Genomic DNA, 121,896 nt, shown 5'->3' on the forward strand with positions numbered 1-121,896 from the left:
TTTTATAGTTTGGAAGTGATCATTGAGTTACTGGGGTGTAGCCAGTTAAGTAAAGAAAGGAGTCAAGGACGTCCTAGATGGAGGGAAAAGAACATGCATAAGCACAAAACCAGGAGAGAGCTTCGTCCATTCGTGGAACCACACACAGTCTGGTTTGTTGAAAAACAGGAACAAATGACTAGATGGTGGTCTGAGCTGACACTCTGGTAGTGATATGGCAAAGAGGCCTGAAGATGGAGAGGCCAGGTAGTAGGTGAATGCAGCCAGCAAAGAATGAGGAGAGTCTAAACTAAGGCAATAGCAGTGGGGATTCAGAGAAGTAGATGGCCATAAGAGACATGAAATAACGAAATCAGTAACTACTGGTGACCCTGGTGGACATGGGGGAAAGAGAAGTCAAGAACGGCCCTTACGTGTTTGGCTTAGACATCTAGACAGATTGTGGTGCCATTCCCTGATAGGAAACACAGGAGGAAGAACAGATTTAAGTTGTTAAATAAATCTCAGTTTTAGATGTCTTAAGTTGAATTACCTGTAAAATGTCCAAACTAGATAGAAGTGTTTGAGAGTACTGGGATATATCTAATTTAGTGGTTAGGAATCAGGTTTTGGTCAGAGATAGGTGGTAGTCAAAGCCATAAGTACGTTGAGAGAAAATATAATGAGAAGAGACTAAAAGGCCAAGGAGGGAAGGATGGGGAACATCAATGTTGAAGAGAAGTGAAGAGGAGAAGCTGAAGAGTCAAAGAAAATAAGAATCACAGAAACCCATATTAATACTCATGTTTAAGATTCAGTTCAGGGGCCACCTTCCTCAGAAAAACCTCTTGTGGTATCTCCCCACCCCATTCCCACTAACTGCTTTTATTTTTAGTCTTAAGCACAGTTATAATCCAGCATCCATGAAATTATATTGAAACACATTTACCTATCTCCTCTTCATCCCCATACTCCAGCCTATAAAATTCTCAAGGGCAAGGACCAAATCTTATTCATCTCCACATATCTAGTACCTAGGAGGATTCCTGGCACATTATATCTGGTTCATCAAAAAAAATGTTTGAGCAAAATTGAAATCATTTTGCTTTCAAAAAGGGAGGAGACATTCAAGTGAGAGGAAATGATCAGGGCCAATTGATTTTTTTTAACTTATTTATTAAATGTACCAACATACAAACAAAAACATTCTTACCATATGATCGTTCCAGTCTACATATATAATCAGTAATTCACAATATCATCACATAGTTGTATATTCATCATCATGATCACCAGTTGATTTTTGACATGGGTTTCAAGTTCACTCAATGGGGAAAGAATAAGTGCTTCAACAAATGGTGCTGGGAAAACTGAGTCTCCTTCTTACTCAAAAGAATATCTCACACCATGTACAAGAAGGAACTCAAAATGGATCAAAGAACTAAATATAACAACCAAAATTATAAAATTATAAAAATACATAGGGAAACATTTTCAGGACCTTGTGTTAGTCAACAGTTTCTTAGACTTTGCATAAATACAAGCCACAAAAGAAAAAAACAGATAAATGGGACTTAATCCAAATTAAAATTTCTTAACATCAAAGGTCTTTAGTAAGAAAGTAAAAAGACAACCTACAAAATGGAAGAAAATATTTATAAACCATATCTCCATAAAGGTTTATTATCCAAAATATATAAAGAACTCTATAACTCAACCACAAAAAGACAAATACACCAATTTAAAAATGGACAGAAAGACTCAAGCAGACATTTCTCCAACGAAGATATACAAACTGCCAATAAGCATGTGAAAAAATGCTTAACATCATTAGCCATTAGGGAAATGGAAATCAAAACCACAATAAGATACAATTTCACACTGAATAGAATAATTGATATTTTAAAAAACAGCAACAACAGAATATAAGTGCTGGACAGGACATGGAAAAATACACTCATGCATTGTTGGTGGGTACGTAAAATGGTGCAGGCACCGTGGAAAACAATTTGCTACTTCCTAAGAAAGTTAAATATAGAATTAACATATGACTCAGAAATCCTACTGTTAGGTGAGATTGAAAGAAAAATTCCAGAAGAATTTAAAGCAGGGACTTAAATAGATATTACACACCAATGTAATATCTATCAGTATTCTTCACAATTGCCAAAAGATGGAAGCAACCCAAGTGTCCATCCATAGAAAACTGGATAAGCAAAATGTGTTATATACATACATGGAATATTATCCAGCCATAAAAAAGAAATGAGTTCTGATGTATGCTACCACACGGGTGAACACTGAAGACATCACGTTGAGTGAAACAAGCCAGACACAAAAGAACAAATTGTGTGATCTCACTATATGAAATAACTAGAATATGCAAATTCATAGTGTCAGAAACTAGACAACAAGTGACCAGGGACTGAGTGGGTGTGGGGCATGGGGACTTAATGCTTAATCGTTCCAGAGTTTCTGTTTGGGAAGACGGGAAAATTTGGCCAATAGATGGTGATAATGGTGGCACGACTCTATGAATGTAATTAACACCACTGAAATTATGTATCTGAAATGGAAATTTTTAGATTAGATACATGTTACCAGAGTAAAAATTTTAAAAACCAAACAAAACATGGCACTAATACATAAAAAAGAGGAAATGTTCTTTTTCTATTGTCTTTTTCTTTTTCTGGATCGATGCAAATGCTCTAAGAAATGATGAATATGCAACTATGTGATGATATTAAGAATTACTGATTGTGTATGTAGAATGGAATGATATCTTAAGGTTTTGTTTGTTAATTTTTTTTAATTAATAAAAAAAGTTTAAAAAAAAAAGAGGAAATGTTCACTTCTATGAACTACTTCCAGGAGGTCAAGTCACAACATTGCATTTAGAAGCCAAATGGTCAATTCGCAAAGTTCTCTGCAAAAGACCTTATGAACCCAGAAGGGGAGAAACCAAACAACCATGGAAGTTAATTAAGACAGTGGAGAAACTAAAAGTAAATTTCCCTTTCAACAAGTTTGATAGTGATGAGTTATGTTCCTTATATAACAGCTGGACAGGAAAGGATTTTTTTTTTTACCATAGGGGCTCTTGAAATGTTATATTACTTTTTAGAAAATTCCTTGTTTTATTTTATCATAAGGCTTTTTCACCTAAAACACACTAAACAAAAACTGTATAAGAAGTGATATTTTGATAGTCATACTCTCTAATTTACTTAGCATAACATTTTCTATTCAAATACTATCATAGAGAACAAATTTGAATTGTACTCATGTTTATATAAATTTGACATAATTTGCTTTTATGCCAAGTTGGAGGCCAAAGAGATAGCATTTGTAGGACCCTTCGGTCTTTTTGTCATAAGCTCAATTTCCACATTTCTAAGCAATCTTATGTCTAGTCTTTATTTTGTTATAATAGTGCTTTCTGTGCTATAACTTTATTTTAAATGCACTTTGAATGAAGAAACTATGTGCCCTAAAAAGCTGGAAAACTGTTGAAGAAATTATGCAGATAGAATAAAAAGATTCAGTATAATAAACCTTCATTATATTACATTTAATGCACAAATTATTTACTTTTAAAATATTACTTATTACTTATATAAATTTGTTTTCATCATTCATTATAGTTTACCAACTGTCAAAATTGAATGTCATGAGTTTGGGTGGAATTCAACATAATGTTTCCCATTAAAATTAATGGGAAAACTTTTCTTTATTTAATGGCTTTTCACCTAGCAACAGAGTTTCAGAAATGAATTTAAATTTTTAAGGGTTCATTGTGGTGGAAAGGGAGAGTAATAAGAGCATCGAGGGATATTTTTAAAGATGGATGTTAATTAAGCATAATTATATACCAAAGGGACATAAAAACACATAGGAGAGAATGACGATGCCTATAGGAGTCAGAGGGAATCATTAGTAGTGATAGTTGTAAGGGATCAGGAGCTCGACCCCAGCCAAGTGGACATTCCCCACCCCCCCCAGGCCCATGAAGAACACCCAGTAATGGGGCCAGGATGTGGGAATCACACAAACCTGTTTTTGCAAAAGCTAATAGCACTTTTTGCTTCTGTAGATAAGCTTGCTTGCTTACAGCTGCAAAACCAGGATCTGGGTCTGTGAAACCAATGCCACTTCTCTGCTTCTGTGAATAAGCCTGCAGTGTCAGCCTTTATAAGCCCACCCTGTAAGCCCCATGGTGCTGCTCTCTGAATCCTCTTTCTTGGTATTTCTGAGGCAGTCACCCACCGGCTAATAAAGTCTCCAAATTGGCTTGCAGTTTTGGAATTTGTGGTCTTTCGGTGCGCCCCCCAACAATAGTCTCAGATAGGAAAAAGAAAGGGAATCCAGCAGACAGATGGACAGAATGAGGGACACTGTCCTTACAGAAGCTGGAGGGGAATGTACGGAATAAAAGCCGTGAATGCAGATCAGTGGGTCAGAGGGAAGAGGAAGAAAGGCGTTCCGGGAGGCACGCTGTCTTAGCTTCCGGGATGTTATCATTGCTACCACTCGATGTGTTGGCTTCAATGGGAATTTGCTGGCCCAGGGTTCTGAAACTAGAGGACTTGCTTCGTCGCGGGGCTGGCAGCCTACCAGTGCTGGCTTGCCGCAGCTGGGTTCCTTGGCTTGAATCTTGCCTCACGTAACATGGAGACGTCCTCTCCTTCCCTTCCAGACTTCCATTGACTTCCGGCACCCGGCCCCTCCCTGTGGCTTTCTCTCACTCTGGCTTCAGTTTCCTTCCCTTCGTAAGGCCTCCAGTGACCCGGATAAAGACCCAGTCTCCTGGAGTCGGGCCATACCTTAATTCAGAACAACATCTCTAAGAGACCCTATTCCCCATGTGTTCACACCCACAGGGATGCGAACCAAGTCTAAGAACACACTAAAATCGGGGTGCAGAATCCACCACGAAGGCCTACTGACTTCTGTTTCCCGGTCTGAACAGTGGATGCGAGTGTGGGGTACCGCCCAGGGAGCATCCGGAGACAGACGCATGTGCAGGTGTCCTGGACAAGCAAAAGCTTGCGAACTAGAAATGTACAAGAAACGCTACGGGAACATGCTAAAAGTACTGCTGGATGACGCCTCTAACAACAAAGGCCAGTGTTCCTGGAGTTACCTATTTCCATATGGTCTATAGGAATATACATAGACCTGATTTCTGAAGGGGGGTAGGAAGGATCTGCAGTGTGTAACTGACTCATGGGAAGTATATATGCATATGAGAAAAAAGAACACATTTCATATATTTGTTTATCTATATTCTATCATCCACATAAGAATACATGATGCCTTATTTTTTTAAAATCCAAGTATCCAAATAACCAGGCACCCATCCCATCACCTGTATGAACAAATGCCATATTTTGCTATATTTTCATCAGATCTTTTTGTTTTAGAAAGTAAGCATGAAAGGTGAAATCTCTTAGTACCACTTTCTGATACCACACCTCCTCTCTCTCACCAGAGGTCACCAGTGTCTTCAACAACTCCATGTTTTCGTACTTCAGCACCAAGGTATAGTAGCCACATGTAATATTTACATTTGTTTTAGTCTACAGTTTCTGGTTAAAGAATATTATATGGAGAATATATAATGTTGTTCTGAATGTTTTAAATAAATGGCATCTCACTTTACATATTCAACAATTTCCTTTTTTCACCCCACTTTTGTTTTTGAGATTTACTCATGTTACTATATGTAATAGGAAAACCTAGATTTAGTATTATAATTTAAGTTAATGTTAGAATCACTGATCTGTTTCACTGGAAAACAAAACTTTTACAGGAAGGAGAGCTTTCAATTACTTATTCTTAATTTAAATAAACAGTTTTATATACTGGTTGTATTAGTTAAAACAAGATCAAAATGATTAGCATAGTTTATTCCTTTAAGTAAAAAACACAATTCTTTATTACAAATATGTTAACAAATGTAGTTTCCTAAAACAAACGTACTTTGTTTCAAATATCAAGTTAACAATCTTTAGACACTAACTATTAAAACAAACTTCTGAATATTGTATCTTTGCTCTTTTAAGTAAACAGATTTCGATAAAGACAATTTTATGATAACAAAATACAAAACAGGCATATATTAACTTAAAACTTATGATAACACTAATATAACTATCCTTCAAACTTCTGAATTATCTTTCTAATATAAACAAAGAGTAATGACTAGCCCAGTGTTTTAGATTCTCAAAAGCATTTATACCAATAACTTTGTTAAAGTTTCCTAAGTATCACTGATATGTGTGGCTGATAGTTTCAACTATAATTTTAAGGGAGACTGATTCAAAGTATTTGAGGTTTTTAAAGTTGTATAATTTGTAGGCCGGAATAAAATCTACATATAGAATCTATATTCACATAGCAGTTTCTTTTTAATTCTTTGTAGCATTTCATTACACGTAGATCCTATATTTTTATGCACTCCCTAACAATGGAAGTTAGGTTGCTTCTAGTTTTTTTATTATTCAAGTAATGCTCAAGAACATCCATGAACATGCCTCTATGTATACATATGAAATTTCCTCTATGTCCTTGGTACATAGAACTGCTGTGTTAAAGGAAATGTGCCTCTTTAACTTTGCGAGTTATTATTCAGTTGTTCTCCAAGGGATTCTATCAGTGTATTGTCTCACACCAATGTGTGTTTTCTGCTTCTTACTCCACATCTCTGTTCACACTTATAATTATCAGACTTTTACTTTTTTGCCAATATATTGGGTATGAATCAAAGTCTTAATTTGTATTTCATGTTTTTTTCATAGAAGCTATTCAAATGCTTATTAGCCACAGTGTCTTTCTTTTCTGTGCATTGCCAGATCATATCCTTTGCAAATTTTCTTGGGATTTTTAACTTTTCCTTAAAGATTTATAGAAATTCTTGATGTATTCTGGATATAAATTCATTTTCAGTTTTATACAGAGCAAATATCTTCTCCTAGACTGTAGATCTAACTCTGCCATATTAATTTATATTTATCATTCATCCCTCCATCTCATTCTCTTATGTATTTTCCTTTCCTGTCTTCTTCCTCTTATAATATTTTATGTGTTCTTTTTTCTTTCCCTCCTCTAAAGTTTTAAAACAATACATAGATCTTACTCTTTTAATTCTTTAACTTAAATTTTTGATCTACATACTTAGCTACAAAATCTTGGAGCAGTGGCTCTCAAAATGTAGGCCCCAGATCGGCAGTGTCAGCATCACTGTGAGTGTGTTAGAAATGCCCATTCTCAGGCCCCACCACAGAGCCAATGAATCAGAACCTCTGGGGGTGGTTCTGAGTTTCAAGTGATTCTGATGCATGCCAAAGTTTGAGAACCACTGGTCTACCATGACTTAACATCTTTCTTTATCTCTTAAGCCAAATTGGGCCTTAGTTGCCTTTTACTACCCACTGAAAATATACCCACCCTTCTGCTTTTATCTTCTTCTAGTATTCTTACCTACAGATTTGGTTTTACACACACACACACACACTAGTCTATGGTTAATTAAATGAAACAGTATTTTAAAAATATTAGTTTCTTCTGGGTTTTTTTTTTTTTTTATCCCATTCCTTGGATTTTTGTTAATGATTCCTTCATTAAGGTTCTTAAGTGATAAGTGTTCCTAATATATGTTTGAACTTGTCTCTAGTTTATCCTTATTTTTAAATCATAACTTATTTGGATTTGGAATTCAGTGCTTGCAATTATTTTCCATCAGCATCTTGAGAATACCAACGCATTGTGATCTGGCTTCTGCTGCAGATGAGAAGTCTGCTGTTCATCTAATGGATCTTCCTTTGCAGGAATTCTGCTTTTCTCTCTTGTAGCTTTTAATGCTTCTCTCTTTATGCATGAAGTTCTACAATATTACCATCTTGTGTCACCATGTGCTCTTTTAATTGAGGATTCATGAGTTTCTTCAATTCTAAAAAGTGCTTAGCCATTCTCTCTCTAAATATTGTTTTTCACCATCATTTTTCACTTTTCTTCTGAATTTTCTGTTGGATATATTTTGGAGGGTCTCAGTCATCATCCATGTTTCTTACTTGCTTTTCCCTATTTTTCTTTTTCTCTCTATGTGTTGCATTCTTGAGGAATTTCTCAATATAATTGTTCCAAGCACTACTTTTTTTCAACTCTCTTCCTAAAGTTGATCCCATCTATTCAGTGGTTTATTTCACTGTCTATATTTTCTATATGTTCTCTAATTAGTTCTATTTCATATGTATCTGTTCTGATATCATTTCTGCCTGTTTTTTGTTTGATTCCATATTGTTCTTAAAAGTTCCTTTTTCACTCACCACTCTGAGGATTCTAAACACATATATTTAAAGTCTTTCCAAAATATATTATTTTATTTGTACCTAAAGTGAATTCATCTCCAATGATTGGCTGTCTCTCTTAGCCTAGATTTCTTCATGTGTTTTTCAATTTGCATTTGCAAGTTCATCTTACATGGAATCTCTTTTTCCCTCCCTTTCCAGCCAGTCTCCCAAGTTTGACCTCCTAGCTCCCAGGTCTGGTGTTGACTTGCAACTACCTCTCTTCTCCCCTGCACTGGAGGTATCACAGATGTTGATGATCCACCAACCTGTGGGGCTGGGCTCAGTTTCTGGTCATGAACCTGTACAGTCCCTTTCTTTCCTGAGTACAAAATTTCATAGAAGTGATATCCCTAAAAACTATCATCAACAACTTTCTCGCCTCATCTTTGAGCAGTAGAGGCTCACTCTAGCCTATGTTTCAATGTGCACCTTGGCTGCCTTCAGACCTACAGTCCAGCAGGTTCAGTACCAACCCTCAGTCATAGCCTTGTGTTTTTGTTGTGTTTTCTGTTTCATGAAGATGTTAACCTTTTTATTAATATAACTATTACTTTTACTTTCTCTTTCTATGATGTTATGTGTTTAGAGCAAAAGTAGAGCTTCAAAGAAAAAATTTTTAGTGCCCCCTTGACACCCAAGGCCTGACAAGGAATCTGCTTTCTTAGGTTTTATAGGACCTAGGAAGTTAGGCGGTATGATGTATAAAAATCGTGCTAGTTTCAACATAACCAATGAAATTTCCTCTTGTAAGTAGTTCCCTTGGAAGATAAGACAATGATTCTCACTGTAATTCTTTGTGAAATATCTTCACTACTATATTATAAGCCATAAAGAAAAGCATCCAAAAGCTTTGAAGTCACACTTCATGTGCAGCAGGGCTCCATGTGGACACTATTGTTCTGGTTTGCTAGCTGCTGGAATGCAATATACCAGAAACAGAATGGCTTTTAAAGAGGGAAATTTAATAAGTTGCTAGTTTACAGTTCTAAGGCCGAGAAAATGTCCCAGTTAAAACAAGTCTATAGAAATGTCCAATCAAACGCATCCAGGTAAAGATACCTTGGTTCAAGAAGGCCGATGAAGTTCAGAGTTTCTCTCTCAAGTGAGAAGGCACATGTCGAACAGGGTCAGAGTTTCTCTCTCATCTGGAAGGGCACATGGTGAACACTGTTAGGGCACATCGCGAACACGGCGTCATCTGCTAGCTTCTTCTGGCTTCTGGTTTCATGAAGCTCCCCAAGAGGCATTTTCCTTCTTCATCTCTAGAGGTCGCTGGCTAGTGAACTCTGCTTCTCCTGGTTATGTCATTCTGCTCTGCTCTGTCTGAATCTCCCATTCTCCAAAATGTTTCCTCTTTTATAGAACTCCAATAAACCAATCAAGACCCACCCAAATGGGTGAAAACATGCCATCACCTAATCCAGTTTAACAACCACTCTTGACTAAATCACACCATCCAGGGAGATGATCTGATTACAGTTTCAAACGTATGGTATTGAATAGGGATTATTCTACCTTTATGAAATGGGATTTTGATTAAAACATGGCTTTTATAGGGGGCATACATCCTTTCAAACCAGCACAACTATATAGACCTATCCCTGAAGTAGTTTGAGTAAGGCCTAGACTGTTGACAGTGTCAGTACACATGCCATGGTTGGCCCAGCTAATTGACTGCTGTATTCTTTCCCACTGTGCCTTGGTGATCTCTCATGACCCTTCTCAATACAATGCAGTAGACAGTCACTTCCAAATAACTGGAGGGGGCATGTAAAATTAATTCTGTTCACTAACATTACCTAAGGTGTTGCTGTGGTAACTTCCTTCTACAAAACTTTAATTGGTGATTTTAAAAAAAAGAAGAATAGGGTCAAATAAATTTGAAAATACATTAAAAAAAACATAAATAAATGTCATACAGTTTTTTGTTTTGTTTTTAGCACTCAGACTTAACAATATACGTTAAAGCCTCTATTTTCCTGAACTTTCAAAACCAGGTTAGAAGCTGTTCATAGAACAAGTACTCCCTGCAGTATACTTTGAGGAATATTGTTTTAGAAAAATTCATGGAAATATTGTTGGGAAGGTAGAGATGTTTGGAGGAGTGTATCTAATTTTTTTAGGTTAATGTTCTAGAACAGGGGTCAGCAAACTTTCCCTATAAAGGACCAGATAATTAGGCTTTGTGGGCCATATGGTCTTCTGTTGCAACTACTCAAAAGTAGCCATAATCAATATATAAATGAATGGGTATATCTATTTTCCAATAAAATTTTATTTACAAAAAGAGGCCTGTGGGATTCCTGTGAAGGATATGGAACATTCAATATGGTCTCTGTGATGCATACGGAAAGGAAAAACATTTCTTTTTGATAGGTTTAAGCTAATCTTTTGGAAACATTGATGGCATATTCCACTTCCAGAGAATCATACTGCATTTTAAGGCAACTAGCTTAAGTAGAAGGCACTGAAGAATGTATTAATTTGTAGGAAGAATTTTGACATATAAAAAGTTTCCAAATTGAAGGGATTATGCAGTAAGCAAAAGCTAAGAAATTTCATTGAAATCATAAGGCAGTTTATTTTTATCAATAAATCAATAAAAATAACTGGTCAGGCCAAGGTGGTTCAGCAGGCAGAGTTCTCGCCTGCCATGCCAGAGACCCGGGTTTGATTCCCAGTGCCTACCCATGCAAAAAAATAGAAAATAAAAAAAATAACTGTGTACTCCCTAGTAGAGATTCATTTAACCAAGAGGAAAATCAAGTGGAATAGTATTTGTTTTGTATTATTATTGGTTAGTGACAGTGTTTATTTGTAATCTTGATTATACTAAAAGACAACTTTCTGTTAATAAATTTTGAATTAATAAAAATGAACAAAATTAGAGGGAAAAAAAAAGTCCTTTGGGCTTTAGTTTGCCAGCCCCTACTATAGAAAATAACTATGGTGCTCTGCTATAAAACTGTTTTCATTTAACAGTAATTGAGTGCTTCCTGGCTATGTTTTGATTTCATAAATATTGTTGTATTAATAAATAGATAAATTCACATTTATGGAGGAGGCCTTGGTGTTTAGGGTATAGAAACTGTACAAAGTCCTGGGACTTTCACAGTTTATATTTACACATGGTTTTTCACCTGGCTTTCTGTTAAATGCGTATTTCTAGTATTACCATTACATAAAGGAGGAAATAGAGACTCGAAACTTCCTTTGGTAGTCATGTCAAAGACGGCATCTAGGAGTGGAATGTGCATGGACATACCCCCTGTATGGCATTTCTAAGTCATTTAACCTTCGTGTGTCAACTTTTCTTTGCCCCAAATTTATGGTTTGAATCCTACAAGCATTGAACCACGAGAAAAACATCGAGAAAAAAAAATAACGAATTGGGTTTTGTATTAGGCAACAGAAATAAATCCAACATTGCAGGGCTAATGTGTTCCAGAATGGGATAAAGAGACCATTTGCATCTTTTTCCACATCCAGCTCACTAGTCCTCTCACTGAAGCCAAAACCTGACCAGTAGCGAGGAAAGATAGAAGCACCCTCTGTCTTTTGCAATGTTTTGTTTTGAAACCCTGATGGAAAGGCTTTATTTTTATCTGGCTAGCCTTTATCCTGAAAAACTTTCCAAACAAAGCCTTCATGGCTTGGTTTTTTTCCAGGTTCTGTTGGTTCCTGTAAATCAAGCTAACCCTGGGCATGTTTGCTTTGTTCAAATCGCCACTCCCTTCCACTTCCGTGCCTGTCTGCCATGCCAGTTGTTTAGACTATGGCATTCAGATATCTGCTACCCATGGTTACACTATGTCCTTCCCAGGGGACAAAGAACCCCAAGGAGATGACAAGCATTTAGCATCTGACAACAACAGAAGCAGGAGAGGAAGTGATTTATAATGAAGGATGAGCTTGGTAGCCATGTTTACTTTCTCAAGCTCTGCTCCACTATCCTTTCTAATTGTAACCTTTTAAATAAGCACTAGGAGTTAGACTGCATCTGATAAAAAGCCATTGAAGTCCCCATAGCACAATATACCAAGTTGCTGATGTAAAACAATTAGCATTGTGGCCAGACAAGTTGCTGGGTTCCAATTCACAAAGGTGCTGTGTTCCTTGAAATTCCTTAAGCTTGGCTGCCTGGCTGGCCACAGACGCAGCCACTGGAATGTTTAACAGAGCAAATATTGCTCTCTGCCTAGGCCATTTGTTTCTCTTCCTGGAATTCCTATGGAAATTTTTCTATGAAACAGATCTGAGAGCCAGGAGGAACAAAGAACTTCCTTTTGAACAACTGTTTACCACTCACTCCCCTACTCCCAGCCAGATCAGATGAGAGCGGAGAATGTTCTCAGATAGCACAAGCAAAATTTGGGCCTCATAAGGGCTTATATGGACTAGAAGAAACAGGAGCCATCCTACAACTGGTTCAAATGCCTGATCTAAATAAAGTAAGATTCCTGGGATGGCCTTTCAGCTGGCATCATTTGGTACAGCCAGCTCTCAAACAAAAGTATCATTATTACGTCCACCAACAGAGATTGTCACCACTCAAGCATCTATAGATTTTCCTTATTCAAGATCTCTAAAGAGTGGGACATCTGGGCATTTGTCATTTCTACAGAACAAACCAAGCTTGACCTAACAAGGAACTAAAGCAAAGCAAAATGAAATGTCAGGAAATATGTGTGACTGATGGAAAGCAGGATACAGATACTGGGGGAGAGGGTTTGTTCTTGGGGGAAAAAAATGTGTAAAGGAATTCTAATACCTCTTTTTAGTTCTCATTCTCCTGAATCTCTCGGCAACATTGGATACAATTTGAAATTCCATCCTTCTTGAAATTCTCTCCTTCTTAACTTCTGAAATGACATTTTCTCCTGGCTTTCCTCTAATATCTCTGAAAATTTTCTCTTAGTCACCCTTTCTCAGATTTCTGCCTCCTTTCAGCCCTTATAAGTAGGTATTCCCTATATGAAATAGTTACAGTATGCAAATTCATCTAAGTCAGAAATCAGAATGCTGGTTACCAAGGGTGAGGATCAGGAATGGGGAGTTAACACATTTTCTGTTTGGAATGATGGAAAAGTTTTAGTGATAAATGGTGGGGATGTTAGCACAATATTGTGAATATAATTAACACCACTGAATTGTACATTTGAAAGTGGTTAGAATAGGAAATCTTAGGTCATATATATAGTGCCAGAATAAAAAAAGTTAAAAACTCATAGAACTATACAATACAAAGAGTGAAACCTAATGTAAACTGCAGACTATAGTTAATAATATCATTTCACCAATTGTAACAAAGGTACAAAATTTCGATAGTAAGTATGACAACTGTGGGGAAAGGGGATGGGAATGCTGTACTTTCTGCATGATTTTTCTGTAAACCTACAACTGTCTAATAACATTTTTAAGTAAGTACTCCACTCTAAATTCACTTCCGTATGGTCTTATCCCAAATCTACACCTCCATCTCCGAGCCTGAGCTCCAAACCACATTCTCAGTCATCTCTTGGAAATCTTCATCAAGGTGCCTTAAAGGACCTCGGTCTTCCATATCCCAAACTAAAATAGACTCCCCTCTGTTCTGGCAGCTCTTCCTCTACTCAGATCCTCAGTTAAGCGTGTCTTTAGCGTCTTTATCTACACAGCAATCCAAATGAGAAATCTCAGCATCATCTTCCACTTTTCACTCTTCCTTAACCCCAACAGATAAAATTACCCAGTCCTGTAACTCAGGAGTGTCTCTTGAATCAGACTTCTTTTTTTTCCTTTTTATTTTCAGTCATTTCTACAAATGTTTAATGGGCACCTTCTCCTGGGAGTGGCACTCTAAGGGGACAGTTACACCAATTCTCTTTTATGTTTGAACCTGAGAGACTCATTCTTCAAACAGAGGTAAGAAAATGTGAGTTAGGTCTGCAACCAAAATAAGGTTTCCTACCTCTATACATGTGCACACACACACAAACACACAATCTCTCTCTCTCAAAGTCCAGCCTAATGACCCATCTAAGGGGGAGAGTCTGCAAAGCACGTACGTATCCAGAGAGCTGCAGGGGAATTGTGTGCTGCTGAGAGAGTTTGTGGAAAACAGGCTCAAGGCCATCAATCAGGTTTGCTTATTTCGTGGAAAAGATAAGTAGGAACATGCCTACCTCATGGGTAGGTTCACCTAAAAAATAACCTAGAAGAGCTTAAGCTGCTGTGACTGAGTTCTCTAGTTTCACCAGTCAGACAAAATATTCCTATTCTTGTGAAGTAGGTGGAGTAAAGGATAGAGAGAGAGGATGTAATTGGAGGTGTTGCTCTAATGCTGTTTCCTCCTGAGAAGTGGTGTGAGAGTTCTCATGAAAATATAAGAGCAAGGATTCTCCCCCTACCTCTTTTTCCCAAGAACTGTGTGAGGCACCAGAACAGAGAAAGGAGAAAAGACCCTGCCATCAAGCTCATAGTTCCGTCTTCACTTTCCTTGGCAGCCTCTGTCCTATCGGAATGACCTCTTAATTTTTCTCCTTCCCTCAAGTCTGATCAGCCTCAAAGCAGATCAAAACCCCTATACTATTTAGGGCATGCAATAATATGCTGCAATAATAAAAACCCATCACATCTTAAAACAACAAGGTTTGCATCTCGTTCATGCTCGTGGCAAGAATAGCTGAGGATCTTTTCTATACCATTCTCATTCAAGGAAAAAGGTTCATGTTTGCGTGAAAGCTAAGGTGGGTAAAAGGGATCTGTGGCAAATCAGATAGTGTCTTTAAAAGTTTTTTCCCAGATGTGGCACCCGTCACTGTCACACATCAGCATTAGTGGAAGTAAGTCATATGACTGTTAGGTTTTAAATGGTAGCCGACTGAAAAATCAGAGAAACTGAGTCCGAGTTTAAAATTTTATTGTCCTGGGGCGAGGTTCCGGGGTCCGGGTGCTCAGGGTGTGGGCCGGGGAAGTCGCGCCCCCCTAGGAGCAGCAGGGTTAGATATAGGCTAGCTAGTGGGGGTGCTGACGATGCCTGTGGGGCCTCCTGTGGTAGGTTAGGAGTTTTGCCCGCTTTAGGGCCAGGGGCATAGCTTCGGGCCGTGGGCAGTGGAGGTCCTTTGTTTGTCAGGGCAGGTCCTGATTGGTTGAGTTTGAACAGCTGTATGCCCAGATGTTCACGGGTTTTAGTTCGAGTGGGGGCCTTCCAGCCAGAGGCTACCGGGTCAGGTCTTACAATGACCACCAGAGTTTCTCTAACTTCAAAAGCCAGCAGAGAAACACCATCCTAATAAGGCTTAGAAATGGGAAGAACTAGAAATATTCAGTGAATAGCTCTAATAACTACCACTATCATCCTAATGTTAAATATCTTCAATGGCTGCACCTCACCTACAGGTTAAAGTTTTCAGCCCTTCGCATGGCACACCAGGCTCTATATAGTCTGATCCCAACCTCTATTTTCAGCTCCATCTCTCACTCCTTCATTGTTGCATAGGCTCCAGCACTGACTTTGACTACTCAAATCCCCTGCATGCCATGCCCTCTTGCAGCCTGCAGGCATTCATTCACACTCTTCCCTCCAACTGGAACAACCTTTCCCCTTACTTATTTTCCAAGATTTTTTTTTTAATGTCAGTCTCTAGGTGGAATGAATCCTTTCATCTGTGATGATTACATTTCACTTTTACATAACCCATTCATTTATTTACTCAAGAAGCCAGCCAAGTGCCAGGCACTATACTGCAAGAGTGGTTACAGTCTAGTGGGGAGTTAGACAATTACAGAATTACACTTGCCACTGTGTAAGAAATATCGGGTGCCATGGGAGCCTGTGGCAGAGGGGTGGCTTCCCAGAGGAAATGACAGTTAAACCGAGAGCAGGGGGTGGGGTGGAGAGGGAGGGAGGAAAAAAACATAAAACGAGCATTAGGTAAGAAGAGTGGGAAGGAGAAAAATCTGGGTGGATAGAAAACCAGGTACAAAGGCCCATAGATGAGAAACTTGGGGTAAGTTTGGAAAACTGAAAAGTGTATGCTTAAGGGATACAGGGAAAACATGTGGCACTCAATGCAAAATAATTGGAAGAACGAACCACAGACCTCGAATTGAAGAAGCGGAGAGTGACTATTTCCTACTTTTGTGCTTCATCAGGGTAACTGGTTCCTTAATTTCACCTCCTTGATGTATCAATTTCTGAGGGGGGTGTGTGCCTCGTTATCTCTTAATGCTACCTCCTATTAATAGATGCTGCCCCTTTTCCCTATGCATTTTTAGTTTTTTTGCCTAATATTTTATTAGGTCTCAAAATGAATTTTATCTCAACTTTTTTCATTAGAATTTTCCTGATAAACCATTTTCTCTTCTTTCAATTCTAATCATTTCTTTGTCATTTTGTTTAGGAATGTCTGTTAACAGCTTACAATTAAATTTTACTTTTTAATCCAAACTGAGAGATTTTTTTATCCAATATTTAAAAAGTAAGTTTAACCTATGTCTGTTTATTGTGCTCATCGATATATTTGTTTTGATTTCTACCATCTTGCTTTATATTTTATTTTTTGCTATTTTGTTCTTAATGCTTCTTCTTCCCCCCCCCCCCCCTTTGGCTAACTTCCATTAACTTGACCAATCCCTTAACCTTCTTCCTTTTCACTTTCCTTTGGAAATTACACGCTTTGCTTTTATTTTTGGCATCCATTATTATAGTTGACATAGGTGAAGTTAATTAGTATCTCTTTCCTATACTGAGAAAGACGAGGACTTTAGCACATGGCTTCCAAGTTAGTGTGGAATATTTTATTTCAGGCTCATTGTCAAGCACAATCTCAAATATTGTTTTTGATTTTATGGAAAGCACCTATTTTAACTTTGCTCTATGTTTTACTATATCCTTTGCCCACCCATCATTGCTCCTTGTACCCCATTGCTTCACTCTGCAACCATTTTCCTTCCTCCTGGAGCATACTCCACATAGCTGTTTAGTTTTCCACCCTCAGACCTTGGCATCTGGGCCCCTGATTTGAGACTCAGGACTTTAAAGGACCCCCTTACTAGAGTGCCCACCCCCAAGAGCTAGAGAATCCAGGAGCCCAGGAAGACACACCCATATCTCTTGACCTTTCTGGACCACGTTCCAAAGATCCAGGACTCTGGAATTTCCTACCCAAAGAGCAAATGTTAGGGGCCAGCTTTCAGTATGGGTTTCTGTCCCACCATGGAACTTTAGCTCTTGCTTATTAATACTCATTCCTTCTTGATTTCCAACATGTATATATTTTCCTCTATTCATTTTGAGCCCAGTTTTGTTTATGTATCTGTGGATGTTAATATAAAAAATATTTTATCTAATAATTCTGTGTGATTTAAGTCAAGTTGTGGGGGAGAAGGAAAGGTAGATTTTCCATGTACTAAGTTCAATGCTTACCCCTAATTTTACCTCTAAACTAAATGTAAAATTAAATAAAAATTGTTGGATCAACTAGATTGATTTTAAAGTGAATTTAAATTATTTAATTATACATCAAAGAAGTTCTCTTATTGTGGCCCAAATCATATCCTGGACTAAGAGCCAGAAGACCTGGGTTCTAGTCTTGCTTCCATGATTAACTCTATATGACCTAAGGCAAATCACTTTCTTTCTGAACTATAGTTTCTCCTTTTAAAAAGGAGAAAATTAGATGAGATTATTTCAAGGTGATTTTTTAGCCCCCAAATTCTGGAATCTAAATATAAAATAACAAAACCCCAAATTTAGCAAGAGTAGGAGAAAGAAAATCTTGTGTTAGAGATAGGAAATTGGATCATGCAACCTCAACAATGTTTGTATCCATAAATACATTATTATTTCATATATACCCATTTGTACCTTGTCTAACCAAGCCTTATGTTTTCTAGATATATCCATGTTGATATATGTATTAGTTAGGGTTCTCTAGAGAAACAGAATCAACAGGGAACACTTGCAAATATAAAATTTATGAAAGTGTCTCACGTGACCGTAGGAACGGAGAGTCCAAAATCCACAGGGCAGGCTGCGAAGCCGATGACTCCAATGGATGGCCTGGATGAACTCCACAGGAGAGGCTCACCAGCCAAAGCAGGAATGGAACCTGTCTCCTCTGAGTCCTCCTTAAAAGGCTTCCCATGATTGCATTTAGCATCACTAATTGCAGAAGACACTCCCCTTTGGCTGATTACAAATGGAATCAGCTGTGGATGTAGCTGATGTGATCATGACCTAATCCTATGAAATGGCCTCATTGCAACAGACAGGCCAGCACTTGCCCAATCAGATGAACAGGTACCACAACTTGGCCAAGTTGACACCTGTCCCTAACCATGACAATACACTTAGACATATTTATTGATTTTAACTGGATATTTTCTTAAAAATTTTAAAATTCTGCTTTCCACATTTTAGTACTTAATCCACATGGAGTTTATTTTTGTTCAGGGCATGAAGTAGGGATCTAATTACATTTTTTCAATTATTCTCACATCATTTATTGAACAATTTATCCTTTACCCATGATTTGTAATGTCACCTCTGTTTTCACACTATTTCTGGGCTCTCTAATGCATCTCACCTCTAAGGTTGCTTATTTAAATGCCAATTAATTTTGGGTTTCAACCCAAAAGATTCTGATTAAATCCACCTAGAATGTCATATAAGAACTTGCAATTCTAACAATAGATCCAATGGTTCTGATGGATGTCACCCTTAAAGTACACTTCAAGAAACAAAGCTTTTCCCTTTGACAAACAAAAGAAAATGCCAGAGTGTGGAAAATAATATTTCATAATTCAGAAACCTATCATCTATTCTCTTTTCATGTAGTACCTGAAACCTTGACATTCACTATCTGACAGCCCATTTCAAGGCAATTTGACTCACAGAAGTCATACCAGAAAGAGAGGCAGAACACTCCCTGTAACCTCAGGAACTCACTCTGAGCAGAGGAGGTACATCAAAACAGCTAACTTATGCTAACTAACAATAGGCGTAACTTCACCCTTGAGGCAGGCCTCTACCAACCACAAATTCCAGTGTAACGTTATCCTTATAGTCTCTCCACAGGATAATTATATCAGTACAATGAATAAACTCTCAGACATATGAGAGAAACACACACACAAAGTCACAAGGGTAGGATTTGTTTAAAATAGTGTTCTCTCACTAAGCAAACTCAGAAATTCAATGGTCTGAAAATGTAGAGCTGTGTTCCAGTAGCCATGTTTCTTGAGGATGATTGAATAATGATATAGCTGTCACAATGTGACTGCGTGATTATAAAAACCTTGTGTCTGATGCTCCTTTTATCTACCTTGTCAACAAACGAGTAGAACATATGGAATAAAAATAAATAATGGGGGAACAAATGCTAAAATAAATTTAGTTTGAAATGCTAGTGATCAATGAAAGCAAGGGGTAAGGGGTATGGTAGGTATAATCGTTTTTTTTTCCTGTGTTTGTTTTATTTCTTTTTCTATTGTCTTTTTATTTCTTTTTCTGAATTAATGCAAATGTTCTAAGAAATAATGAATATGCAACTAAGTGATGATATTGTGAATTATTGATTATATATGTTGATGTTTTATTTGGTTTAATTTTTTTAATTAATAAATAATTTTTTTTTTAAATAAGGAAAAAAGAAATTCAGTGGTTTGGCTGAGTACTTGGGGCCCACCATGGCCTGCCCTGATTTGCCAATTTAAGTGTAGAAATTGTTGATGAGAAAAGTTCAAGAAAATCAGAGTACACCCATTCTGATAGGACCCATTTGTCCTCATCCTTTACTTCTAACTTACTAGTCGTTGGGGCTTTAATTGGTTAACTTTTTGCCTTGCATTAATCACTTGTCTTCTGTAAGTAGAAAAAATACAGTAGAAAAAATGACCAGATAAAACCCCAAGAACCTCTCATGTTATGTCAATCAAGTAGTTAGCAGCAATATAGGTTTTAAGTTGATAATTTAGGAAAAGTCACCTAGTCAAAATACCCAACAACAAATATACTTGTCATTAGATTTTGAATCCAATTATTTTAGCTAATATTACATTAAAGGTTTATAGCTGATGGTCAACAAATTAATTCATTTCAAGGAATCTAAAACAAGAGATGGAAGATAGATTATCAATATAATCAGAATTGTCTAACATACTCTCCCAAATGATTTTGTTTTTGTTATTAATCCTCTTCCTCTGGATAAGAGTTCACAGGAAGCCCCTAATCCTTGTGATTCCTCGATCTTGTTTATCTATCCTCTATCTAGTTGGAGCCTCACTTAACCTTGCCTGCATGTGTTTTCAATACAGAGCTGGAACAAAAGAAAACAAGAATTACCAAATCTCTTCCTTTCAGCTGTTGAAGTAAGAAGATTTACAGAAATGTACAACAAAGGGGATTTTCCAGTGTTCACAGGGCACAGCTTCCAGAAGGTTGCCGGGATAAAATGCTTTCTGGTGGCCAAGACCCTCAGCCTAGAACCTGCATGGATTATGTTTCAAAGCCAGGTAGAGTTCCTCATCTCATCATCCTGTTCTGGGAAAATTGCTTCAACAGGAGGTAAATCACAATGTTTTCCATCATTTCCTAAACATGATCAGAAGGGACTCCATTCAAATATACATACTCGCATTCATAGACAGTATCAACTCCATTACTTAATGACCGACAACCCAGCCTATGGATTTTTCAGATTTGTAACTTCTTCAAAGCATAAATGGCACTGTCCTCATATGTGGGTGAAGTTATGCTGGAGGGTAAAAAATTGCTTCAAACACAACCAACCAAATTATATACATAGAATTTCTAGTCACACATTATTATTAGTGCCACAGGTACTATGCACAGATATTAGAATCACATTGTTGGGTGGTGCGAAGGTGGCTCAGTGGCAGAGTTCTCACCTGCATGCAGGAGACCTGGGTTCATTTCCAGGTGCCTGCCCATGTAATAATAATAAAAAAAATCACATTGTTGCTTAGGTAAGGAATTTACTTTTCACTATTGAGGACTTGAATTTGATTTTGTTTTCTGGGGATCTTGAGATTCCCAGGAACACAGAATATGTGAACAGTGATGGCGGATGAAAGGTCCAAAAGAGGTCTAGGAGGTGGGCCCTGTGCAGTGGTGAAAAGGTGGCTGTTGTGACTAGGAAGAAATGGGACACAGAAATATGGGAAAAGTTGCTGTCAGAGGCGCTCATTTTCTGAATCATCTAACTTGGCCTTGGCTTATTGTATAAATCTTAGATTTAAACCATTTCATCGCATGTTGGCATTTTCCTACTTGATAGGAAGGAAGAGTGAAAATGGTGGTGTTAAGGAACTGAGAAATAATTAGGGATGACTTATTTTTGTTCTTTGTTAGCCTATGATAAACAGATTGGATGAGACCAATTATTTACCAATAGGAAGTTTTCTCTTACAAGAATGCTGAGCAGAAAACTACACCCACCAGCTACATGACAGGATGCAGCCACATGCTTTCATTTCACAGGTTTCTTTCTGCCTTTCATGACTTTTGTCTGCACACAGCTGGCTTGCTGAGTTATAGAGCTAGTGCAACCAAGGGCATACAGGTAGACCTCATGAGGACCTCCAGACCAATTCTCTCAAAAGGAATTGCCTGGCCTGAGATACTGTTTTCCCTAGAAATGAAGGTGTATCAAAATCAGGGAAGGGGCTATTCATAGGGAATTCTGATTTCTTAAACCTGGCATTATTTAGAAACCTTGTTTAAAAAAAATAGAGATCACCTAATCCTGAGCCTTTGAAAAATTACTGAATCCAAATTCTCAGTAACCTAGAAAATGAAATTTTTAAACAAACCATGCAGGTTTTGCCGATGGCCAGCCCATTTGAGTATCATGGCTGAGTCTCATTTAATCCCCGCTGTAATTGTACAGAAGTATTAGTAATACATTTTACAGATAAGAAAGCTGAGAGTCAAGAGTAGGAACCTGCTCAAAATAACAGGACGTGTAAAAGCCTTAGTTGGTATTAAACCTAGGTTCATCACTACACTTCCCACCATATCATCCTGACAGAGGCACAGAACCATATTCTGCACTTCACGTTGCCTCCAGTCCACCACCTGCTCACTAAGAGCCATTTCATTTGAAGTCTCATGACCTGCACATTTTTCTGGAGGAAGCAAAAGTTTTGACATGGTCTTTCTCTTCTGTCAGAACTCCCTCCCTTCTCCCACCCTATTGGGAGCTAATGGTGCTCCTTGCCACTTAGAACTTGAAAATTGTACATTCTGCTACTCCAAAAACTTAACTGGCCTGTGCCTTCTTCCCTAAGGAACTGGGTGTTGAAAGCCAATATGGGCTGGTGGGAAAAGGCCCTGAACCTATTACACCCTCCCACAGTGTCACATTCCTCTTCCACTTTCATTACCCCCTGTGATGGTTAGGTTATTATGGCAACTTGGCCAGGTGGTGGTGCCCAGCTGTCTGGTCAAACAAGCATTGGCCTATCTGTGGCTGAGAGGATATTTCATGGATTTAAATCATCAGTATGTTGATTGCAGCTATGGTTGTTTATACCTGCAGTTGGCTAAGGGGAGTGTCTTCTGCCATGAAAGACTTTTAATTTAATCAATTGAATGCTTCTAAGACGGAGGTAATAGCTACAGCAGTCAGAAGAGAGAATATTCATTTCTAATTCAGCCAGCCAGCCTCTCCTGGTGAATTCATAAAGACCTTCATCAGAGTACCAGTTTACAGCCTGACCTATAGAATTTGGACTCGTGCATCCCTACAGTTCCATGAGACACTTTTATAAAATCTCACATTTACAGATTTGTCCTATTGGTTCTGTTTCCCTAGAGAACACTGACTAATACAGCTTTGGTACCAGGCATAGTTCTTGAGAAACAGAATCTTAAAAATGGGTTTTTGCAATTGGTTTTCTACTCTGATTAGATTCAAAGGCACTAATGACACTATTTCCAATAATTAAGATGGTACTGACAGTCCATGGCATGAGTTGGCAATAGAGATAGACAAAGTATCACCATTTGATTCTGATATTCATACATTTATTCAAGGCAAGGCTCTAGGTGACAGTGTTTTTGACTCCTTAACAGAGTTTTGTGGAGTTAAAAGATACAGTGATGTTGGCTGGTTGTTCCTAGATACGCTGGCTATAGTTATAAAAGAAAAGAATGAGCTGAAGGCTTCAAAGTTGCAGCTAAGCACCATATGAACAATGTGAACGTTTCTATGTGTGCCCTAAAAGAAAATCTTACTTCCTGTGGCTACAGATCAGAGATCACAAAAACTACACCCAGAGTTTCATTGGGCAAGTAGCAGATTTACAATGTAGACTAAATTTTCAACATTTCAGGGTGTCTGCTGCTGGTGTGAGTGGATTGATTGGAAGGGAACGGGTTCCTGAAAATTGGAATGGGGACATATGGGCTAGTAATGATGGCAGGGGGGACTAGGAAACCCTAGATTCTGCTGAGTCTTTGCTAGATAAACCTCTAATAGCCTTCCCTGAAGAAACAGCCATCAAAGTTTCAAACTGCCCTGAAGGGACAGCTTCCCAAACTTCAGTCTGCCCTGAGAAGTCTGCCAACCAACCTCCACCTGAAGAGATAAACCCTCCATTACCTTTATTATGTGTAAATAACTCTCCTGGGGAAACAGCCTTCACTCCTCTGTCTGAAGAAATTAATTCTCTTTCACCAAAGGAAACTACATGGGAATGCCCTGAGGTAATTTGCTTGAAAGACACATCTGATTCTTTTCATTACCACCCCCACTACCCTTTTTTTATTCCAGGACTGTAACTAGATTAATGTCCCAACAGGCCCCAAAAGGTGAGGTGCAAAGTGTGACCCATGAGGAGTTCTGTTATTCTCCAAAAGATCTGCTTGAATTTTCCAATTTATACACACAGCAATCAGAGGAATATGTGTGGGGATGGTAGTAAGGGTGTGGGACAATGGTAGAAGGAATATAAAGCTGGATCAGGCTGAATTTATTCATATGGGCCCACAAAGCAGGGATTCTGCATTCAATGTTATAGCTCAAGGGATTAGAAAGGGTGTTAACAGTTTGTTTGGATGGTTGGCTGAAATGGATCAAAAGGTGACTGACATTACATGAGGTTTAAATGTCAGAACTGCCCTAGTATGATGTAGATGAGGAGATCCAGAGGCTTAAAGAGATGGGAATGTTAAAGTGAATTTATCATGGAAGATCTCCTCACACACCCCAGGAATGTCTACAGGACACACCTTTTACAGGGGCTGTGAGGAATAAATTTGAGAGACTAGCTCCATCATCCCTGAAGAGCTCTGTCATTGCCCTTCTCACATATTACTGTGGGAATTGCTGTCACTGAGCTGGAGTCCTTAAACACAGTGGGGATGATTGGGATCCAATTGTGGCAGCCATGTGGCAGCACTTAATCACCAAAGGCAAAGCAGGTATGGCTACCATAATGGACAGCTGACCCAAAGCAGTAGTCAAACAAATCTGAGTCACAGAGACTTATGGTGTTGGCTAGTAGATCATGGGGTACCTAAAAGTAAAATAGATGGTTAGTCTACTCAATTCTTCTTTGATCTGTATAGGCAGAAGAGTTCAAGGTCAAATGAACAAATGTCTAACTCAAATTACAAAAACAGAGTCCTGGCCCCTTGATCGGTTCCCAGACTTGAGACAGTTTACAGATTCAGAGCTCCTTGAATGAAGGGAAGGCTAGGTACCCTTGGGGAAGAACCTTGTTACACTGCCAAAAATGTACACTGTTCATCTTCCTCCCAGCCTTCCCCAAGGAGAACTATGGCCTTTTACCAGGGCAACTGTTCCTTGGGGAAAAGGAAAGGACCAGATACTTTGGGGATTATTACAAACTGGCTCAGATGTGATAATAATTCCAGGAGACCTAAAACATCACTGTGGTCCACCAGTTGGAGTGGAGGCTTATGGTAGTCAGGTGATAGATGGAATTTTAGCTCAGGTCCATCTCACAGTGGATCCAGTGGATCTCTGGACCCATTTTGTGGTTATTTCCCCAGTTCTGGAATATATAATTGGAATAGACATACTCAGCAACTAGCAGAATCCCCACACTGGTTCTCTGACTCATGGAATGAGGGCTATTATGATAGGAAAGGCCAAATGGAAGCTACTAGACCTGCCCCTACCTAGCAAAATAGTAAATCAAAGTCAATACTGGATTCCTGGAGGGATTGCAGAGATTAGTACCACTCTTAAGGACTTAAAGAAGGTAGGGATAGTGATTCCCACCACAGCCCAATTTAACTTTCCTGTTTGGCCTATGCAGAAAGCAGGTGGGTCAGAGGATGACAATGATTATCAAAAACTTAACCAGCTGGTAACTCTAATTGCAGCTGCTGTTCCAGATGTGGCATCATTGCTTGAGGAAATCAACACATCCCCTGGTAACTGCTATGCAGCTATTGAACTGGCAAATGCTATTTTCTGAATAGCTGTTAGTAAGAACCAGCAGAAACAGTTTGCTTTCAGCTGGCAAGCCAGCAGTATACCTCCACTGCCCTGCCTCAGGACTATATCAACTCTTCAGCCCTATGTCAGAATTTTGTCTACAAGTATTTTGATCATTTCTCCTTCCCGCAAGACATCACACTGATCCATTATATTGATGATATCATGTTGATTGGACTTAATAAGCAAGAAGAAGCTACTGCTCATCTTATTGGTAAAGCATTTGTATGGCAGAGGATGGGAGATAAATCCAACAAAAATACAGTTTCCACTTCAGTGAAACTTCCAGGTATCCAGTTGTAAGGGCATGTTGAGGTATCCCTTCTAAGGTGAAGGATAAGCTGTTGCATCTGTCCTCTCCTATGGCCAAAAAAGAGACACAATGCCCAGTTGGCCTCTGAAATTTGGAGGCAACATATTCCTCATTTGTGTGTGCTACTCCGGCCCATTTACAGAGTGACCAGAAAAGCTGCTAGTTTTGAGTGGGGACCAGAACACGAGGAGGCCTTGCAACAGGTCCAGGCTACTATGCAAGCTGCTCTGACACTTGGGCCGTATGATCCAGCAGATCCAGTAGTGCTGGAACTGTCAGTGGTTAATAGGGATGCTATCTGGAGCCTTTGGCAGGCCCCTATAGGAGAATCACAACACAGGCCCTTAGAATTTTGGAATAAAGCCTTGGCATCTTCTCCAGATTAACCTACTTTCCTTTTGAGGAACAGCTTTTCTCCTGCTACTGGGCCTTAGTAGAGACTGAATGCTTGACCATGGCCCACCAAGTTACCATGAGACCTGAGTTGACTATCATGAGCTGGATGTTGTCTGACCCTCCAAACCACAAAGTTGGGCACACAGAACAGCATCCAACATAAAATGGAAATGGTATATAAGAGATAGGGCTCGGGTGGGTCCCGAAGGCACAAGTAAGTTGCCTGAGGAAGTGGCCCAAATGCCCATGGTCTGCACTTCTGCCACATTACCTCCTCTTTCCCAGCCCAGAGCTAAGGCCTTTTGGGATGTTCCTTACAGTCAGTAGACTGAAGAAGAGAAAACTCTGGGCCTGGTTTACAGATGGTTCTGCACGATATGCAGGTCTCACCTGAAAGTGGACAGCTGCAGCACTGCAGCCCCTTTCTGGGATGTCCCTGAGGGGAAATCCTCCCAGTGTGCAGAACTTTGAGCAGTGCACCTGGTTGTTTATTTTGCTTGGGAAGAGAATTGGCTGGAGGTACATATACATACTGGTTCATGGGCTGATGCTAATAGTTTGGCTGATGGTGAGAGACCTGAAGGACCAGGACTGGAAAATTGGTGATAAAGAGGTCTGGGGAAGTTATGTGGATGGACCTTTGTGAGTGGGCAAAAAACATGAAGATACTTGTGTCCCATGTGAATGCTCACTAGAAGGTGACTTCAGGAGAGGAAGGTTTTAATAATCAAATGGATAAGATGACCCCTTCTATGCATACCAGTCAGCCTCTTTCCCCAGCCACTCCTGTCATTGCCCGATGGCCTCATGAACAAAATGGTCCTGGTGGTAGGGATGGAGGTTATGCATGGGCTCAGCAACATGGACTTCCACTCACCAAGGGTGACCTGGCTACACCCACTGCTGAGTGCCCAATCTGCTAGCAGCAGATACCCACTCAATCCCTGATATGGCATCATTCCCCAAGGTGATCAGCCTGCTATCTGGTGGCAGGCTGATTATTTTGGACCACTTCCATTATGGAAGGGGCAGTGATTTGTCTAACTGGAATAGACACACTCCAGATATGGGTTTGCCTTCCCTGCACACAATGCTTCCACCAAAGCTATCATCTGTGTACTTATGGAATGCCCTATCCACCATCATGGTATTCCACACAGCATTCCTTCTGATCAAGGAACCTACTTCACAGCAAACAAAGTGTGGGAATTGGCACATGCTAATGGAATTCTATGATCTTACCATGTTACCCATCATCCAGCAGCAACTGGGTTGATAAAATGGGAAAATGGCCTTTTGAAGACTAAATTATGGTTCTAATTAGGTGGCAATACCTTGCAGGGCTGAGGCAATGTTCTCCAGGAGCCTGTGTATGCTCTCAATCAGCATCCACTCTGTGGTGCTCTCTCCTATAGCCAGGGTTCACGGGTCCAGGAATCAAGGGGTGAAATGGGAGTGGTAACATTATCGCCCCTAGTGATCTACTAGAAAAATTTTTGCTTCCTGTTCCTGCAACCTTAAACTCTTCTGGTCTACAGGTATTAGTTCCATAAGGAGGAGTGCTCCCACCAAGAGACACAATGATTCCACCAAACTGGAAGTTAAGACTGCCACCTGGATATTTTGGGCTTCTCTCCCTCTGAATCAAAAGGCAAGGAAGGGGATTTCTGTTCTGGCTGGGGTGATTGATCTTGACTACCAAAGGGAAACAGGACTGCAATGACACAATGGAGTTAAAGAGTTTTTCTGGAATACAAGAGATCCCCTAGGGCATCTCTTGGTACTACCAAGCCCTGTGATTGAAATCCATGGAAAACCACAAGTTAATCCAGGCAGGACTACCAATGGCCCAGAAACTTCAGAAAAGAAGTTTTGGGTCACCCTACCTGGCAAAGAATGATGTCCAGCTAAGGTGCTTGCTGAGGGTAAAGGGAACATGGAATGGGTAGTGGAGGAAGGCAGTGATGATTATGAACTACAACCATGTGTCCAGTTACAGAAAGGACTGTAATGGTATGAATACTTCTTTATGTGTGTTTGTACACAAACATCTTTGTTTTCTTGTCTTATCCCCTTATGACATAAGTTGTATTGTTCATGTTACAGTATTTAGGTTATAGGATATCAAGTTTAAGAGTGAATATTACCTAAGGACTTGCACCCTACTCTGGAGATTTAGTGCATTTCTTATTGTAGGCAGGACAGTTGAGTATTGCTAGGTGAAAAATAAATATGTTATTGTTTTTGGCATCTGCAGTCTCCTGGAATTTATTGTTTTTATTTAGAGATTAAGCATAGTTTAAGGTGATGGGTGTAGCTGCCAAGTTGAAAAGGGGTGGACTGTGATGGTCAGTTCATGTGTTATGTTGGCCAGGTGATGATGCCCAGATGTCTGGCCAAGTAAGTACTGGCCTGTTACTACGAGGACATTTCATGGATTTAAATCAATACATTGATTGCATCTATGGTTGATTACATCTGCAGTCAGCTAAGGGGAGTGTCTCCCACCATGAAAAACTTTTAATCTAATTAATTAAAGGCTTTTAAGGGGGAGGTGATAGCTTCAGCAGTCAGAAGAGAGAACTTTCATCTCCACTTCAGTCAGCCAACCTCTCCTGTGGAATTCAGAGACCTTCATTGGAGTTGTCAGCTTGCAGCCTAGCCTGCCCTACAGAATTTTTACTTGAGCATCTCCACAGTTGCATGAGACAGTTTTATAAAATCTCATGCTACTTACAGATAACCCCTGCTGGTTCTGTTTCCCTAGAAAACCCTGACTAATACAGCCCCAACTCCACCCAACCACATCTTATACTCTCCATAAAATTCAGGTATCAAGACTTTTGCTTACAAAGCAAACTGCTTTCATGAAATTATTCATACTCTTAAAAAGAAAATACACATGTTCAAATGCCAATCAGAACATTAATAAATGTGAAATGGCTAGAGTGGATACAGTATGACCCCAAAGTAAAAAAAAAAAAAAAAATTCAAAACAAAACAAAAATTATATTGTTGTCAGTGCAGCCTCACGATGGCTAAAAGAGCATTTTCCTTTAGACTCCTTAAAATTAAACTAGCTCACAGAAAGCAAAGGATGACTGGGATGTCAAAGTAAGAATAACCGTACCTAAAGGAATCATTCTAATAGTAAATATGAGGAAAACTACCAAAACATGTCTATGAAGACATTTTCTGACACACCCTTTGTTTTATTTTCAGATATAACATTTTCAGAGCTTGCTGTGGCTGATAAATTTGGATGTCCTGTGGAACACAGTTCCTCATTTAGAAATCATCACAGTCAGTCATTCTCTAATTTTATCACATAAAAATAAAGTGTATGTGCCATTTCCCACAACACCAGGGACTAATTAAATATCCTTTTATCTGTTTCTTTCTCATTTTGAAGATAAATATGAGTACAAAGCCCTGCATTTCCTAAATGACTCAGTCCAACAAGATGTGAAGGATATTTCATCTAGGAGGAGTCTGGGGATGCCTTTTCTTCTTTTTCCTTCCTGACCTTTAGTTGAAAATTAACTCCAGCTCAAAATGTCTGCTCACATTTCTAACAGGCTGGATTATCACCAAGTAAGACTAGCTTACAGTAGTGACACAAAACCATTACCCAGCTATGCCCACTGAAGATCTTCACCTCCAGGGAATTTCTCAAGTTATTATAATAAGGTTTAATTACGTATTTGAAAGCTAGACACGAAATGTGGATGGTAAATCAGCAAACACTGTCAAAATGGAATCTAAATACTTAACTACTAGAAACAACTGGGAAAAACAAACAAACAAAAAAAACAAACTTCAAGTAACTAAGCACATTCCCTCTTACTGAACTGCTTTTCAACTGTACCCATCCCATAATGCCTCGTTGCCCCTGAAGCATTCAAGCCTGTATCCATCACCTCAAAACAAAGTCATCTACTTAATGGCATGCGGATGTATACATTTCTGATGAAGTTAGAGAACAAGCCCCCCCAACCCCCCACCCTCCCAATCCTCCCTCGAGACTAAACATCAGCTTTGCTGCTTTGGAGTCCTACTCCACAAAGCTGTGTCTCTGCCTTTCATCTCCTCTTCCAGCTTCTAAAGATATCGGTGGTCTGCTGGCTTAGGTAGAGAGGCAGAAATCTCAGAGCAAAGACTTAAGATCCACATCTGTTACAAACAAGAGCCCCCCTGCATTTCTCATCAGTAGCCTGGTGTGTGGACAGCCATATTTCTGGAACTCATCCAATTGCCTTATCTGATGGAAAATGTTTATGAACTTATAAATCACCTTTCAATGTATTTTCTCAGTAGAAATAGAGCAGACAGCTAGCTCCCAAAGGCCTGACACATAGGTACATCTGACCAGTTAGAGAGGATTAAGGGCTAAAAATGTATTAAAAATTTGTAATTAATGAGACAATAGTGCAATGTTTTAAGGCTGGGAGTTCTATAAGTTGAATATAGGACTTGAAGAAAAATCATAAATATATTTAATTTGAAATTCATCACAAAAATGAAGGACTGAAGTAAAACAGTAGGCTTATTCGGTTTGTACAGTGGTTCCTAACCCTGGCTGCATGTCAGAATCACCTAGGGAGCTTTAAAAAATTTCCAAAGCCTGGGGTGCACCCCAAATAAATTAAACCAGAATCTGGGTGAAGTGGGTAGTAGCTCCCAGGAGATTCCAATATGTGGCCAAGGTTGAGAACCACTGAATTGGAAAATATAGTCCCAGCCCTTTTGAAAGTTAATTCTATTTAGTGGACAGTTTCCCTTCCTCATTTTTGCCAATAATTTCTTTAGAGACAGAATCTGCAATTAAAAACAAAAATGTATGTACATATAGATGAAAGATCAATTCCCACACATATATAAAAATACATGCACACCTATTTTTATTTTTAACTTAGGTCCTGAGTATTAGTACATAGATCAGAAAGACCTAGTTCCTTGAAACTTACATCTCCTCTCCAAATCTTTAAAGAGCCAAACTCTAAAAAAACACACATAAAAGATATGTAAGTCATAAAAACACACACAAACTTTAATCACCTTCAGGAACCATGATCCAATAATATATTTAATACATAAGATTTCACTCATCAATATACAAAAAAAAAAAAAAGAACAAAACCAAAACTTTGATGAAGACATGTGCCCTTAGCAAGAGCACTTACAGTTAGAAAGGTTGACTGGTAGCACTTTGAGGTAGCATATTTTGTAGAGTAAAAGAAGACAAAAAGAGCTGCTCTGCAGTCTCCCAGACTCCAAGGTACAGGCCATCGGATTTTGCCATTGGTAGAGGAAAGTGAATTTGTATGTACTCACTGCCAATCTCAGCCTGAACACACTTCCCTCCACTACACCTCATGCATTGTGGATTGAGAAAATCCACGACATTTTGATGCTTCTTTCCTCTTGATTTGGTAACACCTCGGGCTGGAGGATCAATCCCCTTTTGCCATGAGCAATCTGCCCTAGCAGAGTGATATCCACAGTGAGAAAGGGAAAGATGGTATGATGGCACCTTTTAATATTGGCTCTAATAATTTAATTAATTAGGAGTGATCCATTCTGTCAAGGCTATTAGGAAGTTCATATCCTATCATTCTTTCTTAAAAGGCTCTCCTCCCCTTTTTACCCCCTGGGTACAATCATTTCGGGGTATCACTGAGCTTTCTGTCATTTTCCTGGCAGAATTGTGAGCGGAAAAGCTGAAAATAAAAATCCATACTCAAAAACAACAACGAAACCAGTGCAGGAGCACCCAAGAACAGACATCCTGTGTACAGTCTGAAAGCCACAAAAGATTACACTTCAGGAAAAGGCTCTGCTTCTTTAAATTAAGAAAAAAAAAAGTAAATATTTCATCTCAGCTCATTTCAAACACAAATATACAATCAGAACATGCTACAGATAAACGCTGCAAAAACAACCTCAAGCCTTGGTGCAGGTCAAATTTTTGCCCAATGGTCATTCATAGGTTAAAAGGATTTCTTATTGCTAAAGCCCTTTTGTCCCAATTTACTCTGCTATTTGAAAGTTGAATACTTAGAAGTATACAAATGAATAAAAATAGCACATGTCCAGGCAAAAAAGGGCATGAGCTGGGCCTGAGTTGCCATTTAAAACTGTCGTTCAATCTCATATAAAATCCTCAAAGGCTGCCCAGAAACAGGGCCCAAGGCATCATGGGACATACCAGCCAACCAGGTCACACCTGGCAGGACCTAGCAGAGACTTCAAGTATCCAAGGTGCTAGAAAAGGTCCTCAAAAGAGCTCAAGCTGACTCGAAAAAATCCCCACCCCACCAAGTTCCCATCACAGAAAAAGGACAACGCTGCTTACCATTACTACAAAACAGTGGGGCAGTAAGAGGGGATGAGAAAGCTGCTCTCTGAATACACCAGCTTTAGAAATACAAATAAATTCTTTAACATTTTGTACAACTAGAAGGTGCATGGGCTGGTATTCAAGCAATTATGTTAAACTTTTTTGTCACCCCCTCTCCCCTTTCCTTATGAAACGGGAAAATGGTTCCATTGGGTTATCAGTGTCATTTTGAAATGCCATAAATTAAATAAGTTAGTTCACATTTTTTTCTCCCAGCACTTAAAAAGTTACAGTTAGTCTCTAACGTGCTTTTGAAGCTTGCTTTAAGAATTCTAGGTCTCGTCTGCGAACGGCGTTGATGCTGCGGCAGCTGTACTCATCTAGCTGCAAAGGTATGAACTGTTCAAGCAGCCCAAGGCCCTGTCCAGCAGGACTGGTAAACAGCTTAGTCCATGACGGTTTCGAGTTTCCTCTGAATCCCAAAAATACGGTACTCCCTGGGGGGAAAAAAAAAAAGATTCAATTTGCATAACTACAGGTTCCAGGGCAACAATGCAGGGCATGAAGTTTGTGGAGAACAAAACAAAAACAGCTTTAATAAAAGAACAAATTACACTACGCTCACATCTATGGACAACTGATTTTTGACAAGTGGCCAAGTCTACTCAACAGGAACAGAACAGTCTCTTCAGCAAATGGTGCTGGGAGAATGATATCCACATGCAAAAGAATGAAGGAGGACCCCTATTGCACACTTTTTACAAAAACTAACTCAAAGTGAGCCAAAGACCTCACATTAAAGCTAGAACCATAAAATTCCTAGAAGAAAATGTAGGGATGCATCTTCAAGATCTTGTGATAGGAGGTGGTTTCTTAGACCTCATACCCAAAGCACAAGCAATGAAAGAAGAAATAGATGAATATATTTGTGTATTCAAAGGATACAAAATGAAATACGTTTGTGCTTCACAGGACTTTGTCAAGAAAATGAAAATGCAGCCTAATCAATGGGAGAAAATATTTGGAAACCATTTATCTGATAAGGGTTTGATATATAGAATACGTAAAGAAACCCTACACAGCAACAACAAAAGACAAACAACCCAATTTAAAAATGGACAAAAGACTTTAAAGACTTGAATAGAGAGAGGGTGGGCCACAGTGGTTCAGCAGGCAGAGTTCTTGTCTGCCATGCCAGAGACCCAGGTTCGATTCCTGGTGCACGCCCATGTCAAAAAAAAAAGACTTGAATAGACACTTTTCCAAAGAAGAAATACAGATGGCTAAAACCACGAGTGATCATTTCACCTCTACTAGAACGTCCATGATCAAAAAAAACCCAAAAAAACAAACAGACAAAAACCCCAGAAAACTTTAAGTATTGGAGAGGATGCAGAGAAACTGGAACACATTTATTTATTTAAATAAATTTATTATTTACATTTATTTCTGGTGAGAATGTAGAATACTGCAGTTGCTTTGGAAGGCAGTTTGGCAGTTCCTCAGGAAACTAAGAATAGTACTGCCATATGATCTGGCAATCCCATCACCAGGTACGTACTCAGAAGAACCAAGTGCAGGGACACAAACAGGTATTTGCATACTGATGTTCATACCAGCATTAATCACAATTGCCGAAAGATGGAAACAATTCAAGAGTCCATCAACAGATGAGTGGGTAAACAAAATGTGGTAAATACATAAGATGAATTATTACGCAGTTATAAGAAGGAATGAAGTTCTGATGCATGCAACAAGACGCATGAACTTTGAGGCCATTATGTTAAAATAAGCCAGAAACAAAAAGACAAATATTGTATGGTCTCACTAATATGAAGCAATTATAATGAGCAAACTCTGAGAGTTAAACTCTGGAGTATAGGTTACCAAGAGATAGAAAGATGGTAAAGAATGGGCAGATGATGCTTAAGGTGTACAGAATATTTAATAAAGTTTGGAAATGGATAGAGGTGATGTTAGCACAATATTGTAAATGCAATTATTAGTGCTAAATGTGAGTGTGGTTGAAAGAGGAAGTCTGTGGTCATGTGTGTCACTAGAAGGAAAGCTGGAGAAGAAAACATGAGACGGTATAACACAGCAAAGCCTGTAGTTGGATGAGGACTGTGGTTAATTGGGCAAATATGAGGAATTCTTACATGACCTAGAACAAAAGTATGCACTATTACAAGGTGTTAACAGGGTTACCCCTTTCTGGTTTATGGTGCATTGGAGTGGCTAGAGGAAGTCCCTAAAACTGTTGATCTGTGTTCCAGCAGCCTTGATCCTTGAAGACAACTGTATACCTATACAGCTTTTACAATGTGACTGTGTGATTGTGAAAACTTTGTGTCTGATGCTCCTTTTATCCAGTGTATGAACAGATGAGTAAAAAAAGATATGGATAAAAAATAAATAAATAATTAGGGGATAAGGGGGTAAAAAAAATTGGGCAGATGGAAATACTAGTGGTCAATAAGGGGAGGGGTAAGGTGTATGGAATGTATGAATTTTTTCTTTTGTCTCGTTATTTCTTTTTCTGGAGTGATGCAAATGTTCTAAAAATGATCGTGGTGATGAACACACAAGTATGTGATGCTACTGCGAGTCACTGACTGTACATCATGCATAGACTGTATGTGTGAGAAGATTTGTCATTAAAAACATAAAAAGGGTAGGGGAGAGAGGGTGGAGGGAACTGCCTGAAAATGTGGAGCTGTGCTCCAGTGCCCATGTTTCTTGAAGATAATTGTATGATGATATGGCTGTCGCAGTGTGACTGTGTGGTTGTGAGAGCCTTGTGTCTGATGCTCCTTTTGTCTACCTTATCAATGGACAAGTAAAACATGTGGATTAAAAATAAATAAAAGAGGGAACAAATGTTGAAATAAATTTAGTAGACTGAAATGCTGGTGATTGGCAAAAGGGAGGGGTAAGGGGTATGGCATGTATGAATTTTTTTCTGTTTTCTTTTTATTGCTTTTTCTGAATTGATGCAGATGTTCTAAGAAATGATCATGATGATGAATATGCAACTATGTGATGATAGTGTGAGTTATTGTTATATAACAAGAACAGACTATCATATAAGAATGTTTGTGTTTGTATGTGGTTATGTATCAAAAATAAAAAATAAATAAATTTTAAAAAAAAGAAAGGCTGGGGTAAGGGGTATGGTATGTATGGATTTTTTCTGTAGTCTTTCTTTTTCTGAATTGATGCAAATGTTCTAAGAAATGATCACAATGAATATGCAACTATGTGATGATACTGTGAATTACTGATTATGTTTGTAGAAAGGAATGATCATACGTTAAGAATGCTTGTTTGTCATTTTTTTTAATTTAAAAATTAATTTAAAAATTTGAAAAAAAAGGGGGGTAGAGGGGATAATAACTACACTTCCTTATGTCAGCAAATGAACTCTTGCCATCCACCTCTTGCCTCATATAACAAATCACATCCCAACACGCTTCCTCTAACAGTGTCCCCTTATATTTAGCAATTATCCTGATACCCACGCCAGCAAAACAAGCTCGTGAAAATGGTGGCGCATTAAATTCAAACATAAAAATCCATATATTGCTAGCCTTGTGAGCATCTCATAGAATAATACAAATACAAACCTTTATTATAAAGATGAGCTGGTTTGGCTAATCCCAGAGGTACTAATGAATCTGAAATATTCAGCTGCTTTATTTCTCCTCTTGTGCTCAACAGAACAATTGACCTGTGTTTAAAAGTTAGAAAATTGAGCAAACGTTAATAATTCAGCATATATTTATTAAGTAACTTTCTGTACTAGATAAAGGTACAACTCAAAAATGAAGTAAGACCAGATGCTTTCTCATCCTCGCTGATACAAACTCCACTCCTATGCTTTACCTGGAACTTCTCACGTTGCTATCATAAAGGGGTCTGTAGACACAGGCCCCACAGGTCACGTAAGTAAAAACTTGGGACCCAAAAGTTTATTCCTTACAAGAACTGTAACATGGGAGGTTTGTTTTGTTTCAGATGTTCTTTGTATCACTTCTGTTCTATTATCTATTTATTAAGTAAGTGGATTAACACCAATTCTATAAAAAGTAAAATCGGTTCCCCATTGTTTGGTTTAAGCTGCCATCTTCATCCTACAGCAAATCAACATACATAGTCTGTTTGTGGACTCTTTAGTCTCTTCCTCTGATATAGCTTCATGGCTTATTTTAGTGTCTGTTAACACAACCCCTTTTATTGTTGTACTTTGTTCAAAAATGTTTGAATACGCTCACATTTACTCTCTCAGATGAGCCTCGACATCAACTATTAAGTACAATGGAAAAGTAATCTATTGAGACGCTAATGGGAATGTGCTTGATTTATATTTTAATCTACACAGAACAACATCTTTACAATATTAAGTTTTCCATCCAGAAACAGGGAGGGTCCCTCCTATTCAGCTCTTGTTTTATATCCTTTTGTAAAGTGTCTATTTCCCTAACACAGGTCTTGATCTTTTCTTATGAACTTGGATTCTGAAGTCCCCTGATGGTGTGGGTTCTGTGTTGGAGTGTTTCTTTCTAAAGCACTGTGACTCAGGCTGGAGTCACAGCAGCAGCCTGACCCTGGCACACCCGCCTCACTCAGGCCAGCCCCCGAGGCGCTCCCAGCCCCACCGCATGTGCTCCCTACAAGTCACTGCCAGTTGCCCTGAACTTCTTGAAACTTTGTCAAACACGACACAGATACAAAAAGTATTCCTAAGCGCTCAACACAATGAATTTCTGCAAAATAGACATACTTGTGTAAGCAGCACCTGGAGCAAAAATGGAAGATTACTAGTATCTCAAAAGTCTAGAGACCATCTAGTTACTTTTTAACTAGTTGTTGCTAACTCTTAAAGCTAGAAGGTAGCTGGCAAGACTCTTGTGTTGTCCTAACGATTTGTGGTGATATCTATGTCCTGGACTGTTTTAGGGAACATGAGTATGTGTACTTTCGGTATTGGGAAAAGTCTTTAAATCCTTAAAGGAAATTAAGGTCTCAAAGGAATTCACTACAAGTGTCTTAAACCAGAAGATGGTGTTAAACATACACGTTGAATATTACACCCACATTATCTAAAGACTTCATGGAGTCTGTTTCTGTAATCTGTAAAAAAAGAAGAATGCTTAGATCAACTGGAGATGATTCAAAAGCTTTTGCTCCCTGGGAGGCTGATAGTCTTCCCTTAAGTGGCTTCATAAAGGAAAGCCAGGAGGCAGAAAGGAGGTGGAATTTATACCCTTGCCTCCCAGTGAGTCTGACTAACCCAGAAAAAGGAAACGTTTCTCCCACGTGCCTCCTTCATAAGAGACCAATGAAGAAAAACCCATCTGACCAGTACTCTTAGAAGAAAACCCAGGGTGGGCCACAGTAGCTTAGCAGGCAGAGTTCTCGCCTTCCGTGCTAGAGACCCGGGTTCATTTCCAGGTGCCTGCCCATGCCAAAAAAATAAAGAAAGAAAGAAAAGAAAATCCAGACAGTCATCCCACTCAATCTATTTATTCTTTTCCAGCCACTTCCAGGTGATGACTTTGCACACCAGAGCCCAGGGCTGGCTGAGAGCCCATCGGTGGAGTAGGTGGCCACAAAGGCAAAACTGCCTAAATTATTTCAGAATGGTGATGAGCTTTCTCAGTAAGCTGGGTCAAAGGTAGATCAACTAAATACTAAAAAGTGGAATAGTGAAGTTCTAAAAGATCATGCTTTTCTCTTAAGGGCCTTCTTGCCATTTGCTAAATCAACCACGAGCTGATCAGACCATTCCGGCATCAATCTGAAGTGCAGAAAGGAATAAATATTTCACAGAGCATTAAATGGCTTGCAGAGTGTGAAATAAAAGACTGGGGGGACAAACCAGTGCTCAGAATTAACCAAGTGTCACCTCTTTAGAGGACCCTATGCCTTTAAGGTGGCTTGTTGCTCCTGCAGAGCAGGCGTCACCTACCTTGGAGGAATCCCTGTTTTTAAATACTCTTCCACGCGACTGACATCATCAAGAGGGAAAATCTTTTTTCCTGTCAACCTGAATGGAACACTGCATGCATCCACGGTAAGGAGGAGGACACCTGGGCTTCGGAGGGTAAAGTCTGTGCCATTGACCTAAGGATACAAGAATGTCTTCTGCTGTCATCACTATTTCAGTAACATTTCCAGAATGACTCGTCTTGCCAGCCCCTTCACTCTGTTTCCTAAACCCTCTGATTCAAATTACACTCCCAGGGGTTATATATTCCATTCACTCTTTCTCCATAAACGTTTAAAAATCATGTGTGGTTCTTATAGAACCTCCTGACTGATCTTGACTGACTGGCTAAGATGCTCTGAGCAAGACCCTCAGCCAAGCCTGGTGACCCTGTGCTGTGCTCAGGGGCTTTGTCCCCCACAAACACTGTCTCTTTGGGGTCAAAACTCTAACTCAGATCAGAAGGCTGCAATGCCAAGAAAAGCAGGGGGCAGCCTCTGTTATATAGCAGCGCACAGCTCACTTACTAACACATAGGTTTAGGAAGAAAAGGTATCGTGCCCTGACCCACAAAAACCCCTGTGAGAGTTTAGGACTGAAATCTCATAGGAGCCAGATTGCCTCATCTTCTTGCCCTCCAAATATAGCTCTCCTGTGAAATCAAATGGGAAAGTAGCAATTTTACTGGAATTTAAGCCACAGGGCATTACCATATTTTGTTGCACAATTATTGTGAGCTGAAATTTCCATAGTCAACCTCTTTAAAATTAATGGTTTGGGCCTTTTCAAGAAAAGGAACTCGAGACATTTCCAAATACCATTAAGTCCTCAGGCAAAAAGATTGCTTCAACACCGAATTAAACCCGTAGGCAATGTTTCTGTATAATATGTGAAATTATAAACTATGCTAAAGGTTCAGAAAGGATAAAATGCTTTTACCACTATAATTGCCCTCACACTTGAGAAAATTATGACATTTAAGTTTTGTTTCTAATTACTATTGTTCTCAAAGGAATTCAAAGTGGCTTTTTAGCCATGTTTAAATTGCTTTAATCCAGTGAATAATTCTGGAACTACTTGGGATAAAGTGCCACTTTATATTAGGAGAAGTTGAAAGTGATTCCTTTATTTTAAAAATCCAAATACTCCAAATGGAGGTACCATGAAGGAAAATATATATAATGACCCCCAAATCACACAGAAAACACTAAGAATGTAATGACCCTCAAAAGAACTGTCAGAAATCTGTTGCTTAAAGGAAACACAACACTTTCCATAAAAACTAAAGCAATGCCATGTAATAGGAAAGATTTTTCAGATGCCATATGTTAAAAAAGTATTTGAGACATAAATGGCAAAACATGACATCCAGTGATTTCTCCAGAATCCCAGGCATCCCATGTGCAGTAACAGAGTCCATCCACGTCCTCTGGCCCGGGCACACAGCTGCCTGGGATTTTTTTTCTTTTTTGTGGGAGGGAAGGGGATTGGGGGACAGACATTATATTCTTTAATTATCTGGTGACCCTATTAGAGCAGTAGGATCTAGCAGCGCCCCCCACCCCCCCCCACACTTGCTTTATGCAACTCAGTCCCACCAGCTGCTAGCAGGCTGAGATCAGGTTCCTCGTGTGGCTGGCTGAAATAAGATGCTGAGCAAACAAATTTCATGCCACAATGATTATACCACAAGCATTATTATAAAATAAAGGATTGCTGACATGGGAAAACAGTATATATATGTCCTTGGGAAATCTTTGCGCTGCAACACAGTGGGGATATTTTAAATGCAGACTTGTTTGAAAAGTAAAATTTAATCCTGTCTACTTATATATGGATTCGTGATTATATTGCCCCCCCACTGAAGAAACTCCCTATAAGAGACTGGGTCCAGGCCCTGGCTGGGTGTCAGGCAAACAGCAGGACCTATGTTAACCAAAGAGCTCTTCATAGGCTACGCAGGTCAACACAACTTCAGTTAGCTCCTGTGCTGAGAACTGGTGAGCAGTGGCCACGTGGCCCTAAACCCAAATTCTACATTGGACATTAAAGCTCAGGTCAATTCTTCTATTAATTTGGTTAAAAAAAGACAACTAACACTTTGCAACTTCGGTTTCCTCCTCTGAAAAAATAGGGGCCAGGAAACCTTAAAATTTTTAAACGAGGCCAAAGAGATGTTAAAAACTCCATTTCTTCTCTCTTTAACAAACTACTTGGAAACCTATTTCAAGTTTTAAAAACCAGGGTTAAACACAACTTTCTACATATTGATTGCCTATGGCAATTATTTTTAACCAAAAATGGCTTTTCTCTCTCACAAATTAGTTCTAGGTCACCTGTAACACCTATGAGAGAGTAAAAAGTAACATGAACAGTTTTGGTTTCTTTAGTTAGAGAAATTGCAGATTTATAGAACAATCATGCATAAAATACAGGATTCCCACATACCCCCTATAATTAACCCCTTGCACTGAAGTGGAACATTTTTTCCAATTGATGAAAGCACATCTTTATAGTTACACTATTCACGATAGCCTGTGGTTTAACTTAGGGTTTGCTGTTTGTGTCGTGTAGTTTCATGGATTTTTAAAGAAATTTATACTAATACCATATATACAACCTAGCATCTTCCTTTTTAACCATATCCAGATATATATATTTCAGTGTTACGTTCACAATATCATGCTGCCAGTGAACAAATTTTAACACTAGCCTAAGAGTAATTGGTAAACACAACCTACTCAGGAAAAAAAAAAAAAGAATAAATAAAATATCTACTGAGGAAGCTGTATTTTGGGGAGATATAGCTCTGTTACATTGTTTGCCACCAATAATCAAAATGTGAATACAAACACGTGACTATTCCCAGAGATAATTCACGTTGCAAGTATGAAACATAAAAGTACACAAGCCAGAAAAATAAATAAATAAAATAAAAAGTACACAGGCCAGGGCGGTGCCCACGCCCGGTGGTACTTACAGAGATAACGGACGGCTCTCCACGCTGAGTGTCCGCTTTACTGGGGGACTGGATTTGCACGGGGAGGTAGCTTCTATGAGGGTCACTAGTAAACACCACCTAGACACAGAAGGAATTCCCTTTTAATGGTAACTGTGTATTTCTCCAAAAGGTCCCCTCAAAATAAAGTCAACTATGTTTTTCTTTTCTGAAGTTTGGGGGTACATTTTTTGAAAACTGTGAACATTTCTCATGACCGGGAATCCCATCTTATGATTCAGGCTTTCTATGTTAAATGTATGTTCCTGATTTTCTGAAATAGTCCCAGTTTCAAATAACTGTATTCTTCTTAGTCAAATCAATTCAATAAATGAGCAACAATGATTTATATTCGAATCCTTATAAATGTCCATGTAAAAACAGTCACAGATCTTTTCCAAAAGCCCTTTGCAGACCAACTATCCTGAACTGGGGCCCAGGGATTGAGGGGAAAAATGTAGATAACAAGCACTATCCTATTTAAAAATTGTCAGAGGCCTCTAGACCCCCCAGATCTCAACTCCTCTACCTGACCTGCAAAGCACTTCATAAACTAAGACAGGTCTTACAAGCAAGTCCCAGTTCCCACTGCTCCCTCACCTTCTTGCAAGTACTTTAACTTCTTTCCTACCACTAGCCCTTTGCTGACCCCCTCACCTACAATGCCCATAATTCCATCCTTAAAAGTATATTATCTTTGGGTTCGTTTCCTGGACCATACACCTCCCCCCCAAAAAATATATATATATTATCCTTTGGAAAATAATTTTAAAATTGGGGGAGGTACGGGCTAAAAAAGAATTGGGGGGGTAGATTGCAATACTAGTGATCAACGAGAGGGGTAAGGGGTATAAGATGTATGAGCTTTTTCTTTTTCTTTTTTTTTTTCTAGAGTGATGCAAATGTTCTAAAAATGATCATGGTGACGAATACATGACTATGCAATGATTAAAAACAAACCTGAATGTGGTGGTGACCTATGTGACGACACTGTAAGCTGTCGACTGTATACTTTGGATGGATCATATGCAGAGTGAGCATATCTCAATAAAATTGCACTTAAAAAAAAGTGCACTGTCCTTATAAATTAACATGAACAGCTTTATTGTACAAGGAAATAATAATCATGAAATTAAGCATTTGCAACCTAAAGATTCTTTGAAGTCTTAGGTTTGGTGTCAAAATCTCATCTGTCAATTTTGCTACTTAATACTAACTTATTATTAACACGCAGGTGTTTGTTTTTGATACAACAAAATTAAATACCCCCCAAATTTCCAAGTAAAAGTGATAGTCTGAGACGTTTCAAATTCTCTGCCACAGCATATCAGTAATCAATAATCTTTTTTTGTATGCTGTATGGTGGGGGTCACATTTCATTCTTTTTCCATGTGATTATCCCGTTATTACAGCACCGTTTGCTGAATTTTCTTATTAATGAATTTTCAAAAAATGAATCCTGATCAACGTTTCAATCACAAAGGATAGAGGGCTAAATATCATGCATGGGGGCAGGCTCTGCTGCACAATGTGACACACTGGATCTGTAGCCTACATCTAAAGAGATTCCAACACCATGCATGGAACCACTGACAGAAGAAACCTAGAATATATCCAGTGGTGATTAAATCAATTTTAATAAATTAAAATATTTATTATAAACCTAATGTTATTATAAATTTAATATAAAGGCTCTTCAGTAATAAAGGACTTTCTTGACAAAGAAAACTTGAAAATGAGGCTGGAGAAGTTACTTTCCCAAAGAGATGATCTCAAACCATCACTTTAACAGTGAAAAACATTATATGAAATAGGCAAGGGCCCAAAAACTTTCACGTCCACTTTTTTTTTTGTTCAGGGATATGAAAGATCGAGATAGTGAATTGCCAATTTAATAACATTCACTATATATAATTGGAAACACAAACCCCTTTTTCCCTACTTTTATTGCCACGGGTAGTCAGAAGCCCATGAGAAAAAAGAGAAAATAAAAAACTTATGCAGTAGAAGAGTTTCAGTTTTATCAAATCACTTAGAATAAGAAATGAAAAGATGTAGAGCTTTTTGTTTGTTTGTTTGTTTTTCAAATTAGCAGGTAATACGCATTTTGTGGCAATTCTTGCTTTTAAAAATATCCACCAGGGCGGCCACGGTGGCTCAGTGGCAGAGCTCTTGCCTGCCATGCCGGAGACCCGGGTTCGATTCCCAGTGCCTGCCCATGTTAAAAATATAAGAATAAAAATATCCACCAGTCCAGTGTAACTCAAATGTAAGTCCTGAATGGCTCCTTAAAACACAGATTGCTGGGCCCACCCTCTTAGGGTCTGACTGAGTGGGCCTGGGGTGGGGCCTGGGAACTTGTAGCTCGTATCCCAGGTGACACAGGTGCAGCTGCTCAGGGACCACACTTTGAGACTCATTTTCCTCAGCCCCTAAGAATTATTTAGGACAATATGAGCACTACATTTCTTTTTCAGGTGAAACTGATGTGACTTCGTTTGGAACCCCTTTGGTATGCCTCATAATTGGATTTCTTTCATTGGCATGTTTCCTCAAGTTCCAAAAAGAGACCGTCTAATTAAGAATACTAAATGGAGAGAAGTACTTTTACTTCTAGCCACAGAGTCTGTACTGTGAAAGGAGGTAAATACAATAGCACTTGCTTCAAAATTAAGAGTGGCTTTCCACTCTTAAGCAAAGAAAATGATTTCCATATTCATTAATTTTACCTGTCAACCTGACTAGTCACGGTGCCTAGCTGTTTGGTTAAATGCTAGCCTAGTCCTCGTTGTGATATTACATACATGGGATTAGCATCTATAATCAATTAACCTTAACTAAAGGATATTACCCTCAGCAATGTGGGCGGGCCTCGTCTAATCTGTGGGAGGTCTTAACCTTAAGAACTGAGGGTTCCAGAGATAAGAAGGAATTCTTCCTCAAGACCATACCCTCCAGTCACTTGAGTTTCCAGACTAAGGAATTTGGACTCAAAATTCAACAACACACTCCATCAGAACTTCTGGTTTCCAGCCTGCCCTACAAATTCAGACTTGTCATCATCCACAACTGTAAGAGCCAATTCCTTATAATAAACTTCTTAAAAAAAAAATATATATATATATATACACACACACACACACATCCTGTTAGTTATATTTCTCTGGAGAACCCTGACTGATGCAAACTGCACTTTCTGCAGAGAAATTTCACACCACCAATAACACAGAGAAAGTATTTTCTGCATCACTGACATGTAAACCAAACAGAGATCTTGTAACAGAATCACACATCTGAGAAAGAAAACATGCCCATCGACATACCCACTTCTAATTTCAAATTGTGTAAAATCCACATTCATCTAAAGTCAATCAGTACATCACGGTGGCGATGGGGGCAGGGCGGCAATGATATTTTCTTATAAACCTGGACTAGTTTGCTTCTGCTGAGTGTCACATTCTAGAAGGGGCCACAATTCAGGAGAAACGCACCCAACATTTATTAACTGGCAACACAGATGTTTCAAAGAAAATCCTTCCTTCTTATAAAGAGATGTTTTGCCTTTTTTCTCCCAGACCACATCCCACTTTCCCTCCTGGTTTACCTGACTGGTGCCACAGCCCCGACAGGGGCCAGTGAGCATGGCAGGCATTCGCCTGACGGTCGACGGCTTCCTGTAATACTGGGGGTACGCCTTGGCCATGCAGTTACTGATGTCTTTTGAGTCTGACGTTGCCTGGATCCTGATCCTTTCGCACCCCTCAGATGAACAGTAACTGTGGCCATCCCTGTTACTTGTAGCTCTGAGGTACAAAAACAGCAATCTGTGCAAGACAGAACACAAGCCAGGCGGCGTTAGACTTATCCTCAAAAACCTCAACAAAATTCCTCACATCGAATCACTGCCTCCAATAAAGTATCTTTCCTTTCAAAGAAAAATAACTACAGGTGAAATATGAAATCTGCTTATCTTTTCTCTCTTCACTACTCGGGTCCTAAGGCAAATGCAATGCCATGTTAGAAACTATTTTCACATCCTGATTCAGCCATGCTGCAAGATATCAAAGTTGATTTCTGGTTTGAATTAGTTCAATAGGTCCTTTGGAAGGATAGGAATTTGGCTTGGCTCAAAGATTCCTTGGAAAACTTCAGACTTGGGTTGAGTTTAGGATTCGGTGAATTAGAGTGGTTTATTCTACCTTTTTTGGTCCAAATATCATTTTGGTTTAAGATACAAAACTGGAATCATAAAAATAGCAACTCTGACTTAGGACTAAGGCCAAAATATGGTCTCAGATCAATTCCTGTAATGTTTAGCAAGAGCAGAAGGGCCTGGGGTCCTTCTACCTCTACTTAAACCAAAATGAACAGTAATAATCCCACCCATTCTGTCTTACCCTCTCACTGCCAAGATAAGTGGAAAAGTCTCACTTTCAGGCAGCAGTTCAAGATCTGCGAGTGAGCCCAGGCCTTCTAAACCAAAAGGAAGAGTCTAAAGGATAAGATCAGATGCAACTGATTACCAGAGATGAAGAATTCACATTTTCATTAATGAGCAACACAAAGTTGCACATATGAGGGAAAAACCTGCCACTTTCCCAACATCCAGTAGTTCTAACATATATATTTAAAGAATTGCAGGGACCTGGTTAGGTGCAGGCATTTTGTTATGTAATTACAATAGTAAAAATTCTTAGAATAAGAAAGAATTAGAACCTCAGAGGATGAGGGAGTCCTGAAGTATCCCAGACTGGGAAATATTTTCCATCTTTTCATACAGGTGATCATTCATTCAAGGTCCCCTGACTGTCCTTAAATTGGGGTGTTCCATTTATTTCTGTGGAAAATCATTAGGAATGTGGAAGTTCTGCAATCTTAAAGAACATGAGTCTAGGTAGGTTATCGGTTTAAATCTAATTAGAAATCAAATGTCAGGGGAAGTTATGAGAAGAAAAGATTTAAGCTGATCACACGTTGCTGAAAGGGGCACTAGTGGGCAAATGAATTGTAGGTTAACAAGGCACTTAACAACTGAACCCCAACTCATTTCCCCAGTTAATCCTGCCACTTTTCTCCCCATTCTGAACTTTCTGTCTGCCCCAAACATGCCATGCCACATTCTTCCATGCCTCCATGCATTTGTACACATGGTCCCCTCTGCCAGGTACACCACTCCCATCCCTTTTTCCATCTCCTCTAACTTGTTCCTTACAATTTGGCTGCACTGTCATCCTTCTGGGCTGACACACCGGTTACCCCATAAAGCACACTGAGTTACATCCCACCATGAGACTTACATTTAAACCTTTGATCTCTAATTACTTTGATTTACAGACCCGCATCCCTCAGATGTCTGTGAATTCACAGGTGTTAAGAAATGCATCTTGCTCACATTATTATACTGATAGTATCTAGACAATGGCATACAGTAGGAACGTCAGCTACAGGGATGGATATTGAAGGAGCATGCGAGTGGCTGGAGGAGTACAGGAGACAGGGCCTACCATTATCAAAGGCTGAGACACTGTAACTGGAAAAAAGTAGACAGAGCCAACAGGACCCCAGGAGGTCAGGATTAGAATAAAAAAGTGGAAAGATGCAGCCTAGAGAAAGTTGAAAGCAAATATGCCATGGTTATACAGTGATTCTTAAAAACTCCAGGTCGACTTGGGGGATAGCCTTAAAGTCAGTAGGAAAAGGAAAATGAGCTTTCATTGAAATAGGAACTGTAACATCAGTAAATAATCATTTTAAGAGCTGTTATGGGAAAAACTTATTTTAATTTTCACGTTGGCCTACTGGTTCCTTATTGACAAGAATAATTTCTCTCCCTAAATTGCCTTAATAGGTATATGGCAAACATTTTTTGCTCGATTTCAACTGCCAAGTATAATTATGAGTCATTTTAGTTCTCCTTCGAAACCCCTAATAGTGATGTACACGGCATTAACCCACAGCAGCTGCTTTTCTAAACAGCTATTACATCACAGCCTCTTCTGAACTACTCAGAAGAACTAGTAATTTCACCATTAAAGAAAAATAGCACTAATTCTCATTCCCTAATTCCACTGAATTACCCTGTGTTGGAGTCAAAATAGAATCTCCTCTCGGACTGCTTTCTCTGCAGTTCTTCCATTGACTGTACTGGCTCGTAGTCTTCCTTTTGGATTAATGAGCTATTTTGTCGCAGAAAGAAGCCAGAGATAATCTGAAAACTTGCATCTGATGGGTAGCAGAGGCCAACTCGAATCCAGTCATTCCTATAAAGGACAGACAATAAAAAAATTAATTCATATTAGATCCTGTCTCTTTTGCGTATTACAGCACATGCAAATTTTAGCATTTCCTCCTCCTTAACTTTCTGTTAGCTGTGTAGCCATTAACAATGGAAGTCCTGAACCGTGACACACTAAAGAAGCATTCAACTTTATCTGTTATCCAAATTTCTCTTATCAACATTTTTACATTAATATCCTACAAAAAAATTCTTGGTTTCAACAGGTTTCAAGGGAATATGAGAGTAATTGGATAAAATGTATTTAAGCCATTGCAAATGGATGATAAAAATTAGTGAGCTCCTGGGTATAGCTGTACTAAGGCAAAAGCACTTCCAGCCTGATTATGGATGTGCACACTGGTAGAATTCTTTCTATGGAATTTTAAAAAATATGCAACAGAAAAAAAAATACATAACAGGATATAGGAAGGCCTTAAAGTTGTTCACACAGGTTTTACCCACTAATCCCACTAAAGTATAACTGGAAAGGAAGACAAAAGATATATAAGAAAAGATGTTTGGTGTAGGATCATCTCTAATAGCAAAGAAAAAAAAAATGCAGGGGGAAAACGCTCTATAAATGGCCATGAGGAAAAGGTGTAGTTAGATAAATTATGATCCATTCATATGTTTAGTGAAGGTGGACAGAGAGGGGAACACTCCAAACTGTTCATAATACCTAACTTTGATTAGTAGGATTATAGATCATTTCAATTTTCTTTCTTGATGTTTTTCTGTATATCCTTATTTTGTATAATGATAAAGTGCTGTTTTTATGTTTTTATAATTTATTTATTTTGCATGGGCAAGTTCTGGGAATTGAACTTAGGTCTCCAGCTCGGCAGGCAAAGATTCTTGCCACTGAGCCACCGCTACACCACGCACTGTTTTTATAACTTTCAAAGGGTTATTTTCAGAAGTGGCCCTATGACAAAATCTATGACCTCTCTATAATTATATTAAATGCAGAAAAAAAATATCACCCATCTCCTCCTCTTCTTGCCTTTGTTCTTTGTGTAACTTTTAGAAATTTTGACCTGATTAACTAAATAAAGAAAGCACAATTGAATTTCAAGCCATGTGGATTTTTGAAACTTTTCATTTTGGACTCCAGTCTTGCCCAGTATTTGTTCAGAAGTAATGCATGATATTTAAAGAAACCCATATACCATTTGATTATAATATTTCAAATTCATAACCTCAGTTCTTCAAATTCAAAACCCTGCCAGAGGTAACTTTTTGGGCTGCTGATGACTTTTTTTCACATTTCTCCTCCTTCTCTCTGACAATCATGGGCTTCTTTAATTGACTTCTCCGCAGCTCACATGTGGGAGTGATATTGTCAGACTGTGCTCTTAGAAAACAATCCCTGGACATAAAGCAGACTAAACATTAGAGGTGGGGAGACGAAGGAGGCGGCTAGGGCAGAAATCCAGGCAAGGATGATAGTGGCCTGAACTCCGTCACCGGCAGTGGGGGAAGAAAGAAGTGGAAGAAAGAAAGGAGACTGAACCAACAGGGCTTGGTAACCGATGAGAATAAGAGACGAGGCAAAAAGAAGAATCAAGGACGAATCCCAGGATTTTTGGCCTAGATAGGTGGGGTTGCTATTCTCCCTTTCCTCCAGAAAGGGCTTAGACATGCAGCGGCAAGTGTTATTGGAAAATTATAATGGTTTGGTTAGAGCTTGTGCCAAAGGCCTAACCTAAATATCTCAGAACAAGAGCTTCTACAACACAATGTTCACCCATCCTTAGAAGTGACCTACTTAGGGCTGAATCCCTGTATGTTCAATGTTCACCTTTGTTCCTTTGAATTGGGTGTCTTAAGACAAGTCAGAGGTTTATGATCAGTCAGGAGGAAAAGCCATTTCCATTTTTATGTACAATAGAACAAGTAATTTCCATTTTCAAGTACATATCTGAGCATAGAATCCAATGGGTTAGCAGTCGCACATTTATTCTGCCTTTCAAAACAAATTCCATCCCTTCTTTCTAGTTTCACCTTCAGTCACTTCCCCGATGCACACTCTGCTCCCATCACATTGAATCCATCACTCCCTGAGTAGAGCTGGTCCTTTCCCAACACTGTGCTGTTGTAATAAGACAGATCACTCAGTCAGTGTTTCCTCAATGTAGCCTGGCTCAACTCCCTGAGGCAGGATAAGCTGCTCTTTTTTTTTTTTCTGCATGGGCAGGAGCCAGGAATCGAACCCAGGTCTCCAGCATGGCAGGCGAGAACTCTGCCACTGAGCCACTAGCTGCTCAATCTTTTTCCCCTGAAAAAAAGTCGTATGTTTATTTACTTGAGCTCTTTTCCCTACCTTAAAACTGTGACCTCCTAGAAGGCGAGTACTTTTCTCACTCATCTTTACATACCAGCAACAGGCACAGAGTAGACATTGGAATAAATTAATATAAACCCAGAGACTGTTTGTTATGGAGTCTAGCCAGATGGACAATTGAGAGATCACAAAGGGAGAGAATGGTGCTCTAAGGCAGGGGTGGAAAAAACCTGACATTCATGCCACAACTCACCTACCTCGTCACCTTAGCAAACATCACCAGTCAACCACACCCCTCTCTTCCGTCAAGTCTGAACTCGGCCTCAAAAATCTTTCCATTTTCCAGGCAATCAAGTGATCAGTCACAACACTTTACAGAACAAAACCTCCTTCCCATTCCATCTACAGAGGATTGCAGTATTCTATAGACTGTATTAAATGGATTTCTGCACATAACACTCACGGCCACAGAACCTTTCCCTTAGAGGAAAGTAAGTGTTGTTAAGATGACAGGCTTCTGCTAGCACAATTTCTTAATCCCATCAATATAAAATATGCAAACACTTTACTTTCTGCTAGGTTGGTAGAAGTTGGTTTTCTCCACTAAATTACTACATTCTCATCTGTCTGAAATAAGAGTAATAGAAACGGGGGTGCAAGGGTAGTTCAGTGGTAAAATTCTCACCTGCCACAGATGAATAAAACATATGGATTAAAAATAAATAAATAATAGGGGAAACAAAATTTTAAAAATATATATTGGGTAGATGGACATACTAGTGGTCAGTGAGAGGGAGCGGTGAGGGGTATAGGATGTATGAGTTTTTCCATTTTTTTTAAAATTTCTTTTTCTGGAGTGATGCAAATGTTCTAAAAAATGATCACAGTGGTGAATATATAACTATGTGATGACATTGTGAGCCACTGATTGTACACCATGTACGGAATGTTTGTATGTTAAGAATGTACGTGCATTATTAATAAAAATTCTCGCCTGCCATGTGGGAGACCCGGGTTCGATTCCTGGTCCATGCACGTCCCAAAAAACAAACAAACAAGCAAAACAAACCCACAAAAATTCAACAAACAGGCGCTGCAATAACAGGATTCTCACATGGAAAAATAATGAAATGTGACCCTGCCATAAAGCATACCAAAAAAAAAAAAAGAGTAATGGAAACATACTTGTTGAAGTTTATGAGGTATAGAAAAGTGGTCCGAGGTGCCGGTCCGCTCCAGTGGATGGTGTACCCCTTCTCCAGCATGATAACTGGCTGGTACTTGGGAAACGCAGCCTTCTGGTTAATGCCCCGGAGAACCATGGGGTGGGACGGGTACTCGTCTCGTGTGATGGTCATGGTCAGGTTTTGCGCTCTCTGGGTTTGCACGTAGACCTTCAGAAAATCATCAAGAATTAAAGGAGGGGAAGGAAAATTTAAATCGCCAAGCAGTCACAGGTCCCTACTTTGAAAAGAGATTCTGTGGGTTGTGAGATCTGTGCCAGGCCAAACAGACAGCAGCGAACTACAGATGAAGCCATGCTTAGGATGCAGCCTGCTTAAAACCGAAATGGTGAAAACAGACCATGGGTTCCGCTGGCCAAGATCATCACCTCTTCTACCACGACGGGCCAGCTTATTCATCAGAATATAAAACTTCTGTGGTTTAGAGAGTTTGTCCAAGAAATCCCTCAATCTGAAGAGCGCACATACAAAAAAAATCAGCTAACAAAAGTGAAAACTGATACCCTCTGGCCAAATGAGACTTTCCCCTGAACTAAGAGATGGAAATTTAATTATCACAGAGCCCTGACTTCCAATTTTCCATGAACTGCATTAGCCCAAAAAGTCATCTTTCACTCATTCCCCCCAAAAAGGAAGGAGGCAGTATAAAAAGCTCTGCAAAAACTGGAAAAACATATAAAATTGAGACAGATTTGTAAATCCTGCATTTATTCCAGTGGCATTTAAACCACTTGCCATGCCAGAGCAAAACCTTCTCCAAAAGCATCCTCCAAAGAAAACCTCAGATTTTTTAAAACATATCCTAAACTAAATCAGTATCCACTAACCAAATTTTCCAGAAATATTAAAATGCTTGCAGAATACTGACATTTAAATCCACAATACTTCTAAGCCTCCATAATCTACTCACAAGATATTTTTCCAGATGCTTCTACTTTTCCTCTTCTTCATTACTACCATCTTATCAAGACTGAATTATCAATCTTATGCCCTTTGGGCCTGCAAAGTCTTCTTAGCCCTCATTCATGCTTGACTAGTAAAATACATTATTATTATCCTTCAGCATCATATGAACAACTTAAAATAAAAAAGCAGGACATATTTTTGAGTTTACTGACTATCTCTAAACATGCATGTATTTTATTTTGCCTTCTTCCAGATCCAAAGATGACTGGCAGTGGCAAATGTAACCTTAATTTGCTCTTCATTCCTAAACATCTTTATCCCTGAGATCAGCAAAAAGCAAGCATTGCATTAAAAAGTATTAGCAAATAGCCAGATTGATTCTTTTATCTTGAGCTCCAGTTGTTTCCATCTTTCACCTACAAACATATACATTATTTCTAAGTAATAACAAATGGCTGTATATCTGGGCTTCCAGCCCAAATACCAAATTCTCAGGAGAAAATTTCTGATCAGTGATTAAGTCTAATCTCTGATACTCATACCATTTCCAGAGCCTAAGCATTAAATGACTTATGATATTCTTTCTTCATTTACAAGTAAAAATAAAGTTATTCCTTTGCCCTCTAAGATAAAAGAATCAGGTTCATATTTTCAAATACATCAGAAATCCAAAGGATTTAGTAATTTATTGCATAAATGTTGAATGAATGAATGAAAGGGAAAAAATATGCACACATTTTTAATAACTGTTATTAAAAATTAAATTATGATAACCATATAATTTATTGACACATTTATAACAATTTAAAAATATACATCTTTTCATTAAGGAGCACCTACCACTTTAAGATACACACATGCATAAAAACATGTGACTGGCAAGAAATTTAAGTGAAATTGTAGCTACAGGGCAACAAGAAGCTTTGTGTGATTTTGTTTGTTTTAATTCTAGAACTCTTTCAGATTCCCCAATATTGACGGGTCAACTCAATTTGGGGAGACAATTCTGATTTAAAATAAAATGAATGGAAAAAAGAAATCACATTTAAAATCATATTCTTTTCATTATTGTACTGTAGCTAATTCTCCACCCTTCCCTTACCCACCAAGGAATTAGGCAAGCATTACATTTTTTTTTGCTTATAAGAATGACAAAGCTCACAAGAAAAGAGCTAACACCCCATATAAACGCAAACCAGAAACTCTCTCCAGTCTTTATCCCACTTAAGCCCTTTGTTTTGTCTAAAGATAAGAACCTAAACTTTTTGTTCTTTTTGTTTTGTTTTAATTTAAGAGTCACAACTTTCTTTAACAGTCATGATTCAGAGTCAGAAGAATAATGAAGAATTCAGAAGCTCCAACTGAAGAAAGCTAAGGTGGTGGAAAACACAAGAGCCTCAAGGGGCTCAAAGAAAGGGAAAAACAGAAGCCAATGAACACAGTTGAGAGGCAAAGTAACCAGAGTTCAGCAGAGTAGCTGGTCACAGAACTGGTCTTTCTCCAGGAAGAATGCACCCTACAAATAAGAGCATTTGGCACCAATTCAACAAGGGAGACGTCCTTCTCTTTCTGCCTTTGAGGTTATCAGAGTCCAATTCCCCTGAAGACAATCCCTTGCCATTCCCCTCATTCTCCTCTCCCAGCCGTATCATGTAAATGATGATAAAACGATTCACTCATCATTTTATCTCCCCTGACAGTATATTATTAAATCCTACCTTTTAATTCTAGGATTAAAAATATCTAAAAGATGGAAATAATATTCGGCTCCCTTCAAAATTATGGGCAACTGACACCTCCATTCTGCCATCTCTTCATTGTATCCAAACATCACTAATAAAATATTCTTTGTAACTTACAGAGTTTTGCTCTTCAAATAGTATTAATATCACCAAGCCCTTAAGTACGTGCCAGGCCATATGCAAAATTTTTTATGTGTATTCATTCAATTTTCACAACAGCCTCATTAGAGAGGAACTATTATTATGCTCACCATACACAGGAATAGAGTAGTTAATTCATGCAGTTCGTATTTTTGGAAATAGCAAAGCCAGGAGTTAAACCCAGGCAGTGAGAGCCAAAGCCTACAAACGTAAACATACATTCTACCTCCCAAACTAGTCCATCCTCTTCTATTAGGCATCAAGTTAAAAAATACACATCCATCTCAATGTTTTCAAAAAAGGGTTTCCCAAACCAGATGATCTCCTTCTTATTTTCATAGACATTATATCTTAATAACATCAGAAGTTTTGATTCTCTCCTTGCCCTTTCTCCAATTCCCAGCTCTGTCCCTGCTCCCTGGTCACCTCTCATAACTAGAAAAGAGCTCATCTCACTTTCTAAGTGATTTATTGATATTCTGCTCCAAAAGCCAGGCTCCCTAATTTGGTAGATCTTGACCCTGAAAGCAAAGAATGAAACTTCCTCTCAGGGGGGCAGAGCTACAGTGCGGAAAGAAGACCCTGATTGGGAAATATGAGATCTCACCCCAGAGTTAAATATCCCAGCCATATTTAACCAAGTGCAAACCATCTCACCTCTTTGGGACTCACTTTTCCACTTAAGTTTGGTTTGGGGTGGGGACTAGGATGAAACTGAACTTTAAATAAGACTCTACGGGTCTATGATTCTGGTGTATTTTCCTTTGTTCGTTTACATTATTCATCTGTTCATTCCTTTCCTCCCTATCCCTACCCCCTTCACTCACACTGCCCTTCGCTGTCCCCCCATTCTCTTCCCTCCCTCCCATCCCCTTCACTCATATTGCCCTTCCCCGGTCTCTTTTCCTTCCCCCTCCTCCCTCCCTCTTTTCTTCATTCCATCCTTCCTTCCTTTCAAGAAAATCATGCTTTGGAAATCATGAATCACAGGGAGAAGCTGCAAAGCACGCAACACAGAGCCATGCTATCAGGAGCTGGTAAGAAATCCGACATCATGACACATTCAGAGCCCACCTGGGCGTAGGCCCCGCTGCAGACCACTGCATTCCATTTGGTTACGTTCACACAGCTTGGGTGGCGGATCAGGTAGTTATCAAGTCTTCCCACATAGGCGTCCTTGTATCCTGTCACAGAGCCATCAATGTCATGGAATATGGAGTTCTTATCACCATCCAGCTCACAATCTTCAAACCACGGGCCAGGCTTTCCAAAGAAGACATTCAGAGAGACCTGACGGCAATAAAGAAAAAGAAAAAGGGCATCACAAAATGAGAGGTCCTGTCATCTTAGCCAACATTCTCTGTGGGGATCCAACTACCATGTCTATTACAATTGTCTGGAAGTTAACACAGTTCTGAATTACAGTAGACAGTTTGTCAACTACGGCATCCAGTCAATCTGAATTTGTACTCAATGAATATGCTAAGGAAGCAGTGAGCCAGATGATCTGGGATGCAATCTCTCTTCTACCTGTCATCATGGAACTGGCATGATGGGGGAAAGAGTAGGGTAGGTAACCAGATTGTCCTGTGTATTAAGGGTAAAGGTGAATCTGCTAAGAAAACTACTTCTGGGGACTACTGAATTGTGAACAATTATTTCCAAATCCTCTTTGCAAATCTTCATAACAGCCTTTTACGAGTTTAGATCAGAAATAATGCAAATCGTAAACTGAACATACTTACATGTGGACCAAACTTCACACGGGAGATGTTATTCCTGGGGGTTATCTGCCAGGAATTCTTCATGAGGAAGCCAATGGCACTGGTGTACCTATCTGGGGTTGGCACATATTTCTTGAAAGTGCTCCTTGTGAGATGAATGGGTCCATCATAAATCTGAAAGCCTCTAATTGGGAATGTCCTGTTAAAATGTAAGATTTTGTTGAATGAACATATGCTTGTTCCCTTTACAGCACGTCATTTACTTATTTGTTTTGTAAATAATGTTGAATATCCCCAATGCACAAGCACAAATCTAGGCTCTATAGATACAGCGGTAACCAAGTCAGGATCCCCAATCTAACGAAACGCACACTGTAGTGGGAAAGATGGACAAAAACCCCACAAAGGTCTATTTCCAATAAGTGCCTTAAGGACAGTAAGACACAGTAATAAAAGTCATGTGCAGAGAGAGATGTTATTTTGGAAGGAATGGAAGCCTCTCTGAAGAGGTGACTTCTGTGCTGAGAGGTGACTTCTGTGCTGAGATCTGAAGGGAGAAGAGGGGTTAGCAGGAAAAGTGATCAGCAGAGAGCAGTCCAGGCAAGGAGGAGCGAGTGCAAAGCAAAAGGCCTTGACTAAGTAAGAACAAGCCTGGAGTCCTGAGGGAAGCAAAGGTTAATGCAGAGCACTGGGGTGAGAAGCCAGAGGCAGTCCAGGGCCTAACGTAATTCACATAATATTCTACATGAGGTGGGAAATCACTGCAGGGTTTTGAGCAAAAGAGTGACGTGGTCCGGTACTTCAAAACGAGAAGATCTCCCTGACTCCTGCATGACAAACAATGTATCAGGACAAGGGAGTAAGACAGAAGATCTGGTAGGAGGACCGTGGTGAACGTGGTGATGGGCGACCACGGCTTGGACCAACAGGGAAGATGAGTTGATGGAGATGAGAGGCAGATCTGGGGTAGGTTTGGAGAGAAAGAAAACATTTGCTGATAGACTGCCTGACGAGATTGGGGTTGTTTCACCTGTTTGTTTTGCTTTAACCTAAACAGCTAGGTGGACTGTGGTACTAGTTGCAGAGCTGGAGAAAATGTATACTGTAGTTTCTTCAAATGCATTCAAGAAAAGAGAAAAGACCACTAGAAGACAATTCCAAGGACCCAATGAAATAATTTTCTTTCCTTGAACTAACTTGGTTAAGACCTGTTATTTGGGAACTCATATACTTTAGGTTTAGTCCCAAAACCTCTAGCCATGAGAACAAAACACAAATCTGTGTAAGCACAGAGAAATTCCTTCCATGTCACTCAAGGAGAATAAAAAGTTGAAATGACACACTTAAAAATACGCAATACAAGCATAACCTGTCATGGTTTACTATTATCAAACGGGCTGGTTAGATGGAGAAATTCATCTTATTCATTGCTTTGCTTTCTGTTCAAACACAAATTCATAAGACTAACAATCATAAATCACTAATAATTTATGAACAAAACTCATAATATTTTGTATCTTACATTTCTTTCCTATTAATTCTTTAATGGCACTGCAGAGGATTTCTACAGCAACCAGTTAGCTTACAACTAATGTTGTACAATAAAAGCATATATGCTAGAAGAAAAACAAAAAACCTAGTAAAAATTTATGCATCACGATGAATTTCCATGTATATAACCCAAAATAGTTCTCCCTCATTGAAAAGGTTCTATGTTATTAAAAACTAGATTCACTGACCAATGAGAAAGCTTTGTTTTGGAGAATTCTCATTAACAAAACAGCAATAAGTGTTCTGAAACAAAACTGGGGCCAATATGAAATGAAAAGGGTGGTACTGATTTGGCTGTCATCATACTGCAGCCCAGATGCCAGCCCAGTGTTATTTTTCTTTTAATCTACGCATTAGGAGAAGCAGCTACAGCACAAAAACAAAGAGCAGTGCACTGAAGCCAAAGTAACCAGGTTTGAATCCCAACTTGCCTACTTATGAGCTGTGTGACTAGGGCAAGTTACTCATGTGTAAAGCGATATTGATGACAGCACCAATTTATTGGGTTTTGCAAGGATTGAGTAAATTAATGTGTAAAGTATTTAGAACAAGGTCTAGTACACTGTATGCATTTAATGCCATTAAAAAACCAAAAAGTTCTATTTCCAGTGGCTTCCATGTTCTGACTAATAGGCCTTCTATACTGAGTATGATATATAAGGATGCTCAATATTTCACAATGACAAGCACAGGGGGAGAAAAGCCAAGCACAGGTAACCCCTTGCCAAAAAACAGTCAAGGGGTTCCCCCAGCTACAAAGCTAAGAGTCTGTTTCGCCATTCCCCTTACCTGATCTAGCCCAGCCTAGAGATACATTCCTTTACGAGAGCCGACATGTGACGAATTGTGTCATTGGCTCTGAGGGAAGGACCTCAGGACACTGTTAAGTTTTTCTCTACCTGGTTTTCTCACAAGTAAAATGAGGACAACTCTAAACTGCTTCTCAGAACTGAGATACGGATGAATTAGTTAACAGTTCCCTAAAAGCTCTGAAGAACCTAAGTGCTAAGAACTGTTTCAATGGCTGTGATTACGAAGGCAGAAAGCATGCCAACAGTCTCCCCCATTCCCCTTCCACATCTGAAACACAGCTAATTACACAGCAACGATTAAATTTTGAGACAGCTTTGGCATCAGTCAACTATCATTTTCTAGGACTCTTTCAGTAGGCAATTTCCTTTTCCAGTGGTTAGTTCCGAAAACCAACATCACAAGTTAGAGGGAAAACTGACCTAATGTCATAGCTACGGTTTGGCTACTTACTACGGTTTGAGAAAGAGAGGAAAAAAAGCCACCAGCTTATATAAAGCCTTATGCAAGGGATAAGGGATGGAGAAACAAGGCAGGCTCTCTGGTTATGACAGCGCAATCTATGAAGTTTTAGTAAGCAATGTCCCAGAATTATGGAAACCACTTGAAGGTTAGTTTCTTATTGTTTACATTTAATACTCGACTACTAAGCAATGCTTACCTGTTCCTAGGTAAAGTTCGCAGCCTCTGGTCTATTCCTCCAGTACCTACATACTTGTTCTGACCACCCTGAAAGCCATAATTTCTGCTCTCCCCAACAAAGAGAGATTCAGATACCTCCTGGCTGGAACCTTCATCACTTGGGAAGCTTCCATCACTGTTGAAGTGAGAACAATCATTAACCACAATTCTCCAGGATATTAAAATGTACCCCAAATGAAGGTAAGCTATACGGAGCTTAAGGTTTTCAGAGCAGCCAGTACCTTTTTCTAATATATAGTATCAAGTCATCAGAAATTGTTTCTAAACTGTGAAAATACTGTGCAAAAATTACTACTCTACAAATTATACATAATCTAGTGAAATTTAATTTAGTAGCAATAATGGAATATTCTAGTCCCAAACAACAATTTTGCAAATGGGGAGAACAGACTTGCCCAATATGAAACAAATTAAATGACAAATATGTTTAAAATGGCAAGTACAATTACTACTTAGGAAAAAACTATAACACAAAACTTTTAATTTTTAAAGACCACTGCTAAATTAGAGCAATTTCTAGGAAAGAAAATATTTAATCTTCTCCAAACTTTCACCCCCTTCTTTTTTTTGCCCTATGGTAAAGAATCTATAGATTAAACCTCAAATATTTTTTGTTTTTAAACAAAAAATATGATGGGTCTATCCTTCTGTAGAACTCCAGGTATATTAAAGCTACTATTTCGGAATGAATTCAATTAATCAATAAAAATGTTATTTTGGCCCTCTAGTGGTATCAGGAAGAGGATGCCAATATTTTTTTAAATGCGACTAAATGACAACTTCCCTGTGTATTATCCAAAAATCAAGGGTTATTTAATCTCAGCTTTAAAATGGTCAAATAAGAATTTTTTAAGCAATTACAAACCTTGCAAAGGTCAGTCCTATCCCATTATCTGCAAATCTGCAAAAGAAAAGAGAATGAGGGAACATTTTTAAATCAGGTCATATAAGAAGAGGTTACTCCCTCCATATTTAATTGACATAAAATCTAGGCAGTCCCAATAACATTTCTTCTCTTCAAGACCACAAAGACGTTTTACTTCACACTAACTAAGAATAAACGTGAGGGTGGCCGGTTCAAATCCCCTCTTTGACAATTACTAGCTGTGCAACTTTGGGCAACATAACTCAACCACTCTGCCTCACTTTCTTCACCTATAAACTGGAACAATAATATAATTTTTTTTTTTTTGCATGGGCAGGCACCGGGAATCAAACCTAGGTCTCCTGAATGGCAGCTGAGAACTCTGCCTGCTGAGCCACTGTGGCCCACCCAAGAACATGGCCTGCCCAATAATATAATCTTGATAGTCAGAGGAATTTTGATAGCATTACACATACTAATTTATTTAAACCATTTAGAAAAGTGCCTGACACATACTGAGTGGCATAAAATGTTAGCTATAGCTGTTTTTATTTTTTTAAAACTAGATAGAAATTTTTCAACATTAGTCGTCAAACCACTTCTACAGATTTAATGTAATAGCTGTTATTTGGATCACAAAAGTCAGAGAGGATGGTGAAATACAAGGGAGCTAATGTCAGTGCCAGAAAAAAAGGAATTTTCTGGAACCTTGAACAGCAAATCTCAGACCAACATACAGCAGATCTCTCCTAAAATTACATGAACGGGAAAAAAGTGAGCTGCTGACTGCTCAAGTCACTTTAAGACATAAAGCCAACAGGCTGATTATGACAGAATTACACAACTTTTGTGTTGAATGGCAATGTGAAGACATCAGAAAAACTTCAAGGAGTATCCAAGATGAAGGGAAAAAAAAGTCAGGTACTTCCAAAATCTTTATTTAGCTCTCTGACATACACCATATTTGTAATATAAATGCCCGGTTTCTGTTCAATCTCATAAAAATACTCTCATGTCACCAGACAAGGTCAGTTCCAGTAAAAGCACCAGAATGAGACAATTTCAAACATTTGCAGTCTATTAACTCTAGTATACTTCCACCAAACTTGTCCTGCTTATTAGTTATAATATGATTCCAGGAACCACTACCGTAAGACCATTCTACCGTTGCTGGTTTTTTTAAATATCTTTAAAAATGAGTACATCGTTGTCATCAGGTAATAACTCTGCAGAAAATACCCACGCTGAATTCTGAACGATAATGTCTCCTCCGCGGACCCAAGCTCCATTATCATTATTTTTAAAAGCGATGAGCCGGTCAATTAGAGCAGCAACACGTGGCTTTTCAGGGTCTGAATCCTGATGAGGCTGAAACCTTGCGATTAAAAACAAAAGTTTTTTTAAAAAAGTAATAAAAAGGCAATGGAAATTGGCTATTCATAATTGTGAGCTTAATTACCAAGAAGCAGGGTTAGATTTTTTTTTTAAAAAACTTGAAAATTTGTATTTTAAAAATTCAAAGAAAAAAGTTATGTTTATTTAAACAAGTACCCAGAAAACTACATTTATATTTTCTTGGTTATTTTTTAAAATCCACTTTATATTCTAGAATGGATACTGCAGAATAGTCTAAGCATCAAAACCATTAAAAAAAATCCTCAGAGCAGGAGTCTCACAAATTCTTCAGTAATTTCATACTAATATAAATATGTTGAATAAGTTAATCATATATTTAATTATACAGATATGTGAACTACAGCAGTACTTTGTGTGCTGATGAAATCCTTCAACTATAAAGACAAAACTAGGGTTGGTATCTCAAAAATGCCTATATTTAAAATACACTGTATTTGACTGACTTATTCATTATAAAGATTGTGTTTTACTTTTCTTTCTTTTCCTTCTAAAACACTTACAATGGCCTTAATGAAAAGGTCAAAGAAATCAGTCCACTATCACAAATCAAATAAATATTTCCATATGGCTACTGTTTTAAAAAAAGGAAGATTATTTCTAGTCTTAATTTTACAGAGTAAAGGGATATAAAAACTAGACAGCTTTTCAAAAACCAGTTTACCCTGGTGAGATTTTCAGTCATACAATCAAGACACATTATTTGCAAAAATGCTACTCCACAGTTGCTGACATACAGTGGAAGCTATTAAATGTGTATGATGGGAGATGGAGAAAGGCAAAAGACCTAACACAGAGAAGAGAAAGTGCAAAGGTCTTTAGGCATGATAGTGAAATCTATGTGACTCCATTTATACAAAGTTCTAAAATAGACAAAATTGATTTACGGTGTCAGAAATTAGAACAGTGGTTGCCTCAGTGGGTGGCATTCACTAAAAAGGAATGTTAAGGAAATTTCTCACGTAATGAAAATGTTCTTCATTTTGACAGGGGTGTATGCATTTCTTAACTCGTTGAAGAATATACTTTTTTGCACTTCTCTGTGTGTTACTCTTACCTCAATGAAAAAAATAAAAGAACAAAAAATATCACATTGCAAATAAAGGCAAAAAAAAGAGGCCTTAGGCACAAGTGAGCTTTGGCATGCTCAAGGAACAACAAAAGAGCCAGCCAGGGAATAAGAAGCAATGGGGAAGGGATAGACAGTTGGATAAGGAGGTGGTTCTTTCTTCTAAATACAATGGGGAGCCACTGGAAGCATAGAATCTAGGAAGTGATATGAGTAGATTCACTTCTTTTTTTTAATAGGTCATTGGCTACTACTTGGAGAATGGACTGAAGAAAACCAGTCTGAAAGCTCTTGAAGTGTTTCAGACAAGTGATGGTGGTGGCATGAAGTGGGACAGTGGCAGTGGAGATAGAGCGTTATATTTATCCTTAGATTATGTATATGACTCAGATCTCCTTACCCTAACTAGCTTTGACCCAAAGGGGTAAAAAATCTGACTCTAAGCCATCATCTACTCTTTCGTTGTTGTAGTTACTGACAAACAGTTTTGTAGTCATTACATAACATCTAGCAAGTGGAAGAGGTTCTGGAAAGGAAGCTATACAATGTCCTAAAAGATAAGCAAGGATGAGGCAGAGGGCACTAAAGCAACACCTGATTTTTTGCTTTAACCATCTCATCTTTTCTAAATCACCTATTCATATAAGCCAATTATTGACCACTTATTTGGATATGCTTTGTTTTCATTCTCTTGGTGGGCAAAAACAGTTTTCTCAATTTTTCATCATCTATGGGCTTTCAACATACCTTTGAACTCTCCTTTAATTCTCTTCTGCTTTAACTGTGCTAGCTGTTCTAGCTCTTTCACTCTTTTAGAAGAAATTTCCCAATCTCAAACTAAGAGTTTCTTTGTGTTAAAATTCTCCATCTTTGGTTCCCAGTCAACATGGTGGAGTGAGACCCTTTAGGGCTCTCTCCTTCACAGAAGCTTTGAACAACAAGCAACAACTGGCAGAAATATCTTTCTCAAAGCTACAGAAAACAGTTAAAGTACTGCCATAACATATCAAGCACCAAATCAAGAAGAAGGCATCTTAAAAACTATAAGATCTTGCAGCGCCTAGGCTGGCCCCTCCCCCACCCACTAGGTCTCAGCACAGGGCCAGCCTGTGTTCCAAGTGTAGACCCCTGGTCCAGGTTTCAGAGAAGGCAGAGTAACCCTCATACACAAACTGGGAGCATGTATGTCTGGCACAGTCTGTCTGGTGGTGACCTGGAGGGACTCAGGTCGTCCCAGAACTTGCCCTGCATGTAGAAGGAAGTTCTCAGAACTCTCCTGCAGTCAAGTGGCTGCCTGGGGCTCTAGACTGTTGGCCATAAGACATAAAAAGGCAGTATATACTCCATGAGGAAACTGTTTTCTATGGAAAAGGGGACACTGGGAACCACACAAATGTGGGAATTCCCAAGGCCACATGCACACACTCAAGATAAGATATGCGCACAAAAGGGATCGGGTAGGCCCCTAAGCTTTGGCCTCAAGCTATTCTCTAAACTCACTGTACGGATAAACCCTGGAGAACACTAACACATGTCAATCTGCAAAGACTGAGAAAGTGTTTTCTTTTTCTTCTTTTTTTTTTCTTGTTAGTGCCTGGCATTCAAGAAAAGCTCTCTCATAACACTAGCTGGTTAGCTGGATACAAGCTTAAGGAACAGACACCTAAGAGTCTATCCAATAATAACACATTAAAATATCAAGATGTCCAGGTTTCAACAAAAGTTTACAAAATATACAGAAAAAGAGGAAGTGATGGCCCAGGCAAAGATGAAAGCATCAGAAACCATCAATGAGGAAGACCAGACCTGAGACATACCAGAAAAACACTTTTTTAAAAAATGGCATTAAATATGTTAAAAGAGCTAAAGAAAAACATGGACAAAGAACCAAAGGAAATCAGGAAAATGAGAGATGAACAATACAAAGAGAATAACAGTAGAGAGATGGAAATTATGAAAAGGAACTGAACAGAGCTGAAGAACACAGCAACACTGAAATTTCCCTAGAGGGTTTATTAGCAGATTGGAGCTGTCAAAAGAATCAGAGAACGTGATGGTAAGACAATTGAAAACATTCAATCTGAGGAGGAGAAAGAGGAAAGAAAAGCAAACAGAGCCTGAAGAACTGTAGGATACCATCAAGTGTACCAATAAAAGCATTGTGGAAGTTCCAAAAGAAGAAAGAGAGAAAAGAAGCAGGGAGAATATTTTAAAAAAAATAATGGCTGAAAACTTAATGAAATTTAAGTTTCTAATTAATTTCTCATGAAATTTAAGACATTTAATCAAAGACAAATATACACATCCAAGATGCTCAATAAATTCTAAGCAGAATAGATCCAAAGAGACCTAGACCACGAGTATTATAATCAAGCTGTCTAATGGCGCAGATAAAGGGAGAATTCTGAAATCCACAAGAGGGAAGCAACAAAGGGACGAAGATTAAATGCCAACTTCTCATTGGAAAAAATGGAAGCACAAAGGTAGTGGTATCACATATTTAAAGCACTAGAAGCAAAAAAAAATTACTAACCAAGAGTTCTGTATCTGGAAAAACTGTCATTCAAAAATGAGGGAGAAATTAAGATGGTCCCAGAAAAACAAAAGCTGAGAGTTTGTCATCACTAGACTGGCTCTATAAGACACGCTAAAGAAAGTTCTTTATGTTGAAAAGAAAGGGCAATAGACAGCAGATCAAAGCTGCATGAAGAAACAAAGATCTCCAGTGAGGGTAATGATATAGGTAAATGTGCTGGTTTGAAAGGATGTGTTACCCTAGAAAAGCCATGTTTTAATCCTAATCCCATTTTGTAAAGGTAACCTTTTCTTCTAATCCCTATTCAGTATTGTATGTTTGAAACTGTAATTAGATCATCTCCCTAGAGATGTGATTTAATCAAGAGTGGTTGTCAAACTGGATTAGGTGGAGGTGTATCTCCACCCATTGGGTGGGTCTTGATTAGTTTACTGGAATCCTATAAAAGAGAACGATAAGAGAGAAAGCCAGGAGATTTCTGAGAGAGCAGAGAATGACACAGCCACGAGATGCAGAAGGTCTACCAGCCAGCAACATCTGGAGATGAAGAAGGAAAACACCTCCTAGGGAGCTTCATGAAACAGGAAGCCAGGAGAGAAAACTAGCAAATGACGCAATGTTCTCCACATGCCTTTCTAGATGAGCAAGAAACCCTGACCATGTTCACCATATGCCTTCTCACTTGAAAGAGAAACCCTGAGTCTCATCGATCTTCTTGGACCAAGGTATCTTTCCCTGGATGCCTTAGATTGGACATTTCGATCGACTTGTTTTAACTGCAACATTTTCTTGGCCTTAGCACTGTAAACTAGCAACTTATTAAATTCCCTTTTTTAAAAGCCATTCCATTCCTGGTATATTGCATTCCAGCAGCTAGCAAACTAGAACAGTAAATACAAATGCCTTCACTGTTGTATTTTTGGTTTGTGACTCCATGCTGTACTCTCTGTAGGATCTAAAAGGCAAATGCATAAAATGTAATGATAAATCAGTGGGTTTTGACTCATAACATAGAATACATAATTTGTGACAAGAACCACATAAAGGTGGAGGAACTGAGGGCTACAGGATCATAGCTGTGTATACTATTGAAATTAAATTGGTATCAAGGCAAATGAGGTTGTTATAGATGTAGCATGTTAAATTTATGTCCCACGGTAACTACAAAAAAAAAAATATCAGACTATATGCAAGCTCATAGAGGTAGCAATTAGCATACAGGTTGTCAGGGCGGGGGCGGGGGGCAGGGGCAGAGGGAATGGGAATAGGGTTTCTGTTTGGGGAGATGGGAAAGTCTTAGTAAAGGGGATGAGGGCACTTCAATATCGAGAACGTGATTAGTCCCACTGAAAGGTATGCTTGGGAGTGGTTTAGATGGGAAATTTTATGTTGGATATACGGTCCCACAATTAAAAAAAAAAATAAAAAGAGCAACCAAAGAAACAATGACAAATGCAATACATGATCCTGGATGGGATCTAGCAAGGGGTCATTACTGAGATATATGAAAAGAATGGGATATAAAGTCTAAGCTTTATAGCAATGTGAAATTTCCTGACCTTGATAACTGCACTTAGGGTGGCTACATAAGTGGACATCGATGTTAAGTGTCCAAGAAGTATAATGTATATAGCCTACCTACACTCAAGTATTCAGAAAATGGACTGGTAAATAGACAGACATCTAGCTAGATGGTTAGATGGACAGAATGATGTGGCAAATGTATCAAGATGTCAAATGGGTAGATCAGGATATTTGGGGGTATAGAGGTATGTTGGAGTCCTCTGTATGGGTTTGTGTCATTTTTGTAACTGTCTTGTAAGTTGGAAAGTATTTCAAAAATATAGTTTAAAAAATTCCCATCTTTGGGACGGGCCACGGTGGCTCAGCAGGTAAGAGTGCTTGCCTGCCATGCCCGAGGACCCAGGTTTGCTTCCCGGTGCCTGCCCATGTAAAAAAAAAAGATCCCATCTTTGGATTCCTCTGTAATTTTATATCTTGAAGACAAGGGAAAGCTTATCTGATTAAATCTTGAGTCAACCTCCCTTATGATGAACAGACTAAATATCTTCTGAAACCCATGAGGCTGATGTTTAATTCATAGGATGGTTTATTACTCATTTATGTTAGAGTTTTATCATTTTCACTCATATCTGAATTGTATGAATACTTGTGGGCATACTACATACTTCAGTTATATCAAGTTAAATGCAAAAACCAGCCACCCAAACACCTGTTACTCTTCTTCTAAAACCAGTCTCAAAACATCGGAATTCCTTGCCAATATATGTGCATTTACAAACTGGCTTGAGGAATAATGGAGAACAGAGAAAGATTACCATTATCCTAGTATCACATACACACACCTGCGTAAAATACTTAAGCCAGTGTGGGTAAATTGTTTTATTGTTTAATTTGTCTAATTAAAATGCCATTGGATTTTAAAATTTATTTATTCTTCCATCTATTCATTATTTAAATAATGCCCTGAGTTTCTCAACTTCTCAACTGCTATTGATCATTGCCTTAAAATATTTCAGACTCAATTTGACATAAAAAGAATCCTGATGTGTAATTTTACCCATTTTCTCTTGATCTCAGGGCTTATTATTGTATCACAAGGATCCTGCCTCATACCTACGCCAGACTCACCAAGCTACAATGTGGCTTCTACTTTATTCTCTTATGAACTATTGGGGGGTCTGTCATGTTTTCATAAATATCTATCAGCAGAGTCTTAGTTCCTTTTGAACTCCACAATTGGCCAATCAACTTGAGGTACAGAAATCTAATATGCTCACAGTTTCCAAAGAGTATAACTTAAGTTTGCCATCTTTTCCAGAAAATTGTATTTCCCCCAAGACCTTTAATATATTTTGGCTCATGTTTAGGATGTAAGAGAACTTTGCTGAAATGCCCAATCAGATTCCAACCACATTTTGTAGTTATAAAGGAAAGTAATGTCGAGCCCAGGTTTGCTGTGAACCTAAGGTTACAAATATCTGAATCAGAAGCAACTTGACTGTCAAGCTGGGGACTTGTCCCTTTCAAAGAGATTTAATGCAATCTTCCAATTGGACCACTAAGAATCAATTTGATATGCTCTGGATTTCAGGGACTATAACTAAAACATAAACATCACAGTTTAACTTGTTAATCAATTAATCATAAGCTACTATAGGCATATTTGGACATTTTCCCACAGATATCGCTCCTTTTTCTCTTTCTGCAACTCTCCCTAATACCTTTTTACAACTGTGAAAAAAGGAGAAAACCATCAACTTTCTCTTTGGCACGTCACTAAGATAAAATCCCAGCCAGAGGCCCTAGAACAGGAGAATAAATATTTTTCTAAAACTCTACTGCAAACTTTGAAAACTTTACTTCAAATGTGCTATTGGCAAAATGAGCACAGTTTTGCTTTCGTTGGATCCATATTGAGTGTGATTTAAAGGAACAAACTCTACCTTGCACTGTTATCCAAGCAGAGGTATTCTCTTGGGTCGGCAGCACTAGCATTGGTTGTTTTGACACCTTTGTCAATAAATAAGCCAGCCTGAAAAATATAATTATGGATTGAAATTAATACAAGTCCCAATTTATAGCTATATATATATAAAATGAATATACTGATTAATGAAAACATGTTTTAGCTCCTCATTTCTAACCAAGAAAATAAAGGGAGGAGGAGTAAACAACAAAGGAAAAGTACTGGGAAAATGCCTACTTTCCTGCTAATTTCATCATCTTACCCACTGAGTCATTCAACAAATATTTATTTAGTGCCTACACCAGGAGGTAGGCACCAAGCACTAAATGTTAATTTAATGTCCTTGCTCTTGACACATGAACTGGTGGGAAGAGATGCAATTAAGTAAGCAATTACAATGCGATATGATGACTATATGAGAAGGGAAGTGCATGCTACTTTGCATGCACAAATGAATGGTACCTAAGAGAGACCTTTCTTTCAGGGACAGGAGGGGGAAGTAGGCAGTTCAAGGAATGTCTCCTAAAGGAGGTGACTTCTAAGGCTGAGAACTGAAGGATGGACAGAGATTAACTATACAAAAGAAAGAGATTAGCCATACAAAAGAAGGAGTTGTGACTGTATAACTGAACCCTGTTGTGGATGATGCCTACATAAGATACAGAGCAGGTAGGACATGATGAAGAACCCAAAGAATAGTCTGTACATACATCTGGAAATGAGAAGGAGTATGACATATGTGAGAAGGAAAAAATCATTTTAAATGGACTATCAAGACTGTGTGAAAGGAATAAGGCTAAAGAGGGACAATCACCAGGCCATACAGTATTGATACACTGTAAGAAATCGGAAAAATGAGGCTTTTAATAAAGGCTGCATAATCACCTGCATTTTTAGAAAGACACCATAGTTACAAGATAATGCATTGAAAAGGGGCAAACACAGAGGCAACAGATGTGAAAGGAGACGGCTTCAGTAATCCAGAAGGAAATGAAAGATGATCTGGACTTGTGGCAGTAATAATAGAGAAAAATGAATGGAGAGAGAATTCTTTTACTAGTAGAATTAAAATCTTTAAGTAAGTAATAAAAAGGGGGTGAGAGAAGAACACAATAGAGGCTTAGGCAACTAGGTGACTAGTGGTTTCAGTCACTGAAACAGAAATACAGTAATAGAACTGGGGGTAAAAATAAGGATTTTAGTATTGAACATATTTTATTTATGAAGCACCCAAATGTCCTCAAGCGGCAGTCAGATCAATGCAGCCAATCTGGACTAGATAAGGATTTTGGAATTATCCCAACAGAAGCCATAAGGGCTAGTAGGTATGTGTGTTTATGAGCTACCTAAAGATGGCAGGTTACTTTTTCTTTTTTTTTTTTTTTTTGGCCTTCAAGAGTTTGATTTCCTTTGGCTCTAAAATATCATTCTAGACAACCATTCACAATGTTAACAAATTAAAACCTAATCATCACTCATATTATTTAGAGCCAGTATTTTTATAATTAGAATAGACGACTACATTTCATCATATGACATTAAAGACCAAGTTAATTAGAACAAGGTGGTTTTTATATCACTTGCAATTAGAAAATTGATTTCCACTTTGAAATACTGCTTTCAACAATTATCAGCCTTGATCAACTATTCAGTTCACAAAACCCACTTCAAACGTTTCTGTGTAAAGAAAACATTTTTCATCTCTAAAGTCTTCATCAAGTGATCCTAAGCTCGTCAATTCATAAGACACTTAACTTTCTGCAGGACTCTCTGAGTAGTATAAATGGAAATTATTGAACTTTGGTGTGGATCACATCCAGGCAAGGATCTGGGCATTCAGATCCCATGGCCAAAGTATTAAAATGTCTTGGGAGCAAAAAAGGAGGCAGATTTACCGTATGAGGATGGATGCCAAATACCCTGTAAATCAGAGCTCCTATATGGCCTTTAATTTATTTGATGTGTTTCCTTTTCAACTAGGCCAAATATTCTTAAGCACTATTTCATTTATTTATATAACTACTTTAAATGCCCAGCAGCACATTCTACCCGTCACTGTGACCTAACAGAGAAGAAGCAGGCTCCTTAACCTGCAGGAGCACATTATCCAATGTGTACCTCCCTAGAAAGACTCAATGATATTACAGATTTGGAAAAAGGTGAGCAGGAGGGGGAAAATGAGAACACATGGGTCAAGTCCATTATATAATCACTCAGAAAATGTGTACATGTGTATGCTAGAATATGTTTTTTTTTAATCACAAATGACTTTCTCTCATGACAAGTTCTACCCCAAACTGACATTTCTTGATTGACACTGCAATAATCCATCCTTTAACCCTGTGAGTCATAGATCCCAATTTTATTAACACTTAGGAACCTACCTTAAAACTTGAATGGACCCTGTTGTTATAAAATATACCCAGTGGGGTAAGTTCTGGTTTTGCTAAAAGTTGCAATCCACTGGATTCCCCAGTAGGCTCCTTGTGGAATAAATACCATATTCCAGCATCCTATAATTGAAAGGGCAAGATCATTAGAAGCCTTATTTCATAAAGCCACTCTATGAAACATCCTTATTAGTAAATGCTTCATAAGCAAGTTTAATCTTTTTAACATTTATTTTTCATTGTTTCAGGTCAAGAATTGTCGATAAGTTGTGCACAGAGTTGACACCTTGAAGCAGTTATATCATGTCTTTTTAATGAAAAGCAATGTAATTCTGCCTGCAGGATTGGACAAAAAATAGAAATAATTGGCTGATACCAAAATATACTTCCTAAATAACCTGCCCATCATTATCAAAAGTTATACAGAAGTTAGACACAAGCAAGCCTTCAATGTGGCCTGGACAGATAGGCTTTGAGCAATATGTTTTTTTTCTGTTTACCTCTAAACCTGATCAATAGATGAGTCATGCCTCTTAAACAACTACTCCGCTGACAAGCAGAGCTCACTGACTCCTTTCAAACAACTCCAATGCCCTTCCTGTGCAGGGGGAAATTTTTGCCAAAGGGAAAAAACCAACACATGCATGAATCAGGATGCTGTCTCACTCTGGATGCTGCCAGTTCAATGTCAGTGTTACTGACCTTAACAGGAGCAGCAGAACAGTTTAAAATATTTTTATACACTCAAAATGACAAATGAAACTGGAAATACATTTTCTGAGTTCTTGTGAGACCTTTCGTCGGCATTTAAAGTTTAATTACTAATCAGCCCAATGTGGATGACAACTTCACATTATGCAACTGATTAGCCTTAAGTTATTGTTAAATATACACTGTAACAGGACAGTAATAATTCAAATTCAGCAAACATTTCTTTAGTGCCGTGTGCCAGCTGCACAGTAAAACATTCCCAAAGATTTCACAGTCTAATTGCAAAAATGTACCGATTACTAAAATATCGCATAGGCAACAAGTACTATATTAGTTGTGGTGAATAAAAGTCTTTGGGAACAAAACAGAGAAGTGAACTGTGGAAAGCATATATGCCTGCAGATCAAAATGAATATGACATTTAACATTTTTTCCATAATGAAAGCTTACAGGTGGGCCTTACTGGCAAACAACTCTGAAAAATGTGCTTGCTGCCTCAACTGCTTTGGGCATAAAACAGACAACTCACTGGAAGAACATCACTAAAAGATGGGAGAGAAGGCACAGCACCATGGCCCAGCACGCTGAGGGCAGAGAGGTGCCTCCCAAGATGGAAGGGGTGTGGGACGGAGGAGGGTGGCTGAGAGGTGCCAGCTGTTCCTCTTAAACACACTGTGGTGTCAACACAGGTAAAGGAGCTCTCTGAAAGGCCACAGAAAGGTACAATGAAGAAAAAATTTGATTTACTTTGAGAGGGAAAAAAATCCTATCAGAATATTGACTTTACTGGAAGGGTTTTTCTAGAGAAGGATCTCACTGAATGAAAAGGGTTATGAAATGGAAATGGAAGAGACCCGGTTTCCTCTTCTTTCACTGGTAAGTCTTGAGTTCCAGTAAGAGTGCATGTGACCTCACCTCGTATTTTCATGGGCTTTCTGGAATTTGTTTGACCTTTAACCCATGACTTCTGAAAACAGCTGAAAGAAATCTCTGCTCTGGCTATTCACTTGTGAAGTAACACAGATCAGAAGAAGATACTCAATAAGACTCTCAGTTCATCTTTAGCCCAAACTTAATCTACCAGTTAGAAACTCTGAGCATGAACCTCAGATCTTGCCTGTGCTGGTTTGAAAGGATGTGTGCCCCCTAGAGAAGCCATGTTTTAATCAAAATCCCATTTCATAAAGGTAGAATAATCCCTATTCAATACTGTATGTTTGAAACTGTAATCAGGTCATCTCCCTGGATGATGTGATTTAGTCAACAGTGGTTATTAAACTGGATTAGGGGATGACATGTTTCCACCCATTTAGGTGGGTCTTGATTGGTTTATTGGAGTGCTATAAAAGAGGAAACGTTTTGGAGAATAAGAGATTTGGAGAGAGCAGAGAATGCTGCAGCACCATGAAGCAGAGAGTCCACGAGCCAGAGACTTTTGGAGATGAAGAAGGAAAACACCTCCCAGGGAGCTTCACAAAACTGGAAGCCAGGAGAGAAGAAGCTAGCATATGACGCCGTGTTCGCCATGTGTCCTTCCAGATGAGAGAGGAACCCTGACCGTGTTCACCATGTGCCTTTCCAGATAAGAGAGAAACTCTGACTGTGCTTGCCGTGTGCCCTTCCACTTAAGAGAGAAACTCTGAACTTCATCGGCCTTCTTGAACCAAGGTATCTTTCCCTGGAAGCCTTTGACTGGACATTTCTATAGACTTGTTTTAATTGGGACATTTTATCAGCCTTGGAACTGTAAACTAGCATCTTATTAAATTCCCCTTTTTAAAAGCCATTCTCTGTTTCTGGTATATTGCATTCCAGCAACTATATAAATAATATATTTATAAATAAATAAATTATAAGAAAAAAATGAATGAATGGAAATCCCAAATGATTAAAAGCCCAGGTCTCTGCCCCTCAAATAAGAATCTCTCATTGACAAGGCTATTCAGATTTTATGTTTTTTTAATGAAAATGAGACATCTGAAGTTCACTCACCTTGTTCAAACACCTTTGTATGCAGTGATGCCTGTACTCTAGTTATCTCAAACAATGCAAGGTATTTTTTTCCTTTTTAAAATTTTAATAGCTATGATGTACAAATATAAACATATATATTGCTGCAAAGTTCAGATTTCTGTACTACAGTTTTCTGCACAAGTATAATGTTAATAGCATCGTGTCTTAAATATTTACTTAGATTATAAATTAGTATTTTTTGTTGTTGTTTTTTTGTTTTTTTACATGAGCAGGTACCAGGAACTGAACCCACATCTCTGGCACAGCAAGCAAGAACTCTGCCACTGAGCCACCATTGCCTGCCCTAAATTAGCAGTTTTAAACAATTGTAACATAGATTTCTTCAAGCTTATCAGAGGGATATTTCTGCCACCCAAAAATAATTCATTTAATCCCTTAAATTATTCTCGTGTGTGTGTGTGTGTGTGTGTGTGTGTGTGTGTGTGCGTGTGTGTGTGTAATACAATTCAAAGTATGCAGTTCAGCTTAGCTGCTTTACCAAGGAGATGAAATTTCCAACTTTACATAATCCTTGCATTTAACAAGAGGACGTGCCCCTTGACCAGACGGCAATTATCACGGAATGCTACAGAAAATCCCATAAAGAAAAGCTAAGGCTTTTTAACAACAGAAACTGAAATGACCAGCGACTCAGCCTTACTTAAAGAGGAGAAGTCAGAAAGCCTGTATATAATACACTAAAAGCATGGTCTGAAGATGACATCAGCCCAGAGTTCAGCCCACCTCTTTCCCTCCACTTGGCATTTGGCTTACTGCACCCCTAGACCACCAGGATTGATTTACAAGAAAGAGAAGAACCATGTCATATATCCTGCTCTCAGATAAACAATACCAGAAATCAACGTCAACACTGTCACACACACACACACGAGTCATCATTATGCTACGTTCACGTAAACCAGAATCTTTATAAACAGGAATGATACAACAACTCTGAAAGCACTTTAATCTTGCTTACCTGAGAGCCGGCAGCAGCATTGTTAATCAAATGATTGTTGGGATGAGCAATCCAGAAAGTTGAAACAGCCCTGCAAAGTATTGCTCAAGGTGATTTAAATGTTCTTCAGGAACATTCCTGCCCACGAAACACTTCCCCCAAAGTCAAAAGCATGGCATGTATTTTTCTCTCTGCCAGGTACTCACATACAGTCGGTGGCAGGCACGGGGACATAATTTCCAAACACTTTATCTCGCATGGTGATACACATGGAGTTATTCCTGTCTGTGGGGAGGAGGGTGCCCGGCTTGGTGAGGAGTCCAAGATTGTGGAACAAAGTATTTCTCTGTTCAACACCGTCTTCCAGAAAGAAACAATGACCAAGCGCGTCATATCCAATGGTGTCTTTTATCTGCAGAAATCCAAGCATACCACACAATCGGTACCGAGATTGATTGTGATTTAAGTGGCAAGTGCTGTTCAGTGTGGCATGCTCAGTATAAATGTAAAAAAGAAGTTTTAATTTTAGCAAAAGGGGCAAAGTCAAATGTCAGGTTTTAGTCATCTCATAGAAGGATGATTTGGCGGGCTGAAAAAGGAGGCTTCATTCACAAAAGAAGACAGCAAAAAAATTCTCAGTAGAAGCAGGACAAGACAGAGGAAGTCATGGGATAAAACAGTTGACAGTGGAAAAACTGAGAAGTCATGAGAATTAAAGAGAGTTAACAATTTCGATTACGTGCGTCAATACATCGTGAGGCTACTTACCAGCAAACCGTTTGTCCCGTGCACAGTGATGCATCTTGAGAAGCTGTGATGGACAGAAAGGCCATCCACAAACGTTGGGTGTCTGTATCCTCCTTTATGATCCACATCTCCACACAGGTGGAAATGAACAGGATATCGTCCAAGCTGCTGCTGACCCATGTGTTTCAGTTCCACATAAGAAAGATGGACAGAAGTGAAATTTTTCTTTACCTACCAAGACAAGGTGACCAAAATCAAACTGTCGCTTTTCAGAATAGGAAAGTAGAAAGATACTGTTCTCATACAAAACGTCAGAGGCAGAACACATATTAAAACATTCTTTTCCATCTTATTCTCCTGGGCCCCAATTAATAAATTTTGCCAATGCTTCTTTACATAAGTGAATGCTTTAAAAAAGCCACACAAATAGTCTCTACTTAGGAATAAAAGTGAAAATAATCAGAAAAACGGCAAAAACATTTTCAGATACGTGGTTTGAGTTGTTCAGAAACTGTGGTCATTCAGTCTCATCTTGTTGTCTCATTTCTATATCATCTACAAGTTTGGTTAATAGTTATTTCAAAATTCTCCCTCAAATTTTAATTAACACATAAACTTGTTTGCTTAAGGTCTTTGTTAAAATTCCCTTGTGATCCCAAATTTGGGCACTCAATACTTTTAAACACTGGCTTTTCAATCATATTACTAAAAACAAAGGAATGGCACTGACCAACATTTAAGAAATAAGCCCAAGGAAAATGGTACTTAAATTCATAGACTGCTGCTCAGTGCCCAAAAGTGAACTTGAAAATGCACAGTCCTCATGCAGCCTAGGAGTATAATAGATTAGTATATATTGCACTGCCTACCACATAAGTAGTCAATAAGTATTTATCGAATAATACAGATACAAATATGCACACAAAAATATTTTTACAGAAACATATCGTGTATATGCATGTTATTGCTCCTCCTTTATTAAATCATATGCTTAAAAAAGATTAGATTCTTTCAGAAATTCTTTCGATTCTTTCAGAAATTGCATGCATGCCAGACTTTTTTTTTTTTTGTCTCTGTATGATTGATTCTTCACAATATATTGATTTAATTTTTACCATACAATTCTTAAATGGTTTAACTACAAGTCCAGGTCAACTAAATCAAGATGCATCTTTCTCTTTGAGTTATCTAAATTCCCCCCATTATCATTTTGCTAAAAGAAATAAAATAAGGTTTATAATGTATATCCATACACATCTCATTCCAAAACTTCAAAGTTTCTCTAAGCATGTATTTAGCAACTGGAATTTCAAAGAACTCATCAAATCCTTTTGCTTACCAAGACATGTCCCCCGAAGGTATCATAATCAAAGAACTGGCATTGGTTTTCCGCATAACACGAGTCCTCCATTTCTCCTCGGATCACAACATTCCGGGTGAGAATCCCGACCTCAGCTCTCATGTCCACACCGTCTACAATTTCACCCATGTGCAGGAACTGAGGGGTTTCTGGTGAATACGGGTAAAGGAAAAAGAATAATTGAACAAAGAAAAGATGAAACATTTCAAAAAGCCATTCCTTCTTCATTCTACAATCCCAAGGCTTTGACCACAACTTGTGTTCTCTTCCCATTCTCTAAATCCTCAGGATAACAGAATCTCAGCAGGGATTTTAAAGAACATCCAATCCAACCACCCAGCCAAGGGCTGAACCCTCGTTGCCAATTGTCCTGCCACTGCTGGACCCCCAATAATGACAGCGAACTTGCTGCTCCTAAAGTAGCTCAGTCCCATCCTTGGACAGCTCTAATACTTGGAAATCTGCCTAATATTCCCGAGTATCTCTCTCTAGGTTTCTGTCCATATACTTCTTCTTCCCTGAGGACATACAAAAAAAATAAACGCACATGAGTCCAGGAAGACAAATGGTTTTGTAGCTGTTGATGACAGGGCCTCCGGGTGTTTCTACCTCAAAGCTACAGTAATCTGCATTTGGACACTAACAGTATAGAAGCTACCTTTTTTTTTTTTCCTCCCCCACTCTGATTTTAATGTTTTATGCCTTCTTTTAATTTGCCAGCTTTTTTGTAAGTTTAAAAACATTAATGATGAACTTTTCTCTGATGCTCATGTTATAAATTTAGGAAGGAAAAATCCAAATAAATCATGCATGAGAGGTGAGATCATTGATATTCGTTAGCATGCAGACTTGTTAACAAGAGTGGGAATTTCCAAACAAACAAACAAAAAATTAATCCCAGATGACATCATATTTCCTTATGCCCTGTATTGTCAAGAACGTAAAGGACAATCCTGAATGAAGCACAGAGAAAAAAATCTCAAGCAAGTCAAGCAGCCTACTTTTTCCAAAGCAGAAATTTTCCCTTAAATTCCAAAGCTCTAAAAGTGAACACTTATTGCATAATAACTGCAGACTCTTTTGTTTTGTGCCCTAAATGTATAACATCAAGTACAAAAGCAAGGAAAGCAGTATGATGAATGAAATGCACAAGGAATCCCCATGGCTGAGGTAATATGTAGAGAAGGCCTTTGCCTGGTGCCTGGCTTTAAGTACCTGGCAAATTAACATTTCCAAGCACAACTTACAGTACAGAAGCTCATTGTATATTGCTCTCCCTCAAAAAAAAAAAAAAAAAATACAGTATTCAAGATTATGATAGGAAAGAAATGCAGTCTTTAGAAAAATACCTTTTCGGTTCCATTTAAAATATTTGTGAGATCTGCTTTTTGCCAAGCAAGCAGGCACTCAAAATCCATGGGATCTTTTTTTGTTTTTTGAAGAAAGGCTTCTATTAAAAACTGGATCTAGTCTAGAGAAAGACTAATAAGAAAGATGCTGGAAAGGACCTTGGAAAAAATCAATCCATCTAGTCTCAATCTTTTTTCCAAAGAAAGTAAGGCACAGAAATGCTGAGATGGCTGCTACATATCACTAACAGCAAAATTAATGCTCGGTAACTTTTATCTAACATCCTCTGGAATCTAGTCTTCAATGCAGCCCACTGCTGTAATCTCCAAACAAGAAGGCAATGATGACAACGACGACACTAACGACTGGAGGAAAGAAAGATTCTGGGAATCAAATCCTGAGAAAAGAGTATGTGCTCAATAAAAAGCACCCTAAGCAATCTAATACCTTTGACTTTGACCTGAAAACGGCTGCAATCGGGACAGGGAAGGAGAGTAAACTCCTCTGCTTGGTACATAGAATAGTCGGTGCTTGCGACTACAATCTGGTCTCCAGGTTTCCAGCTACTAACATCATCCAGCAGATGAAGCTTCACTCCATCCACAACCTCCACCCGGAAACCTGAAAGAGAAACACCTACACCAAAAAAAAACAAGAAAGAAAGTGATGCATTAATAGGAATTTTATTTTTCTAGAAATCACCCCCTATCCCCACCATGGATACCCAAATCGGAAGTTAAAACAAGCACAACTCAGCAAATGTTTACTAAGGCAAATTATGTGCCAGTCACTCTGCAGATACTAATGATAAAAATTAAAATGAAAGCACAGACCTTTACCCTCACAGGGAGAGAGCTCCATGCACCCCTAACCATGAAGAGCTGTCACTTGAGTAAACTACTCTTATAATTTTGAAGAGAGCTCTCAATTCCCAAATCGCTTGCTTTAATTCAACTCAATGCTAAAATTGTAATGCCACCCCCCCCAAATGATCTTAATAGGTAATAAAAACATATCATACTCAGGGAGAAGTTGTCAAGTACAGTATAGGTCTGTAATAAATACTCAAGGCTTCAATTTTACCCAAATACAGGATAAGATAGGACATTATCAGATTTTTCAGTCTCATGTACGATCTTGCTGTTAAAAATAAAAACTTGTGTTAGATGACCCCTCATTATTGTGCCTTTGCTTATACTTTACTTTTTACTGAAAATGTCCTTCCACCCTTACTTATATATCAAGAAAGATATTGTCCACTTCGTAAGATTCGTCCTTAAATGCTTCACAAACGTCCCTGCTGGAAGCAACCTCTCTCATACTATTATCTCTCCACTGTTATACAATTCCAAAGAGTAGCTAGGATAGCTCACCTCCTGGAAAGTTTATCAGGGAAGACAGCAGATTGTTTGTGTATTCACCCCAGATGTCTGACGAATGGAAGAATGCTCCCCCCATAAAGATCTGGCTTGTGATCTGAGGCAGATGTGACTGTGCTCCTCTTCAACTTAGCCACTTTCCTAGGGGAACAAACTATGCAGTCCACTGACTGCTAATTACTGACTGTTCCTAATACTTCCTTTCAAAACTCAAAGTTAGTCCCAATTAGTCAGATAAAACCTGAAAGACTGATCCAACTATTCCATAATTTACTCTTCTTTTACATGCAACCAAATGACAGAAGCAAATGTGGCATAATGTGTGATTTCATGGAAATATGTATGGATTAGATGGAAGCTGCTTCATGTCACCAGTAGAGAAGGAAAAACGCACATTTCAAAGACATCTGTTTATTAAGCATCTGTACTTCTCTATTACCCTCCTTTAACTAACTGGTATACCACCCTGGGGCTTATGATGCTGACTCTAAGGGGAAGATTAGATGAGTGAAAGATCACATTTATTCAATTACGGGGAATCAAAAGGAAAGTCAGGTCAGACACAGGTATATTATAGATAGTCGTACATCCTTGAGCCAACTATCTTGATGAAATCTAGTCTGGGCAAGTCTTGGATTCCGCTGTTTCAGACTCTGATCTATCCTGCTTTTCTGTTTCCACAAAGCACACACAAAAAGGAACCTATAATAAATATAAGGTACTTTTATGATATGTTTCTTGCATCCAGATACTAAAACCTACAATAGACTTTTGTCCAAATGATAATGTTAGTGATAAGTATAATAGTAATAAACAGTTGTATTTCACATGCATAATAACTTTTCTACCTCAAAACAACTTTGAGAAATAGGAACTATTGCATCAAATAAACATGAAGAAACAAAGGCTCAGAGAGATTATATAATGTCTAAAAAATGGCAGAACTCGGGTGGTGCAACGGTGGCTCAGTGGCAGAATTCTCACCTGCCATGCCAGAGAACTGAGTTGGATTTCCAGAGCCTGTCCATACCAAAAAATAAAATAAAAAAGGTAGAACTCATCATTGAATGCTAATCTAGTTCCAGAGCCAAGTTTCTTAATCTCTACGTTACACAGCTTTCCAAGAAACAAAACAGGTAGGTTAAGATAATCAAAACTCACGGTAGCAACAGTAAACACTACCTAAATTTCACATGTTGACAAAATACTACTACTAATAATTCCCTTTTCAAAGGGAGCGACCAACATTATTAATTTTTCCATATGAAATTTCAAGAAGGATTTAAAAAAAAAAAGATGACCACTAGGTAAATAAGCTGACTTGAAAGAGCATTAGAATTTCTTTCTTTCTCTCTTTGGGAGTTGGGGAAAGCCAGGTTAGCTGTTGGGAAGATCTGTACCATTCAATAACTCCTTACTTTTCTCTGGCTTTTGAGAAAATCTTGTCTACCGAATAGGAACTATGAAAGGAAATAAGCTCACCCTCCCTGCTTCCTGGAAATAATTTTCACCTCTTCCAGAAAATAAGGGTCATTGAGAAGATGGGCCACAAAAAATATCCTATGATAGAGCTAGCTAGAATTCACCCTCTTCCAGAAATGAGCAGCCATCAGTAATGTAGAAACAAAAAAACAGCATTTCCAACAAAGGTAATTCTTTTCTGTCTTATACCTTACTTGAGAATCTAGACAGCTAATTTTCATAGAGGACCTAACAGCTACTTGGAAATATTTCTCATCCACTTCGGCTTTTTGATTTGTCAGGAGCAGCCATGGTGTGGTAGAAAGGGCTCTAGTCGTAGAGGTAGAAAACTTAAGAAGAAGCAAATTTAGAAGTATGAAGCATAAGGGTTTAATACCCAGAATCTATAAAGAACTCCTATAACTTAACAACAAAAAGGCACTCAATTAAAAAATGGCCAAAAGACTTGAATAGACATTTTTCCAAAGAAGATAAATTGCACAAAAAGATGGTCAACATCAGTAGCCACTAAGGAAATGCAAATCAAACCTACAATGAGATCACTAGAATGGTTACTATTAAAGAACCATTCTCCATCCCCCTCCCATCTACCTCAGACCATCACAGGTGCACCTCCCAGCAACTTACTTATTGACAAAATATATTCATTTGTTTTACAATGAAAACTAAATTTGCAAAGGTAATGATATGTAATGTTATACAGTCACATGAAAATCCAATTTGCTTTGGAAGAAAGACATATCAGCGTCAATATATAAATGATTTGACAACTTGTCTGTACTCTTGATTTTGTAACTTGTAATTTATTTACAATGAGAGACTTTTCTGTAGCTTGCTTTACCTTAGAACACTTCAGTAGCAACAGAAACTTTGAATAAATTTTTGTATGGTACATGTGACATAAACAAAGAATTAGCACTTTATTTTTATTTTTTTAAGGATTATTATGTTGGTGGGAAAGTAGGGTGAGTTTCCAAAATTACATTCCTTATATTAAAAAATAAAGTTAAGATCTGGTAAAAGAATGAAAAAAAAACAAGTGCTGGAAAGAATGCAGAAAAATAGGAACACTCATTCATTGGTGGTAGGAATGAAAAATGCTGCAGCCACTGGGTAAACAGTTTGGCGGTTCCTCAGAAAGTTCAGTATAGAATTACTACAGGACCTGGTAATCCCCCTGCCAGGTATATAACCAAAGAATTGAAAGGAGGGACTCAAACAGATATTTACACACCAATGTTCATAGTACATCATACACAATCGTCAAATGATGGAAGCTATGTAAGAGTCCATCAACAGATGAATGGATAAACAAAGTTACCATACTAATACAAAATGTTAATAATGAGGGGGATTATATGAGAAATCTATTTTCTGCATGATTTTTCTGTAAACCTAGAACTTTTCTAATAAAAAAAAAAAGTATGTGGTCACCTGTTAACTTAAAACTGTGCTAAAGATAAAGTTCTTAAAAAACACACACACACACATACACACAACTTAGAGGCAGTTTTAGATCAAGTTAAAGCTTGATCCCAGCTTTCCCATCCATAAAATAGATACCACCTCCTCACTCCAAACTCATAAGATTACTGGGTGGCAACATGTAAAGTCCCTGCTACATCCTAAGAACTCAATTTATTTATGTATTTGTTTTAAAGCAAAAGGCTGTCTCTAGCCTACACAATGGGAGACAATATTTAGAAACGATAAATCATATAAAGGTCTAGTACCCAGAATATATAAAGAGATTGTTCAACTCTACAACAAAAAGAAAGACAACCCAATTACAAAATGGAAAAAAGACATGAACAGACACTTCTCAGAAGAGGAAATACAAATGGCCAAAAGGCACATGAAAAGATGCTCAACTTCCCTGGCTATTAGAGAAATGCAAATCAAAACCACAATGAGATATCATCTCACACCTATCAGAATGGCCATTATCAATGAAACAGAAAATGACAAGTGCTGGAGAGGATGTGGAGAAAGAAGCACACGTATCCACTGTTGTTGGGAATGCCAAATGGTACAAATGTTGTGGAAGGCAGATTGGTGGTTCCTCAGGAAGCTAAGTATAGAAGTGGTAATACCATTGCTAGGTATCTACTCAGAGGACATGAGGGCAAAGACACAAACGGGTATCTGCACACCAATGTTTATAGCAGCATTATTTACAATTGCCAAGAGATGGAAACAGCCCAACTGTCCATCAACAGATGAGTGGCTAAACAAGCTGTGGAATATACATATGATGGAATATTATGCAGTTGTTAAGACAGAATAAAGTTATGAAGTATATAACAACATGGATGGACCTTAAGGACATTATGCTGAGTGAGATTAGCCAGAAACAAAAGGACAAATACTGTATGGTCTCACTGATATGAACATTAATGAATGAACTTGGAGAATTTCAGTTAAGAACAGAGGTCATCAGGAGATAGAAACAGGGTAGATATCGGGTAATTGGAACTGAAAGGATACAGATTGTGCAACAGGACTGATTGTAAAAATTCAGAAATGGATAGCACAATACTACCTAACTGTAATACAATAATGTTAGAACACTGAATGAAGCTGAACGCGAGAATGATAGAGGGAGGAGGCCTGGGGGCACAAACCAAATCAGAAGGAAAGACATAGGATAAAGACTGAGATAATATAATCTAGGAATGCCTAGAGTGTATAATGATAGTGACTAAATGTACAAATTTAAAACTGTTTTGCATGAGGAAGAACAAAGAAATGTCAATAATGCAGGGTGTGAAAACAGATGGTAATCAATACTTTAAAACTTTAACTTCTATGTGATACTAAAGCAAAAAATGTTTATTTGGTGCAAAATTTATGTTTTGACTAGTGCATTTCCTAGTATAATTTATGTGGACAGCTTAATTGAACACCGTAAGTACACGGAACCTTCAGTAAGGCATGAGATTTTGTAGGTTTGTCCAGAGTGATATCTCCATAAATCCCAGAAGGATTTGAACAGTAAATTAAAAAGCATTTGCAAAGTCCCATTGGGGGAATGGTGAGAAAGGGGGAAAATTCAACTTCCCCAAGCAGAGAATTCTTGGTATTCTCACAAGCAGTGGGGAAAACCAAAGCAATAGGCTGAGCCCCCAATCTTGGGGTCTGTTCATATGAAACATCCCTGTAAGGGATAGGCTAAGCCTACTTAAAATTAGGCCTAACAGGGCGGGCCACAGTGGCTCAGCAGGTAGGAATGCTTGCCTGCGATGCCAGAGGACCCGGGTTTGATTCCCAGTGCCTGCCCATGTTAAAAAAAAAAAAAAAATTAGGCCTAACAGTCACCCCCAAGAGAACCTCTTCTGTTGCTCAGATGTGGCCTCCTCTCAGCCAACACAACAAGCAAACTTACTGCCCTCCCCTTCTCTATGTGGGACATGACTCCCAGGTGTGTGGACCTTCCTGGCAATGTGGGACAGAAACCCTAGAATGAGGTAGGACTCAGCACCAAGGGATTGAGAAATTCTTGACCACAAGGAGGAAGAGTGAAATGAAACAAAATAAAGAGTCAATGGCTCAGAGATTCCAAACAGAGTCTGAAGGTTATCCTGTAGGTTATTTTTAGGCATTAAATAGATACCACCTTTTTGGTTAAGGCATAACCGAGAGGCTGGAGGGAACTGCCTGAAAATGTAGAGCTGTGTTCCAGTAGCCAAGTTTCCTGAAGATGATTGTATAATAATATAGCGTCCACAATGTGACTGTGATTGTGAAAACCTCGTGTCTGATGCTTCTTTTATCTACCTTGTGGACAGATGAGTAAAACATAGGGAACAAATGTCAAATAAATTTAGTAGATTGAAATGCTAGTGATCAATGAATGGGAGGGGTAAGGTTTGATGAATTTTTTTTCTGTTTTCTTTTTATTTCTTTTTCTGAATTGATGCAAATGTTCTAAGAAATGATCATGATGATGAATATACAACTACGTGATAAAAACAGTTCATACCGTATGTCAATTGGGTTTATTATTAAAATTTTTTTAAATAAACGAATAAAAATAAAGAACACCTAGGGCTCTACTTGAGATTCTACAAAAGTTTCACATACTAAGATTAGTTACAGAAACATAACAACATCTCCAGATGGTTCCCAGGCTAGAAATCCTATAATCCAGGGGGACCAGCCTCTCCAAGAATACTGACTAGTTCCATCCCCTATCCCATGTTATCCATATCCCTTTACAACATGAAAAATTTAGCATGGGCAGAGGTGAAATACCCCTAAAGGTTGGGAGAAGGATCAAAGGAGGAGAGGTTTTAACAGAGAAGATGGGATTTAACAAATAAGTATGACTGCTCAATCATTAAATTGATATTTCTTTTAGTCTCTAGTATCTTGGAACAAGTAGAAGGAAAGGCCTAAAATTGTGGAACAGTAGTAACCTATATCAAATGCTGAAATCTGTTCTATAACTACGTGTTACAATGTACTTGGAAATCTTTTCTTTTTGTATATGTTATACTTCACAATAAAAAATGCTTTTTAAAAAGAAAAAAAAAGCTGTCTCTACTTAATCACAAGTATATAAATATCCCATTCTAACCCAACCTAATCGTGTTTGTATTATTCTTAAAATTTCTAACATTCATGGAGGGCTTATTGTACACAATATGCTAAAAACTTAACATTCTTCACATTTGATGTTAAGTTTCTAATGTTATCCTCATTTTTCAGATGAGGAAACTGGTTTAGGAAGGTACAGTTGTATGCTCATGAACACATGGTAAGGGGAAAGAGTTGGAATACAAGCCTAGGCCGTCTGCTTCCAGAATCCATGTTAATTAATACTTTGCTGCACTGGTGACTGAAAGGAACAGCCCCAGTCTAAAATAAACTTTACTGAGTAATGACAAACGTAATACTGTACTTCTTGATTACTCATTTCACATTAATTTTGGTATAATATTTGCCTGGAAAAGAAAGGTGATAGGCAAGGAAGGCTACAAATCTACACCAGAAACTACACAATTTGGCAGGGAGGTGGGTAAATTAAAAATTCTACAGTGAACTTCCTTAAGAGAGGGAAAAAAAAAATCAGAAGCACCCTTTACTTGAATAAATTATAGCTTTCTTGTAATATAGATTATAAAAAATTATATTGAAGAAGAAAATTTAAAGGCTTAAGATAAGTTTACGATACGTTATTTAAGGAGAGGAAAGGAGGTCAAAATGAAACGAACACTAAAATACTATTCACCAAAATAATTATCTCTGAATGACAGGATTAAAGGTTAATTTTCACTTTCTTCTTGGAGCTTTTCTGTGTTTTCCAATTTATCCATAAGATAAATATATTAGCTGGATCATCAGGAAAAAAAATGCTAAGAAAATTAGAAGTTTATTTATGCAGAATGCACATTCTACAGTGTTATTTCTCCTGTGTTTGAAAGCTTGTGTCTGAAAGTATTGTTTGCTGGTATTTCTATATAAAGAGACGATCCAGAATGCAAAATCATGTTCACCATCACTGAATATAACTAAAGACAGCTAGTCTCAATGCACCCAGATTAGTTCAATTAGTACCAAATCCAGGGAAAAAGTTCATTTCTACTAGTTAATCACATTATATGATTCAAGAATCAGAAACAAAACATAGGTGGGGATACACAAACTGGAAGAAATCATTCTCTAGTTCAGAAAAAAACCGAGTCTATAAGATCAAGAGCAGCAGGAAAACAACAGGTTTCATCTTCAACTGGTTGGAAACTCTAAGCAGGTAGGGGCAGACTGTCATTTGGATACAATTCCACTTAAAAAAAATATCTGACCTACTACTTACCCATCTCTTACAAGAGTATCAACTGTACTTGCCTACCTTCAATCCATTCACTATAGGCTGTCACAGCAAACTTCTGCCCATCCACAGTATAAAATTCTCTTTGGGCAAGAGCCTTCCCTCCACTACTATGATTCTCATAGTTTCTCACAGATTCATTGCAAGATGCAGTTCCACCATCAATGACACCTACTAAAGCCCAGGCTTGCCTAGAAGGAAAAAGAACATGTGCATTTGATTATTTGTCATGGTACCGAACAAAATCCCTGACGCAGATGTTATGGCAGTTGCCATTTAATTCTCATATTTCATTTCTGCCGATCCCTATTCCTCTCTTTCCAGAGTCTCTTAAAGTTGCAATTCCAAACTTTGACTGAAGTCACCAAGGCCAGAGAAGGAAATGTACCTGGCTTTTAAATGCCTGGCCATCTGGCTCTGCAGCAGGTGAAACACCGATGACTGAGCTGTGAATTAATCATTGATTTCTCTCCTTAATGTACACCCATCTCATTCTGGCCATAAATCCAGTTGGTTTTCCCTATTTTAAATGATCACCTGTACTCATTTAAATGGTCCTCTGTGCAGTGTTCTCAAATCTAGCTTATATAATAGAAACACATGGGGAGCGTTAGAAACACATCAATGCTGAGACTCCAACCAAGATCAATGAAATCATAATCTCTAAGGGAGGGGCCTGCACTGGCATGTGTTTAAAGCTCCCAAGGAGATTTCAGTGTACAGCAGTCTTGAGAACCACTGAGTCAGAGCCGTGGTTCTCAAACTGCAGCAGGCCAGCAGAATCACCTGGAAGGCTTGCTGGAAAGGATTGCTGAGCCTCTGGAGTTTCACAGGTGGAACCCATGAATCTGCATTTGTAACAAGTTCCTGGGTGATGCTGGTCTGAGGTGCTTTTGAGAACCCCTGAGTTAGGGGTTAGATGTGAGAGAGGTAAGAAGTTCTCAACTTTGTGCTAACATCACCGAGGAGTCCTACTCTCCGCCCCAGATCCCAACCCCCAGATCCTGATGTAACTGGACTGGGGGGAGCCCTGGGAATTGGGATTCCTGAAAGTCTCTGCGTGCGTAGGCAAGGTTGAGAACTAGTGGGTTAGAGGTTCCTTAACATTCTCAAATCAAAGCTGTAGAATCTCTAGCTAAAAGATTTAAAAGTTCACGTTACGTGTTTAAGCACTGAAAACAATGGATCTGAAAATGCCATTTCATTCCTGTGATACACATCCCAGGATCTTGTTCAAACTTGTGGCCAAAATCAATTAAAGAAAAAGGACAATTACAAAAAGCCAGAAAACTTGCCTTTTAGAGATCTGGTTTAAAACATGAAAAGAAAAATGTCAATTTCCCACTTAGAAAAAAATACCAAACGTAATCTATGCCAGACAGATGGCTGGATATCCAAAGATGAAAGTCCACCAAAGCATGTCTACACCCACACAGATTCCACACCCGCCCCTGGATGGATTAGCTACTCTCTGGCTGACAATACTTTATAGCCCTATTTATATCCATTAATAGAACAGAAAGAACCAAGTGAAAAAAATGTCTCATATTATCTCCTGTTTGAGAGGGCTGGAGGGGAAGAAGATGAGAGGCTTCCTTTATTTACTAGAATTGCCTCAGTAATTATAGGACAATGTTCTATTCTATTGACATTATCTCCAAAACACTCCCACTTCCCTCCTCCACTTGAGGAAAATTTCAATGCACTAGAACATTATCTTCAAAGGAGTATGTGTTTATGTACACTGGAGATAATGTCAATGCAATGGAACACTGGCAACGGATCCGAACTCTTTCATTCCTCTGCCAAATCAGCCACAATTTTTAAAGGAGATCCAGAAACCAGTAAGGAAAGAAAGCAAAGAAATCTAAACAAAATATTCACAGCTCATGATTACACAAATCTAGAAACAATAATGACATCAAGAAACAGAAGTGGTAATCCCTGGCGTCACTGGGAACAAAATCAAGTATGTCCCCACCTTTGAAAGACCATGCTCCCACTCCTCGGGCTAGATAGTATAGAAATACGTGTATGTGTGCACCGAGAGACAGAGAGAAGAACATGCAGAAAAGCATTGTTTACATTAGGTCCAGACTGGAAAACAAAACAGATATCCACCAGAAAGTAAAATCCTGGGCTATTCATGCAATAGAAAACACTCAGTGATGAAAATTAGCAAGCGTTGCATGCAACAACATGGATGACATTCGATAACACAAGGTTGCACAGAGAAGCCAGGCACAAAATGTCACATATTGTCTGATTCCATTTAGGCAAACCTAAACTTCCTAAACTACAAAACAGGCAGACCTAAACTGCTCTCAAATTCAGGAGGATGGTTACCTTTAGTGTGAGAAAGTGAACAGTGCAGACAGGGGAACAGGGGGTGACTTTCTGAACCCCTGGCAATGTTCTATCTATTTCTTGACCTGGCTGGGGCTATACAGATGTCACTGTGTGTCAGATCACAGAGCCCTACGTTCTTACTGACAGCTCTTTTCTGTAAGTGTATTATATTTCATACTAAAAAGCTTTTGTAAAGACAGTTGTTCAACATACACCCTGAGGTTTTGCATAGGCTGTTCCCTCTGTCTGGAAAACCCTCCTCCTCCACTGCCCTCACAGCACACTCCTAAACTTCCTCCAGACCTTTGGGAAGCCTCGACTGGCCAATTTAGGGGCCCGGTCTACTTATACTCCCATTACAACCTGTAGCTGCAGCAAGTATCTTGTGATATGATCATCACCTCTTTGGGTCTCTTTTTATCCACTGGATTAAACTCACTGACAGCTTGGAGACAGTGTCCCTTCATCTTAGCATCTATAGTTCTGAGTACTTGGCATCTCCAAAATATGGGTGAATAAAAGACATTTTAAATATTACAGCCTTACTCTTCACTAATTTTTGTCTTCTTTGCTTTTTCTAAGATTTTTATAGAAAATATTTCATCTCAACACTGTACCATCAAAGGGGAAAATCATAACTAGATCATTTCAGCACACGGGATTAGAAGTCCTCTTACTTTTCACTGCATACTCCTTGACTTGACTTAGAAGGGTAAGCAGAACCAAAACTTCTGTTCTCAGAGTTAAAAGTAGCCAACTACTTCCCCAAACGCAGGTCTGCATCAGGAAATCATGGTTAACTAAAATACGGCACATGAACCATAGACAGGTTACTCTCCGCCCTTCAAATTGAAGTCTACTCCCTGGGTGGATTTCCTAGTGACGCCAACTGCTTCCTTCCTCTCTAAGCCAGTGCTCTGAAGAGCTGCACCAATCACCTGTTCTGGGATCGTTTAACAAGCAGATGCAAAAAAGAAAAGAAAAAGAAAACTATGCATTTTCTGTCCCTTTGGACTTTTAAAAAGGTTTTACACCTTAGCATGGAATTTTTGCCCAAAACTTTCAACTCCTAGGTTGCTTCAATTAGTCTGAGTTATCTTTAGAAGACAATAAAAAAAAAAAGAGGAAGTATCTTCAGAGGTAAACTGTCCTTCAACTGCAGGACTGTATTTCAGGACCCTATTTCTGTTCTTTATTTTTCACAAGCCCAACACCGCAGTTCACAAAGGGCTTCATGAGCAAAGCCAAGAAAAGAGCTTTTTGCATCCCATAACCCCGTCTTCCAGTCCCACCTTTCAAAGCAAGAAGCAACCCTACAAATGACTGTGGCCACTCGGGTACCTGAGTGGTACCTGAGCCTGACTGTGATGAGCAGTGGAATCTCCATCCTCTCTCTCATCTCAAAAAGACGTGGAGTCTAACCCATAGCTGGGAAGAAAAGAATAAAAAAAGAAGTGCCTACCTGTAGCTCAGTCCTTTGATCAAGTTACTTCCCAACCGGTCCTGGATCATCTCTATGGCTCCTTGTAAGAGACTTTTGGCTGCAGAATCTCCGACCGCTATAGCGACGATCCGTCCTGTGTCCTGGATTCTCAGAAACTCCTCGAGCCGCCGACTCTCGTTGTGGTATTCATGAGTATCAAACCTCTCGCTTTCCAAAATTTGGGCTGTGTCTTGGTCGATAACCCTGACATTGAGGCCCCGTGAAAAGTTCTTTTCAAAGGCATAGGCCCCAAACGCCAAGCCTGAGGAATTCAGAGTCCTGGCCAACAACGTCCATGACGTCTTCCGTGTCCCGTGTAACTCCAGTGTCCCACCAGCTGCCACGCCAATAAATTTTTTGCCAAATGTTGGCATACTTTCACCTTCATCTGACTTGCCATACAAGGCAATAGTCGCTTTGGATTTATAGCGGCATTTTTCTGCTCCAATATGAAGCGCCCCACCATCCTTGATAAGGATGTAACGAGTCCTCAAAGTAATATTTCTGGATCCATCTTTATCATCCCCAAACACAAGTAGTCCTGCAGGGAACAACATTCGAACGCCATCATCTCAAACATCTTTCTAAGATACAAAGAAATAGATCTCACCTCAAGGGGGAAAAATACTTTCATAATTAAGTTGGGAAGAATTTACTCGGTCTACTTAGAAAATCAAACTGGTTTCTGAGCATGGTAAATAAAAAAGTTTAGATTTCATATCTCTCAGCACACTAAAAAAGCCCATTTATATTAATTTCACTCCATTCACTTTGGAGGTAAATCATTTTAGAAAACTATCAAAGAGCTTACACATCTGAATCTCATTTTATATATGTTAAATTTCTTCTGACTCTGTCATTGCACCTATGAGACACCACTTCTGTGCAAAGTTCCTCATCTACAAATGAAGGGACTCGACCTGAGTGATTTCTAAAGTGCTTCTCATTCCTAAATTCTATGCTTATACTCTAGGAACTTTTCACACCTCCCTAGTTAGAAGGATACCACTTCCTAAAAAATTATTCAGTTTCAGGAGGGTTTTCTACATGAAAAGTATCTAACATCTCCCACATTAAAGAACAACCTTGTAGTCCCCATAGAGAGGAACCATTACCTACCTCCATCCTGAATGACTATGGAATTCACTGTGACATCTGAGGTCAGACGGAACATATCTCCCTCTTTGATAACAACTTGTTTTGCAGAATCTTGTCCTGGATCCCAGTTCCTGAGACGTGGGTTTTGATCTGGGCAATTCTCTATAATACAATGCAACATTGATATCCCATCAGATCCAAGCAAATGGGAGAACAGCTTTAGCCAAATCCAAGCACTACCACTGTTTAATTCAGATCTGCATGTAATATGCTGGCGTATCTTAACTTTCTGCATTAGGATGGAAATCCCACCGTGTTCCACCTAGCAGAGACATGTCAAATCCTTTACTTCCTCAACACCCAACTGAGCTGTCAACATCTAGTTCAGGATAAACTTCACAAGGTAAACATGGATGTTCCCTGAATAATCTACAGTGGAAATAATGGTGAAGGGATACACATTTTTTATTTCTTCTTTTTATCACACTGTAAATTATCTTGTTTTTAAACAACAATAACATCAAAAAAAAAGAAGACAGCTGTCCATGGGATTTAAGTGACAGGGATTTCTTTGTAATTGAGGTAAGCTTTCAGGAAGGTCATCTTGATACTTCAGGATTCACATTCTCTTGGAAAGTGAATAAAATGAACACGGCAGTCCACAGCAGCACTGTCAAGATGTGACAATCTTCCTAGTCTTTAGGGCTGCACTGGCTAGATACTTAACTGTGAATTTCTCCCTTAACCTAGGAGTAGCGCTGATAAAGGTTCTCAATTAAGAGAGCCTCACTTCTGCAGCCATCTGTCACCAAGCTGCTTTGTGATGTGTAGCATCTAATGAAGGTCACAAATCACTGATAAGCACAGCAGCGAGGTATGAGGACAGAGATATTTGGGTCTGTAAAAGTCCTATCACCTTACATTCTCCAAATCATGATGCTGACTTCACAATGAATTCACCTTGAGGACAAATAGCTTATATAAGTGTTTGAGTACTTGAGGTTCCTAATGATTTCATCCAGTGATTTTTAAAATGCTTATAACCCATCGAGAGATCATCTTAATTCTTCACTGAGAAATTCTGGCCCCTGGGGGCTAAGGGATTTAGCCCATGCTCCTGTCAGCTATGGAACTTCTCAGATGACAGTAAAGTCACTGCCTCCATTAATTAGTTCATTCCCCCCAAAAATACCCTCTCGGTGCACAGTATGGTAAGAACCACATCTGGGGTAGAGGTAACGGCCACTAACCTCTATCCATCTCATAAAATGCACACGCCATTCTGACTTCACCAAAGGGGGCCTTAATTACACTCCAGACTCAAGCAAGATTACCTGTGTTCTTGGATCTTACTTCTTTTCCAGCTTTTTTAGACTTTAGAATTTTTAAACAATCCAGCGGAATCAACTCAACAAGCAAAGAAGAAACTAAAAAATTGAATTCCAATCAACATGAGGCTCTATTCTATTGCTTTTGATTTTATTTATTAGGTTTTATTATAGGAAACTTTCTGAGACTTGGGGGGGAAGTGTTACACACATCTGGCTGTTATTTTAGTAACAGCGATCTAGTGCTAATAAGGCACTACTGGTGCTACTGCTAACTGTGAAAATGATAAGCAGGAACAAGAGTTACCAGCTACTTTACTGAATACCTACTCTGGGCAAGGTGACACATACGTTAAGTATTTTATATGCACTGCTTCATTTAAACCTCATAGTATGTCTGAAAAAAATTTCTCTTATTAGTCCCATTTTACAGATGGGAAAACTGAGGCTCAGTGAGACTGAACAGCACACCTTGGTTCACAAAGCTAATAACAGAGCCAGGATATGAAATTGTGAGCCCATGTTTTTAACTACTGCCTCACAGGCAAGTCACATGACCATGAAGTCCACAAGACCAACATACACATTGTTTTAATACATGCAAAATGCACTTCTAGGAGCAAAGAAAAAAAAGTTCTGAAAAAATAAAATCATTAGAACATCAAGAAAAATATTCTAAGCAGCAGGCTAGCAGGTTCTGTTCTCAAAGGGAAAGGCAGGTTAGAGGCAGTACATTATATATGAAAAACTAAGCACACTAAAAATAGTAAAGAAATGCTAAGACTCCTAAAATAACTGAGTCCCTGCGGGCTGTTCTAACAGAACTTGCAGGGCTCCAAATAAATAGAGCCCAATCACAGATCATGATCTCAGATGAGAAAGACTCTTCAGGCAGAAGCTAGGAGGTCTAAATTTAAAGAATGAGAAGGGAAGGCAGGGAAGAAAAGGAAGGCAAAGTAGGAAGGAAAGTGTGGTGGCCTGAATTGTGCAGCCCAGTTTGGGACATACTCTTGGTCTTGTGTTTTTGTGGACATGGAACCACTGTAGACAAGATCTCTTCAAGATGTTACTTCAGATTAGGTGGGCCCCACTGAGTCAGGTTGGGCTTTAATCCAATTATCGGAGTCCTTTATAAGCAGAGTGAAAGTCAGACAGAGAAAGAAGCCACTAGGAACAGCCAGTAGCGAGAAGAGAAAGGAGAAGAAACCGCCACATGCACTGCCATGTGACAGAAATGACAGCCAGCCCCAAAGACTGCCAGCTAGCCAGAAGGTACTGACCCCAGAAGATACCAACCTGGGAAAAAGCAAGGCTTCTAGCCTCTGAAACCCTGAGCTAATAAATGCCTATTGTTAAGCCAACCTGTTGTATAGTATTTATTTTAGCAGCTAGGAAAATAAGATGGGAAGGAAAGGAAGGAGGGAGGAGGGAGGAGGAGGGAAGAGAGGCCTGAGGAAGGGAGGGCGGAAAGAAGAAATTAAAATCTGAGAGCACAAAATTAAGTTCAGCAGGCAATATCTTCCAAGATTTCTGCCTACCTGTGAAATCTAGTTAGGCACATGAAGTAGTATATGAAAACACTCCTGAATGTTCCTATTGAAAATACCATTTTTTCTTTAAATCATCCAAGACTTCATTTTTATCTCCTTTTTCGAAGACCAGAGAATCATCACTCTTTTCCTCAAAAGATAACAATGCTTCCCCACCAACAGGAAGGACTAACTCAGGAAAGAAGGGGAGGCGAACTTAGTACAAAGTCCCAGGATATTGCAGTAGCCACATGAAATAATGCATAAGCATAGAAATATAAAATAAGTCTTCCTAGAGAGAAGAATTATCCAAATTAGAATCAGGGGAAAAGGCTGAGAATAAGAAAAAATTAAGTTGGATTATCAGGAAACTTTTCATTCCAAATAATAAAATCCATTCAACTATAGAAGGGTTTCTTTAGGGAAGGAGCAAAAAAGTCCCATTACCAGAATCACTTAAGTAAAGTGGGGGTCTCACCCTCAAGTCTACAGACCTCTTTACATTCCAATATAACATGCTTCCTTTGTAATCCTGCATTTTTCGTTTTATGCATTAAAAAACAAAAACAAACAAAAAACATTATTCTGGTGAAACACAGGCTTTACCAAATACCAAAAAGATCTGTGTCAGGCTTTACCGAATACCAAAAAGATCTGTGTCACGGAAAAGTTTTGGTACTCCAGGAAGTATTACTGTTAAATCCAGCCCTGTAATCAGGCCTGGGGAAGAATGGAGTGACTCCACATGTTCCTTCCTATGTACAATACAGTGAATCACAGAGGAGGTGACAACAGCAGACAGTGTGCCACCTCTTTCCTTTCAAAGGCAGAGGCTAAAAAATATCGCTGTCTTCAGATATGTACACTTTCCCAACAAAACTGCAAGAGGCAAGCAGCCAAAAACATGACTTCTCATTTTCAGAGATGAGGAAACCGCAGATTAAAGAAGCCAAACCCAAGACTACTCAGCATACTGAGTGATAGGGAAGTTCCCCCCATTGAGAAGTAAGGTGCTTAACTTGTAGTTCCTTTTATGGAATTAAAATTTGCCTCTTGAATAGGTGATGATTAAAATATGAAAGTATTCTGCATTGCCACAGTTATTTAATGCACGAGAGCTTTACTTTATGCCATCATTTGGAAGAGGATGAAAAAAACCACATCTTGTGGCCTCTCTCTCCAGCCAACACAACAAGCAAACTCACCACCCTCCCCCTGTCTACGCAGGACGTGACTCCCAGGGGTGTGGACCTTCCTGGCAACGTGGGACAAAAATCCTAGAATGAGCTGGGACTCAGCATCAAGGGACTGAGAAAACCTACTCGATCAAAAGGGGGATGAGTGAAATGAGACAAAGTGTCAATGGCTGAGAGATTCCAGAGTCTAGAGGTTATCCTGGAGGTTATTCTTAAGCATTAAGTAGATATCACCTTGTTAGTCAAGATGTAGTGGAGAGGCTGGAGGGAACTGCCTGAAAATGTAGAACTGTGTTCCAGTAGCCATGTTTCTTGAAGATGATTGAATATTGATATAGCTTTCACAATGTGACTGTGTGATTGTGAAAACCTTGTGTCTGATGCTCCTTTTATCTACCCTGTCAACAGATGAGTAGAACATATGAAGTAAAAATAAATAATAGAGGGAACAAATGTTAAAATAAATTTAGTATGAAATGCTAATGAAAGCAAGGGGTAAGGGGTATGGTATGTATAATCTTTTTTTTTCTGTTTTTGTTTTCTTTCTTTCTATTTCTTTTTCTGAATTGGTGCAAATGTTATAAGAAATGATGAGTATACAACTAAGTGATGATACTGTGAATTACTGATTATATATGTAGAACGGAATGATCACATGTTCATGTTTTAGTTCGTTTGCTGTTAAATTTTTTAATAAATAAATAAATTTTTAAAAAAGTGCATGAGTGGGAGCTATAATTGGAAACTGTTAAATTATTTAATGCGGCAGTGTGAGAAAGGAAATTTTTCATTTTTTGTTTTCATATGAAATTTTTGTCTGTCTATAATATTCATTACTGGGATAGATTTGTTCATTCAGGGACTGCCATGGTATCTGAGAAGACAATATGAATAAAATAATCTTGATTTTTAAAAGAGAAAAAAAAAAAAAAACCATACCTTCAATTTCGATCAGTTCACGACTAAGTATTTATCGAGAATCAAACTGATAGAACATAGAATGAACTCATAGTCATCAGAGCTTACAATCTAACCTGGGAGAAGAAACTACCCCGTATGAAATAAATACTGAACAATGTGGTAATTATCCCAAGTGCAAATGGGCTCAGAAAAAGAAAGGATGGAGCTGAGTAAATAAGCAGCTTTACGGAACAAGTGACTACACTTGGATCCCCGAAGGATGGAGAATGCATTTAAATAAAGAGAATGAGGTAGAATCCTAGAAATGCAAAAATCCCTTATTATCCAAATCCATTTGGTTGCTCATTTAGAATAAGTGTGGCTGCATTTAAACTAGGTAATGCAGGAATAAGCAAGGTAGGTTTGGGAACCCTAGGAAGAAACAGCATGCGCTACAGTGAAAGGTACATGTTGGGGAACAATATCAGAAAAAACAGAATGGTTGGATATAACATAAAGATACCATTTTATATTGAAAAAAAATTGATTCCTCATTCTGAACTTGCATAACATGAATGCAAACACTTCCTGTTTTTAAATACTCATGTGACCCTAGGTTTATGCTTTCTCTTTGAGATGATAGTCACTACAATTAAAATTTAGTCTTGCTGGTTAAATCATCAGCAATCATCTTCACGGAATGAATTTTTCTCACAGCAGTTTCTTAATCATTGAAATTTAATTCTTCTGATGAAACAATTATTATCACTATTATACTAAGAACAATCCTTAAACTTTCCCTCTCATCTAAGAAACAAATCTCTTGAATTTGTTCTGGTTTAAAAGAGACTTTCTTCGCCTTTTCTATGCTTTTTCCCATAAAACAGCTCGCTGGAATTCATTATACCAGAAGCATAATTTCTGGCAGTCCAAAAATCATACCTACCACCACGGATGAAACTGCTGCCACAAGAATTCAGTAAAGATTCTTTAAAGTATTTCCTAAAAGAGATGCTCCAAGAACTTCTTAAGCACTGTTTTGCTTGTAGGTCCAGCATAACAAGTCCTGTACCTAGCTACAGAGAAGGAAATCTATCTTTTTACTACTTTTTTTTAATCCATCTTTTTTAGATCTAAGGCCACAATAGTTATATAATTCCTCTGAACTGTTTATAACTATTCCCCAGGAGAGCATGCTTCATTAGACCCATCGCCAAAAATCTCAGTCAGTTTCTTTTCCAGTAAAATGCACTTAATAAGAGAGTGTGTGGCCTACAGAAAGGACTGAAAAATAACTAAGCCAGCCCCACCTTCCTGGCTATACCCACTTGCAGAATTAAAAGAAGGGGCATTATCAAAGTTATGTAACAGCAACAACCAAAGTGAAGCTGACCCTGCAATAGTTCAGCATACCAGATTTTTCCACTGATATTCTGTACTTACACTGCCAAAATGTGGAGAGAAAGAATGTTGACTCAAGCAACCATACCAGCAATTCAATGTCTTAGATGGAATATTAAAACACCAATAAAAGCCACAGACTTTGGCTCTGACTTTCCACTAACCTAACATCCGTTTTCTGCAGATTACTTGGAAAAATCAATCACCAGCAGTGAACTTGGTTATTCTGCTGTGGAAAAGGGGAGAGGAACTCAATACTAAATTTGTAACAGCAAGCAAAGTTAATTATGTGGTCTACTGGCTTGGTCAACAAAGATGTTGGCATGCTCATCTCCCTAAGAGGTTTATTCTCTTAGAAGTGATGATACCACCTCCCCCAAGATCTTAAAAATCTATGAAATCCTTAATGCACCCATGAGAACTAAATAGAATAATATTTACAACTTGTAAGCTATAAAATACTTCTCAAATGTTGTTTCCATTAAGGAGGCATGTAATTATACAAAAATTTGTTGTAGACTTTGTAAAAGAACATACACAAATGTCGGCCCAATCTAAGTTGTTATGGTCTTTTTCCCTTCCATGGCCCTAAGCCCTCTGATTTTCAGACTATGGGTAAGATTTATTTTTTTCTGGCGGAATACATGGTCCAGGAATCGAACCTGGGTCTCCCACATGGAAGGTGAGCATTCTACCACCGAACCACCCATGCACCCTGGATAAGGTTCTTTTATGAAGCAATTCATTGTTGGTATTATATTAAAGCTGAATGATAGCAAACTTCTTCAAAACCACTGAAGTATTGATATCTACCAACTTGAAAAGCAAAAGCTATTTAAGAGGTTAAAACCACCTTATATGATGTATAACTATGAAGTACTGAGTATTAGGTAAATACACATCCTAATGCATGCTTTCCTTCAAAGATATACAGTGCTACGCATAAATATTTGGAGCTTCTCTTTTGGACTGTTTCCCAAGCCAGTTTCCAACCACAAAACATTAATCTGACTCTTTTAAGTATTTACTTTTAAAAAAATCAAACCTAATCTATCACTTCATTTATGACAAAACCACAAACAAACAAACAAAACCTATTGGCGGTCCAAAAATCATACCTACCACCAAGGATGAAACTGCTGCCACAAGAATTCAGTAAAGATTCTTTACAGTGTTTCCTAAAAGAGATGCTCCAAGAACTTTTAAAGTACTGGGACAAAGTGACAACGTGGAAAGGAATAGTGATCCTTTAGTTTTAAAATTTCCAATGAAGACTTAATAAATTGATCTCATTCACAAGAAGTTATATCTCATGTTACCCAGTTGTGTATCACTTAGCTAAAACCAGTGTAATAAAATGCAATAAAACATTTATTCTGTTATTTCTTCCCCTTCCAACTTCTCCTAGACTATGTTCTATGTGCTTGTGTGTGCACGTGCGCATGCATGCACACACACACACACACACACACACACACACTTACCATCCGGAGCATATCTTGAGGATATTCCTAAAATGACTGCAAGTGCAACAAAAAATGAAAAACTAGTAATAGCAAAGCAAATGAAAGTATTCTTGTGTCTTTTCTGCTTCCGGCTCTCAATCCGGGCTTGCTGCTCTTCAGGTGAGAATGCAAAGCTTGCCCGGGCTTCTTCTCTTATGCAGGTCAATTTGGCTGAAGCTTGGCTCTTTGGAGGAGGAGGGGGGCGCAGTGGGACAACCTTCCCTGGAACGTAAGTAGCCGAGCGGTGACTGTTCCCATTCTGAGGTTGTAGGAAAGCAGGGGAACGTCCCCTGGAATCAGTGGCATACATGATACACTGTCACTGCAAAAAGAAAACACAAAATTTAAGGTTCAGAAATAAGCGACTTGCAATGACTTTTTAAAAAGCCAGTTTATATTCCCCATTTAACAAGCCACATTGGCAATCAACTTCATTAACAGTCTTCTGATGCCACCACTTCTCAATCTAGCTGCACATTATAACCACTTGCTAACACTATGCCAAGCACCACACCCCAAAACAATTAAATCAGAGCTCCTGGCCTGGAAGCTAAGTATCGGTAGCTTAAATGTTCCCCCAAGTGATTCTAATGAGCACCTCTGCTGAGAACAACTGTTCTATGCCAACTGTTCTCCATTTTCAGTGTATATAGCAACTACCAGGGAAGCTTGTTACAAATGTAGATTCCTGGGCTCTTCTCCCCAGGGATTCTGCTCACTTGGTACAAAGAAAGCCCAGGATTTGACATTTTAAAAATGTACTGGGGGTGGGTGGGAAATGGGTGCATGGATAGTTCAGCGGTTAGAATGCTGCCTTTCATGCGGGAGACCCGGGTTCCATTCCCGACCCTGGTGACACCGATGCAGGTCGCCACACTTTGAGTATCATTCTTCCAAGCTCTTCAAATTGTCATCTAAAGATGGTCATCGAAAGCTGCAGGTAATAAGCATTTATGTCTGGGTGTTTAATTTCACTTGGTTAAGCAATTTAAGTTTTGTACTATATTTATCATATATATTATATATGATATACATTATATTTATGGACAGTGAGCTCATTTAGTGAGAAAGTCTAAAGACTACATTATCTCTCTTAATCCTCAAATTTTGTTTGAAAAACAGGCATGCAAATATTGCTAAATTCTATGGCTAACCGTAGAGCACTTGCTGTAAGGCATTGCTCCAAGCACTTTACATGTATTGACTTGTTTAATGCATTTGCTACAACACACCTAGGAATAGGTCATTTTTATCCCCATTTACCCATGGGGAAAACTGAGATCTAGAAAGGGAGAAACAGGACAGGAACCTACGTATTTTTGACTCCAGAGATCAGGTTTTTAACAGTTACATTACTTCATCTTTCAAAACAACTGAGAGACAGTAACTTCAAAAAACGAATTTAGCATGGGCTGTGCTGAGTTTAACTAGAACTGTACAGTCAAAGAAGGCATATTAATCTTCTCAGGAATTTTTCATGCAGTTTGCTCAACTATACATGATTCTTTTTTTTTTTTAATCTAAGAGAAGCTGACACCAAAAAAAGGAAAGTCATTTGTTTTACTTTATAGTTAGCACTTATAAGAACAAAGCGGTTGGTTTTGAATAAAACCTTCCTTTATTAATTTGCCGATTCTAAAAAATTTGTTCTTATTGCAAGGACTGTGGATAAATAAGATATGCTCAGTGGCTTCAGAAACATGATGTTTAACCTCTTCTGTTATTTCCCTTCCTTAAGAACTCCAGGGTCCTCAGCATCACCTGACTTCATCCAAGGCGTTTATAAAATTAATCCCCCTCATCTTCCGTCAAACTGAGGCTTATCTTCTGCCAAACAACCTTCTAGTCGTAGGGGTGCCAGACTGCTGTGAGCTACAGAAAACCCAGTGAACACACAACGTTGTCATTAAGAAGCCACAAGCAAGCGTTTCCAGGACCCAGTTGATTTGGAAATTAATGGAGACAGAAGGGGAAGCTAATCAGGAATTGATGTTGATTTTACATGGGGCAAAGAACATTCTCAGTAGTTGTGTCTGTCAAAAACACATAGTTTTGTGGGACTTCATTTTCAAGGGGATCAAGAAACCTGAACAAAAGTAATTATTTAGACAAAGCTTAATCTCCATGACAAGGGGAAAACAACAGGAATTAAGGTACTATGAAAAAGGTGCTGCATGTGCCAGGCAGTAGGACAAAATAATGGATACATCCTGCTGTAACAAATGAGAGAGCACAACAAAGACCCCTTTATGATCCCCTGCTCACAAAGAAGAGACTAAACTAGTTTTTCTTGAGTGCCAGGCTCACCAGGGTGGGAGGGGAATCACACTATAATCTGCTCTCAAAGGAAAATGAAGATCTTTTGTTTCTGAAGCTACAATCATCTGATACTTCATTGTTTCGGGGTGAGAAAGGTTGTTATTACTTACCAGGCTGGAGGGCTCTTTTGTGAGAGATTATGTGTCTCCAGATGTACCCACAATAAAATAAAAAGCAGTCAGAGGCCGAATGAAGTCACAAACCCACTGGGAATAATTTGAACCTTCACTTCACAAAATGGTATCCTACTTGAAAAGTCAAATGACATCTGCCACAAACTAAAATTGTCAATATATGAGAAAAAAATCATGCTTATGCTTTCCCATAACCCTTCTGCAGAACTATGTCTCTCTGTGTGTATATATATGTAAATATACACATATATATGGATATGGCTATGTAAATATACACATATATACAGATAAATATACACACATGTATTCTGAGTTCATTAGCCATGTTTTACCAAAGAATATGCAAATGCCTAAGCAACATTCTCTTCCTAAATGCAATCTTTGCAAACAAATCTTAAAATAAAAAACTCCTCCTATTTTAAGCAAATTTCTCTGCTAATTTATTAAGTATTTTAAAGATCCAAATACATTGTTTTAGGATCTCACTTTAGGTTTATAGGTCTATTTTAGGAGTATATTTTGAACCATTTTAAAACATATTGATTACTAGTTATAAATTATTCACAGAAAAAACAATATAGACATTTCACTCACTCAACAAGCAATCTTAAGCCCTTGCTGAAACCAGAGGATTGCGGTAGGAATTACGGGTATTACACAATAGCTACAGAATCCCCAAGAAATGCAATTTCTAAATTCAATTTTAAATCACTTGCTTGGAAAACAAAATGAAAACAGCCAAGAAAGTAATGTTAAAATTGCAGTCAGTTTCCCAGGTGTTGGGATTTGTGGTAGGTTGAATTATACACCCCAGAAAAAACATGTTCTTAATCCTAATTCATTCCCGTGGTGTGAGCCCATCTGAAAGAGGGCTTTTTGAAGTTGTCATTTCAGTTAAGGTGTGGCCAACTGAATCAGATTGGGCCATACTCTGGATAACTGGAGCCCTTTATAAACAGAATAAACTCAGTAATAGTAAGAGAGACAAAAACTGGAAGTCTGCAGAACCCTAAGAATGGAGAAGCACTGCCATATGCATTTCCACATGATGGAAACGAAAAGAATTCAAGGATCAGCAGCAGTCAGCGGTAGAAAACCAGTCTTCCAGGTCAAAGGACCGTCTAGCTGACACCTCGATTTGGACTTCTAGCCTCAAAACCATAGGCTTCCCATTGCTTAAGTCGACCCACTGTCGACTTAATGCTATTTGTCATATAGTATTTCTTTTAGCAGATAGGAACCATGGCAGTATTTGTGGCATTAGCATGAGTTTAGATTCTTGAGAACGAAGGACAGACCCAACAGAGGAAAGAGGACGAAGAGTTTCAGAGCTTCAAGGTGAGCTTTAGGTATTATTTTACAAATTTTACTACAGACCAGTGTTTTTATTAGTACCCTTTTTACCTGTTCATATTACATGTCATTTTTTAAAGTTTCTAGTAGAAAGCACGTATTATATAGAATGAGTACATCCATATTTTATGATAGAGTTGTAGGGGCTATCACAACCTCCTAAAATAATACAGATAAACCAAAATAGGGCTAGCTCAAGTCATTCATAATGAACTTAGAAATGCACTCCACAAGGTGGCTGAAGGATACACTGACTGAGAAGTAGAATGGCCAGCTGTGGTGTATACATATGACAGAATATTGTGTGGCTACAGAAAGTAACCAAGTCGTGAGGTATGCAACCAAAAAGAACAAATATTGTATGGTCTCTTTTAGAAAATACTTATAAGAAAATTAGAGCCTAGATGGTAAGCTCTTATAGCAGACACATTTAGTCCAGTGCTGTAAATGCTATTTCTAGATTTTGAGCTGCTGCGCTATATACATATAACCTGGTATCTCCCTGGAACTTTGGCTACCTGTGTGACACCTAAGATAAGAGCTGGAGTTCTACAGCTCTGAAAATCAGTATTGCTACATATAACAACTGCTAAAGAAACCTAAAAAGAGATCAGGCTTCAATTAGAGATAAAAATGAAGCCAATCAGGTCTGAAGTAAGGAAATTAAGAATATAAGAGTGATATTGCCTGTATTTTAGATCTTCACCTACTCTATGAGACCAAAAAAAGAGAGGTTTATTTTGTCCAGACTTAAATTTTCTGTAGCACATAACTCGTCTGGATAACTCATTTAAACAATTCAAACTCATGGAACTCAGAATGGAAACAGAGGACTTGTAATTCTGTATAGCTTAATGCGATACCTGGATATATCCCCAGACTATATTGAGCAGATAATTAAAAAGTATTGGCAAAGTTCCTTCAAGGACAGGAGAAAAATATGGAACTATTAAGCTTTACCACTAGGGAAAATCCTGCTACTGTCTCAAACATTAAGGACTCCCAAATCAACAGGCCAAGCCCTTGATCTTGAGGCTTGCTCTTGCGAAGCTTATTTCTGTAGTTGAGAAACTAAGCCTTCCTGACTAAAAGGGGGAAAAGAATTAAAGCATTGGTGGCTGAGAGAGTTCAAATAGAGTCAAGAGGCTATTCTGGAGTGCTACTCTTACCTAGCCTCGGCTAGACATTGCTAATTATGATGGTTTGCCAAATCCCAACCAAAACCATTCCTGTCAACCCAAAAGAACACCTTGAGTTCTATGTGAGATGCTTCAAAAGTTTCACACACTGAGAATACTATCTAGAACCTACAATCTCCAGATATGTTTCTAGGCCAGATAAGTCCTGAAACGCAGAGGGGCCAGCCTCTTCAAGAACATCAACTAGTTACATCTCCCGATTCCACACTATCCACACCCTTTTCAGCATGAAAGTTAGACTAGGCATAGGCCAAATAACCTTAAAGATCGGGAGAAAGATAAAAGGAGAAGGAGGAGTTATAACAGAGAAGGTAGGATTTAACAAATGAGTACGACTGATGCATCATTACATTGATATTTCTTTGAATTTCCAGGGTCTTGGAGCAACTAGAAGGAAAAAACAAAAATTGTGGAACTGTAACCAAACTCTGAAATCTGTTTTGTAAATACTTGTCACACAATGTACTTTGAAATTTATTGTTTTTGTATATATGGTATATTTCACAATAAGAAATGTTAGAAAAAAAAAAAAGAAAGAAAGAAAGAAAGAAAAAGGAAAGAAAGAAATACACTCCACAAAGTTTTTGAAGTACAATATCAGCTGTTTGGATATTACTTCAGGGAACTGTTTTGTGAGTATTTACTGAATGATAAGGAATGGGAGCCCAAAAGCCTTGGTTATTTATTAAATAAACAAATAATGGCATTAAAATTTTTCACAAGTAATTGAGGCAATTATTAAAGTAGATAGTTAAAGAAATGACTAAGAATACAAAGACACCACATCCAAAAGATGAAAGTACAAATATTGAAAAAGGGTAAGTACACAAAACATAGTACGTCTGTTTAATTTTCAGTTGTTTCCACAAAAAGAAGACACTTGAAAAACTCACTGCTATTTTAAAGAAAATTCTTTTCCTGGGGGAAAAAAATGTGTATTACCTCAAACAGGTTCTCAAAGAGAAGGGGCTTATACAGTTAGTAAGAGCATTCAATTTATTTATAATAACATATCTAATCACAGAAGGTAATTTACTTTGAAATTTCAATAAAACTAAAGGAGGTCATCCTTTTTTTTAACTTTACAAAAAGGTGGAACTGAAAGATTAGGATTGAAGGGATGATTTTGATTACTGAATCATTATACAGATATTACTTTTTGCTTTCTGGTATATTGGAGTAGATAGAGGGAAATACCTGAAATCTCTAAATTTTAATTCAGCTGCCTTGATCTCTGGTAATAATTGTATAACCTTTATCTTGTGCCCTTGCGATTATGAAAGCTTTAAGACTAACCTTCATTTGTAACCATTTATCCAGTTTTTCAACTTCAGAGTCTTGTAATCAGTTAGACAGCCCCTAATGTTTATTACTGAAGAGCCTTCGGTCAGCCCAGAACTTACCCACCCCAAGTCCAAAGTCATCTTGATAACTGAGACTGGATCTAACCAAAATGGGCCACCTGACATGAGCTTAGACTTTAACCTATAAGTCACCTATACATTATAATGCTAAAAATCACACCCATCATCATATTAACACTGCCACTTTCTTACATATGTTCTGTGACTAAGCATGTAATCATTCTGCACATGTGCGATAATTACAGCCCCTCTAATTACTTCACATAGAGCCACTGTGCTCATTATCCTAAAACCTGCCCCATCTTTTAATTCTATAAAACTATCAGAATTATTACAGTTTAGGGAGACAGACTTGGGGCCAATAGGCCATCTGATCTCCTGCTACAAGCCTAGTAACAAACTTTTTCTCTCTTTGAAACCACAGTGTCCCAAGAATTGTTCATCTGAGCACATGAGGCAAAAGAATCCACCACCTTTGTCCAGTATCAAAGAGACAAGAATGAGCTTAAGAAAACAGATATTTCCAAAGTTTCAAACATTGAGCTCCTCAATGACACATTCTCAGGGTTCTACAAGAAATTATTTTTCGGTTCTTCCCCGTACTCTTAAAACTCTTAAGAGTTAAAACACTTAAAGCTCATAGGATCATCTTGCTTTCTGCCTTATGTTTCAGTTACTTCATATATGCACCCATCTCCCATAGCAGACTACAACTTCTCAAGACCAGGGACAACGTATTATTCATTCCAGAATTCTTATAGGAACTTTCACAGAGTAAGCACTCAAAACAAGTACTTGTCAGCAAAAAAAGAAAATAAAGTGTTGATAAAATATATATATTCCTTCTAGCCTCCAATGTTCTGAAGCAGCTAGAAGGGAAAATCTGAGATGATGGTACGGTAGCCCCACAGACTCTGGGATCTGTCTTTTCACTATTTGTTGAAGAGTGTTTTGAAAACGATTGCTTTTTTCTTGCTTTGCTTTGTATATATTTTATATTACACGATTTAAAAAGTTAAAAAAGAGTAATAATTGCTTGTTAGCGGATCACAGTAGTCCTCTCTCTATCACACACACGCACGCACGCACACGCACAAATTAGTATTTCCTGTTTAGCCTTTCTTCAACATTCTTGAAGCTCTGAGAAACTTACCTGATCTATTTTGGTTTCCCTGGTTTGAGAGAAATTGAGAACATTTAGTACTTCAAGCAAAAAATTCAACTTTTACAAAATACAATCCTAGTATGAAATCATGTGGGTGACTTAAAGTAGTAGTATTAACAACTGCAAGTAGGAATCCAGAAAGACTAGGAGCAGCCAACTACATATACGAGTGCAAACTTTCACAATATTTTGTAACAGTTTTAACAACACACTGTGAAAACGCAGTAGGCGCAGAGAAAAAAGGGGAAACATTACACTCCACTTTCTATTGTTATGCTGACAGCCTGTCAATGCTGTGATCAAAGGGAAAGTCTTCTCAATACAAAGGTAGCAACAGTCATTCAAAATTAGGAGCTCTTTAAAAGGGCACTAGAATAGCTGAGTTTTAATGTTCCTTCTACTGCTGTAATGCTAATACACAAGACAACTTTACCACCACACATGCTTATGGTGACTGAGGACACCTCCCCTATACCCTCAGTTCCCCCAAATCGTCCAGCCTGTCCACCAATGCAAACGGACCCACGATGCAGTGCTGTGCCTTGCACATTGGCCCCATCTTATTTAACACCTCGTAAAAAACGCAATACTTTTGACTCATTTAAGCTCTTTTAAATCCTGCATATACTTTTTACGAGAACTTATTTTTGAATGGAAAATTCAGGCCTGTAGGAACAGCCAAGAAGCTGGTGTGATCTAAGCAAGTTTATTCTTTTTTGATCAAGGACCATAATTCTTGAAACAGAACCCAACCTAAGGCTCAATTCTACAAGTTACATTCTCTGCTTTCCAAGAGTATCAGTACAACTTGCCAAAATTTAGCTAAGGAAGCTTTTCCTTTTATTAAGGTCTTGGAAGATCTTTACAATTCACTGACCGGTATGCACAGTCATAGCAAAAAGTAAAGCACTCCAGGAGAGAGGAGTGTTCGTGAATTATTATGAAAACAAGTAACAGATTTTTCCAAAATTATTGGTAATTTCTGACCTAATAAAATCTTTAACCAGCTCTGAACTGCCTTGAAGCTTCAATTCATGGCTCCATACTCCAACCTTCTACACAGAATAGAATCAAGATCTTTTATCAGAAGGTTTTTTTGGGGGGTAGGGTGTTTTTGTTTTGCTTGAGACTTAGATTGTGTCTACAGTTGATAAGTAGTAAGTTCAGTACCTCAAATCATACAACACTGCTCAGTAAGAAATAAACTGAGCAAAGTTAAACAGGCTCTTCAATTTCCCCAACTGTCAAATAAAAATTTAACTGCGATCAACAGACTCATGAAGACAGTTCATGTATTTAAAGATTTCCAGAAACAAAGGCTGAATGAAGAGAATTTCTGGGGAGGCACATCCTTTTATATACGCACATACATTTAAAAGAGTATATTTTATTCTATATTCTATATTTTTATTATATATTCTATCCCTAGAACATATAGGATAATTACATTATTCTAATAACAACCGTAAAGGATTCAGCATAAACACTAGGTCTATACATCTAATCATATAGAAGAAAACTGATAGATGGTTGAAAAATTAAGTCCACTTTCACTCGGAGATCTGCTTCATTTTGTGTAAACATATTCCCAAACAGTGAGACTTCTAAGCGAGACAGGGCTTTCATTCTGCTGCACAAGGCGCCTTCTCCATTATAACCTTGCACTTGGTCATAGCCCTTTGTCCTTCCTTCAACTCTAAAAATCAGTGAGTCACAATCACGTGCAATTGTCTAGCACATTTTCCAGAAATATGAAACTTTGCACAGTTAGTTTATGTATAATGTTCGTGGCTCACTTTCATTTTACTAAGTTGATCAAAATCAAGGCCAAGGTTTAGAGGTAGAAAAGGAATGCACCAACCCTTAATTATGAATCTCTTCCTATAAAGTGAGATGGTAAGGGACAGAGAAATTTTAATTATACTCCTCTCCCTTCTTTAGCTATTTTGTCAATATGTAACTGAGAAATCAGGATTTAATGGATGAAGTTGACTGCTGAATTATTATGTAGATATTCCTTTTGGCTTTCTGATATATTGGAATAGACAGAGGGAAATACCTGAAATGTATAAATTGTAATGCAGCTGCCTTGATCTCTGATAATGATTACATAGCCCTTATTTTCTGCCCCAGTGACTGTAAAAACCTTGGGACTAACCTTCCTTTGTACCTACTTTTTCAACTTTAGAGTCCAGTAATCAAGAAAGACAGCCCCTAATGTTTATTAATGAAGGATCTTGAGTCCACCCGGAACTAGCCCAGCCCAAGTACAAAGTTATCTAGTCACTCTGGATGTAACCCAGGTGGCCCACCTGACATGCGCAGTAGCTTAGATTTTGCCCTACAAGTAACCTATAGTAATCAATCTGCACAGGCTCAAAAATCAGATCATCTCTAATTACATCATCTGGGACCACTGTGCTCATTATTCTAAACCCTGCCTATCTTTTTCTCTAACAACACTACCAGAATTACTGCAGTTCAGGGAGACAGATTTTGGGACAATAGGCCATCTGCTCTTCTACTGTGAACCTAGTAATAAAATTTTTCTCACTTTGAAATCCCAGTGTCTCAGGAATTGGTTACTGTGCATGTCAGGCAATAGAATGCACGATCCTTGCCTAGTAACAAATTTAGACACCAACAATGAACGACATCCACAAATTAAGCTGATATTTTGAATGAACACCATTATACACTAGATTTCTAGGTTAAATTGTATTGTTCACATAATTTTCTCCTCAAAAGGAAATAACTACCCCAAAACATACCAACTAAAATTAAAATACAATACAGAGAAAGGATAAGGGACAGTTCAAATATATAGTCCTAAAAGGGCTAAAATTCATTATTTGAATTGGAATAAATGTTATTTATAAGTAGAAGACATTTGTTTTTTCTGCTTAGAAATTCGCTTTCCAGTTAAGCTTTACTCTCTTTGCCAGAAAACAATGAGATAATACTATTTAGGAACTAGCAAGGCCCTGGAAAACAAAATTAACTAAAATACTACCTTGAAAACAACAACACAATAAATGCTTTATGAATCTGTTTTTAAGCAATGCAGAGGAGCAAATCAGCTACAATTTCACTAAGGGGGATATAACCTTGGCAAATTATATTGGAATCTCCCATTAAAATTATGGATACCCTCCCTAAAAAATCTCTGTTAATAATGTCTAATGTCAAAAGTAAACCAAATGAACACTTTCCTACTTTAAAGTTGAAGCAAGTGACTTTAAGAAACATTTTTAATTTACTCTTATATTCCTGTCATTTATGCAAGGTCCAGCAGACAAATGTCTGATTTTTTCTACCAGGTGTACTAATTAATCCTGGCATTCTTCAACTCTGCTACAAATACATGCATGAGAAGCAATGCTTGACCCCAAAGTCAAGGTGGCTGCCATGGCAAAAAGGTTAAAGAACATCATCATGGTCAAAAAGAGAATAAGGGGGATTATGCAGGTCTACCAAGTGGGGAGGGGGCATCACAGTAAAGAACATCTTAGACCCAGTGCCCCCCCCCATATGAAAATTAAAAAGAGCCAAATACACAGGCCTTGCATGGAAGCAAAGAACGAAAGGATAAACAAAACTGCTCTTCAACCTAGAAACTGAAGAGGAAGAGGGAGAGTACCAGTTCTTCTCTGCTGTTCACTCCTGTTTCCTTTTTTTCCCCATTATTATTCCTCGGATTCCTTTCCTCCTTTCAGAATGATTTCTACAGAAAAGCTGTTCCTCCTTTTCTCCTTGTCTCCCCTCCCTCCCAATGCTCCTCAGACCATCCCCCACTGCCCTTGTTCTCCAGCAACCACAGGGTTTGGAAGACACAAGGGAGGCTCCCAATCGGCAGCCGGTGACCCAGGCTGCGCAGAGGCACAATGGCAGGCCAGACGTGCCATCAGCTTTGCAGCTGGCCTTTGAGAGAAAGAATCAAAGCCAGAGTCTGACCGGAGGGAGGCTGATTTAATTAAGGTTGGAGCAAAGGCCAGAGCTGCTGGACTGCATTCTCATCAGTGTCAGGGACAAAGCTTTAAAAGGCTTCTCAGGAGAAAGGCCCAAGAAAGTTATGTTGGTGGACTGTTGGGGGGGTGGGGGGTGGACAGCAGAAATATGCCTGATAACAAGCAGAGATGCATCAAAAGTTCAGGACCTAATAATATACAGACATCAAATTGCAATGAACTTAGGAAATATGTAAGGAGCATGTTTTGACAAGCATTTCAAACTAGAATACTCTAGATGAATGAGAGACCCAGACTGAAGCAATCCTGGGCTATTCAATTACGCCTCAAAACAAAGATTCTGTTAGTGGCAGGTGCAGAAGCAGAATCCAAGTGTACTTAACGCTTTTAACTACAATGCATAGCCCATTTTGAACACCACTTCAACCACTGGAAGTAAGCCTTGCCAGACAGGAAGCAGGTTCAGTACCGAGTGCCTCTTCTAGGGCAGGGGCTGTGCCTAGCAGTGGAGACTCAGCAATGTAAAAAAAAACAAAACAAAAGTACACTTGGTCCCTACTTTCCAGCAGCTCAAGGCCCAAACCTGGGGGTAGGAAAGGGGGACTAACACAGGTAAACAAGTATTTACAAATTATGGCTGTACAAAGGAAGTGGACTGGTGCGTCTGAAGAGGTAATTCCATTCCCTATGAATGGAATAGAGTGGGAATTTTCTGAAAGCCCTGGCAAAACAGTACTGACAGCTTCCTTTCTTTATGGGTATAAACTAAAATCTTGTGTTGGAAACTAAAACCTACCACTGAACTCTGCTACTGAAATGACAACATGCTGTCTACAATTGACCAATACGGAGGACAGAAAGAATCAAGAAGTCTTTTGTGTTCTTTGGCAGGCAGGGTGTCACCTGTGATGAGGTCCTGGCCAAAATACAGAATAGTTATATGTCCCATCCTCTTGGGAATGTGAGACCATTGGCAAACCAATGGGCCATGTCACATCTCCTCCTCAAGAGTTCCCTCAATGTTCAGCAAGACTCAAAGTCCCAGAAAGCCAAAAGATAAGACCTCCAATGAACAAGTCAATTACTCAGCAATGTGGAGGTGGCTGGATTTAGTAGAACAGAAAAGGAATAGAACGCAGCTAGCAGCAGGAGCTGTGTGATGAGCTTAGGTACCACAAGCACAAACATGGAACAAACAAGCTTAAAGTCAAACTCAGACAGCATGGTAGCCAGGCAGCTGGGAAAACTTAGTTATTACTGGCCATGCCTTGTGAAGCGTTGTCATAGGGGAAGGACAGGTAGTATCTAGATTAGAGTAGACACTTGAAAAAGCAGCAATTGTCATTAATCCGAAGATGTCATAAACCATGCATCAGAAGATGTCATAAACCATGCAAAAGGAACTATTCTTCCCTCGTTCGGCCTTCTGAGATAAAGCTTCATACCCACCCTATCAAATGCCAAGCTTCCCAACATTCCTAACACTTCATTTCTGATTGAGTATGCCACAGGATGGCTGAAGAATGGCTATCAGTAAGCACCTACTGAGCAGTTAAAGCCACATGTTTTTCATTAATGAAATACATTTTAAATCCTCATATACCGTATATTTTATGGCAGTGATGCTGGTGGTATCTAAAAACAATGACTCATTTTTCTCATTTCTTCTGAAACAGAAATCAGGCATTTGTCCTTGTGCTAACCTAACTTTTCCAAACCCTAAGATATTTTCCAGCCTCACTGTATGTGAAAAACTATTCATTTTTCAGGGAAGTGAGTCACCATTTACCAGAGGCCATTACAACAACAGAAAGCGGGCCATTTCAGAGGGGCCAACCAATAACTAGGGAAGAGGCCCCAAATCAATAACAATTTCATTCTTTTTTTTTTTCATACATGGGCAGGCACCAGGAATCGAACCCGGGTCCTCTGGCATGGCAGGCAAGTGTTCTTGCCTGCTGAACCACTGTGGCCTGCCCAACAATTTCATTCTTAATGAGAGACTTAGTAACCAGACCTGACCAGGACATCTACTCAGTGGAGGATGTGTTTTAAGATACTTTTAAAATACTCAGAGTCAATGAGGACAGTTCTTTTCAAAGTCTTAAACAGCAACTCTTTTAAAGCAACAATGTCCCACTATACTTCCAGTACAGCGTGAAAGCCTTATTTTAATATATTAAACTAGGACTCCCACAATCTCTCCTATGCAAACTTATTGTCCAAACTACGGAGGAGCCCTGATACAACGAAGGTAAAGTTTCATCATTCCTCACCATGTCATGAAAATGTCTTGTCAGAAATTTGGTTACAAGGTTAGTCTAATAATAGTAATTTCAAAGCAGATTTGTCTCATAGATTAAAGGGCTGATTTGGTAAGAGACAGTATTTCTGTGTTTTGAGACATACACAGCTTCCTCGACTGCTCTGCTTTCAAAAGACACTTTAATAAAAACCCATGCGTTATTTATCTTTGTATTGCTCACAGCAACCAGCCCAGTGCCTTGCACACGCGAGGAATGCAGTAAAATATTTGCTGAGCACTGTTCCTGACAACCCACATTAAAGGCTTCACAAAGCAAGTACAGGGGAAAACAAAAGAACATGCAAACATAATTCTAGTCAACTTTTATCCTATGGTTTAACAACACACACCTGAAAAATGTTTCCAGACACTTGCCCCTTTAAAAAAAAAAAAATGCATACCTCTACATTTTAAATCTGCATATCATTTATAGAAAATGCAAGTAAAGCTGACATTATCTTCATAGTTAGTTCCTTATTTGCTAGAAAAAAGAAGCATCACCCCACAATATATATGTTAAGTGCTGTGTAATGAAAAAGAAGAAAAAGTATCTGTCTTAAACTTGGACGAATGGGTTTCTAAGCTTAAATACAAATTATGTGATCACTATAACATTTTACAATTACTAAATTGCTAAGGTAGCCAAACAGAAACAAATTAATGTACACTGGGATGGGGGCAGGGAATGCTAACTGGAAATAGGGACAAAGGGATTCTTGTCCCTGCTCAGTCACTAATTTACTATATGACCTTATATGACCTTATCTAATTAGTTAGCCTCTCAGGGTCTCAACTTCCTCATTTTACTATTATTTTTAAAGTCCCTTCTAACTACATGCTAAGATTCAGCCTCTGTAGCACTGTCATGAAATCTGATTTACATTAATACACCCTGCCCCCCAAAAAGTAGCATTTAACTGGGTAGTTTTAAATATCTGAGTTTGGATTTTCTGTTAAATGCAATTTGTTAAAATGTCAGATGAGCTTAAAGCCCATTTCGAATGGAAAATTAAAGCAAGTATTGTTTACCAATCTCAAGTTTCACCTAAATAGCAGTTATTCACCTAAATAGCAGGTGCTATTAACAGAATAGCATTTCTTTAACATTGTAGTTGAAAATTACCCTTCTTTACCAATGAAGAAAAGAGTTTCGTGGTCTCAAAATGCAAATACACAGCTTTCTTTTTTTCCTTTTCCATAGTCATCTTGTAGGGATGGAGAAAAGCAGGAGAGTTAGCCTGATTTGGAAGGCAGAAAGACAAGTACAAAATTTATTGTTCAAATCCAGACAGTCCCCTTGTGCTTAATATACTGTAATAGACAGTATTTCTTCTATTCTCCTAAATAACCCAAACAAAATTAAAAGATTCCCAGTAGCCGGGACGGGCAGGGTCTGGACAAGTGAGGCAAGCCAGATGACAATAGCTAACTTAAAGTCTGAAGACTGCACACTTCTTTTTCATCAGGATGGAATTTAGAACGCTCTGGAAACGGGAAGTTAAAATAGGACTCCGTGGCTGAGACCAGTTAGGTTAAGCTGTAATTCATATCTAACTATTAATAGCTTTAAAATAAAATATTTTGAAAGTATCTTATGATACCAAACAGCACTAGTTTATATAGTACCTTATCATATGCACAGCAAATTTAATCAAATAAAACCCTCAAAAAATCCCATACACGTATTGTAAAATTCAGATGAAAAAACACTCTTAGAGGATTTGCGGACTTGCCTAGTAGCAGCCAGTAACTGTCTGAGCCTTGTTTTAAATATTTCAAAGTGGCACTGCTGATACCAGTTTTTAGTCTCTACTATTTTGTCTGATTCAATAAATGCTACTTTTCACAAAATTGATCCCTCCCCCCTTTCTGGTCAGCCTCTGCGTTCTCAAAGCATCTTGTGCACAAGTCTCTCAAACACTTTTAATTACTAAATTTCCTTGTCTCCCTGGCTGGACTGAAATCACCAATGGCAGAGATGGTGTCTTATTATTCTTTATAGATAGAAACCAGCATGCAAGGTAGGTTTCTCCCAGTGTTTTCCCCAGCTGTAACCAACCCCTTCTCCAGCCACCATGAACAATGCACAAAGGGTGCTGAGATTGCTTCCATGGGGTGAGGCACACAATAGGTGATTAATAATTGTTAGTTGAACAGATAGTAGGTATGGGGAATGGAGGAAGCAATACACATAAATATTTTAGGACACTCTACAATGTACACATTTTACATACAACACCCAAAGGGTCTGAAATTGTGAATTTGATAGTGATTAAGTTTTCTTTCTCTGAAATGTGATTCATCTCTCTCAATTTCAGAAACTTGCCCACAGGCACAGAGCTAGTACCCTTTCAACTTCAGAAAGGGCCCACATAACTGCATTCCTCCCTTGCTTTGCTTCCTCTTCATTAACAAGGTAGCTGTTTCAGAACAGTCTTGATTAGGGCTACTGGAATTTGAATGAGGTGTTGTCCCATTACGGTTTCCTGTTGTGAAATCTGAAACTTCGGAAAAGTCAAGGGTTTCAGGCTACACCAAGAAAGGAGACTATTCAAACGATTAGCTGTGACAAAGGAAATCTAAACAAGCACTATGTAAAAATCTGCTGATTCTACTGCTCAGTCCAACCTCAAGGTTAGCCAGTCTTAGGCTAATTCTCGCATTCACAGGTTGATAAAATGTAGGACAAGTGATGACTCAGAATTCACTTCTAACCTTAGTTTTCTGATCCTGAAAACACACAATCAGAAGATAAAACAGAACCAGAGACATATCTACGCCAGGTGGCCTGAATTGAAAGCCAAAAGACAGATGCCAGTTACACACACACACACACACACACTGACCCTCTAGTTCAGGCAGACAGAGAGCTGCAGGAGGAAAGTGATTTCAGTGTAAACAGATAAAGCACCATAGGTTCTGCCAGACGTGTACTAAGAAGAGGGAGCACCTACAAGCACATACTTTTACTTTGTCCATAAATGCAAACTTAAAAGAACCCTTTGAACAGGTAATCAAAGACACACAACCAGAGTACGATGCCCAGAACAACTTTTTAAATGGCAAGCTTCCTTCTAGGGTCAAACAAACATTACTAGTTCCATTCTAGCAAGCTTCAAAACCTTAAGGCTAAATATTCTAAATGAGTTTCTTTTCATTACAAAGTTATTTCTAACAGGTGTGGCTGGCTGCCCTGAAGTTTCAAGCCTCCCTCGCCCTCTGCTCTAAATTCTTCTCACTTCGTAGAGGGAAGAACTCATTTAAAAGACCTGTACAAGCCCTACACCTGTGCGCGGTGCACCATCGTATCACGTCCTCACGCCGAAACAAGGGGAGTGAACGTAAGGCAGACGGCGGCACACGTGCGGAATGAAAATTCTTAAAATTATGAAACACTCTATCTTTAACCCCAACTGCTGATGAAAGGAGACATATATCAAAGTTTGTTTTCCTAACTCTGTGCGGAGAATTTAAGTGAGTGGTTTCCGCTGCACAGCGAGGTCTGGTGACCCAGATCAACTCCTCCGCAGAGGACATTCAGAAAAGTCAAGACCCTGGTTTTACTGCTAGAAGAGTAGTAACTAGCATTAACTGCCGCACTCTGGGGTCCTCCCGTGCGGGACTCCTCCTTTGCCAGGACCAACTAATTCTACAGAGAAAATATGGGAGTGGGTTCGAGCGCTGAAGACATTCCCCAATTTTAAAGAAAGTTGCCCGTGATCTTAAAGTCTCACCTAAACTAACAGAACGTGACGGGATAGGGGGCACCCCATTAACCCAGGGGAACAGTAAGGAGACAAAAATCTTCCCAGCGAGTACACACACACGCGCGCGCACTGAAACCGAGCCACTGCAACGCACATTCCATCAGCCTTTCCCCGCAGTTGGCTTCCTGTGGGGTTTATCCCCCACACACACCCCAGCCCTCTCCAGAGAGTTTAAGGCTGTTCACACCGACTTTCAAAGGTCCATTGTTCCCTTCCCCGTAAACGTAGAGAGGGGAGCTAAAGAAATCGCGACGCGGTTCCCATGGACCTTTCTTAGGCAGAAGACTTACTCCGGGGGAGTCTCGGTCACTCCTAATCCAGAGAAGGACTGGGAGAGGAGAAGCGCGCGGGGGTGGGGGGGTGGAGGGGAGGGTGCTGCGGGGAGCGGGAGGATATTTTCCATTTCATGCAAAAATGCCCAGCGCCAGGGCCGGCCAGGCCGCCGGGAGCCTGGAAGGTGCGGGAGACCTGGCTCGGAGCCTGCGCCCCACGCCTTTGCAGTGGCCCCCTCTGGCAGCAGGGGAGGCGGGGCGCGAGGCGGGTGACCCTCCGCTTCTTACCTTCCCTTCCCCCGCTTAACGTCGGTTAACTCAGGTGACTACACCGCGGTCGGGACAGACCGAGCCGAGCTCCTGGCGTCTCCGAGACCGGATCTCCTTTCCATAGTCAGGGAGAACCCGAGCCTCGGCGCGCGCCACCGCCGCCGCCGCTGCTTTTATGCAATTGGCAGTCACAGCCTCTGCCTGGAGGTGAAATACTCTCCTCCCCAGAGTGACGCGCACTTCCCTCCGCCTCCGCCTCCGCCAGCACCAAGCCTCGGGGGCAGGGGCCTCGGCTCGCTCTCTCCCGGAGCAGCCGCTCGGCTTTCTCCGCTCCTTCCTCTCCTTCCGGGCTCCTTCCGGGCTGCTAAAGCCGGAGCGGCCCCGCGACGATGCGGGAGGAGGCCGCGGCACAGTGGGATCGCGGGGGTCGTGCTTGTCCCTGGTCGGAGGGCGCCGCGGTTCGCCCGGGTCGCGCTCAGCCTTCCCCGGCCAGACCAGCCACCCGGCTCTACTGGGCCGAGAGCCGCGGACTGGGCGGGAGGGAGGCCAAGGGAGAGGAGGAGCCTGTGGCCCGAGGAGGCGGTGGCCGCGTAGGACTCCTCCTGCCGCCCCCGCTCGGCGCGAGCTGGGGACGCGGGAGGCCAGCGCCGCTCGCTGCCGCGCGGGGGAACAGCGCCCGTGTGCACTTCCTGCGGACCGAGTTCCCAAACCTGCGTCCCCCGCTGACGATGCGAAGCCTCTGTCCACGCCGGGACGTGTGCACCCGACCTGACTGCGCCCCGTCACCCCACGATTGAGCCTGAGCCTGCATCTATACACATCCCGTCTGAACCTTGGCCAGCCGACCACCGCACCGCGGCCACCCACACCTGGCCAGCCGTGGGCGCTGGGTTTTTAATTCTTCGGCTGGGCTCGAATTCGGGGTAGCTCCTCAGGTAGGTTGGAGCAGCTCTAGCACCCACTTTCAAGACAGAATACCTACGTCTCCTCACGCCCTCTCCCCACGCGCCACTCTGGAGTGGCTGCCGCTTGCAGGGGTGGCGCTGAAAGCCGAAGGACCGCTGTACCAACTGCTGCTCCCTCGCTGGGGCTGCTCTTGTCGAGGAAAACCTTAGCGTTCCTTGAGGAAAACCCGGGCGCAGCCCCGGCTTAATCAGTCAGACCCACGAAGTCCTGAGCTAATGACAGCTTCAGGGCTTCCAACTCCCGGCCGTCGTCATCTTCTCTTTACTTGGGAATTGGAAGTTTTCCCTCTAGGAAACTCTTTCAGTGAATATCGTATAAATAGAATTGTTCAACTTTCAGGGTTGCCGCCCCCACCCCCCGCCTTTTTAATAGATAGCTCAGTCTTGTAATCTTGACACATTCAGCCAGCTGGAAGGGGAATTCCCTATATAGAGGGTTGGGGTTCAGAATTTTGTAGAAGGAACCAGTGTTTCCAAATCTTGATTGGAAAGAATCCTCTTGGGCTCTTGTAGGAAAAAAAAATTAGATTCACAGATCTCACCCAAACCTACTAAATCAGAGTTGACCAGAGTGTGTATGTAAGTTTGGGAAACAGTGCAAAAAGCATGAGCAAATTAATTATAGCCTTAGAGAGATACCTCCAAAAAGGGAACTCAGTCTAGTGCTGGGGCCTTAGTTTGAACGTCACTTACGGCCAAGGTAGGGAAAGTTTTAAAATAAGTCAGATGGTTTTAAGTGACAAACTAAGGGGGTGGTCCCAAGGCCAAATGATGAGAAACCTGCCTTCTGAAGACAAACAGGTGCTATGCCACTCTGTGGCCTGTGCAGTGTCAACTTTACATAAAAATGCCCATTTTCTGAATCTTTTTTAGTGTTGTACCCTTTGCTTGGCGGTGGAATACGCTAATTTAATCTTCTCAATAATTACTATTCTAACTCTAGAAATAAAGAAACTTACTGAAAAACCTATTGAAATCAAGTCTATCAACCACCCAAATGTTAAAAGTAACCATTAAAAATTCATTTGAAATATTTTCATGAAGGTTTTGGTTTTAAAGAGTTCTCATTTCCATGATCTATGTGGAAATGAGACAAATCAGCCTACCTTTGAGAGTTACATAAACTTTTGTTCATAGATATTCATCTGGAATGTGAAAAAAACAAGAACGAATAAATGTGAAAGGGAGTTAGGAGACAGAACAAAATGAGAGTCCACTGACCACTCAGTGGCGCTGATGTTGTCACAGATAAGGTTCCCAGGTAAGCAGGCTCTGAGACAGAGTGGGCAGGATGTCCTCTAAGGAATGCTTGTGGGGATAATACCTGTGGGGGAGGGGCAGGGTAAGGGTAAGGGTAGGTAACAGGATGGGGCAAGAGAAAGAAGGGGAGCTGTGTGTAGACCCCATAACAGCCTCAGCTCACTCCAGGGGAAGCTCTGGAACTAGAAATGGCCCTTTGAAATTACTCGACTTGGCTGGATCTTATATACCATCCTGCATCAGTCACTGGATGTGTTCCCAGTGGGAAGTGACATGATCTTGAGTGAGGCAATGGTGCAGCTGAGACAGTCCCTAAGAGAGCTGTGGGGATCCAGGGCCCAGGATTCCCCTTCATACTGAGAGCAGGACATTGCACATAGCTGCCTACATGACCAGGGCAGACATTTAAGGTCATCAGACCTCCTCACCGGGTGGGGGTGGGGAGAAGAATTTACAAATGGTATCCCAGACAAGGCATTGAAACTCCCCTCCCTTGATCACTGCTGATAAATCTCCAGACCTCTGTGTCACAAGACCCTGCTAAAACTCTGTTCTCACACCCTTGTCTTAAGACCTTATAAGCCCTTGCTCCCCTTCTCCCCCCTTGCAGAGCCCCCCCCTCCCCCCTTGCAGGGCCCTGTCCTCCCCCTTTGCAGAGCGCTAACCTTCATTTTCCACAGCCAGCCACCACCATGGAAGATCTTCTCCTGTTCATTATCCTAATGAAATTCACTTCTGACTCCATGCCTGACTCATCCTTTGGCCTCCAGGCTGCCCAGACCCAGGCCTTCCAAAGGCTGGGTTGGAACAAGGGCAAGCTGCAGACAGCACCCCAGAGCTGGGCAAGTCCTCCCTCGAAGGCCCATCTGGGTCCACATGTCAGTGTCGTCCTTTCACATGGTGACACCTTCACCGTTGTGCTACCCTTTCCATGTGAGGAGAGAAGGTCCCAGGGTAGGTGCATGGGGGGTGCATGTTACAGTGGTCCAGGAGAAGAACACACTGGCTAAGAGTTGAGGCCTTTCAGACTGCCTGATTAGAATCCAGGCAGAAAACGTAGGACAAGATATTCAGATTCTCTGTGCCTCTGTTTCTTCCTTTTAAAATGGGAATAACAATAGCACCTAGCCCATGAGGTCTTTAAGTGAATTAAGTATGGCAGTGTTATAAGGGGCTTAAGAGCATACCGACCTCACAGGTGGTCATCAGTCTGTGTAATTGGTATGTATAGGCATCTTTTCTTTGGCCCTCCATGATTGGCTAACTTCGAACTTTGTATCAGATTATAGTCACAATGACTTTTTTTTTTGGTTGGGGTAGGGGGGTGGGAATCAGAAGAGTTCCTTGGGATCCAGGTTGAAGAATTGGAAACCATAGATAATTATAAATACCATGAGTACTATCTAAAGGAAACTGGATCATTCTTTTTAATTGTGATAAACAGCAGCCTTGTTCTTTCAAGACCCTACCTCTGCAGATGCCTCCCTACTCCCCTATCACTGAAATGCCAGTGCTCCCCTCTCCTTTTGCCTTTGCCACACTTGCCAATGTCCTCTTCATCTCCTGAGGCTATATTAAATGCCACCTCTGTGAAACACTCCAGGGCAGGTCACAGCTTCCTCTGAGCCCTGTGACTCTACCCTCTGCTGAATAACCCCCCACATCATGATTACTTAATAGGCTTTATCCCCAGCCATTCCCACTTCCCCACAGCTGGTATTCTGGACACCTTAAGATCCAGAGATTCACGATAGAACCCTGTTCATTTTTAAATCCCCAGGGCCCAACGGGGTATTGGCTGAGTGATGTTGGTCAGAATCCTTCAGGAGAGCAGAGGGACCAAATACCGTAACTAGGAATGAGTTTGTGCGCCTCTGCGTTCATCACTTTTATTGCCTCTTCTTGCTTTGCATTTTCCAACTGCAAACCCTTTTGGATAAAACCTTAAG

The 121,896-nt window shown here is 39.1% G+C and overlaps 1 protein-coding gene across 1 annotated transcript; it reads right to left on the bottom strand.

Moving 5' to 3' along the window:
• Nucleotides 1-31,541: 31,541 nt before the first annotated feature.
• CEMIP2 (cell migration inducing hyaluronidase 2) lies at nt 31,542-118,230 on the bottom strand. The gene is made up of 24 exons (XM_077148419.1): nt 117,741-118,230; nt 99,586-99,928; nt 91,769-91,909; nt 90,629-91,190; nt 86,839-87,008; nt 78,574-78,762; nt 76,756-76,925; nt 75,438-75,647; nt 74,876-75,081; nt 74,691-74,760; nt 70,982-71,110; nt 68,575-68,663; nt 61,333-61,464; nt 60,090-60,125; nt 59,184-59,339; nt 56,183-56,360; nt 55,512-55,727; nt 51,590-51,798; nt 47,921-48,103; nt 45,448-45,667; nt 41,826-41,924; nt 38,828-38,982; nt 36,483-36,586; nt 31,542-33,353 (listed from the first exon to the last, which is right to left on the bottom strand). The coding sequence occupies exons 2-24, from the start codon at nt 99,914-99,916 to the stop codon at nt 33,157-33,159; spliced, it is 4,152 nt and encodes a 1,383-aa protein (XP_077004534.1). The 5' UTR covers nt 99,917-99,928; nt 117,741-118,230; the 3' UTR covers nt 31,542-33,156.
• Between the last annotated feature and the right edge of the window lie 3,666 nt (nt 118,231-121,896).

This window comes from Tamandua tetradactyla, chromosome 2 (assembly GCF_023851605.1).
Source record: "Tamandua tetradactyla isolate mTamTet1 chromosome 2, mTamTet1.pri, whole genome shotgun sequence".
NCBI lineage: Eukaryota > Metazoa > Chordata > Mammalia > Pilosa > Myrmecophagidae > Tamandua > Tamandua tetradactyla.

Coding starts and splice junctions, on each gene's coding strand:
- CEMIP2 (XM_077148419.1), bottom strand. CDS start 99,916: ATGTATGCCACTGATTCCAGGGGACGTTCCCCTGCTTTCCTACAACCT. Junction 87,009..90,628: donor ATCAAAGGACTGAGCTACAG/GTAGGCACTTCT, acceptor TTTTCCTTCTAG/GCAAGCCTGGGCTTTAGTAG. Junction 51,799..55,511: donor GCAGCGGGGCCTACGCCCAG/GTGGGCTCTGAA, acceptor GATTTTCTGAAG/GTCTACGTGCAAACCCAGAG.